Consider the following 119,063-nt stretch of genomic DNA (forward strand, 5'->3'; position numbering starts at 1 on the left):
CCTCCAGCGCTATTTGACTATGCATTCTGTATTCAGAATGCTATTATTTTCCCTTATAACCATGTTATAAGGGAAAATAATACAATCTACAGAACACCGATCCCAAGCCCGAACTTCTGTGAAGAAGTTCGGGTTTGGGTACCAAACATGCTCGATTTTTTTCACGTGAGTGCAAAACGCATTACAATTTTTTGCACTCGCGCAGAAAAATCCCGGGTGTTCCCGTAACGCACCCGCACATTTTCCCGCAACGCCCATGTGAAAGGGGCCTTAGGGTCTCATTTTTTGAAGGATGAGGTGACTGATTGGTACTATTTTGGGGGGCATATGCCTTTTTAATCGCTTGGTGTTGCGATACCTAATATGTCTACCTTTTTTTATTTATTTTCTTATGTAGGGTTTTCTTATGTAGGGTCTCATATTTTGTGAGACATATGCCATTTTGATCATTTGGAGTTGCCCTTTTTGTAATATAATGTGACAAAAATGGCTTTTTTTGACACAGTTTTATATATTTTTATGGTGTTTGAATTGAATTAGGTGGATCATGTAATATATTTATAGAGCTGGTTGTTACGGACGGGGCAATACCAAATATGTCTATTTTATAAAAAAGAAAATATAAAAAAATAATAATTTAATTACTTTATTGGGGAATTTTTTTTATTTTTTATTTTATTTATTTTACACTTTGCGTCCCCCATAAGGCCATACAAGACCTCTGGGGGACATTTAACTTCACATTTAATTTTTGTTCACTATTGATTTCTCCTGTTACTGGGGCTGACATAGTAACCCCAGTTACAGGGGAAATGCAGCCCCTAGATAAGCGATACAGCATAATACAGTGCTGTACAGCCTCAGTGCAGGGCTGATCGAGGTCTGTAGAAGACCCAACAGCTCCTGCACTCCACCGGCCCCGGCGGTCACAGGACCACCAGGCCAGGAAGCGCATAGCGCTTCCTGATCTGTATACTCGGCGCTTGTTGAGCTCTGTGTATACAGCGATACACCTGAGGACTGTCCATGCCTTCTCTCTGGATTGCCCTGCTGTCACTAACACCGGGATCCCCGCTCGGGTTAGCAAGCAACTGCCATCTCTGAATGGACGTTCCAGAATGTCCATTCAGAGATAAACATCCACCCATAGGACGTTTATATCCTGTGGGCGGAAGTGAAGTGGTTGAACTGTGTGGGAGCCATAGGGGGACATGTCACTGTAAAAATAAATTCCACAAGAGGGCCCACTAAGATTTTTTTGTCCAATAGCCCACATGAACCTGGAGCCGGCCCTGATCCTTCCTGACCATGAAATTGTCAGCTCCACGCATCCCAGGTGTTAATAAATCACAAATGAAGCGGGTGAGTGGAGCCTGACTAACATCGGTCAGGCTCCGCCCATGCACTTAATTTGTGAATAGTACTAGTAGGGCAGTGTTGGGGCCTGATAGATCCTGGACTAATCGCATGTAATGTAGCTGAGATAAGTGCTCTGACAGGGCCCAGCATAAAGTACAATGAAAGTGTCGGGCCTTGTTATATGTGCGTGAAGACTGGGGCAGTGGGAGACATTACTAGGGCAGTGGAAGGACATTACTGGGGGCAGTGGAAGGACACTACTAGGTGTACTATAGGGATATTACTGGGGGAGCTATAAGTACATTAGTAGGGGGTATTATTATTATTACCACAGACCAGGGGTGTATCGCAGACGAGAGGGTGCTACTGAGCAGGGCCGAGAGAGATGGGGCCGAGAGAGATGGGGCTCTGCCCGGATCCAAAGTTTGCCCTGGGTCCCCTAGAACTCTTATCTATACCACTGGGTAATACACATAACTATGGTAAATTGAGCAACTACTGTAATAATTACTAATGTAATTGAAATACTTTGAAAGAACTGCTAAACTGGTCATTCCTCTTGGCAATATATTAAAACTCTAGAAGGATACAATATGTCAACACAGGCTCGGACTGGCCCACAAGGGTATAGGGGAATCCCCCCGGTGGGCCCCTAGTCTCCCACCCCCTGCACAAGTGGCACATAACACACTAGATTTACTGCACTACATACATATATTCCATGTACAGGACCTCAATCAGCCGATTTTCATATACAAAACTTGTTAGATTATTATATTTAAATGTATCTGTATAGTGGCCCCCCAAAATACATTTTACTGGTGGGCCCTAGGTGCCCCAGTCCGGCACTGTGTCAACATCAGCAGAGATTGCAGAAATATATTTTCCATCATTCTGCTGGTTTTGAACACTGTCAGTGTCATTAGTAACTGCATCCCTGCAGGACATGTTGTCTGTCTTAGACAGTGGTGCAGCTATAGGAGGTGCAGAGATAGCAGTCGCTACCTGGCCCAGGAGCCTAAGGGTGCCCAAAGACCTTTGTGCCACATAAGAAGACACCGGTATTATAGAAAGTGCTTGATGGTAAAGTTACAAAACATACTTGTCTATTGGGGCATGGAGAGGCCAGAATCTTATTAATATGAGGACTTCCAGCTGTGTGCATTGCATTGAGCTGACCCCATGTTGGCTCATCCTGGAGCTGATTGTTACTGATTTTAGTTAAAGGATGGGTCAAGGAGTGCAATGACAGTACAGAGGATACATTGCAGGCTCAGTGTTTTGTTGGATGGTGTTCAGTAAAGTGCTTTCTGTTAGTGCCCTCCAATAGTGTGATATACAATGTGCAAATAACCATACCACACAGTGCCTAATTAGCAGCAACATACAGACTGATGCAGAAAATCTGAGCACTATACATTGACAAAATGACACTTAAATGTAGTTGGCTAAACAATGCTATACAGAGCCACAATCACCATACAAGGCAAATATAACATCCTTTGCAGTGCCGAAGTACCAGTGCCACAAATAGTGCCATATAGTGCCAAAATAATACAAAATACAGTGACTAAATAACAGCTCCATACAGTAATCTAATACTATCTGCTTTGCAATTATTACAAATTAAATCACTCCTCTTCAGCAGGGGAAGCCAGTGCAACTCCACAAGTTACACATTCCTAAGGCCAGTCCTGAGCACCTTTGCTAAAATTCAGTTAATAAATGATCTACATTACTATTCAGCTGTAACTCATGGCTATTCAGTATGGAAAATAATCACTTTGCAACTCTTCCTAAATTTTGTACCACAGCACTACTAATTCACTGATAAAAAGCCTTTTTGTGACACCATCTCCCTGTTTTTGGAATCCATGCTCCACAGGATAGGGGTATCTACTCAGTGGGGGTCCCAGCCCTTGACCATCTTAAGTAGCTCCATAGACAATGAATGGAGTGGCAGCAGAAATGCTTGATTTGCTACTCCATGTGGTCCAATCAGATGTCTGGTTTTGGAAAAAACTTTTTTAAATACCCTAGAGGGACATTTTGAGTTGATACAAGGAGGTTCCAAAACAGAAAACAGCTATAAAAAGTACATCTCTCACTCTCTTTCTCTCTGTAATACCCAGCAATTGTTTTCGGATGAAAGTAAACTTTGCATTTCATTTGGAAACAAGGTCCCAGAGTCTGGAGGAAGAGTGAAGAGGCACAATCCAGTGTGAAGTCTCCACAGTCAGTGATGGTTTGAGGAGCCAGTTCATCTGCTGGTGTTGGTCGACTGTGTTATATCAAGTTCAAAGTCAGTACAGCTGTCTACCAGAAAATTTTAGAGCACTTCATGCTTTGTTCTGCTGACAAGCTTTATGGAGATGCTGATTTCATTTTCCAGCAGGACTTGGCCCCTGCGCACACTGTCAAAAGTACCAATCACTGGTTTAATAACCACGGCATCTATACTGTCCTCATACACGTTAGTACGGTGTGTAATCTGACATGTAGCTAAATCCCCTGTCTTCATAAGAAAAAGGCTGTACAGCTGTAACCTCTTTTATTGCTAGTATATTGACAGGAAAGGTGAAACTACAGAATAAAAACAGTAGTATTTCAGAACATATACATCAATAGTACATTGTATAGGATACAGAATAATCTGCTATACATACAATACATGAGATAATAATGCAATGAGAAGTGAGCTATCAAATGCAACAAACATAATAAACTGCAGTATAATGACACATAGATAGTGCCCTTACCGACTATGCTTAAAACCAGGCTGAATAACAGATCATAGGGCAAAAGAACCAGTGAGAGTGTGGCTCCTGACATAAGATGGTTGCTGCTTCTAAACAAGAACAAGACCACACAGAACCAGGAACTACCCACAATGCCCTGGGACTCCCACAATGCATAGGTACACAGGCTAGATGAAATACACTAAACTCACCAGTAGATGGTGGTGTTACCATACAATATAATGCAGATGGAACACAGACCTAGGTAATAGCAATGTCTAAACTGGTAAACACACAGAAATAACTAGATTTGTATCTGAGGACAGAACACTCCCCGCTTGACGTCAGCCGACGTCACTATTGTGTTCGTTGGATGCAGACAGTGGAACAAGTTCTCTACTGACCTGAGAAACAACTTGGTCTCACCCTGTCTCCGTATTTTTAATTCTACCTTGCATATAATTCTGTCTTTACTCAGGAATGTCTTAGTAACGAGACCTAAAGGCCACTCGTTTCTTCGTGACTGGCAGTCTTTCATTAGTACTACATAGCCAGGCTGGAGGTTCGGCTTGCTGGTTTGCCACTTTCTCCCCGTTTGCAGAGTGGGAACGTATTGCTTTTTCCACTTGTCCCAGAACGAGTTTGAAAGACTCTGTACTTGTCTCCATTGACTTCTGTAAAGATCTTTGAGATTAAATTCTCCGGGTGGAGCACAAATTTCTTCAGTCTTCTATGTAAGCAGTGTGGCAGGGGTGAGAACATGAAGGTAGTCAAGCTTTGATGAGTCAGCTTTGAAGATCCTTCTTGTAAGAAGATTGAGTCGAGGATTCTCCGTGCAATGCCTATCATCCTCTCCCAAGCACTTCCCATATGTGAAGAGTGTGGTGGGTTAAAGGTCCAAGTGCATCCTCGTTCACTGAGGTATCTTTCTATATTGTTAACGTCCAAGTTGGAAGAGAGTTGAAGTTCTCTCGCTGCCCGACAAAGTTTGTGCCTCAGTCAGAACGAATGTGTTTTGACAGGTCCTCTAATAGCAATGAAATGCCAGAGAGCATTAAAGAAACAGGAAGTATCCATAGATTAAATTACTTCAATATGGACAGCTCTGATGGACAGACAAGTGAACATAAACGCCCAACGTTTCCCATACGCACGGCCTCCCCTGGTTTGCCGGACAACCACAGACCAAAGGCCGAACACGTCTAGGCCAACATTGGTGAAGGGTAGATCCATACTTAGTCGGTCATACGGGAGGTTTGCCACCTTCGGGGTCTTTGACATACCGCTAAGTTTCCGACAGATAACACATTTTAAAATGAATCTGCACGTGCATCTCTTTGGTCCAACTATCCACAGTCCAGCTGTTCTTAGAGCTCCTTCTGTGAACAGACGACCTTGGTGCTTTGTCTGTTCATGGTAATGTTCTACAAGCAAAGTAGCTATATGATGCTGTCCAGGAACTATCACAGAATGTTTCTCTGCCAGATCTACCTTGGATTCAATAAGGCATCCACCTACTCTTAAGAGCCCATCTTCATTGATCGCTGGGTCAAGTTTACTTAGAACACTATCTTTGGCACGGGTCTTTGGCTGACTACACAGTCGATTTCCTTTGCATAGGTTTATGCTGTACAGCTTGGATAATAAAAATTTTTGACCGCTCTAGATCGAGAGCTGTGTAAACACGTTTACAATGATGCCAACCTCTGCAGACACTTTTATCTGCCGATGAGGTTGCTTTGTACAACCGTGCTATGTGAATCAGGCTGTTGATGGCACGGACAAGAGATCTCCAAGTAGAGAACCTACTGAATCTATGGGATTTCAAGTGGTGGTCCAAAGTCTCTGTATGTAACACAGATACCTGAGGACATATCTCAACATCAGCATGTGGGTCTACTAGTTCGAACGTGGCAGTTTTTGCTGTGTTGGGTGTCGGCCTATACAAAAAGGTAATGCCTGTAAGCCAAATCGTGTCCTTGAGACTGTTAGCAGCGACGGATCTAGTTTCTTGGTCTGCAGGGTTGAGATGCGTAGGTACATATTTCCATTGTACAGGAGAGGTAGACCTTCTTATCCTTAGCACCCTGTTGTTGATGTAGACATAGAAGCGTCTAGCTTCATTACAGATATATCCTAGTACTATCTTGCTATCGGTATAGAACTCGGAGTCTTTAATCTCCAGGTGCATTTCTGTAGCGATGAGTTCTACTAACTCCACTGCTAACACCTCGGCACATAGTTCTAGACATGGTATTGTGTGTTCATGGAGTGGTGTTAGTTTTGCTCTGCTCATGACGAACCCTACATGGCATTGTCCATTGGTATCCAACGTCTTCAAGTAAGCTACAGCAGCAATTGCTTTGGTTGAAGCATCGCAGAAAACACAAAGTCTTTGTGTCTCAACCTTGGTAGTTGGTACAGAAACATATGGGGGAGCTATATGAAGATCAGATAAGGCTGCAAAGGAATTTTTTTTAGGCCATCCACGTGGCTCTTTTCTTCATGGGAAGGGGAGTGTCCCAGTTCGACACTTCTCTGGTGAAGTCTCTTAACATAGCTTTCCCTTCGATTATTATAGGAGCTGCAAAATCCAGTGGGTCATATAAACTGCCTATGGCCGACAGTACTCCTCTGTGAGTAAAGGGGTTTTCTTCTCTGTTAACCTGGAAGGTGAGGGTATCAGCTTTTATGTCACAGAGTAGGCCAAGGCTCCGTTGCATCGGAGGTGAGTCAAAGCCTAGATCTAAATCCTTTAAGTCATCTGAATGGTCCTGAGAAGGAAAAGTATCTCCTGGGTTATTTTAAGAAGACTGATTGCAGTCTCATCTAATGGCATGGATTTTAGACAGTTATCCACATAAAAATCCTTCTCTACAAAGAGTCTGACATACGCTCCGTACTTCTCTTTGAGTTTCTGAGCCACACGTCTCAATCCATAGATGGCAACTGCAGGAAAAGGACTATTACCGAAAATGTGTACCTTCATACAATACTCTGTAACATCTTTAGAGGGATCGTTGTCCTTGTACCATAGGAATCTCAAGAAATGTTTATGTTCCTTTTTAACAAGGAAGCAATGGAACATCTGTTAGATATCAGCTGTGAATGCAACAGAGTCTCTGTGAAAACGGAGAAGCACTCCTATGAGCTTCTAAAAGTAAAACTGGGCACTCACGGACAATGGAGAAAATATTGAGAGCAATTCATTTATTAACAAAAAAATCATAAAATAAAGATAGAAAGGGTACAATAGATAGCAGCAATCCTGTATCCCTCAGAGGAGGATCTCTAAAGTGCAAGAGTCATTAGCAGTATGCAATACTCCCATAAAACAATAAAGTTAAAAAAAAATCGATAGTGAATTAAAATCTGTGGCAATTCGAAAGTCTGTGCAAATTAAATCAACAGAAGCTCATTAGGGACCGAAGACTGATTACATCAAAAGCATGTATCTAGGTGTATACGAATACTCTGAGTGTTCAAATCCTTTCGAAAGTTCAAAAGGAAGATCTTTAAAGTTCAATACTGTTCGTGTGAATAAATAATTTCGTATGGTTAAGAAAAGTTTGCACGAGTCAGCAGCATCCCGCTACTCCTAACATACAAATGGCGTCCTGATCTTCAAATATTCTTATTTAGTAAATTCCTTTTGCTAGTTACCTTCTCATATAATATCGAAGACACTCTTAGGTAGTGTAGTATGCAATATGTACTATAAATTTTGTGAGAAATATACTAAAGTGCACTTGGTCAAACTCACGATTTAGCGTCCTCACTACTTCCCTCTCCCACGCTTGGCTAGCACCGCACTCCGACCTACCCATGATGCCTCCTTATTTATAGGGGATTCAGTGATCCTCAAAACATGGTGTGGATTTGACTTATCAACAGTAGTCCCTCAAAAATCTTATAGCAATTTCCAAATCAATCAGAAGTACATACAGTTGTACAGTACAGGATGCAATTTCCAAATCTGCAAAAAACACACCAAACCCCACATGCGGTTTTAATGCCTTTTCGAATGCGTTTCTTGCAGAAATTCATAGATTAGATTCTTTGGACCCTTTCTTTCATTAATAAGTAAGTTCTTCATAATAAACTATATATAATATAGATTCTTCATAACAAAATATATATTTAGAGAGCCTCCTCTGAGGTATACCGGATTGCTGCTATCTATTGTACCCTTTCTATCTTTTTTTAATGATATTTTTTAGTGTTAATAAATCAATTGCTCTCAATCTTTCTCCATTGTGAGTGAGTGCCCAGTTTTACTTTTAGATATTTTACTGTGTAGAAGGGGTAATTCTATTTGACTGTGAGCACAACGCCGTGATCCTTGACGCATTGGTGCAGCTTTATATTTTTTATATTTTTTATTTCACTCCTATGAGCTTGTTGTTTAGATCCGGGCCTGACAACAAAACATCGTTAAATGATATGCCTTCATACTTGGCACTTAAGTCAAACACTACTCTGAACTGACCTGGCTTATTTGGTGATACACCCCAAACATGGGCAGGTACCAGCACTCTTCTGAGTCTCGAAGTGTGGGTGCTAACTCTGCATGACCGTTCTGGAATATCTTTTCTATGAAGGCAAAGAAGTGATCTCTCATCTCAGGTTAACTTCGTAGGCTGTGCCTGAGAAAGACAAATCGTTTGAAAACTTGTTCTTTATTGTTAAGTAAGAGTTGTCTTTGAGGTTTAAAGGGTAGAGGAGCAACCCAGCTTTTAGTTTCGTCCTGCACCATTCCCTGCTCCATTATATCTAGGAACAGTCTATCTTTGAATGACATCGCCATACGATTGCCCTCTTTAGTCTTGCGGAAGACTGTGGATCCCAGGTGGTCTTGATTTCCATCCCAGATGAAGTCATCGTAGGCAAGACCTGCAAGGGTACCTGGTGATTAAGTGCTTTGAGGCAGTTCCTTAATAAAAAAGTGATTTTCGCATGGTTGGAGAAGAGATGGGCGTCCATTCTCAAGTTTACTGGTAAGCATGCTGTTGACAGTTGTAAGTTTGTGTACACCTCCCAAACAGACCTCTCCTACAATGACCCATCCTAGGTCAAGTCTCTGGGCGTGTGGAGCGTTGTGAGGTCCATTGATCTGCTGTCTAACCTTGTGGACCTGTAGGATATCCCTCCCAGGGAGTAAGACTATCTGAGATTCAGGATCAAGGTTCAGGATCAGGTGTCTTATACGCTTCAGGTGAGGCTGGTACGCTGCTACGTCTGGCGTGTGTATCTCAGACCTGTTGTCAGGAATCTGGTTACATTTCAGTATAGTTGGTAAAGGCAGACGCACTTGACCGTCGCTGGACTCAACTATGTAGCTGCTTGCCCTTCTTCCGGCTGTCTCTACAGTACCAGCACAAGTTTTTAGAGAGTAGGAGAAATCGGGTCCTCTGATATCGAAGCTATCAAAGAAGGACCCTGTGCCCTTCAGCTCCCCGCTATGCTTTTGGGTTTTGGGTGAAGTCCACGATGGTGGCCCAGGGTGTAGAGCTGTGTTATGATCTGTGCTGTCACATTCGGCACACTTCCTAGTAACCTCACAGTCCCTGGCAAAGTGCGAAGTTGAAGAGCAGCATTTAAAACATGTTGTTCTCCTTGAGGAAGGTCTTGCGGTCATCCAATGACTTTTCCCTGAAGATTCTGCACTTAAGTAGGGAATGTGGCTTCCTATGTAAGGGACACTGTCTGCTCAGGTCCTTGGGTTTGTCTCCTCCTTGATAGGAGCTGCACTCTTTATGGACTGAACCTGTGGAAGAAACGTTATTTTGTGGACCTCCACCATTTCCCTACAAGGTTTACTGACTGAGGTGGTGGCACATGACATCATAAAATCAAAGCTAGGATCGTTTCTGATTTTTGCTTGTTCAGAAATAAAATCTACACATTAAATGGAGGAAATGGTACATTGTAAGTCTGTTTATACTGAGAACCACACATAACCCACTTCTCTTGCAGGTTGTATGGGAGTTTCTGAACTATGGGATTCACACCTCTCACAATGTTGAGGAATGTCAATCCCACCAGATCTCCTTCTGCCTTTGCTACACTCAGCTCCATTAATAAGTCACTTAACTCCCTTAGCTTTTTAGGAAAGTCCTCAAGTCTCTTCAATAAGACACTTTCTATGACCTCTGCTAAGCCATAAACCTCATCAGGTCTATCCCAGACCCTTTTTAGACCAACGTCTGGATAATTTACATTGATGTCTCTGATTCTTTTAGCGTGTTCGGTGGACTCCCTTCCCAGCCATTTTACCAGGAGATCCAATTCCTCACTACATGACAGACCTATGTCTCTGGTGGCATTTTGAAAGGAAGCTCGCCAAGCTCTATAGCGCTGAACTTTACAAGTCCCTTGGTGACCAGCTCATGTCGAACAAGGAACCTGGCCATCAAGTCCATTGTAGCTTGATTGGCGCCTGAACTGGCTGGTGTAGTGTTGTCAGGATAAATGTGTGGTGCATGGCCATACCTGTTGGAAGTCTCTGGTTTAATCCGATCTGTGTAATACTGTTCTGAAGCGAAGGGCATCTCTCTGAGCAGGGGTGGATTTCTGATTCTCTGTTCTGGAGAGAAGTTGTAGTCGGTTTCACTCTGATATATATTCTCTAGTTTGCTGCAAGGAGACTGATAGTCGACTTTCTGATGATCCGAATAAGCATGTTGACTTGGCTTGTCAACAAACCGCTTTGCATTAAGCTGTGGATCTGGGTCGTCGTCTGACTTGGAATGTTGATAGACATATTGTAAGGTACGCTGTTCTGGATCTTGGTATTCAGGTTCTGGCTGGACAATGCTACGATGACTCTTGGTTTCTAGAAGTTCCGTGGCTTCTAGAAATTCTGCTTCTGCTATGGCAGCTGCTGTCTCTTTATCAGCGGCGAGTTTTACTATAGTTGCTTCAAGTTGCGCTTTCTCCAGCTTTAATCTGTATTTCTTGTTCTGTGAAGCTGGATTTTGCCTTTGCAGCTTCTCTGATCGATGTCCTGTTAGAGCCATTTATCTGAGACCTTGTCTTGACTGAAGATGCTCGACTATTAGACATGGTGTGACTGTTAGGAGACTGCTGCTATATCCGTAAGTAGGCTCTGTGTGGATAATGGTGGGCTCCGTATAGTCTTATATTCGGTGCGACTGTTAGGAGACTGCTGCGATATCCGTATGCAGGCTCTGTGTGGATAATGGCGGGCTCTGTATAGTCTGATCTTTCTGAGCTTAGTCTCAGCAGTCATTTCACTGAGCTTGTTCTCAGCCGTCGTTTCACTATACTGTCCTCATACACGTTAGCACGGTGTGTAATCTGACATTTAGCTAAATCCCCTGTCTTCATAAGAAAAAGGCTGTACAGCTGTAACCTTCTCTTTTATTGCTAGTATATTGACAGGAAAGGTGAAACTACAGAAAAAAAACTGTAGTATTTCAGAACATATACATCAATAGTACATTGTATAGGATACAGAATAATCTGCTATACATACATTACATGAGATAATAATGCAATGACAAAAGAGCTATCAAATGCAACAAACATATAATAAACTGCAGTATAATGACACATAGATAGTGCCCTTAGCGACTATGCTTAAAAACAGGCTGAATAACAGATCATGGGGCAGAAGAACCAGTGAGAGTGTGGCTCCTGACATAAGATGGTTGCTGCTTCTAAACAAGAACAAGACTACACAGAACCAGGAACTACCCACAATGCCCTGGGACTCCCACAATGCATAGGAACACAGGCTAGACGAAATACACTAAACTCATCAGTAGATGGTGTTGTTACTATACAATATAATGCAGATGGAATACAGACCACAGGTAATAGTGGGAATTTTACCTACGTAATTATACTTTCTTCGAGTCAGAAGGCAGCACAGAAGGGATAATTCCATCCCAGTACTCCATTCTAGGACCACCCACCTAGAAATAATCCAATAATAAATCAATTAGTGAATCTAAGTATATTTGCGGTTTTTTTATGCCTCCCTGAGAAGTGACCACACAAATGGTAGCTAATACAATGAAGTGCACTTTTTGAGATTGCTAGTATTATTTATGTAATTCATTGTTAACGATTGTGTGATTTTAAAGAATGTGACTATTTTAAATAATGTGATTATATAAAGTCAGCTAGTAGATGGGATGGTATATACAAGAATATAACAATGAGAATAAAGATGGACTATGTGAAGAAATCGGTGACTCCAAATCCGTACCAGGTTTTGTGGGGAAAGAAAAGATCCCACACCGGATCATGGAAACCCAATCAGTAACTGCTATATAAAGAGAGAGAGACACGGGGGACACATTACCACTGAGGAAGGGGTGATAACAAGCCCAGAAACTTTGTTTGGTGTAAGACCCCCCTGATGGACTTTGACAATACCTGCTGAAAGACCCCAAGTGCCTAACCAACCAAAGACCCGACACGCGTTTAAACAGAATCACTGCACGATTGCATGAGAACATTCCACACATGCAAACAAAGTTCAGCGTGGAAGACGGAGGTAATTCAGGTGCCGGCTCTCAGACCTTACGGAGCGACACCTAAGAGCGACTAAGGGGAACGGTAGAAGCACACACGAGGGCGCTATACAGTTATCAACTGTACTGAAACATCAGCAGAAGAAAGTGCTTATGGAAAACAGCCAGCGGAATTCAGCTGAACAGTGAGTATAGCGGGACGCCGCTAAAATAATCACTGCAACCCACTATAAGTTTGTGACGTACAATTGGAGGAGACATGAATTTTGGGGTTTGTATATCCAAATGGGATATTAATATTCACTCAATATTTAGAGTGCAGACTGGATTTACATCCAACAAAAAGACTTTAACCCAAATCATCCAGAGGGCACACATTTTAATAAGCAGTTTTAGTGTATTTTAAGTTGCTAATTGATAAGATATTCCGGATTTTATTATCATTATTTTTTATGTATTATATCTAATTGTTTGAAATATACTGCTTTTATATTGTAATAAACTATATGGTTTCAGATAAAGTGAGAGTGCCCAGTATTTCGCATTACTACCTATCACTTTATTAGAGGAAGGGTGAACACACCGTAGGCACCCCTATATGAGGAACCAGAGTACTGCAGCAATTTGTGTAATAACATAGACCAAACTCATGTAAATAAAAAATTTATTGGGAGGGTTAGTGTGCTGCCTTCGGACTCAAAGAAAGTATAATTACGTAAGTAAAATTCCCACTTTCTTCTTCGTCCTACAGAAGCACAGAAGGGATCTACATTGAAATCAAAGGAGGGGATTGCTTTCTTTTACTGCTGACAATACTGCTGTGCTGAAGGCTGAGTCCCTGGTTTGCGTGTCAAGCCTATAATGCCGAACAAACGTTGAAGATGATGTCCAAGAGGCTGCATTGCAAATGTCCAAAAGATGAACTTGTCTCGCTGCCCAAGACGTTGAAGTCTCTCTGGTAGAATGTGCTCTTAAGGGAATAGGTGTCTCTTTACCTTCTAAAGTATAGGCCTTCGAGATCGTAGTCTTTATCTATCGACCCAGAGTGTCCTTTGAAGCTTTCATACCTTTTTTTGGACCGGAGAATAAAACAAATACATTTTATTCTTTTCGAAAAAAAATTACCCTCTCAAGATAGCAAATTAATGTTCTACGAACATCCAGAGTATGGAATCTATTATTTTCTTCTTCAGACTCTGGCTCCGGGTAAAAGACTGGAAGAACTGACTCTCTATTAATGGTATTAGAGGAAGCAACTTTTGATATGAAAGATGGTACAGTTCTAATTCGGACACCATTAGGTAGAATCTTTAGATACGGTTCTCTTGAGGACAATGCTTGTAACTCCCCTAGTCTCTTAGCACATGTGATAGCAATGAGAAAAATTATCTTGTAGGACAATCAACTGAGATCTATATCAGATATAGGTTCGAAGGGAGAGATCGTAAGTCTGTTCAGAACCAATGACCAATCCCAGATGTGTACAGGTGGTCTAACGAATGGTCTCAACTTCTTTAGGGCTTTAAAGAATCTTGCTATCAATGTATCTCCTGCATATAGGCCATCTGTCATAGCATTAATTGCAGTCATGTGGACCCTCAAAATATTAGGTTTTAATCCCTTTTGGTGTCCTTCTTGCAAGAATTGCAGAATAGAATTTACAGATATTTGTAATTCTTTTTCTTGTAACCACAATGAAAATTTCTTCCATAACTTGTTGTAATTAGTCTCATATAATATAATTTTCTGAGATCCTTACTTTGGATTTTCATTAGCTATAAGCCATGATAATCAACATTAAAGAAATAAATGCTTGAAATTAATCACTCTGTGTGTAATGAATCTATACAATGTCAGTTTCACTTTTTAAGTTAAATTACTGAAATAATTAACTTTTCAATGATATTCTAATTTATTGACATGTACCAGTACAATGACACTACAGTATAGTACAGTATATCATTTAGATATAGTAAAGTTCCGTTAATTTTACCACCAGTTACTGATATTTATCACATTTCTGGCTTCACAACTTCCTCCCCCTTACTGACAAATTGTAGCACGCTATTATGCTGTTTGTTTGATGTGCTCCCTGCCAATATTTGTTTGGGATGATGATTAACTACATGATCTCTATGGACCTCAAAGTTATATCTGATATACAGACGCTACGGAGCCTACCTCAAGACTATCCATAGTATTTTCACACTCCCACCAAGGTATGTACCACCATAGAGCAAATATAAAGATACATATTATTGTCATAACCCTAGAAAGGACTACAAAAACACTAACACTTTGCTGATTGTTTAGTGACATACTGAAGGCAATGTGATCTTTATTTTGTAGGCCATTTCATTGAGCTGGGTTGAGATATATTACATTGTAATATCAGAGGCATTTCACTGGTTTCTTGAATCATTTTGGGCCCATGTAATATGTTTTATGTCAACCGAACAAAAGAGTGTCTACCTTAAAAACACTAAATGCAGAAGTGGTAAACATTTCACAATTAACTTTTTGCATTGTGTAATATAAACCATGACAACATTGCACAATAATCTCACTTAAAATGATAATTTAAGTGATTTTTAAATAAATGTATGACTGAAACAATTTAGTATTCATTTGTGTTTGTGTTATTTTTCACCTGTTTTACCTTCTTGAACTGGTCTACGAATCATCAATAGATAATGACAAGAAGAATAAATACTATCAATAAATATTACTTTAGAAAGGTTGTCCAGGATTTTACTATTGATGGCCTATCCTCAACCCCCCCACCGATCAGTTGTTTCACTTTTCTATTAAACCCCCCCACCATTCCCTGCTGTCATGTTTTAAAGATTCACTGAAATATATTGTCAGCTTAGAGTGCTGACAGCGGGGGAATGGGGGCTGTATAAAATAAAAAAGTTATAGGTTTTGAAATATGGCGATACAAAACAAGTATTTTTATTGTACAAAAGTAGTAAAAAACAAGTAGTAAAAAACAACTATATGTATTTGGTATCGTCCTGTCATCTAACTGACCAGAAAATAAAATTATTGTTATTTATGCCACAAAGAGACTGTCGCATAATTTACAACATAAAAGGCAATGGGGGTATTGCTGTTTTTTTCCATTTTCTATTCCACCACAGAAAGAGCTAATCAATGATTTTGTGTACACTAAAATTGTGCCATTAAAAAGTACTGAAAAAACCAAACCTTCCACAGCCACATCAACGGAAAATTAAAAAAAGTTATAGCTCTTGGCATGTGGCGATTTAAAAAAAAATTACATTTTAAAAAATTGCTTAATCCCTTAGGCCCAAAATGCATTCCAGGGTGAAGGGATTGATAAGCCTTTATCACTTTGTTTGTACCTATGTCACAATTCTTTCACTGCACCAGTAGTTGGTATCTGATAAGGATTGTGTGTTAGTCATATGAGTATGCAAGTTAATTATTTGGCTTTCCACTAGCAATATTGGGGTCCTAGTATGAAAAAGATGTAATATGTTATTGAGATAAAATATGACATCAGACGATTACAGTCTAATATAAAGTTAATATTAATTTCTATGAGAACCTAATCTGATTGGTTTGCATGGGGATGCTTTAGCAAATTACAGAGCACGGGTTCGTACAGTTTACGTTAGTGGTGAAAGTTTTGTCCATTTTTCTTAATCCTCAAGGTGGTCATAATTTCTGAGAATAAGTATATTATAAAAAAAGACCAAGGATAGGACTATTCTCCTGTCGCAGAATTAAGAAGGTGTGATGCAGTTTACACTGGCCACTAGACGTCCTGTTCTGTGAGAGCAGACTCTGGGTGATAGGCACAATGGACAGGAGCTGACACTGATTTCTATGACAGCGTTTTCTAGGCATGCTCTGCGACCTGTGCAGAGGTGTGGAGGGAGTACATAAGCTTTGATATTGCCTATTGTGAATGATGGATGCTGTGTTATCTATGCAGATATGATATGTCATTGTATGCCTGTGATGATGATGAGATAGCTATCTAAATGTTACCTCTGCAGAACAGGAAGTCATGACCTATTATTGGGCCTAGTGACCAGTGCAAAAATTGCATGAATATATCAATTTTTTAAATATCGATAGAGAAATCGAAAATTCACCAAAAATTCTAAAAAATATATAAAACTTAAAAACTTGATTTAAACAATAGGTCATTTTCTGATGAAACATTCCCTTTAAGAACCCAGTGGGAATTTATAACATGACTGTTGTCTTATTTCATATCCCCGATTCATCTTTAACTTCTTAAAGGGGTTGTATACCTTTGGGAGGGGAGTTGGCAAACCCTCCTCTTGGGTAGACCTGTGAAAACAAGCATACTTACCTGCTTCCAGAATCTGGCTCCCTGCTTCTTCTCTACCTGGCCTCAGCTGCTTTGCTGTATTCTGGGGATGTAAGTTTCCATTTTGACTCTAATGCAGCCAATCGCTGGCCACAGTGGTGACCTTGCATCATGTGACCATTTGGCATGAGGCAAGGGGAACAGGTTACCACTGCATCCAGCAATTGGTTGCAGATGTCAAAACTGAATTTTACTTTCTTTTTTCTTTTATAAATACAATTTTATTGATACATAATGAAACTTACAAACAATCTTACAGTCAATTGTACAGGTATACAAACAATCTTACAGTCAATTGTACAGGTATACAAACAATCTTACAGTCAATTGTTCAGGTATACAAGGTTGAAGCATATGAACTGTTTTAAGCTATAAATTCCAGGAACGAGGCTTGGGGCTAAAGTCATCTGGGAAGGTCTTCTATCCCAGAACCAATGCATTGGAATATTACAAAGTTATTTCAATTATGTAATACCTGATATCTCCTTAGAAAAGAAATAGACATAAGGAAAAAAAGTTGAACAGTGAAGTAAGATTAGGAGGGGGTAGGGAAAGACAAAGGTTGAAGGGGAGGGTAGGGGGAGGTGAGTTTGGGGTGTTTGGAGTGAGCAGATTCAAAAGCTCCAATATCGGGGAGATATGAGAAAGAGGCTACCACTGAAGTTATGACTCATTACTTCCACTAGCTAGTGTTAGTGCGCATCCCCTAAATCTTGCCCAGGGGTCCCATACATCAGTAAAATTTTGTGGGATATGGGATTTCCAATGAGCTAGTTGCTCGAATCTGTAAATCTGGTCTCCTTTTGTTTTCCAGTGGGAGATCGGAGGCGATTCCGGTTGTTTCTAATAGCTAGCTACTATGACTCTAGCTGCTGCTATTAGTGGGTGCAGTAGTTTTTTAACAGAACATGTAAAATTGCATTCCTCAAGCAGATTCAATAGGCATATCTTCAGAGATACTGGTACCTGTGTCCTAACAATTTGCGGCAGTATTGCACAGATCTCAGCCCAAAAACCATTGATTATAGAACATTCCCACCATATATGTAGATATGTTCCCCTTTCCTTCCCACATTTCCAGCAGTTGGGGTCTACTTCAGGGAAGATTTTTGTCAGCTTGACTGGCGTTTAGTGCCACCTCGTGAGGATCTTATAATAGTTTTCCTGGAGTTTAACACATCTAAATATTTTGTGGGAGGCTGACATCAAAAACTTTACTTCTGTTTCTGTGAACTACCCTTGAAGATCTATTTCTCAAAGGAGGTTAGGCGGGGTGGAATTGGAAGGTTTCCAGAGTGGGATTTGACATATGCTACAAGATGTACCTTGTGGAAAGAGGACACGTCTTTTAATTTGGGTATCTGTTTCAGGTGGTCCATTATTGGAAGTGTGTCTGTATCACAAAGATCCAGTAGGGGCATCTGGAGGGAGTTTGTCCCTTTGAGTAATGTGTCTCTGAAAGAGGGGGGTGCATCTGGTATAGTGTTTGTGATTTGTGTGAATGTTAACTTGTGACTCATTAGAGTTTGTTTAAGATCTTCTTTGTGCCAGAGTGTCAGAGTATGTTTGGTCAGCTCATGTATCAGACGGCAGTTCAGTTCAGTATGTGTAGTAGCAAGTAGGAGAACCCTCAGTGGTAGGATGCTCATTGCTTCCTCTGCCTGTACATCTAGCCTGTTTTCTGATCCACGGAGCCAGTCAAGATATCAAGTACCATGTATGCCCTTGTAATAGGCCTTAAAATCTGGTAGTCCAAAACCCCCATTTTTTGTGTGTTGTGTTAGGTGTTTATGAGCTACTGTAGTCAAGGCCTCCATTTACTCCACAAAAAGGGAGGAGTGTATAGTGCACAACTTTGTGAAAAACTGAGTGGGTAGTTTAATTGGTAGGGTCTGCAAGTAATATAATACTTTAGGCAGCACTACTGTTTTAATTAAGGCACTTCAGACAAACCATGAGACATAGGGTATATCCCAACTCTCAAGTAAGGCACTAATCTGTTTTGGTAGGTCCATGAAGTAATAATAAGTGGATATTTGGTGGGATATTAACTCCTAGATGCCCATTTAAAAGGAGTGGTGCGTTGTAAGTGCACACAAGTTTGAGCTTTGAGGGAGATGTTTAACATCTGGGATTTTGTTGGATTGATTTTGAAATGTAATAGCTGTCTAAATTGGTCAAAAATAGATATAACTGCAGGGAGGGCTTTGACTGGGTTGGATATAAACATTAATACATCATCCGCAAAGGCAGCAAGTTGGTGAGTGTATGGTCCCATTTGGACTCCTTGTATTCTAGGGTCTTGACGGAAGGCCTGCAGTACAGTTTCCAATGTCAGGATGAAAAGGAGGGGGGATATTGGGTATCCCTATACCATTTCCTATATTAAATCGTGGATTATTGACCTATATTTGTGCACTTGGGGAGCTGTACATAGACTTGATAGCTGACATGAAGTATAAGAAAATCCCACATTTTAATAATTCCAGACCTTCTGTAGAGGGAAGCTGTTTATGAGACTTTTCTAGTTCCTGAATATGATGTTGTAGGTCCAGAACCTTCTGTTATCTGATTGTTGGCGTGTGAACCTAGTGCTATAAGATGGCCTCTTAATACTGATTTATGAGCTTCCTAGAGTGTTCCCTGCGATACATCAGATGTGTCATTTAAATGAAAATAATCTTCAATATGTTTGTCTATCGGTTTCACATAGGTCATGTTACTCAGAAGGGTAGTGTTCAGAAGCCAATTTCGCATGGCTTTGGGTAGTCCCTGCAAACTATAGTGAACAAAGACTGGGGCATGGTCAGATAATAATATATTGCCCATATTAGAGGTTTTGCAGAGATGAAGTTGGTGTTGTGGGACAAAGAGTCAATGCGGTAATATGAATTGTGTAAAGTTGGAGTAAAAGGTGTAATCTCTTTCTAGCGGGTGAAAGGATCTCCAAACATCAGCCAAGGAGGTCTCTGTCAGAGCTGTCGTGATTTTATTAATAGCAGTAACTGACAGTGAGGATTTGTGTGTTGAAGTGTCTATTTGTGATTGGAGTGTAGCATCTTCCAAAACCATACATCCTTCTGCAAAATCTCTGAACAGCGTAAATGTTTCCAATGGTATAAGTTTGGGATCCAATAACACCCTTGAGAAACAGATACCTCCCATCTGGGTCAATACATTCTGAACACACCTCAAAAGGAACATTTTTATGGAGTGCTATACTAACTCCACGTGATGCTGAGCTAGGTGAGGTACTATGGTGCCATTTATCATATTGCAAGTGTGAGAGCCTCGGAATATGTTTGGCTCGGAAGTGTGTTTCTTGTAATAGAGCTATTCATACCTTATGCTTGCGAAAGTGTATACAGATCTGGCTCCTTTTTGCTGGTGCGTTCAGTCCCCTGACGTTATATGAACATATAATTGTTTCAGCCATAATCTCTGAAAAGGAAGAGCAGTGCATCAAATACCAGTTTCACCCAGATAACAGGAGTACATTTTCAGTGGGGGGCATCTTTGCCAATGAGGTGTTGAGTCCTGACTGGTGAGGTGGTATTCCTGCAGGGACAGGAGTGGGGGAGGGATGAGAAGGAAAGAGGGGGTAGAAAAAATAAATCAGAAGGTCCCTAGGTGACCTACAGAGAGCAAATTGCAAAACCATGGTTAACATATCAGAACAGCGATAACTAAATTCTGAAAAAGAACGCATCATCAGGGAGGAACAGCGTTGTGATCTCTGAGGATCACTTTAGAGGGGGAGGAACTTTTCTTCAACTCGGCCATAGGCCACAATCTAGGCCTTTTTAGATAACAGCCTTTAGAACCTAAAAATGAGTAAAATGTTACTAGTATGGTGTGCATAGAGATCCAGTCACTTCGGATTAGTCGACACCGGGCTGGTTCAATCTTCTTGGAGTCAGCTTCCTTGGAGTATTCTTCCCTCGTAGGTATCTGGATGAAGTAACTGGGGTCCAAGGGACAATCTAAGGCAAGGTTGGCAGAGGAGTGAAGTCTTGTGCCACGTTCCAATCAGGGATGTCCAGTGCCTCTATGCCTAGAAAATCATAGCTCTGTTTGTAGGTCAGCATTAGCTCTGATAACAATCTTTCTGTTGGGTGTGTTGATTAAAAACCCAAATGGATAAAGCCATCTGTAGGTGATCTTCCTGCTTCTCAATACATCTAGTAAGGGGCACAGGTGGTTTCTTTTTCGCAGGGTCATAGGAGACAAGTCCTGGTAGATGGAAATAGCTGACCCTTCAAGTTCCAGAGAGGGGGTCATTCTTGCAGACGGCTAAGATCTGCTCTTTGGCACAGTAGCTGACCATCCTGCATATGACGTCACGAGGTGCTTCATGAGGTTTAGGGCGGGGGGGTCTCAGAGCCCTGTATGCTCGGTTCATGATCAAATCTCCAGCATCTTGCCCCAAGAGAGTAGTGAAAAGGGAGATGAGGGCTGGCGCGAGTGCTTCTGGGGAGATCGACTCAGGCACACCTATAAACCTTAAGTTATTGCGGCGCCCCCAGTTGTTTTGATCCTCCATTAAAGAGAAAAGGTAATTCACATGTGCTTGGCAGCTGTCTAGGTTTCGGGTAACAGCAGTGTTAAATTCTACTCCTGCTGCCTGTGAGGTCTCAAGCTCTTCAACTCTGGCATTAATGTGGCGCAGGTCTTGTTTAATGTACTTGAGGTCGTGGAGCACAGGTTTAAGAGAGCTAGTCAGCAGGGTTTTAAGGTAGGATTTAGATATAACCTGATCCTCGCCGCTTCGTAGAGCCTCCTGCTCACTGTCAGCTTCTGCGTCGGAGCCATCGTCTGCGAGTGCAGCCGAGGCATGTTGCTTCGCCGGCGCCATCTTTTTGGTTTGGTGTGGCATAGTTGCAGGAGTCTTGCGCATAAAAATCTCTTGATTTCTCCCTGAGCCAAAGCTGCTTTACCAGGTCCCTGGGTGTCTCTGGACCGCTCTTTTGTGGTTTTGCCCATGTTTGACAGGTTCTTGTAGCTAATATTAGCCTAGATTGTTTAGGCCAGCAGCGGAGCTCAGCAGCGTGTGTGCATCCGGCTCTGCTGCGAAACCGCCGGAATTTTACTTTCTTAGAGGACAGCGAAGCAGCCAAGGCCGGGGAGAGAAGATGCAGGGAGCCAGCGCAGGGAAGCAGGTAAGATTATGCTTCCCTTCACAGGTGGCCCAATTGGGGAATTTGCCAAAAAAAAGTGCCCAATCCCTTTAAACCCTTCTTACTACTCCACTTGACCTTTATAATATGTAAATAACATTTATTAAATGCAGTATGTTTTTTTATAGACTGCAAAATTAAAAAGACATAAGATTGTTCATTGGAAAAAAAAACTGTGGGTGCAGTACTGATGTGGTGTATTGCTTTCCACAGTCTAGACACATCAACATGATGAGAAATTTGCTGTTCTTCTTGCTGCTGTCTACCTCCTCCTATCAATCAGGTACAGTACATTGAAATATTACATTAATATATGATTTTCAGTATATACATATACCTTTATAGCCTACACTACAGCTTTGTATGTTTTAAAACCTTGTTATCTGTCCACCACCTGGAACTACAGGGAGTTGTTTTTTTTACCACATGGGCCCCTTCTTTATTCCCTCTGCCTGACTAAATGCCAGCAAAAATATATATAAAAAAAGAGTTAACAGATGGTCCCTTGTGAGTGTAACAGAAAGGGGCGCCAAGAGAGTGGCACACAAGCATAGTATTTTATCATGTATATTAAGCGGAAAGATAGCAAATTCTCCTTAGTCCCATCAATCAAGGTAAATAGAAGAAGGAAGAAGAGGCAGCTGTCACCGAAGACATCACTCCCCAATAACATAGGAGTGGAACCAAAGTAAAGGGCTATAAAACAAAAACGTATGGTGTGGCGCCAGATCTACTCATATGAAGTGCATAAAACGTAAAAGTAGTATGTGATACCTGATAACAAGTACCATACACAGGTTATATAAAATATACGTGGTACTCCAGGGAGGGGGTCTGCAAGATAAGTTCAAGATACTTGCAGGTCTCCTTCTCCCCCACCAAGATCACTTGTAGATATTTAGTACAATTGATATCCCCAAGGAATGTAACAGGGCTCTCTTCTCATCCAGTACTCGTTATTAAAGGGCTTCTGTCAGCCCACTAAACCGTTTTTATTTTTTTGGGTTAATAATAATCCCTACACTGCGAGCTCCCTATACATAAGCTAAATATTAACTTTTGTTCAGTAGATTTTGTTAAAAAGCTAATTTTTATAATATGTAAATTACCTTGCTACCAGCAAGTAGGGCGGCTACTTGCTGGTAGCAGCTGCATCCTCAGAACCTAATGACGCCCCCTCCGCAGTGTGATTGACAGGGCCAGGGAACGGAATCGTTCCCTGCTGGCCCTGCCTGTTTGCATTCAAAATCCTGCGCCTGCGCCGCGGCCGTACCTATCTTCAATGTGCGCAGGCGGAATTATATACATAACAAAAAAGTGTGAAACAACTGAAAATATGTCATATTCTAGGTTCTTCAAAGTAGCCACCTTTTGCTTTGATTACTGCTTTGCACACTCTTGGCATTCTCTTGATGAGCTTCAAGAGGTAGTCACCTGAAATGGTTTTCACTTCACAGGTGTGCCCTGTCAGGTTTAATAAGTGGGATTTCTTGCCTTATAAATTGGGTTGGGACCATCAGTTGCGTTGTGGAGAAGTCAGGTGGATACACAGCTGATAGTCCTACTGAATAGAAAGTTAGAATTTGTATTATGGCAAGAAAAAAGCAGCTAAGTAAAGAAAAACTAGTGGCCATCATTACTTTAAGAAATGAAGGTCAGTCAGTTCGAAAAATTGGGAAAACTTTGAAAGTGTCCCCAAGTGCAGTCACAAAAACCATCAAGCGGTACAAAGAAACTGGCTCACATGTGGACCGCCCCAGGAAAGGAAGACCAAGAGTCACCTCTGCTGCGGAGGATAAGTTCATCCGAGTCACCAGCCTCAGAAATCGCAGGTTAACAGCAGCTCAGATTAGAGACCAGGTCAATGCCACACAGAGTTCTAGCAGCAGACACATCTCTAGAACAACTGTTAAGAGGAGACTGTGTGAATCAGGCCTTCATGGTAGAATATCTGCTAGGAAACCACTGCTAAGGACAGGCAACAAGCAGAAGAGACTTGTTTGGGCTAAAGAACACAAGGAATGGACATTAGACCAGTGGAAATCTGTGCTTTGGTCTGATGAGTCCAAATTTGAGATCTTTGGTTCCAACCACCGTGTCTTTGTGCAACGCAGAAAAGGTGAACGGATGGACTCTACATGCCTGGTTCCCACCGTGAAGCATGGAGGAGGAGGTGTGATGGTGTGGGGGTGCTTTGCTGGTGACACTGTTGGGGATTTATTCAAAATTGAAGGCATACTGAACCAGCATGGCTACCACAGCATCTTGCAGCGGCATGCTATTCCATCCGGTTTGCGTTTAGTTGGACCATCATTTATTTTTCAACAGGACAATGACCCCAAACACACCTCCAGGCTGTGTAAGGGCTATTTGACCATGAAGGAGAGTGATGGGGTGCTGCGCCAGATGACCTGGCCTCCACAGTCACCGGACCTGAACCCAATCGAGATGGTTTGGGGTGAGCTGGACCGCAGAGTGAAGGCAAAAGGGCCAACAAGTTCTAAGCATCTCTGGGAACTCCTTCAAGACTGTTGGAAGACCATTTCAGGTGACTACCTCTTGAAGCTCATCAAGAGAATGCCAAGAGTGTGCAAAGCAGTAATCAAAGCAAAAGGTGGCTCCTTTGAAGAACCTAGAATATGACATATTTTCAGTTGTTTCACACTTTTTTGTTATGTATATAATTCCACATGTGTTAATTCATAGTTTTGATGCCTTTAGTGTGAATCTACAATTTCATAGTCATGAAAATAAAGAAAACTCTTTGAATGAGAAGGTGTGTCCAAACTTTTGGTCTGTACTGTATATATACTAGCAGAAGGACCCGGCTTTGCACGGGTATATTTCATCTATTTCATTTAATGTTTGTGTGTGTCGTTAAAAGATATTCCCCAGAACAGTGACCTCTACAACACCCAGCCGCTTTAACAGTGAACTCCACAGTGCCCCACCCCTTAACACTGACGCCCTGCCACTTTAAAATAGGACCTGCACAGCAGCCCATTCCCTTAACTTTGACCTTCATAGCAGCCCGCCCCTTTTAGCAGTGAGTTTCACAGCACCCTACTCCTTTGACAGTCACCTCCTCACGGGCCCGCCCACTTAACAGTGACCTCACAGTACCCTGCTGCCGTGACTGTGACCTCCACAGCAGTTGCCCCTTTAATAGTGGTCCTTGCCCTTTAACAGTGACCTCCACAGTCTCCACCCCTTTAACTGTAACCTACACAGTGCCCTGCCCCTTTAACAGCAACATCCACAGTGCCCGCCCCTTTAACAATGACCTCCACAGTGCCCACCTCTTTAACAGTGACCTCCACAGTGCCTGTCCCTTTAACAAGGACCTCCACAGTGCCCGCCCCTTTAACAGTGACCTCCACAGCGCCCGCCTTTTTAACAGTGACCTCCACAATGCCTGCTCCTTTACCAGTGACCTCCACAGCACCCGCCTCTTTAACAGTGACCTCCACAGCTCCCTGCCCCTTTAATGCTAGGGCTACACGACAACATGTGTCGCGCAACATTTTGTCTCAATAATTTTTATAATGGTAGGCTATGGTGTCGCACTGTAACATGCGTCATGCTGCGACTGCGACACAACAGTCGCAAAAAATCCATCCAAGATGGATGCATGTAGCAGTGTAGTTGTGCTCTATGTGTCGTGTGACTTATTGTCGTTGTGTAGCCCTATCCTAAAGCTGACCTACAGCAGTGAAGAAAAATGGCTGGGTTGTTATGGAAACCTGAAGTAAAACTGTGTGTATGTGGAGCTTCTATTGGCTGATAAGGGTCATGTGACCGTGTGTATGACAGTTGGGATATGAAGAGAAAGACTTGCAGGCTTGTATTGGCTAATGCAGGTCATATTTTGGGAATATCTCAGGAACGGTATGTCCTAGGTTGCTGAGACCCGGTCTAAACCCTTCTGGAAACCTGATGTACCTATGTGCCAAATTTGGTGAAGATCACTCCAGTCGTTTGGTCACGCATAAAGAACAGACAGACAGACGTCAAGATAGACAGAAACTCATTTTTATAATATAAGATATATATACAGTATGTCCTTGTTTCAATATCCTTACTGGTCCTATCCTTAGTAGCTCGTATACTCTAAGGATTCATTCAGACCTAGCAATGTTAAAGAGTTAAATCGGATGATCCAGTACATTTGCTTTCTACAGTGGCTCTGCTAAGATTGCGGTACCCATTCTATTGGTGTTAGTCGTAGGTGGGTGGGGTCACCCTCATGGACTTAGTTTTCCATTTTATATTGGAGCGATGCTGATTCAATATTTCCCTCAACGTTTGAGTGGTTCTACCACATACATTTTATTTCATATACTCTGTGTATGGTACTTGTGGTCAGGTACAAATTTTATGTTTTATGCACATTTATATGGGGAGATCTAGTGGCTTACTAACTGACCAAAGCAGCAATGCTGAGAGTTGTAGCTAGTTGTTCATCACCTGGCACAAAGTTTAATTTGGGTGCCGCCCCTTTGGAAATTGAATTCCATTTGCAAATTTCACCCTGGCCTGATCATACACATTAGATGAATGTCATTGGAAACCACCAGTCTTATGTGTATGATGACCTCCTGACAGTCCTCCAGTGAAGGACATGATGGGTATCAAGATTACTTGTATGGCCAAGTTATGAAGTGTGAATGGGAATATTCCTTCCTAATGGATGCAGGGCCGTCTTTAATATTGATCGGACCCTGAGCAAGAATTTACTTGGGCGCCCCTGGATCCCGTCTTCCCACACCCTAGCATGCAATCACGCCCTCCACCACAACACACACACAAAAAAAAAATCCACACACCTCGTAGAGTAGCAAACTTTAATATTGATGAGTGGCCACTAGAGGTGTTCCTTAGCAGTAATGTAAATACTGCCTTTTTTTCTGAAAAGGCAGTGTTTACATTAAAAAGCTTGCAGAGACATGCTATAGACACCAGAACTACTACGTTTAGCTGTTGTGGTTCTGGTGACACAAATATATAGTATTTTGCAGATTACTTTTTACAATGTGCAGATGGTACTGTACTACTAACCCCTCCATCCACCCCTTCATACAGGGTAATACAGCGCCACATACCTCTTACATCCAATGACGTCTCTTTGATGTAGATGTAGACCACCATTTCTCGTCTCTGCAGTTTGACAAACAAAATCTTAGTTTACAACTTTTCCATCATCCTCCCATCTTCTGGACAAATCATCCTACCACCCCCAATACTGTTCCACTGTGCTCCCCAATACTATATTGCAGAAACAAATAAACCCCCTGATAATACACTGCCTGTCCAAAAAAAAAAAAAAAAGTCGCCAAATAGTTATGAGACTCCTATTGGATAATTACTGCATGGGCGATTATCTTTCAGCTGGCAATAAGTTATTTAACCCCAACTGGTGCAATGAGTTGCTTCTCATTTCTTAAACAACCCTGTCTAAAGACACATCTCGTGGTTGTGGAAAGGATGTTAGTCTGTTTGAGAAGGGTCAAATCATTGGCATGCATCAAGCAGAGAAAACATCTACTAAAATTGGGTTAAGAACTGTCCAACGCATTATTAAAAACTGGAAGGATAGTGGGGACCCATTGTATTCGAGGAAGAAATGTGGCGGGCAAAAAAATCCAGAATGATCATGATCGGCGATCACTTAAATGTTTGAAATCAAACCGAAGAAAAACAACAGTAGAACTCGGTGCTATGTTTAATAGTGAAAGTAAGAGCATTTACACACGCACAATACGAAGGGAACGCAAGGGATCAGGACTGAACAGCTGTGTAGCCGTAAGAAAACCACTAATCAGTGAGGCAAATAAGAAAAAAAGGCTTAAATTTGCTAGGGAGCATAAAGATTGGACTCTGGAGCAATGGAAGAAGGTCATGTGGTCTGAGGAGTCCAGATTGACCCTGTTCCAGAGTGATGGGCGCATCAGGGTAAGAAGAGAGGCAGATGAAGTGATGCACCCATCATGCCTAGTGCCTACTGTACAAGCCTGTGGCGCAGTGCTATGATCTGGGGTTGCTGCAGTTGGTCAGGTCTAGGTTCAGCAACAGTATCTGTGCTCCAAGAATGAGGTCAGCTGACTACCTGAACATACTGAATGACCAGGTTATTCCATCAATGTATTTTTTCTTCCCTGATGGCACGGGCATATTCCAAGATTACAATGCCAGGATTTATCGGGCTCAAATTGTGATGAAAGAGTGGTTCAGGGAGCATGAGACATCATTTTCACACATGGACTAGCCACCACAGAGTCCAGACCTTAACCCCATTGAGTATCTTTGGGGTGTGCTGGAGAAGGCTTTGCGCAGCAGTCAGACTCTACCATCATCAATGCAAGATCTTGGTGAAAAATGAATGCAACACTGGATGGAAATGAATCTTGTGACATTGCAGAAGCTTATCGAAACAATGCCACAGCGAATGCTTGCCATAATCAAAGCTAAAGGCTTTTTTTTGGAGGCAACTTTTTTTTGGACAGGCAGTGTAGTAGTACCATGCAGATAGTGCCCTTCAATAATTATTGTCAATAGTGCCCTAAAATAACTGCACCCAGCAAATAGTGCCCCTGGCACTAATAGTCTAAACATAACGTCCCCCCAAAATAATTGTGGTAAGCTGTTACTGTGCCAAGGTGCCCCCGCAGTAATAGTGCTCCCAAAAGTCCCACCAATAGGAATAATTCTCTGCTAGAGCACACATGGTAGTAATAGTGCTCCTACAGTGCCCCCATCATGTCCCTACTGTGCCCCAGAAGTAATAATGCTCCCATAGTGCCCATACTAGTAATCATGTTCCCCATAGACCACTAGTAGTAATAAAGCCCATCATAATGCCCCCAGTAGTAATAATTATCCTTATAATGTGCCAGTGCAAAAAAGACCCCCTTTTAATGCCCCTAGTTGAGCTAATGTCCCCATAGTGCCCCCATAATGTGCCAGTATAAAATACCCCTATATAGTGTCCCCAGTAGATGTCTCCATAGTGTTCCTCTCCCCCTTCTTACTAGTGCCCTCCATGATGTACCAGTAAAAATGCCCCATATATAGTATCACAGTAGATGCCCTGTGTCCCCCATAATTTGCAAGCATAAAATACCCCTTCTTAGTGTCCCCATAGATGAGCCCATAGTACTCCTCTCTCCCCTTCCCCATAGTACCCACCATAATGTGCCCCAGTATAAAATGCCCTTATACAGAGCCCCCCATATAAAATACCCCTTCTTTGTGACCTCAGTAGAAGCCCCCATAGTGTTCCTCTCGCCCCTTCCCCCATATAAAATAACCCTTATTTGTGGTCTCAGTAGATGTCCCCATAGTGCCACCCAATAATGTGCCAGTAAAAAGTGCCACCAATAATGTGCCAGTAAGTAGAGCCCCCATAGATTCCCCCACAGTGCCCCCCAATAATGTGACAGTAAGATGTGCCCCCATATATGCCCCCCATAATGTGCCAGTAACAAGTGCCCCCATAGATGCCCCCAATCATGTGCCAGTAACAAGTGCCCCATAGATGCCCCCCAATCATGTGCCAGTAAGTGCCCCCATAGATGACCCTCAATCATGTGCCAGTAACAAGTGCCCCCATATATGCCCCCCAATCATGTGCCAGTAACAAGTGCCCCCATAGATGCCCCCCAATCATGTGCCAGTAACAAGTGCCCCCATAGATGCCCCTCAATAATGTGCTAGTAACAAGTACCTCCATAGATGCCCCCCAATCATGTGCCAATAACAAGTGCCCCCATAGATGCCCTCAATCATGTGCCAGAAACAAGTGCCCCCATAGATGCCTCTCAATCATGTGCCAGTAACCGGAGCCCCCATAGATGCCTCCCAATCATGTGCCAGTAACAAGTGCCCCCATAGATGCCTCCCAATCATGTACCAGTACCAAGTGCCCCCATAGATGCCCCCCAATTATGTGCCTGTAAGTAGTACCATATAAAAAAATAAACACTTAGGCTTTCACACGGGCGAGTTTTCCGCGCGTGAGGTGAACACATTGCACCAGCACTGAATCCAGACCCATTCATTTCTATGGGGCTGTGCACATGAGCAGTGATTTTCACCCATCACTTGTGCGTTACGTGAAAATCGCAGCATGCTCAGTATTGTGCGTTTTTCACGCAACGCAGGCCCTATAAAAGTGAATGGGGCTGAGTGAAAATCGCGCGATTTTCACACATGGTTGCTAGGATGAAAGTCTATTCACCCAGACCCAAACCCGGACTTCTGTAAATTTTATTATTTTCCCTTATAACATTGTTATAAGGGAAAATAATAGCATTCTTTAATACAGAATGCTTAGTAAAAAGTCAATTGAGGGTTAAAAAATAAAAATAAAATTAACTCACCTCCTCCATTTGATTGTGTAGCTGCCGGTCTCCTGTTCTTTCTTAGGACCTGTCAAAGGACCTGAGGTGACATCACTGTGCTCATCACATGATACATCACATGATCCATCACCATGGTGATGGACCATGTGATGAGCTCAGTGATGTCACCACAGGTCCTTTGACAGGTCCTGAACAAAGAATAGGAGACCGGCAGCTACGCGATCAATTGGAGGAGGTGAGTTAATTTAATTCAATTTTGACTTCATCTCCCTGTGCCCTGCCGCCGCCCCCCACTTGTCACCAAGGCCGCGCCGCCTGGGGCCATCGCCTCACTTTGGCTAATTGGCGGTGCGGCCCTGCTAGCGCCCCCTGGAATTTTGCGCCCGGGGCAACGGCCCCCCCATGCTACACCACTGGCCAGCAGGGCTCAAGAGGCAGCTGCCTTGGGCCCCCCAGGAGCAACTGGGCCTGGGGCAGCTGCCCCTTTTGCCCCATGTTAAAGACGGACCTGTCATGGAACCATGAACCACCAGACGTACAACAAGAGATAAGTGGAAATAAGAAGGCTTTATTGAAAACCTAGCTGTAAGGCCAAAGTCCAAACGGATGGCTAAACTGAAGCAGGGTCTTGCGAAGCCAGAGGTCAGGAACCAGAAGGGTAGTCAGACGAAGCCTGGATCAGGAACCAGCAGGGTAGTCAGACGAAGCCTGGCTCAGGTACCAGCAGGGTAGTCAGACGAAGCCAGGATCAGGAACCAGAAGCAGCAGCAGTCTTAGAAGCATGTGAACACAGGAGGACCAAGCAAGGAACTGAAGCCACAGACCTCCTATATATATGAGCTAGGCATCCAGCTCCTCCCAGTGGGAAGGAGAAGCCGCAGGGTGGGAGGCTACAAGAAACCCAGAAACCAAGATGGCCGCCAGCACATGTCAAACGAAGGAGAACAGCAAGAAGGTAAGACCATGACAGGACCTGAATGGAGGGACAGAAGTCACACCTGCTGTTACCAAAAATGAAGTGTGCAAAATAATCTTTAGGGCTCATGCACATTTCTACAGTCAGGTCCATAAATATTGGGACATCGACACAATTCTAACATTTTCGAATCTATACACCACCACAATGGATTTGAAATGAAATGAACAAGATGTGCTTTAACTACAGACTGTAAGATTTAATTTGAGGGTATTTACATCCAAATCAGGTGAACGGTGTAGGAATTACAACAGTTTGCATATGTGCCTCCCACTTGTTAAGGGACCAAAAGTAATGGGACATAATAATAATAATAATAATAAAAAATCAAGCTTTCACTTTTTAATACTTGGTTGCAAATCCTTTGCAGTCAATTACAGCCTGAAGTCTGGAACGCATAGACATCACCAGATGCTGGGTTTCATCCCTGGTGATGCTCTGCCAGGCCATTACTGCAACTGTCTTCAGTTCCTGCTTGTTCTTGGGGCATTTTCCCTTCAGTTTTGTCTTCAGCAAGTGAAATGCATGCTCAATCAGATTCAGGTCAGGTGATTGACTTGGCCATTGCATAACATTCCACTTCTTTCCCTTAAAAATCTCTTTGGTTGCTTTTGCAGTATGTTTTGGATCATTGTCCATCTGCACTGTGAAGCGCCAGCCAATAAGTTCTGCAGCATTTGGCTAAATATGAGCAGGTAATATTGCCTGAAACACTACAGAATTCATCCTGCTGCTTTTGTCAGCAGTCATATCATTAATAAATACAAGAGAACCAGTTCCATTGGCAGCCATACATGCCCACGCCATGACACTACCACCACCATGCTTCACTGATGAGGTGGTATGCTTAGGATCATGAGCAGTTCCTTTCCTTCTCCATACTCTTCTCTTCCCATCACTCTGGTACAAGTTGATCTTGGTCTCATCTGTCCATAGGATGTTGTTCCAGAACTGTGAAGGCTTTTTTACATGTCGTTTGGCAAACTCTAATCTGGCCTTTCTGTTTTTGAGGCTCACTAATGGTTTACATCTTGTGGTGAACCCTCTATATTCACTCTGGTGAAGTCTTCTCTTGATTGTTGACTTTGACACACATACACCTACCTCCTGGAGAGTGTTCTTAATCTGGCCAACTGTTGTGAAGGGTGTTTTCTTCACCAGGGAAAGAATTCTTCGGTCATCCACCACAGTTGTTTTCCGTGGTCTTCCGGGTCTTTTGGTGTTGCTGAGTTCCTTCTTTTTAAGAATGTTCCCAAGATATTTTTTGCTATCTATCTGATGGGCTTGTTTTGTTTTTTTCAGCCTAATGATGGCTTGCTTCACTGATGACAGCTTTTTGGATCTCATCTTGAGAGTTGACAGCAACAGATTCCAAATGCTGATAGCACACTTGAAATGAACTCTGGACCTTTTATCTGCTCCTTGTAATTGGGATAATGAGGGAATAACACACACCTGGTGTCACGGCCAATTTATGTTTGACCGTGACGCTGTTGCGTGCAGACTGGTTGCTGGGGGCAACGTGTAGTTTTCTGTTTGCACGTACACTTTCCATTATTTGGTGCTTTCCCCGTTTTGGTTGTCACAGGGTTAATTTAGGTGTGTCTGCTAGGTATGGTGGGTGTAACCTCAGGCCTCTTTATATGATTGTGTGTTGGAGCCTGTGGTCAGTCTTATTTTGTTGTCTGCCTGTGTAGGAGCTGTGCTCCCTGGCGGTATGCCTTTGTGTCTGTGTGAGTCACCCTTATTTATTATATTGTTTCCTTGCCCTGGCTGTGTGTCCCCTCTGGTGTGTCTCTGTTTTCCTCCCCCACCTGGTGTATGTTGTATTGGTGTGGTTGGTGTATGGAGGTTTTCTGGTGTTGTCTTGGCTCCGAAAGGGGCATGCTTTCCCGGAGGGGTTTAAGCGAAGACAAGACTGTGGGTTTCCCAGCCTGGAGCCGCATTCCATCTTGGCAACGGCAGGTAAGTGTGGCTAGCATAGTTATGCTACTGTGTAACTTACCTGCCGTACTGCTTATCCCATGGTCTTGCTTCCTGTCTGCCACTGGGCCTCTGGAGACACCATTTCATCCATGGTGTAGGATGAATGGGTGGTCTCTGCCCTGTCATTAGGCCTAGGGAATTACAGGGATAGTAGGGTCCTAGGTTCATGAGCATGAGCCCCCTTACCATCTGAGGCGGCTCATGCGCTAGGAGTCCAGGGAGAGCTCAGGGTTAGTTTAGGTAGTGACCAGCTCCCTGTGCCCTGCTATCTGGCGTTGCAGCCACTGCCATTGCACGGTGGGGGGTTTTCCCCACTCCCCGCCGTGACACCTGGCTATGGAACAGCTGAGAAGCCAATTGTCCCATTACTTTTGGTTCCTTAACAAGTGGGAGGCACATATACAAACTGTTGTAATTCTTACACAGTTCACATGATTTGGATGTAAATACCCTCAAATTAAAGCTGACAGTCTGCAGTTAAAGCACATCTTGTTCGTTTAATTTTAAATCCATTGTGGTGTATAGGGTCAAAAATGTTAGAATTGTGTCGATGTCCCAATATTTATGGACCTGACTGTACATTATGTAATTGTTTTGCACATATATAGTTGTAATAGAGCTGCTATAGAGGGCCATAGGGCTTTTACTATACCACCCTATGTTTTTTTTTTTTTCAGAGTGAGGCATATGAAAGTTGTGACATAGTCCATCAACACCATATTCATGGAGCTAATCTAAGGGTCAACATATTGGATATGCAGGGGAGGATTTGTGGGGCCTCAAGCAAAGTTGTGTCTGGGAGCCCTGCTGCACTACTAAGTCCCACTCTCAGCTAAGCAGTGCAACCTGGGCACTTTTACTGCTACTCCATTCCCTCCTCAGTATGTCTGCCCATCTTGTGTTGTTTTTTTGAGCCAAACTTGTGTGGCAAATTAGGTTTGTGCACTTGTAGAAGCAAATCCAAAGTCAAACTACAGCTAAAATTTGAGTGTCAGCCTTAGCTTTCTGCTCCAGAAATACAAAGCAGCTTTTAGATGTGTGAACATACCCTTATTCCTCCCTAGAAACATTGTTTGTATGAGAGAATATCTCTTTATATATGTGACCCAAAGAAACCTATACCATTTTGTAAAAGATCTGCCTGTTTATGCACATGTTATCTAACATCACTTTAATTATAGTGTATGTTAAATTATATTCTCATTACCTCGGTAATAAGGATATCCTGGCCATGGTCACGGTTTGGGGGGAAAATCATCCTTACCAACAATAATACAATACAGCTCAGAATTCTTTGAAATATTAAATTTCATGTTCTCAAAACAGGACTGAACGTTTTTTGTTTGGGGCAAAGAAACTGTCCTCTGTGTTCATACGCCCAGTGGCTAGATTGCATTAATTCAATCACATTATTTAATACCTTTATGGTCTGGAAATCTTCAACTTTGAGTATGCCTGAGGACACAAATATCTGGTCACTTTGCTGATTTCTACATAAATTTCCAGCATCAGAAGCATGTCCAAATGAATTCTTGCATTGCTTTCTTTAGTTTTTATTGGAAGAGAGAGAGCTCATCATGTGCTACGGAAAAGAGCTAATCATTTTCTGGAAGAAATACTTCCTGGAAATCTAGAGCGAGAATGCTATGAGGAGACGTGTTCACAAGAGGAGGCAAGAGAAATCTTCAAATCTCCAGAAAAGACGGTAAGCAGTCTCAGGATCTTGAATACATTACTGTTTGGTAACCAGTAGAATTCTGAATTTGCATTTGTGTGTGAATGGGTAATTAAACATAATGTAATTAGAAATCGGTAATGAGCTATTCTTAGGCATGGGAAGAATACTGCTCAGATTTTTAGTCAGAGAACATCCTTGCATTGAGTACAGTTAAGACTGTGGTGTAACTGGTACTGCATCTGCCTCCCATATAGTAGATCCTGGGTTCAAGACCTGATAGAAACAATCTGTAAAAAATAAGAGTAATAAAACCTAAATATAAGATGTCAGGATCACTGTGGATTTTAATTGCCAGAGGCTCAATCGCTAGAGCAAATACAGCTGGTGGCAAAGGACATCTCTGGTGCGTGTCACGTTGGATGTGGATAGGTGGAAAATTGGTCAAAGGTAATGTTGGATAATATTCTAGGTTAGAGAAAAAGTGTTTGGACAGCCTGAAAGGAAGAGTCCCCTGAAACCCACTTTAGAAAGGACTTGGAATAGGTATTCCCATGACATAGTATCAAACACCTTCTGCATATCTAAGGTCACGAAGGTCAGTGGGGTGGATGATATATTTGCAATTTGAAAGACGTTCAAAATTTTACCAATGTTGCCGATGGCCTCTTCCCGGGATCCTATTTAATCTGCAAGCCAGGATGGAGGAGAAAAGGTTATTATCCAGATAAGGCTCCATTCACACATCCGCAATTCTGTTCCGCATTTTGCGCAATGAAATTGCGGACCCATTTATTTCTATGGGGCCGCACGATGTGCTGCCCAGATCCGGAAATGCAGACCCGCACTTCCGGGTTCGCATTTCCGTTCCTGAAAAAAATAGAACATGTCCTAATCTTGTCCGCAATTGCCGACAGGATTAGGCATATTCAATTATAGTGTCGGCGTTGTACGGTCCGCAAAATGCGGAAGACATATTGCCAGTGTCCGTGTTTTGCGGATCCGCGGATACATGTTGTAGTTTTACAACAGCTGGAGAGCCACAGGTTGGTGATAGTTGTGTCACGGTGTCTCCTACCTGGGTATGGCTGGACTCCTGGCTCACTTGCAATACATTTGAGTATAGTGATAGTAGGAGTAATAGAGGAACTTGGCAGAATAATTGATGTCCAGACCTTTAGATGAAGTTCAAACGTTTCTTTACTTGAGGTAACTTTCATCCAAGCAGTATACAGCTTTGGTCTCTGGTCCCAGCAGGTTTTGGCAATGATTGGCAGGAATGAATATTTCTGCTCTAAATTTGGAGCTTGCAGGATAAGTCGTCTGCTTAGTAGCTCTGTAATTGTGATAGGAATTAATCTTCTGCACTTTTCTGTAACTTCTGCTGTATGGGGACAGACTAGCTGAGGAGGAATGGCAATGGACTTAACTGACAGATGGATTCTCAGGGGATGCTTTCTTCCTGGAACTCTGGAGGTTGTCTGTAGTTTCTGCTTCTCTTCATCCAGCTGAACTGGGTATATGACCAAGTCTAAGCCGAGACTCGGTCCTTGCTGTCTTCCCTATGCAGGGGAACTCCTGACACACACCCTACCCCTAGCAAAGGGTGGGCTACACTGACTCTAACTTCCTTCTCCAACCATGCTGCAGGATGTGGGAACAGCCCACTCTCTCCACAGAGGGGGAGCTAAGCTGGAATAAACCATTCCAGCTCAGATACACTAAACTGTCACTAGTACCTTGCCAAAGAGTTGCTGCCACCTACTGGTAACCAGGAAAATTACATGAACAATTGTGTTTAACATGGTTTTAGATGCAAATTTGTGAAAGACATGAGCAAAATCAAATCAGATGACAGTATAAAGCTCTTAGAAGATAGAAGCGGGGTAGAGGCGTGTAGTAACACAACTCTGGGGTGTTACACATGTTTTGCAGATCTACAATCGTCAACAGACGTGTGCATGAGCTCTTAGAATTTTTTTCTCCTGGCCCAGTCTGTATACTGAAGATCTGATTAACCCATTGTTTAGACTTCAAGGTGGAGACATTTCTGACAGCTCCCTGTATTTGATCCCTTGCCTCAGAGTAGTGCAACCTGAGTGGAACATCCCACGAGAGATCTGAGTTTTAGTCTCACCAGCGCTCTGTGCACTCTGTCCATGCGAAACAAGACAGGATCCGCCTTGGATAGACGTGCACTAAATAAATCCTAAATTTACTGAAGATTTGGAAAAATTAGCAATTTTCTAAATTTGAATTTCTCTGCTTTTAAAGAAGATGGTGATTCCTCATGAGATAGTTATTACTTTACATTTCCCATATGTCTACTTTATGGCTGCATCATTTTGTAAATGTAATTTTCTTTTTTCAGGACGTTAGAAGGCTTAGAATTTTAGAAGCAATTTTTAAGAAAATTTTCATAGTAGAAATCTTGGGGCTTACATAGAAATCAACCAGAACCGACCCTATTTTAGCACGGGGACCCAATGGGGTGGGGAGGGTGCCCGTACCCTCCTTAAACCCTGTGCATGCCTTGGCCAGCGTTGACTGCGGCATACAGGGGATTAATACGCCGGCATCAGTGTATGCACGTATACAACAGGGGCTTAGCTGTCAGTAATAGCCAGGTGCCTGATCGAGCGGGCATAGCTCCTGCACCTGCCCGATCACAGCACGCCGTACATATATGGCACTGGTAATTAAGTAAAGGCTCACAGCGCTGTACATGTACAGCACTGGTCACGTACGGGTTAAAAAGTGACACACTGGTGTAAAAATAGTCTTTTACTAGTGGTAGCATTTGTCAAGCAGGGAGTACTGGAGATCGCAGACAATTTTACTACTCTTACCTAGGACAGGAGGGCAGTCTGGTGGCTCAAACGTTCTGTCTTTGCCCACATATAAATAATATAACAAAGACAAAGACAGGACACAAGTGCAGGATCTGCCCCCCCCCCCACCCCCCGGTATAGATGCACCACTGCATATGGGGTTGAGCACTGTGGCGAAACCAACCTCGCCACTGGGTTTTGGAGGGGGCTGTTTGAAGGCCTCTTGCCTCAGGATTATGGCCCATAGTAACTTTAAAGGAGAAAACAGACCGGCCGCACAGCTTAAATCTGTCTGTAGAATTGTATTTTATGTTATTATGCGTTCGGTTAAATTGTATGTTATGTGAGGGCACCCAGATAGCTAATATTATTGTATTCATGTATTCTGAGTGCCATTCACCTAATGATATGCACTCAGACTTGAGCTATCTGGGGATATGTTAAATGTCTGTGTTTGCTGTGGGGGTGTGCCATTGTGTGTTTGGGTGGTGATTCCTGTCCTGTTGTCTCCACATGTGTATTGGTTATCTCCCCTTTGTCCTGAGAGATAATTGGATTGCCTTCGGTCGTCTCCCAGGCAGAGAGGAGGAAACCATGATGCATTGTGGGGATATGTTGTATCTGTTCTGTGTCGCAATCTCCCTTCTGGTCCTCTAGGGGGCGGGAACGATTGGTTGCTGTATTTACATTGTGTGTGTTGTGAATTACTGATTGGTTGGATTTCAAAACCCTGTGGGCAGTACTATGTTTGTTTTTTTATCAATAAAAGAGGCTGTACTTGAAGTACAGTCAGAGCACTGCTTGACCCTCAACACGGAGCCTTGTCTCGTTATTGGGGGGATTCCCTGTATGCTGTTAGAGACTGATTGCCAGGAGTGTAAGCTGACTGAATGCTTTTCCTGTTTGCCTGCTGACAGCTGTTCGTGAGGTTCCAGTTTGGAGTGCTATTTTGTATCCAGTTCGGGAGGTTGGTGTTCTGCAGTAGCTGTGCCTGTCTCTCAGAAAGGGGCATATCGTCTAAACGGATTTTAACCCCTTGTCTGCTGAAACGGTGCCGTTACATTGGTGGCAAGCAGCGGGATCGTTCCTACAGCCAGAAGGACAGCTACAGGAGACACCATTTCTGTGGATTCTACAATTTAAGGGCAACGCATGTCCCAGTACAGCGACCCTAAAAGCACCAGGATGGAACCAGCAGTGTTATACGAGGAGGAGGACCTGGATGGCCGGGATGCATTAAGGAAAGGCATCTGGTACCAGGCCCTGGATAATGTACAATACCAGCGAGGTGAGAGTCTCCCCAGTGAAGAGCAGCGGTTGCAGAAGCAAGTGGCCCTGCGGATGTCCTTCCTGGGAGAGCAGCCCCTGGAGGAATGGGTGATAGAACTACAGCACCGGGTATGGCAGGAGCTATGGCTGGAGGATGCCTACCAGGCGCTTTGGTGGTATGTGGCACAGTTTATACCCTGGACAGCTGAGCATGACAAGCCAGAGGGAGAGGAGTTTGATGGTCCTGGCTTGTTATGGGAGTCCTTTGCAGAGCCTGACTTTGGGAGCCCTGCACAGTCCAGACTTCAGGACATTTTCTATGAGAGGGAGGCTAGGCATGAGTGGGATGACCCCCATGAAGTAGAGAAAGACCTGGCTCACCTAGCAACCCTGGAGTGGGAACTGGAGCAGGACTACCGAGATCTCTTCCACTCCATTGAGAAGGCTCAGCAGGACGGTAAGGTGACAGACCCAGATCCAGACCCATTCAGCTGGGCAGATATTGTAGAGTGTTACTGGGAAGGACCCCAGGTGGCCGGTAGAGATGGGACCGAGGTCTCTCCGCCGGTCCTGCAGGGAATTGGGAGCCCAGTCTTCATTCCCCAGCGGCAGTGTGAAGTGCAGGGAGGGGAGAGCAGCGGCCTCCCTCCCCAGCGGCAGGCTGAGTTACAGGGGGCAGAGGTAGTTGTTCCTGCCCCCCAGCAGCAGAGTGATATGCCGGGAAGGCAGTGTGAAATGCAGGGAGAGGAGAGCAACGGCCTCCCTCCCCAGCGGCAGGCTGAGTTACAGGGGGCAGAGGTAGTTGTTCCTGCCCCCCAGCAGCAGCATGATTTTTTGGGAATTGGGAGCCAAGTCTCCATTCCCCAGCGGCAGACGGAGTTACAGGGGGCAGAGACAGTCGGTCCTGTCCCCCAGCGGCCGAGTGTCCTACAGGGAATGGAGAGCCCAGTCTCCTTTCCCCAGCAGCAGGACACTGTATTGGGAGCGGAGGCGGTCGGTCGCCCTCCCCAGCGGCTGGAAGTATGTATGGGAGAGGAGCTTGTTACCCCCTCTCCCCAGCGGCAGATTAACGCACCAGGGGGAGACAGTAAGCCCCACAACTCTGCAGATGGGACCGTGGTCTCTGCACTTACAGCACAGGGGGTAGGGACAGTTGGTCCTGCCCCCCAGCAACAGGGCTGTTTAGCCAAAGGGGAGACAGTCGGTTTCCCCCTCCAACAACCAGACTCCAACCAGGCTTCTTCCGTGGTAACGCTGGCACCAGGGAAGAGTACCGCTGATCCCTGCCCACAAAGCAACCTCCACTCCAAGCCAGGGAGCAACTCAGAGACCGGGAGTACCAGCTACCAATATAACCTTGGTGGATTCACTGGACAGAGACAGCCTACTAAATTCAACAGGTCCAGTATATGGTTGTGGGTGGGCTGCCAGACTAACTCAGGTACCGACCGGCGTGAGGTCAGGTATCTGGTTAGTCTTCCCTGGGGGGGGGAGATGTGTGGCGAAACCAACCTCGCCACTGGGTTTTGGAGGGGGCTGTTTGAAGGCCTCTTGCCTCAGGATTATGGCCCATAGTAACTTTAAAGGAGAAAACAGACCGGCCGCACAGCTTAAATCTGTCTGTAGAATTGTATTTTATGTTATTATGCGTTCGGTTAAATTGTATGTTATGTGAGGGCACCCAGATAGCTAATATTATTGTATTCATGTATTCTGAGTGCCATTCACCTAATGATATGCACTCAGACTTGAGCTATCTGGGGATATGTTAAATGTCTGTGTTTGCTGTGGGGGTGTGCCATTGTGTGTTTGGGTGGTGATTCCTGTCCTGTTGTCTCCACATGTGTATTGGTTATCTCCCCTTTGTCCTGAGAGATAATTGGATTGCCTTCGGTCGTCTCCCAGGCAGAGAGGAGGAAACCATGATGCATTGTGGGGATATGTTGTATCTGTTCTGTGTCGCAATCTCCCTTCTGGTCCTCTAGGGGGCGGGAACGATTGGTTGCTGTATTTACATTGTGTGTGTTGTGAATTACTGATTGGTTGGATTTCAAAACCCTGTGGGCAGTACTATGTTTGTTTTTTTATCAATAAAAGAGGCTGTACTTGAAGTACAGTCAGAGCACTGCTTGACCCTCAACACGGAGCCTTGTCTCGTTATTGGGGGGATTCCCTGTATGCTGTTAGAGACTGATTGCCAGGAGTGTAAGCTGACTGAATGCTTTTCCTGTTTGCCTGCTGACAGCTGTTCGTGAGGTTCCAGTTTGGAGTGCTATTTTGTATCCAGTTCGGGAGGTTGGTGTTCTGCAGTAGCTGTGCCTGTCTCTCAGAAAGGGGCATATCGTCTAAACGGATTTTAACCCCTTGTCTGCTGAAACGGTGCCGTTACAAGCACTTCCTGCTTTTTAATACCACGCCAATTTGTAGTATTTAGAATTTTTTGGAGATGTAGAAACTCCTAGTCTGAATGTGCCTTTATTTCCATCCACAGGCAGCATTCTGGTGCACATGTGAGGCCCAGGCTATATCAGCCAGTCTTGGGTGGGGCTCTGCCTCCTCCCATTGTATGCATGGTCACATGCTGGAGGTTACTGGGAGATTGCTTTGAGTCGGACCTTGCGCTCCTGTAATTCGCCCACTGGCTCCTGGTATTGCACATACGGCCCAGGTAGGTTTAGCGTTAGGTCCCAAGCTACTTGAGAAACCTTGGCACGGTGCACGGGCTCAGACATGTCCTCCAAGCAGGATCTGCCCCCCGGTATAGATGCACCACTGCATATGGGGTTGCACTGCATATTGTAGTTTGTATTTCCCCACATATATCCTGAATGTATATGTGTATCCAGTTTCTAACTAGCATAAATTGTACATTTTTATGTCATGCTTGGCTCTTTTGTTGTGAAGACACTGAGAGAATTTTATCCTGCCCTTAAATTGTACTAGTGATTCGTCAATTGCAATGGGTGTAAATTTTACCAAATTGTTGCATAAAATGTATAATTTCATGAAGGTGGTCAGAATTAGCATAATTTGTGGGGTGGGTAGCACAAATTGTCGTTAAAATGTACAAATTTGATAATTTCTTCAATCTTTTCCTGGACATTGAAGTGCAGTACATAGGGATATACAGCATACATATTAGGACATCCTCAGATATCATCCACAACTCTCTCCTCCGTCAGGCAAAACTCCATCCTCGGTTAGCCCAAACTCCCTCCTACCTCAGACGTCAGCCAAAACTCCCTCCTCCCTCATCCAAAACTCCCTTCTCAGTCAGGCAAAACTCCATCAGTCCTCCTCCCTCAGACCAAACTCCCTCTTCCGTCAGGCTAAACTCCCTCCTCCGTCAGCCCAAACTCCCTCCTACCTCAGACGTCAGCCAAAACTCCCTCCTCCCTCATCCAAAATTCCCTTGTCCCTCAGACGTCAGTCAAAAAATACCTCCTCCATCAGCCCTCAGCCCAAAGTCCATCAGCCGTCAGGTGTCAGCTCTCAGCCATCAGGGGTCAGACATCAGTTGTCATCCCTCAGCCTAAACTCCAGCCGTCAGACATCAGGTGTCAGCCCTCAGCCTAAACTCCATCAGCCGTCAGGGGTCAGACATCAGGTGTCAGCCCTCAGCCTAAACTCCATCAGCCGTCAGGGGTCAGACATCAGGTGTCAGCCCTCAGCCTAAACTCCATCAGCCGTCAGGGGTCAGACATCAGGTGTCAGCCCTCAGCCTAAACTCCATCAGGTGTCAGCCCTCAGCCTAAACTCCATCAGCCGTCAGGGGTCAGACATCAGGTGTCAGCCCTCAGCTGACACCTGATGCAAATCAATGCAACTGGGGTTTCACGTACAAGCAAGCAATAGTACAAATATTAACAGACAAAAAAAAAAAGATTGGGAAGGTGCCAGCGAGATCTGAACTTGCAACCCCTGGTTTACAAGACCAGCTCCCTCACCCCTGAACTATGGAGCCATCTGCTGTTAGGAAAGGAATCTCATTCACTTGTAGGCGAACCAGTCTCTAGCAGCGGCTGATGTAACGTGTGCTGGAGAGAAGCCCGTGTATGTCAGCGGCTGAACACGGCGTGCCTCATTATACACCAAGGAAACTTGTATCCAGTACTGGTGCCTGGTATTAGTGTCCATAATATATATATATATATATATATGTATATATATATATATATATATATAATGTGTGAAGACAATGGTCTGTGGTGCCAGCGCTTGCTGTAAACATATTTTACATTCTATTACTATGGCTGATGGAGTCTAGGCTGAGGGCTGATACCTGATGTCTGACCCCTCACGGCTGATGGAGTTTGTGCTGAGGGCTGATGGAGGAGGTATTTTTTGACTGATGTCTGAGGGACGAGGGAGTTTTGAGTTAAGGAGGAGGGATTTTTGGCTGACGTCTGAAGGAGGAGGGAGTTTTGGCTGACAGAGGAGGGAGTTTTGGCTGACAGAGGAGGGAGTTTAGCCTGATGGAGGAGGCAGTTTGGTCCGAGGGAGGAGGACTGATGGAGTTTTGCCTGACGGAGGAGGGAGTTTTGGCTGACGTCTGAGGTAGGAGGGAGTTTAGTCTGACGGAGGAGGACTGATGGAGTTCGGGCTGACGGAGGAGAGAGTTTAGTCTGACGGAGGAGGGAGTTTGGTCTGAGGAAGGAGGACTGATGGAGTTTTGCCTGACGGAGGAGGGAGTTGTGGATGATGTCTGAGGATGTCCTAATATGTATGCCGTAGGGATATGCCTGTTGATCAGTATGATCTTAACCTGTGTTTTTGGTTATACCTATGTTTAGGAGCAGCCCCCAGCTACATCAATAAGATGCCACCTGTTTAGCCTGGCATAAAGTGATTGTGGATTAGCTACTATAAAGTGTTCCACAGGTACCGTAGGTTTTTTGAGCAAGCATTGAAATCAACCAACTGTTTAGTTAAAAAAAAATATGTATTCAATTTCATGTATTCATATTGTGTTAACAAGGATTCCCAAAGTAGCATTAAAGAGGTATTACCATTACAGACAATTGGGGCATATTGCTAGGATATTCCCCTATTGTCTGATAGGTGCTGGTCCCACCTCTGGGACCCGCACCTACAATGAGAACAGAGCGGGGGGAGCTGTGGCTGGAGGGCCCCGAATTTCCCAGGGTCCGTCCACCACCAAGAGCTGCTCCCCTCTGCTCCCATAGTAGTGAATGGGAGCGCACCACGCACGCGCAGCCCCTGCTCCAATTCATTTCTTTGGGGTAGACAGAAATAGCTGAGCCAGTGCTCAGCTATTTTCTGCGGCCACATAGAAATGAATTGAGGGCGGCTGCGCATGCGCAGTGAGCCCTCCATTCCTTTCCTCACTCCGTTCTCATTGTAGGTGCAGGTCTCAGAGGTGGGACCTGAACCTATCAGACAATGGGGGAATATCCTAGCAATATGCCCCCATTGTCTGTAATGGGAATACCCCTTTAAATTCTGGAACCTGGGTGGTATAGTTAACTGGGGTTACCCAGAAATTTTTGTTTATCTCAGGGATGGCTTGACCGGTGTCTATTACATGACTCTGAGGAGTATCCCTTTCATCATTTGAGGATGAGCAAAGAACAAATTCCAATCCTCTTTTTTACTTCATCTGTAACAGTGAGCTATATGATTTGTAATTAAAAGGGTTTTTTATATACTGTATGTAAAACTGTAATATAACAGTAAGCTACAGTATATATAATTATATAACATCACTAATAAAAAAAAATCCTGACACTATCCCCCTTACTATATAAAAGAAAAATTAAATGCTACTGAACACAAAAAATATAACTGGTATTACATGTGCATGTATGTGTGTAATTTTATATATATATATATATATATATATATATATTACAGTACAGACCAAAAGTTTGGACACACCTTCTCATTCAAAGAGTTTTCTTTATTTTCATGACTGTGAAAATTGTAGATTCACACTGAAGGCATCAAAACTATGAATTAACACATGTGGAATTATATACATAACAAAAAAGTGTGAAACAGAAAATATGTCATATTCTAGGTTCTTCAAAGTAGACACCTTTTGCTTTAATTACTGCTTTGCACACTCTTGGCATTCTCTTGATGAGCTTCAAGAGGTAGTCACCTCAAATGTTCTTCCAACAGTCTTGAAGGAGTTCCCAGAGATGCTTAGCACTTGTTGGCCCTTTTGCCTTCACTCTGTGGTCCAGCTCACCCCAAACCATCTTGATTGGGTTCAGGTCCGGTGACTGTGGAGGCCAGGTCATTTGGCGCAGCACCCCATCACTCTCCTTCATGGTCAAATAGCCCTTACACAGCCTGGAGGTGTGTTTGGGGTCATTGTCCTGTTGAAAAAGAAATGATGGTCCAACTAAACGCAAACCGGATGGAATAGCATGCCGCTGCAAGATGCTGTGGTAGCCATGCTGGTTCAGTATGCCTTCAATTTTGAATAAATCCCCAACAGTGTCACCAGCAAAGCACCCCCACACCATCACACCTCCTCCTCCATGCTTCACGGTGGGAACCAAGCATGTAGAGTCCATCCGTTCACCTTTTCTGCTTCGCACAAAGACACGGTGGTTGGAACCAAAGGTCTCAAATTTGGACTCATCAAACTAAAGCACGGATTTCAACTGGTCTAATGTCCATTCCTTGTGTTCTTTAGCCCAAACAAGTCTCTTCTGCTTGTTGCCTGTCCTTAGCAGTAGTTTCCTAGCAGATATTCTACCATGAAGGCCTGATTCACACAGTCTCCTCTTAACAGTTGTTCTAGAGATGCGTCTGCTGCTAGAACTCTGTGTGGCACTGACCTGGTCTCTAATCTGAGCTTCTGTTAACCTGCGATTTCTGAGGCTGGTGACTCGGATGAACTTATCCTCCGCAGCAGAGGTGACTCTTGGTCTTCCTTTCCTGGGGCGGTCCGCATGTGAGCCAATTTCTTTGTAGCACTTGATGGTTTTTGTGACTGCACTTGGGGACACTTTCAAAGTTTTCCCAATTTTTCGAACTGACTGACCTTCATTTCTTAAAGTAATGATGGCCACTCGTTTTTCTTTACTTAGCTGCTTTTTTCTTGCCATAATACAAATTCTAACAGTCTATTCAGTAGGACTATCAGCTGTGTATCCACCTGACTTCGCCACAACGCAACTGATGGTCCCAACCCCATTTATAAAGCAAGAAATCCCACTTATTAAACCTGACAGGGCACACCTGTGAAGTGAAAACCATTTCAGGTGACTACCTCTTGAAGCTCATCAAGAGAATGCCAAGAGTGTGCAAAGCAGTAATCAAAGCAAAAGGTGGCTACTTTGAAGAACCTAGAATATGACACATTTTCAGTTGTTTCACACTTTTTTGTTATGTATATAATTCCACGTGTGTTAATTCATAGTTTGATGCCTTCAGTGTGAATCTACAATTTTCATAGTCATGAAAATAAAGAAAACTCTTTGAATGAGAAGGTGTGTCCAAACTTTTGGTCTGTACTGTATATATATATATATATATATATATATATTAGCAGAAGGACCCAGCTTCGGATGGGTATATTTCATCTATTTCATTTAATGTTTGTGTGTGTCGTTAAAAGATATCAACTGTATCCCCCCATAACAGTGACCTCTACAGCACCCCACCACTTTAACAGTAAACTCCACAGTCCCCCACCCCTTAACACTGACCCCCCACCACAGTGCCCCGACACTATAAAATGGGACCTCCACAGCAGCCACCCCCTTAACTTTGACCTTCACAGCAGCCCGCACCTTTAGCAGCGAGTTTCACAGCACCCCACTCCCTTGACAGTGAGCTCCTCAGGGGCCCAACCCCTTAACAGTGACCTCACAGTACCCTGCTGCCTTAACAGTGACCTCAACAGCAGTTTCCCCTTTAATAGTGGCCTCTGCCCCCTTAACAGTGACCTCCACAGTGTCCGCCCCTTTAACAGTGACCTCCACAGCGCACTGCCCTTTTAATGCTAGGCTACATGACGACATGTGTTGCGCCATATTTTGTCTCAACAATTTTTATTATGATAGGCTATGGTGTCGCACTGCGACATGTGTGATACTGTCTGCTGAGTTGTGTATCTAATCCTATCCTGTGTGATACTGTCTTCTGAGCTGTGTATCTAATCCTATCCTGTGTGATACTTTCTGCTGAGCTGTGTATCTAATCCTATCCTGTGTCATACGGTCTGCTGAGCTGTGTATCTAATCTTATATTGTGTGATACTGTCTGCTGAGCTGTGCATCTAATATCCTATCCTGTGTGATACTGTCTGCTGAGCTGTGTATCTAATCCTGTTATGTGTGATACTGTCTGTTGTGTATCTAAGTCTATTATGTGAAACTGTCTGCTGAGCTGTGTAGCAGTCGCAGCAGGTCACATGTCGCAGTGCAACACCATAGACTATCATTATAAAAATTGTCGCGCGACACATGTCGTGTAGCCCTAGCCTGAAGCTGACCTACAGCAGTGAAGAAAAATGGCTGGGTTGTTATGGAAACCTGGAGTAAAACTGTGTGTATGTGGAGACTAAGAGCCTGCAAGCTTCTATTGGCTAATAAGGGACATGTGACCGTGTGTATGGCAGTTGGGATATGAAGAGAAAGAGTTGCAGGCTTGTATTGGCTAATGCAGGTCAGGAACGGTACGTCCTAGAGAGCTGAGACCCAGTCTAAAACCTTCCCAGACACCTGATGTACCTTTGTGCCAAATTTGGTGAAGATCGCGCTCAAGTCATTTGGTCGCACATAAAGAACAGACAGACAGACGTCGTGACAGACAGAGTCATTTTTATAATATAATTTTATATATATATATATATATATATATATATATATATACACAGTTGCAATAAAAAGTATGTGAACCCTTTGGAATTATATGGATTTCTGCACAAATTAGTCATAAATGATCAGTCACATATGATCTGATCTTCATCTAAGTCACAGCAATAGACTATCACAGTCTGCTTAAACTATTAACACACAAAGAATTAAATGTTACCATGTTTTTATCGAACACACCATGTAAACATTCACAGTGCAGGTGGAAAAAGTATGTGAACCCTTGGATTTAATAACTGGTTGAACCTCCTTTGGCAGCAATTACTTCAACCAAACGTTTCCTGTAGTTGCAGATCAGACTGTGCACAACGGTCAGGAGTAATTCTTGACCATTCCTCTTTACAAAACTGTTTCAGTTCAGCAATATTCTTGGGATGTCTGGTGTGAATCGTCTTTCTTGAGGTCATGCCACAGCATCTCAATCGGATTGAGGTCAGGACTCTGACTGGGCCACTCCAGAAGGCGTATTGTCTTCTGTTTAAGCCATTCTGTTGTTGATTTACTTCTATGCTTTGGGTTGTTGTCCTGTTGCAACACCCATCTTCTGTTGAGCTTCAGCTGGTGGACAGATGGCCTTAAGCTCTCCTGCAAAATGTCTTGATAAACTTGGGAATTCATTTTTCCTTCGATGATAGTAATCCGTCCAGGCCCTGATGCAGCAAAGCAGCCCCAAACCATGATGCCCCCACCTACCATACTTCACAGTTGGGATGAGGTTTTGATGTTGGTGTGCTGTGCCTCTTTTTCTCCACACATAGTGTTGTGTGTTTCTTCCAAACAACTCAACTTTGGTTTTTATCTGTCCACAGAATATTTTTGCCAGTACTGCTGTGGAACATCCAGGTGCTCTTGGCAAACTGTAAACATGCAGCAATGTTTTTTTTGGACAGCAGTGGCTTCCTCTGTGGTATCCTCCCATGAAATCCATTCTTGTTTAGTGTTTTACGTATCATAGATTCGCTAACAGGGATGTTAGCATATGCCAGAGAATTTTGTAAGTCTTTAGCTGACACTCTAGGATTCTTCTTCACCTCATTGAGCAGTTTGCGCTGTGCTCTTGCAGTCATCTTTACAGGACTGGCCACTCCTAGGGAGAGTAGCAGCAGTGCTGAACTTCTCATTTATAGACAATTTGTCTTACCATGGACTGATGAACAGCAAGGCTTTTGGGGATACTTTTATAACCCTTTCCAGCTTTATGCAAGTCAACAATTCTTAATCGTAGGTCTTCTGAGAGTTCTTTTGTGCGAGGCATCATTCACATCAGGCAATGCTTCTTGTGAAAAGCAAACCCAGAACTGGTGTGTGTTTTTTATAGGGCAGGGCAGCTGTAACCAACACCTCCAATCTCATCTCATTGATTGGACTCCGGTTAGCTGACACCTCACTCCAATTAGCTCTTGGAGATGTCATTAGTCTAGGAGTTCACATACTTTTTCCACCCGCACTGTGAATGTTTACACGGTGTGTTCAATAAAAACATGGTAACATTTAATTCTTTGTGTGTTATTAGTTTAAGCAGACTGTGATTGTCTATTGTTGTGACTTAGATGAAGATCAGATCACATTTTATGACCAATTTGTGCAGAAATCCATATGATTCCAAGGGGTTCACATACTTTTTCTTGCAACTGTACATATATATATATATATATATATATATATATATAAAATACAGGTAGAAAGGTGTGGGCAGCACAGCTATCTGGACGGTACGGTCGGAGTGCCAGCGGCTGAGGAGGCGATCCACCTCCAAGGATATAAAGGAGTAAAATCCACAGCACATCCAAGTTGTAAAAAGTAAAAGACGGCTTTATTCACCAGACACGTGACGTTTCGATCCGCTCAATGGGATCTTTTTCAAGCAGTCACTGCTTGAAAAAGATCCCATTGAGCGGATCGAAACGTCGCGTGTCTGGTGAATAAAGCCGTCTTTTACTTTTTACAACTTGGATGTGCTGTGGATTTTACTCCTTTATATATATATATATATATATATATATATATATATACCGTATTTTTCGCCCTATAAGACGCACCTAGGTTTTTGAGGCGGAAAATAAGAAAAAAAATATTTTCAACCAAAAGGTGTGCTTTTGGTGGGTTTGAACTAATGGCGGTCTGTGCATGACACTATTAAGGGGGATCTATGGATGGCATTATGATGGGGGGGTCTGTGGATGGCATTATGATGGTGGGGGGATCTGTGGATGGCATTATGATGGGGTGGTGGATCTGTGGATGACACTGCTATATGTGTCATCCACAGATCCCCCCATAACAGTCCCATCCACAGATCCCCCCATCATAATGCCATCCACAGAACCCCCCTCCCCCCCATCATTATCCCATTCACAGATTCCTAGGGAGGGACTGTAGTAGGCAGGGAGAGCGGCGGGGCCGTGCAGGCACTGTACTCTGGCCCCACCGCTCACTATGTACTTTATTATACGTAGTGTTAATCATCAGATCTAAACCCAATAATGATGTGCTCCCCCTGCGTACCGTACTTACCGGTACACGTCACGCTCCTGTAGTAAGCACTAGCAGCTAGCAGGCAGGCCGGGCGGCCGTAACTCACTGAGGTCACGTGCCTGCTCCGCCTACTTCATTTATAAAGTAGGCGGAGCAGGCACATGACCTCAGTGAGTTACGGCCGCCCAGCCTGCCTGCTAGCTGCTAGTGCTTACTACAGGAGCGTGACGTGTACTGGTAAGTACGGTACGCAGGGCGAGCGCATCATTATTGGGTTTAGATCTGATGATTAACACTACGTATAATACAGTACATACTGAGCTGCGGGGCTAGAGTACAGTGCCTGCACGACCCTGCCGCTCTCCCCGCCTACTACAGTCCCTCCTCACTAATACACCGCAGTCTGCGATGCTGCAGCATCGCAGACTGCGATGTAAATTGCCAGCATTCGCCCCATAAGATGCAGGGGCACTTTCCCCCCACTTTTTGGGGGGGAAAAGTGCGTCTTAAGGGGCAAAATTACGGTATATATATATATATATATATATATATATATATATACATATATATATATATGAATTAGCAGAAGGACCCAGCTTCGCTCGGGTATATTTTATCTATTTCATTTCACTTTATTTATTTCTGTGTGTCGTTAAAATATATTGACAGTATCCCCCATAACAGTGACCTCTACAATACCCCATCCCTTAACACTGACCCCCCTCACAGTGCCCCGCCACTTTAAAATGGGACCTCAACAGCAGCCCATCCCCTTAACTTTGACCTTCACAGCAGCCCGCACCTTTAACAGTAAGTTTCACAGCACCCTACTCCCTTGACAGTGACCTCCTCATGGGCCCACTCCCTTAACAGTGACCTCCACAGTACCCCGCTACCTTAACAGTGACCTCACAGCAGTTGCCCCTTTAATAGTGGCCCCTACCCCCTTAACAGTGAGCTACACAGTACCCTGCCCCTTTAACAGTTGCATCCACAGTGCCTGCCTCTTTAACAGTGACCTCCACAGCGACCGCCCCTTTAACAGTGACCTCGATAGTGCCTGCCCCTTTAGCAGTGACATCCACAGTGCCGGCCCCTTAAACAGTGACCTCCACAGTGCCCACCTCTTTAACAGTGACCTCTGCAGTGCCCGCCCCTTAAACCGTGACCTCCACAGTGCCCACCCCTTTAACAGTTACCTCCACAGTGCCCGCCCCTTTAACAGTTACCTCCACAGTGCCCACCCCTTTAACAGTGACCTCCACAGTGCCCTGCACCTTTAACAGTGACCTCTACAGCGCCCGCCTCTTTAACAGTGACCTCCACAGTGCCCGCCGCTTTAACAGTGACCTCAACAATGCTCGCCCGTTTAACAGTGACCTCCACAGCGCCCTGCCCCTTTAATGCTAGGGCTGCACGACGAAATGTTTCGCGCAACATTTTGTCTCAACAACTTTTATAATGGTAGGCTATGGTGTTGCACTGCGACATGCGACATGCTGCGACTGCAACACGACAGTTGCAAAAAATCCATCCAAGATGGATGTATGTAGCAGCGTAGTTGTGCCCTGTGTTTCATGTGACTTATTGTCGTCATGTAGCCCTAGCCTAAAGCTGACCTACAGCAGTGAAGAAAAATGGCTGGGTTGTTATGGAAACCTGGAGTAAAACTGTGTGTATGGCAGTTGGGATTTGAAGAGAAAGACTTGCAGGCTTGCATTGGCTAATGCAGGCAATTTTTTGGGAATATCTCAGGAACGGTACGTCCTAGAGAGCTGAGACTGGTCTAAAACCTTCCCAGACACCTGTGTACCTGTGTGCTAAATTTGGGGAAGATCGGTTCAGTCGTTTGGTCGCACATAAAGAACAGACAGAAACAAATTTCTATACAGTCCTGATCAAAAGTTTAAGACCACTTGAAAAATGGCAAAAAATCATATTTTATATTGTTGGATCTTAACAAGGTTCCAAGTAGAGCTTCAACATGCAACAAGAAGAAATGAGAGTGAGACAAAACATTTTTTGAGCATTCAATTTAATGAAAACAACGATTAAACTGAAACAAGCTGCTTTTCAGCTGATCCAAATTTTAGGACCACATGCCTTTAAAAGGCCAAATCTGTGCAAAGATGTGGATTCATTGTCATTTTCTGTCAGGTAGTCACCCGTTGTGATGGCAAAGGCAAAAAACTATCCCTTTTTGAACGTGGTCGGATTGTTGAACTGCATAAGCAGGGTCTCTCACAGCGCGCCATCGCTGCTGAGGTGGGACGCAGTAAGACAGTCATTTGGAATTTCTTAAATGATCCTGAGGGTTATGGAACAAAAAAGTAAAGTGGAAGATCCAAAAAAATTTCATCAGCACTGAGCCGGAGGATCCAATTGGCTGTCTGTCAAGACACTGGACGATCCTTGACCCAAATTAAGGCCCTTACTGGTGCTGACTGCAGCCCCATAACCATCAGACGGCATCTGAGACTGAAGGGGTTCAAAAACAAATGACGTCTTCAAAGACCTCGTCTCCTTGAACGCCACAGAACTGCTCGTTTGGACTTTGCAAGAGAGCACCAAACATGGGACATTCAAAGGTAGAAGAAAGTTTTATTCTCTGATGACAAAAAAATTTAAACCTTGATGGTCCTGATGGTTTCCATTACTGGCATGACAAGCAGATCCCACCTGAGATGTGTTCTACGCGCCACAGTGGAGGGGGCGCCATAATGGTCTGGGGTGCTTTTTCCTTCAGTGGAACAATGGAGCTTCAGGAAGTGCAGAGGCGTCAAACGGCCGCTGGCTATGTCCAGATGTTGTAGAGAGCATTCCTCATGACTGAGGGCCCTCTTCTGTGTGGTAACGACTGGGTTTTTCAACAGGACAACGCTACAGTACACAATGCCCGCAGGACAAGGGACTTCTTCCAGGAGAATAACATCCTGCGTGTTCCCCTGATCTAAATCCAATTGAGAACCTTTGGGGATGGAAGGCAAGGGAAGTTTACAAAAATGGACAACAGTTTCAGACAGTAGATGGCCTTCGTGCGGCTGTCTTCACCACTTGGAGAAATGTTCCCACTCACCTCATGGAAACGCTTGCATCAAGCATGCCGAAACTAATTTTTGAAGTGATAAACAATAACGGCGGAGCTACTCATTACTGAGTTCATGTTTGGAAGTTGTATTTCTGTTTTGGGGGGGTTTAGTTTTTTTTTTGGAGGTGTGGTCCTAAACATTTGATCAGCTGAAAAACAGCCTGTTTCAGTTTAATCGCTGTTTTCATTAAATTGAATGCTCAAAAAAAGTTTTGTCTCACTCCCATTTCTTCTTGTTGCATGTTGAAGCTCTACTTGGAACCTTGTTAAGATCCAGCCATGCTAAATATGATTTTTTGCCATTTTTCAAGTGGTCTTAAACTTTTGATCAGGACTGTATATAGAAGATACAGTATATATATATATACACACACATCTAATATATAAAGCTGAGTGTATGTGTGTGTGTGTGTATGTCCACTAAAGGAATCCGCACAGTCGCATTTACAATCACGAAATTTGGCACACAAGTACATCAGGTGTCCGGGAAGGTTAGACCGGGTCTCAGCTCTCTAGCATGTACAGTTCCTGAGATATTCCCAAAAAATGCAAATATGGCACATCACATGACCTACATTAGCCAATAGAAGCCTGCAGGTGTTTCTCTTCATATCCCAACTGCCATACACATGGTCACATGTCCCTTATCAGCCAATCAGGTCCTTAGTCTCCACATACACAGTTTTACACCAGGTTTCCATAACAACCCAGCCATTTTTCTTCACTGCTGTAGGTCAGCTTTAAAGGGGCAGGGTGCTGTGGATGACATTGTTAAGGGAGCGGAGTGCTGTGGAGGTCACAGTTAATGGCCATTCAGGCCACCCTCAAAAGAGGGGCTTAACAACCCCTCCCCCAGGTCCCGCTAAGCCATGTCCCCAACCCAGTTAGGCTACACCCCCTCCCACTCCACAGCTGACAGGGATTGAAAAAATGAAGGTAAAAATCAACTTCTGTCAGCTGCAGGGGTGGGAGGGAGGGTGACTTTCTCCCTGCAGCTCACGCTCAGACAGCACAGCGCTGCTGTCTGAGAGTGAGCTGTTTAAAAGGACATCCCTGTGTCCATCCAGGACCTGCGTCGGACGAAGGACAGGGAGTCTGAAAGCCGGACTATTCGGCCTAAAACCGGACCTCTGGCCACCCTAGGGGCAGGCTGCTGTGGAGGTCACAGTTAAGGGGATGGTCCGCTATGGAGGTAAGTGTTAAGGGGCAGATTGCTGTTGAGGCCACTGTTAAGGGGACGAGGTGTTGTGGAAATCACTGGTAAGAAGACTGGGTACTGTGGAGGTCACTAATAAAGGGGAGGCCGCTGTGGAGGTCACTGTTAAAGGGGAGGGTGCTGTGGAGGTCACTGTTAAAGAGGCAGTCACTGTTAAAGTAGGAGAGGATTGTGGAGGTCACTGTTAAGGGAGTGGAGTACAGTGGAGGTCACTGTTAAGGGAGCGGGGTACTGTGGCAGTAGTCACTGTTAAAGAGGCAGTCGCTGTGGAGGTCTCTGTTAAGGGAGCCGGGAATGGTAGAGGTCGGTTAAAGGGACTGTAACCTATGGTCAGTGTTAAGAAGTGGGTGCTTTAGAGGTCACTGTTAAGGCGGAGGACCCCTGTGGAGGTCACTGTCAAGGGGGTGGGCTGCTGTGGGACTCACTGTTAAAGGGGCAAGCTGCTGTGAAGGTCAAAGTTAAGGGGGTGGGCTGCTGTGGAGTTTCCATTTTATGGAAACGGGTCAGTGTCAGTGTTAAGGGGGGGCTGTGGAGGTCACTGTTAAGGGGCGGGGTGCTGTAGATGTCACTGTTATAGTGGATACTGTCGATATCTTTTAACGACACACATGAACATTAAGGTAAATAGATTAAATATACCCGTGCAAAGCTGGGTCCTTCAGCTAGTATATATATACTTTTTTGTATTTTTTTAATCTCTTACTCTTAAAGACATACTTGGAAAACATTACCTACAGCGCTACAAAACATACAGGGTAATACAGCGCCACATAATGTTTACATCCAGTGATGTGTACTCTGATTTAGGCCAGACCGCCATGATGATTTCTTTCAGTAATCTCTTGTTTCTGCAGAGTTTGTCAAACAGACATCTTAGTTTCGTACTTTTCCATCCTCCTCCCTACCTTCTCAACACCCCATCCTGCCACCTCTAATGCTGTGCCCACTGTGCTTCCCAATACTATACTACAGAAAATGCCCCTGAAAATACTATTACCACACAGATAGTTCACCTTCAATAATTATTGGCACAAAGTGCCCTAAAGAATAACTGTGCCCTGCAAATAGTGTCCCTGAAACTTATAATGTCCTCTAAAAATAATTGTGCTTAGCTGATACTGTGCCAGGGTGCCTCCCAATGTAACAGTCCTCCCAAAAGTCCCACCAATAGTGATAATTCTCTGCCAGGCGGTAACACTGCACCCACTAGTAATAATGTCCCTTATTTTATATTTATTTACAAAAAATGCCCCTTTATGTGCCAGTACAAAAAATGCTCCCTTAAAACGTGTGTCACTACAAAAAATGACCCCCTTTTAGTGCCCCCCAGTAGAACGGATGTCCCCATAGTGACCCTCTTGTAACCTGTTCCAGTACAAAAATGCTCCTCTTTAAAGCTGCAATATCTCTAAAATAATGACCCCCACCCCATTGTGGTCCAACAGCATGCTGCCAAATAAAAATAATAAACTCAAATACTTACGGTACCTCCATTCTGCTGTCAGCGATGAAGTGCAATACACAGACCTCTTTTAGTCTGTGCCCTGAGCTCTATGCAGCCCGGCTCGGGCGGAGCGATAATGATGACACCGGCCTCTGATTGGCTACAGGAACTAGGACTAAAGCCAATTAGAGGGAACAGTGTGTTGTGGAAAACAACTCAGAAAACGCAGTCTTCAGGAAGAATAAGGTTTATTGCGGCTAGCCGGGAGCATTAACAGCTTCAATCGCACAAGGGAAAATGCTCAAAGGGGGAGAGGCCCACACTCATCTTATACATAACCATCCTAAACCATACATACATGTCTTATCCTCATTGGATAGGTTAAACTCTCTCTAATACCCCATTGGATACATTCATGCATGGACAACGCATGCTTACTTCATGTTCTTCTTAGCCAACACCTGCTATCCATTACCAGTACTTTCTTCATCCTGTCTAATCTATAGCCCCTCACCCAAGTGAGTTCTACCGCCACCTTATGTACACACACATAAGATTTGGGAAAGTAGTGTTCGGCATAATACTATATATTTTTCATTTTCTCCTTCAAGTGGGCCAGGGAGACATCGCTCCTGTGGCCCATTGTGGCATTCAACTGTATTGCTGTCCTGATTACAGCGATGCAGTTGAATATGTAGAGATGAGTGTTTCTACAATGGAAACGCTCATTATCCATAGCCCTTTTGCTGCCCCCGTCTTGCCCCTACCTGGTGCTGCCTGAGGCAATTGCCTCACCTCGCCTCATTGGTGGTGCACCCCTGATTATATCTATCTCATCTTTCCATGTATCCTGTGTTGGACTACCTTGGGCCCACCAGAGGAAATTATAACCAGGACCCAACCCCCCATATTACCAATGAAGTCTAATAGATTTTCTTTCAAAGAAATAGACCAGGTACTGTGCAGCAGAGGGGTTAAACAGGGCAACAGAGGAACTGAGTAGGGCTCTTTTTTCCACATACTGGTGCTGATGATGGGCACAGTGGACAATTAGGACATCTGATCTCCGGCAACGGCTGTCATCACACTGTAATTGGACAGCAAACAAAATACGTATAGCAGCACATTGTTATACATGCAAACAAAAAAATGAGGGATTAGGGATTATTTTGGATTACAAGGGTACTATACTTACTAAACATGAAAAAAGATCAAATGTGTGTGTCGGGCCCATCTACCAACGTCAAGGTGGCTTCTGCAGATGGGTACCTAACACTAACTGAACTGCCTCTCCTGTGCCTAACCTAAGCCTACCATGTCACTGTAATTGGTCAGTCTGCAGTGAGATCTGATGAGGGACTGCCCTGTTACCAAGCTGCTCCGATATCAGAAACAGCTGAGCGTGACAGATGGCAGCCATGACATACCTGTATGTCTCAGTGCTTTAATGGGTTAAAGGGGTATTACAGTACAAAAAAACTTGTCCAGTATGTGGTGCAAGGCAAAAATCCCCTGTATATAGTAATTAAAGCGGAAAGTGTCAGCTTAAAGCGCATTTTTCTCACTCCCATCGATAGACAGTGTTATTCTAGTTCACAATACAGACAAGAATATGTATGAAATGTTCTATAATTTGAGGAATGGCCACATAGATATGCAAAAAACACAGCTGTTGGCATGGCCCGATAGAAATAAATAGGTCAGTCAGTGTGCTATGCACGGAAAATTCAGATAGCACATGGATTGATAATACTGTTGTGTGCATGGTGCCTGATATCCTGTAAATGAATGGGTCCGCAATTCCGTTCCGCAAAATGCAGAACAAAACTGCGGACGTGTGAATGGGGCCTAACTGACATTGCATATATCGCAGCCTGTCAGTTACTGTCATGGAAGGTGAATGCTGCCATTACATATAGAACAACATATTAAAGGGGTTATCCGTAATTTTGATATTGATGACATATCCTCATGATAGGCCATCAATATCAGATCTGTTAGGAGTGGAATATGAACATACATCATATAAAGGTATCGATACAAAAGTAATATAATATAAGCAAAATAGATACCATGTTGTTTTACATCTTTTGTTTGTCTATACATAAGAAAGTTGTTTTCCAAGTTGGTATGTGAATATTTGTATATATTTGTATTAGATAACATGTTAAAAGAAAATGTATAGAACTGTAAACCAAAGTAATGCTTCTACTTTAAATGATTTTCTGTAGTTTCCCACATAATCACTTTCTGGCCAAAAATGTAATGCTCTTGGCTTGCTGCCTACTGCCTAGTTCTGCATTTACTTGCAGGTCAAGCATACTGATCTCCCTTGAAGTTATAGGCGGCTGTAACTGGGAACTAATGTGAGAGGCTCAGCAATGAGGGGTCATGATAAGATGCACAAAAGCGTGAAGACATAAAGGGTGTGTGTGCTTTTTTGTGGTGTGGCTTAACCAGGGGCGTAGCTAGAAATGACTGGGCCCCATAGTAAAAAAAAATTATGGGCCCTTCTCCCGGATGTCCAACGCCCACATACCTCTCGGACCTCGCCACCACATCCGCAGCTCCTTATGCACTTGCGACAGTTACGCGTAGGACTGAGCACAGACAGTTGGTCACTGGCAATGCATTTGTGCCAGTGTAGGAAATGTATGAATCTAAATGTCTGTGTATTAAAGTAGGACTAGTCAGAACTGCCGCCCAGACTGCGGTATATGAAAGGGAGCTTGTCTGCACTGGGTTCGTGTGGCGAGCGGATGGACACAAGGCGCAATTCACAACCCAATTGTGGATACTAAGTATTTTTTATTTAGCAAAGACGACGCGTTTCGGGGTACACAGGACCCCTTTATCAAGTCTGTATCCTTGTCACCGTAGGCTTACTGAGGGGCACTCCTGTTGAAGTCCCTTTTCAAGGGAATAGCAGTCGGCACAGCTGAGGGATGCGGCCGGTGAGTGTCCTGGTGTAACAGCGCTTCTGCACGTGCTGTCATGGTAACCGATCAGAGCCCCAGCATTATACTGCTGGGACTCCGATTGGAACTGCCGCTGCCACCAATGTTGGGGGGGGGGAGGCCGCCCCTATCGTACACAGATGATTTATTTTTTATTTTTTAATCCTCAGGGCCCCCGGTGGCGTAGGGCCCTATAGCCATTGCTATGGCTGCTATAGCGATCCCTATGCCACTGGGCTTAACACATGGTGTTATTTGATACAAATGGTTTGATCATAGTTTACGTTTTGCAGCATTTTTAAACCTTTGCTGACGCAGCGATTTTCAGTTTTAAGGGCCCATTCACACATCCGTAGTGTATTGCGGGTCCGCAATACACCCGGCCGGCACCCATATAGAACTGCCTATTCTTGGCCCCATAGAGAATGAATGGATCCGCACCCGTTCCGCAATTTGCGGAACAGATGCGGACCCATTCTACGGACGTGTGACTGTACCCTTAGTGTTTTCGTTATTCGCTCCCTGCCGTCCCAGGGCCAGAATTTTTAAATTTTTCCATTCACATAGCCATATGAGGATGCACTTTCTAATGCCACCATTTAATATCGAATACAATGTAGTTGGAGGCGGAAATAACATTTCAAATGGGGTGAAATTCCCCAAAAATATCTGCCACAGTTTTACGTATTTTTTCTTTTGTTTGTTTGTTTTTTACGGCTTTCACTGTGCAATAAAACTGACTTGTGCTCTTAATTCTCCAGGTCAGTATGATTACGGCAATACCACATATGTATAGTTTTTCTTGTGTTTTAATACTGAAAAAATTTTATAAAAACTTTGGAAAACATACTTTTTTTTTCTTGTCATCTACTTATTCTGCCCCCCCATAACTTTTTAGTTATGTCCATGGAGATGTGTGAGGGCTCAGTTTTTGCAGGACGATCTGTAATTTATGCTAATACTATTTTGAGGTGTGTATGACTTTTTGATCACTTTTAATAAAAAATTTTTTAAAGCAAAGTGATGAAAAAATGGCAAGTCGGCTATTTTACATTTTTTTCCGTTACATCATTCACTGTATAAGATGTTTTTATTATTTTTAGTACTATGGACATTTTTAGACACGGCAATGCCAATGATGTTATTTTTTTAATTGTTTATTCTGGGTAAAGGGTGGTGATGAATTTTTATATTTTTAAAAACTTTTTTCCCTTTTTTTTTTTTTCCTTTTTGTTAGGCCCCCAATTAAACCCCAACTTGCAATCATTAGATTGCAATTTGTATAGAATAATGGAACTTACTCCATTATTCTATACAGAAATCACTGTATTACAGTTTAGTGCTGCCACCTGCTGGCCTGAACTGTAATATGCAAGTAATGAACCTGCAAGCCTTTTACAGGCTCAGGCTCATTACTGCATATGAACGTCTTCTCCGATCTCCACCCAGGGGAGGCATTCATTACCCGGAAGCACACACTTCTGGGTTTTAGCCCTCTCAGACACCGTGGTCACATTTGACCATGGCATCTGAGGGGGTAAATGTCCACGGTCGGCATTGCCACCGATTGCGGTCATTAGCCGTGGGTGTCTGCTGTATGAAACAGCAGGCACCTGGTGGTTATGGCACTCGCTTTTCTCCTGAGTGGGCACCATATTTAAAACCCTGACATCCACTGTACATGTATGGCGGATGTCGGGAAGGGGTTAAAAAAATAAAAAAACTTTTTCCATATTCTTCAGCAGCCAGTGGAATATAGGGGCAGGAAAACAGTCTGGAAATGCATGATTGGAACTATGGTTACCACCTTTCCCAACAGAAAATACTGGTCAAGTTTACATGGGTATAAAGGGGGGTCTTTTTGTGTCGTGGCTTTAAGGGCATCTATCAGCAGATTTGTACCTATGAAACTGGCTGACCTGTTACATGTGCTCTTGGCAGCTGAAGTCATCTGTGTTCCCATGTTCATATGTGCCCGCATTGGTGAGAAAAATAATGTTTTAATATATGCAAATGAAACTCTAGGAGCAACGGGGGCGTTGCATTTACATCTACAGGCTCTGCTCTCTCTGCAATTGCTGCACCCTCTGCACTTTGACTTTAAGAGAAGTCAGGGCCAGGTGTGAAGAAGACTTTACCCCTGCCGGGCCCTGGCAATCAAAGTACAGAAGGCGCAGCAGTTGCAGAGAGAGCAGAGCCTCTAGGAGCAATGGCATCGTCCCCAATTGCTCCTAGAGGCTTATTTGTATATATTAAAATATCATTTTTCTCAGCAATGCGGACACATATGTACATGGGACCAACACAGATGCCTTCAGCTGACAAGCGCACATGTAACAGGTCAGCCAGTGTCATAGGTACAAATCTGCTGACAGATGCCCTTTAACAAAGGGTGTAATTTGACACCAATGGTTTAGTTATATTTTGAGTTTTGCAGCTTTTTTTTTTTTAAGTAAATCTAAATTTTTCCAGTCTTTTTTTAAAATAAAATGCATCAAAAAATGATGTTGATTATAGGGGCAAGTCCTCATCTTCTCATTCCTTTTCTAGAACAAATACCCCTACGTATGACAATCAAAGAGCAAGTATGGGGGAATTGATTACATGCACAGAAGGCTGTGTTTGTCCTCTTTAAAATCCGTCTGTATTCCGGGTCCGGAATTTGCATGGATTTCGAATGATATACCATCTGTATTGTCATCAGTATCGATTCAGTAATTCATCCGGATTTACATACCTATTCCTTTCTGCCTGCATTTTTTATGCACTCCAATAGACTATAATTTGGAGGCAAATACGCACAAAACTAGGACATGTTGCCAATTTCAAATACTCATGGAAAATATACGCCCAAATAAATAGCCATATTATAAAACATTAGTAGTGGATAAAAAAGAAATATGAGATAAATATTAAATAGTGAAACGTGCTGTGATTCATCCAGTAAAATTCTGGGTTTCTATCGGAAGCCAGATGCAAATTGCGGATCCGCCAAACACGGATACCAGTCCTGTGCATTCTGCATTTTGCAGAATGTCCTGTACTCTATAGAACAGTCCTATCCTTTTCTGTAAAACTGACAAAAATAGGACATGTTCTATTTTTTTTCTGGTCCACAGAGCTAACATACGGATGCAGACAGCATCCATTAGAGTGAATGGGTCCACATCTGACCCACAAAAAATGCAAATTGCATGCGGAAACAAAATACGTTTGTGTGCATGAGCCATAAGAAATAATTTGTCTTGCTGATGATTTTGTTTATTCAGAATGTGCTACAAAGTGTAATGGTTGTTATACTGACATTTTTTCTTCCCTATTCTTTTGTAGACAGAATTTTGGTTTCACTATAAAGGTGAGTAAAATAATATCATTACTCAGCCAGTAGCTCTGCTAACTACAGGTCCCATGATGCTTTGGCCAGGAGCTGTGGCCAGATCACATTGACCGGTGAGCAGGATGCTGGAGAGCTTGTCTTTTTCTGTGCCTATCATGGAAGCCATTGCTGTGTAACTGCACCGTCACATTCGGCCTGATATTTTTATTATTCTGGATCCTACAAGAGACAGCAGTGGAATAATGCGTCATGATTATAGGTGATAATTCACATGAGACCCTATGGTTCTGATCAGAGTTTACATTTAGTTTACAGAGCCCAAATGGTCAATTTAAATTACATCTTGCTAAATTACTGTGGTTATACCCCATCTCAGCTGCCCTAATTCTGAGCAGTTTCTCTTGTGACGGTTTCTCTTTTTAATGTAATTACTGTAAAATCAAAGCTAAAGTCAAATGAACTGCATATGTCAGCTTTTTATAAAACCTTACCTTTTCTTGTGTGCTACAACTCCTGGAAAATACTGATTTTATCAAGGTGCCTCTTTAAGTGTGATGGAGTCTACATACCATAGCCCATTAATGTGAATGAGTTTGTATTAGAACCACTGCGTACTATTTACTGTTATTGACTATCTCTTTGTAGACCTCAGTCCATGTAAAGAGAATCCATGCCATAATGGGGGAATCTGCCAGCAGTATCACTATACTTACACATGCCTATGTCCACCACGCAATACTGGAAGGCACTGTGAAAATGGTGAGCAAATCAGTCACAGGTTGTGTAGCATTGATAGAAACACTACCCCTAAATAATAAAGGGTATTGCACTTAGTTGAAAGAGGAGCCTACTTGCCTTACTATTTCCCTTTTTAAAAGGGTGTGCCCCTGCACAGTCTGTCACTGCAAAGACAATGTCAGACTGTGTAGAGACACACCCCGAACTAGTAATACCCAGTTATCACTTTATCCATAAATGTCCAGTGGGAATAATAGAGGAATAGCATAACATAGAATGATAAGAAAAGGTACTCCAGAATTGTCATTTCATGTGCAATACAATTATTTACAAGAGCAAACATGTCAGGAGTGGTGACAGGTCCTTTTAAACCCGTTTGCTACCAACACCATACCTGGACAGCGCTGGAGCGATGTGCAAACATGGTGTGCAGCAGGCATCATGGCCGGTGGGTCTCCGCTGTTTCAAACCTGCAGCTAATGACCATGACCTGCAAGATCACGGTCATTAAAGCCTTTAGATGCCGTGATTAAGTGTTATCACGGCAGCTAAAGGGTGAAAACTCGGAAGCGCTTCTAACCAGAATCCCCTGTGGCCAATGATGCCGGTAACTGAATTCAATATGCTGGGTCTCTCTGAAGAGACCCAGGGTATTGAATCTGCAATTCGTATTATGGGCAGCAGGTGGCAGGCCAAAATATGAAATGAGCATTTCTGTACAAAGTATGGGTCTAAAATACCCATGATTGTTCAGAATTAAAAAAAATATGGGTTTTGCAGGCTCAAATACAAGCTTCAAAATCATTAAAAAAAAAAAAAAAAATATATATATATAAATCACTCACTTTCCATAGAATAAAAAAATAAATACATAAATAACAAAAAATATAAATATCATGAGTGTCACTGCATCCAAAAATGCCTGTACTATTAAAATATAAAAATATTTTTCTAATACGGCGAATGGCGTAACGGAAAAAGAGTCAAAATGGCCAATTTGCCACTTTTTCATCGCTTCTCTTACCCAAAAAACTTTTTATAAAATATGATCAAAAAGTCACACATACTCCAAAATGGTATCAATCAAAACTAAAGATTGTCCCTCAAAAATGAGCCCACACATAGCTCAGTAGATATAACTATAAAAAAGTTATGGGGGTCAAAATATGGTGTTGTTAGAAAAAATAAATTGTTTTCAAAGTTTCAATTTATTTTTACACTATTTAGACATAAAAAACCTATACATGTGTGGTATCATTGTAATTGGACTGACCCAGAAAATGAAGGGCACAGGTCAGTTTTGCCACAAAGGGAACACTGTGGAAACAAAACCCCCTCCCTACTAAATGGTGGTATTAAAAAGTGCAACTTGTTTCGCAAAAAATAAGCCCTTATACAGCTATGTGAATGGAAAAATAAAAATGTTATGGCTCAAGGAAGATAGGGGGAAAACAATGAAAATGCAAAAACGAAAAAGCCTCCGGCATCCTAAGAGTTAAAGGGGCTGGCCAGTAATTTAAAATAAAGTACTGTATATTCCTGCGTATAAGACTACTTTTTAACACATGAAAATCTTCTCAAAAGTTGGGGGTCGTCTTATACGCCGGGTATGGCGGGCGCTGCAGTGCCGGGACGCCCGAATTATCAACAGAGAGAGCCCGGGCTATTGCCTTGTATCCCCAGCAGCTGAGAGCTGCGATGTAACCCACGGCATATGCCCCCCCTGCGCTGTACCTTGTATACTGCCCCCTGCTCTGTACCTTGTATGCCTCCCCCCTGCTCTGTACCTTGTATGCTCCTTGTACCGCCATCCTCCCGCCGCTCGCATCTCGCTCCTACGCATGTGCGAGATTTCATGCGGCGAGCGTGGATACACGGGATCCTCACGGCCGCTCGCATCTCGCTCCTGCGCATGTGCGAGATCTCCGTGCGGCACATCTAAGTGCGGCGCAGATGTGCATATGTGAATGTGAATATGAAGAATAACATAACAAAAACATGTTCAGGGTATAGGTGGCACATGTTTAGGGTCTGGGAGGCAGGGAGGGAGGACAAGGAAGGTGGTGGGATGCAGGGATGGTGGTGATACCATGGGATGGCGGTGGTACCTTGGGATGGTGGTGGGATGCAGGGATGGCAGTGGTATCCAGGGATGGTGGTGGGATGCAGGGATGGTGGTGGGATGCAGGGATGGAAGTGGTACCCAGGGATGGTGGTGGGATTCAGGGATGGCAGAGGTACCCAGGGATGATGGTGGGATGCAGTAATGTACTGCTGTGTGTTGAAAAAGGGGTAGTCTTATACGGCGAGTATATCCCAAACTCTATATTTTCAGTGTAAAAGTTGGGGGTCGTCTTATACGCCGGCATATATGGTAATTAATGAAAAATAAAAAAAGGCTGAGAACAATTATTAAAAAAACACCCCGCTCACCTCAACATAACCATGCTGTTTCCATTCCAATACTTCCCGTGTACCCCACTAGTTTTTGTGCATGGCTATTAATTTCCATTCACTTTCTGAAAGATTGGGAAGGGGTGAGGATAAATGATACATACAGTACACACAACGTAAGGCTACTTTCACATCTGCGTTTTTGCTGGATCCGTCATGGATCAGCAAAAACGCTTCCGTTAGGACAATACACCCGGTTGCATTCGTTAGGAACAGATCCGGTTGTATTATCTCTAAAATAGCCATGATGGATCTGGTACTAAAACCATTGTAAGTCAATGACAGCCGGATCCGTTTTCTTTTGTGTCCGAGAAAACAGATCCTGCACCCTTGACTTACATTGTGTGTCATGCTGGATCCGTCTTGCTCCTCATCCGATGACGCATTCAAAAACGCCGCTTTCAGCGTTTTCCTGTCCGGCATTGGAACGCAACCAAACGGAACGGAATGCTTTCTGGAGCACTACGTTCCGTTTCGTTCCCCGTCTCATGGGGACAAAATTGAAACATTTTCCTCTGGTATTGAGATCCTATAACAGATCTTAATACCGAAAAGGAAAAGCGCAGATGTGAAAGTAGCCTAATTCAACTTGTTGCAAGCATCTCCTATATTCTCTTAAAGGGAACCTGTCACCAGGATTTGGGTATAGAGCTGAGGACATGGGTTGTTAGATGGCCGCTAGCACATCCTCAATACCCAGTCCCCATAGCTCTGTGTGCTTTATTGTGTAAAAAAAAAATAAACATTTTTTTTCATGCTCATGGTCTATCAACACCACATTTATAGGCCATGTTGGAAGATTATACTTGGTTAGAAAATAATTAATGTAGCTATTGCTTTCTATGGGCCAAACCTATTCCTAACGATGTACTTTAGACATACTGTTGGCAGCTGTATGACATACAAGTCATGTCTGACAGTATAATTTTTAGTTTCAAAAGATATTTATTGGATTTTAAAGCAATGAACGTCGGCAACATACTGCCAATACACCCCACGCAGGGGGATATACACAAAAGATAGAAACAGGATATAACAAACAATAAAGATCAGAACAGCTGATCTAATATCTAGTTAAATATACAGGCCGCGATATAGTCAGAGTCGATATATTCCTAAGTGACTTTGTATGATTTTTAACACTTATCACAGCTGAACATAATAGTGCAAATCTGGAACAGCATAGTACGATATCCAGGGAGACCATATTTTTTTAAAAATATATTACCGCATCCATACGAATAGTTGTATGACAGTATAATTTTTAATATAAGGAAGGGGGAGTTTATCTCAACTGTATGCCTAAAATATGATCTGAATACAACAAAATGTATTGATAAAATATGAATAACTGAAAAATTGCTTTCACTGTAGTGCGGTATGAGTGCTGGTATAACAATGGAGGGTGCTGGCAGTACTGCACAGACACAGCGCGGGCACTTAGTGTAACCTGCTCCTGTGCACAAGGGTATACCCTAGAGGAAGATGGGAAGAAATGTGCCAAATTTGGTAAGCTGCATCTTTTCTTTTACTTGGGTACAAGAATGACTACCGCTTAATCCACCATCAACTTTCTTTTTCTTTTTTCAAGCGCACTAAACATACATGACTAAATTGTGACTGCACATTGTCATTTTAACATAGTACTTCTACTGCATGACCTACTGACAGAAACAGTCAACTCAAAGTTAGGGCCCTTGCACATGACCGTATGTCCACCGAGACCGTATGCCCACGATGTGCTGCCCGGACACAGGAATTGCGGACCCGCACTTCCGGGTCCGCAATTCCGTTCCTGAAAAAAATAGAACATGTCCTATTCTTGTCCGCAATTGCAGACAAGAATAGGCATATTCTATTAGTGCCGGCAATGTGCGGTCCGCAAAATGCGGAACGCACATTGCTGCTGTCCGTGTTTTGCGGATCCGCGGACGTGTGAATGGATCCTTAGGTTGTAATATGATGCTCATTGGCTAATTGACTGAAAGGGATCATGTGGCTTCAAAGCACCTTACCAAGAATGACCAGTTTGTGAATCTGTTCAGTGAGTGCACTAGAACAGCTAGGGGGTCATTTATTATATTGAAATACGCCTATATTAGGCATATTTCAGGTGCAATTGGCGGCGCCAGGTCTTAAAAAAAGTGGGTGTGTATTAGGCTTAAAAAATAGTCTAAATGTAAGCCAGCTAGGAAGTTGTCTTACATTTAGACTGGCGCAGGATGCGCCAAATTAATAGAGACCTGCGCCTCTTCAGAACTTTGCCACCGCCACATATAGGGGTTATTAGGACCGGCCTCTAAAATGCCAGTCTTAATAAATGACCCCCCAAGTATATGTCATGACAGTCGGACTTTGAACAGCCAGATGCGTTCATTGCGCTTATTTTCAATGTAATCCCCATATTATAGATCCAGTGATGTTTTTGAGAAATCTGTGGCCACTTTAAGTAAACATAGATTTCATCTGCAAATGGTTAGGCCCCATTCACACTTACATTTGAATTCTGGTAGCCTGATTCTGCTGAGGATCAGGCTACCGGAGCTCACCATATCCGGCATTGCCAGTTACAACCATGTACTGCTGGATCCTCATTGACTATAAGGGGATGCAATGGTGATCCAGTCGCCTTTCCGGTAATAAAGGGGTTCTCCAGGAATTAAAAACAATGAAAATACTTAAATATTACTTTATTATAAATATATTCCCAAATACCCTTCATTAATTTTAATGGCTCATTTTATCTAGGGAGCAATCATTAGGAGAAATAAAATGGCAATCGTCCTATTAGTGCACACAAAGCCTGTCCTAAATCACACAGCAGGACAAGTTACTTCAGAACACTTAGGTAATGAGCTGCCTCATCCGCCTCTCCTACTTGTCAGGGATTATGATCCTGCATACAGTTTAATATGATCTTCAGCTGAATCTCTGTGGGAATAGAGTTCATGAAGAGACATTAAGCACAGAGAGGACAGCCTGTGGTAATGGAGACTGCATACAAGAGCTGCTGATCATTAGCCTCATCCTCAGCTCCTCTCTGTATTTCATGTCCTCCTCCATGAACTCCATTCCTACAGAGATTCATTGTATCATCTGTATTCAGGATCATAATCCCTGTCAAGTAGAGCAGAGAGGAGGATAATGCAGCTCTTTACCTCAGTGTTGTGAAGTAATTTGTCCTCCTGTGTGATTAGGACAGGTTTTGTGTGAACTAATAGGCGGCCATTTTATTTCCCCTGATGACTACTCCCTAGACAAAACGAGCCATTATAACTAATGAAAGATATTTGGGAATATATTTATAATCAAGTAATATTTAAGTATTTTCATTTTCTCAATTCCCGGAGAACCCCTTTAATGCTGGGTTTTGAACGGACAAATACCACTGCATGCGGTGGATTTTGTCCAACTGGCATTTATGCCGGAACAGCCCGTTGGATCAGACTACCGGATTTACAGTGCTACTGTGAACATAGTTTAAGGTTACAACCACAAGGTTAGCTTTCATTATGAAGTTTTGGAAGACAAAATCAGGAGTGAATTTCCAAAAAGAGGAAAAGTTGTATCTGTTCTGTATACTTTCTTTCCTTTTATGATCTATTTCTAATTTTGTCTTCCAAAACTGCTTGCAGAAACCTGACTGTGTGGCCATACCCTTAAAGGGAACAAAAACACCTGGAGAATCACGCTCACACATGTGGTTTCCACACTGCACACGCTCATGTGAAACAGTCCTTAAGGTGCCTTGTAATTCAGTTAGTAATACCACAAATCTATTAGCAATAATCCATGTTTCCTTTTCACCTCCAGCTCGTTTCCCGTGTGGACTCACAACCAGTTCACCACGTTCAATGCTAGGTCAGCAGGAAGTCATTGGTCGTTCCAATTTGGATTTTCATGAAAATGAGAATTCCTTTTCCAATTCTACAGCTGCCATAACCCCTACAAGCAGTCTAAATTACAATATAGAGATGCAACAGAAAGGGGTGTCGGAGTGGTTGCAAACATCTGACAGATATGTACAGAATGACACTTCTCATAATGTTACTGGAATAGACAGTAAGAACATTACTACAGGAGGTGAGGATGGGAATGGAACGACTTGGTATGATGACTTCATTGGGAGAATTCTGTACGGTAAAGGCCAGTCAGAAAATAATCGGATTGTTGGCGGGATGCGCTGTGAGCAAGGACAATGCCCCTGGCAGGTATGTGGACATAGTGATTCTTTTATTAACAATATTTTATAAAACACTGAAACATTGCTTATGGTTTGGTAAGAAACACACAAATATAATATAGGCTGAAAATAACAAAACATTTAGGGGGACATTTATCAAGAAAGATCGCCATTTACTTTTCCAGTCTTGATTCCTGCTGTGCTGGCCTGGGCCTGGGCCTGCTATGCCATACCCTCCCTGCTCTCATCACCTTCTAAAAAGTTGCATGAAGGGGGAAAACATTCACAGTACCGACTATAACCCGTCGGAGGGTAGTATATCTTGTGATGGTCTTCAAGTGAAATATATTCACAGAAAGCCTTTATTCATGTTAATCAAATAAAATTGCCCCAAATAGACCATAAGTTAGCAAAAATAAACAAATATCACACACAAAAGGAGAAAGAAAAAATGTAATGCAAAATCAATGCTCCTAGTGGACAATGTAGTTGTGTAGTGGACAATGTAGTTGACAGGATCTCATAGGGTAGCTAGTACTTGAATAGTCTTTCCCTATCAATGACCCTATTCTTCTATATGCCCTGCCTACAACAGAAGGGGCGCCCTGATAGGGGCGATCCCGTATCAGGAACCTCCTGGGGACCCTAGGAAAGCCCTGACCGGGGAGTGTAGAACAAATTACTGATGGCTAGCCTAAACTTTACCATTCAACAGAAACGTACTAAAAAAAATTAACAATAACACACATAGTGAGTTAAGATTATGTATCAACTCCCATATGACTAAGATGCAATCCACAATAATGAATATAGTACCACAATACTAATGATATTCAAATAATGCGATGTGTGGAATCACCACTTCCCTGACCCAACGCGTTTCACCTGATTCTTTGTGGGGCTCTTCAGGGGACACTAAACAAAGATTGTGGAAAATATTCCCAATCGCTACAAATGCTAAATCAGCACATGAGCATATTATAAGCCTAGAGTTGAAAAAAGACCCCTCCTATATACATATGTGATCTCTACTTGCGTGTCCAGGGGCGGTAATCATACATACGATGCCCCGCCAGCTGGGTGTCACATATTGGCATAGCCCTATATGAGAGGCACCTGCTACAATGAAAAATACAAACTAAACCTCCAAGAATGAAAATACATTAATTAAACATCAGTATAGATACAATATTAATCTCCCAATTTAAACGCTACCCACCTATATAGAATTTCCTAGGAGGGCAAGGGAGCGGATGACCCTAATGAGAGGCAGCAGCAGCGCCCCAACGATGTTGCTATGATGGCGCTGGTGTCCTGGCGTCATCTGATGCCACTTAGTGCCGCGTATATTTAAAGATCTGGGATGTGACGTATGTGGTCACGTAGTCGGAGCTGCGACCTATCGGAGCCGCCATTCCGTTGTAGGCAGGGCATATAGAAGAATAGGGTCATTGATAGGGAAAGACTATTCAAGTACTACTTACCCTATGAGATCCTGTTACTACATTGTCCACTAGGAGCATTGATTTTGCATTACATTTTTCTTTCTCCTTTTGTGTGTGATATTTGTTTATTTTTGCAAACTTATGGTCTAGATGGGGCAATATTTTTTTATTAACATAAATAAAGATGAAGGGGAAAAAGTCATAAATTTTGCTGCGAAAAACAACATGCAACAAATTTTGTGACTTTATTTTACACCCCAAAAGTGAAGTACGGTATATAGCATAGTAAATCTCCCCCTTACTGCATCTAAATCACATTATCACATTCAAAACCATCCTAAAAAATAAGAAAAAACAAATCCATGTGCTGTTTTAAAAAATTTAGAATGTTTTTTGGGGACAACTCCTTCAGTGAGTTGTGAATACATACAAGTTCTCTCCCTTCAGCACCTCAAAATGTGCAGGTCCCTCCCTACAGGGCTTTGTGTTATTCTTGAAATGCAATAAATGGAAACAAAATAATGCAGACATTTTTATCAGACCTTTATATAAAAATCTTTTTGTCCAGTATTTATGAACTGGGTGGGAGGGGGTAACATCCATTTCCACACCCTTACATAGTTAGTGGTTTTACTCTGGTGTTAGAGCATCAGGGGGAAAATACTGCATATAATAGGTGAGTTGTGAAGTGTTTCTAGATTGCGGACTTGTATTATATCTGTCTACCTTCATGTTGCCCCTTTAAGGTTATGATTCGCACTGCTCGAGGGACAGACTTCTGCAGCGGGAGCCTGATTAGCCAACGTTGGGTACTGTCTGCTGCCCACTGCTTTGAAGGCATTGACCCACATCATGTCACTATTGGTAAGTTGTCCTCATGATATACTGTGTAGCATATCTGAAGAAACTGCCAGTCAGGTAGTTCTTAAAAACAGCTACATATCATTATAGTGAGTCCTCTCAATAACTATGTTGTGTGCTCTTAAAGGGAACCTGTCACGTTGAACATGGTGCCTGAGCTGAAGGCAGCAGGTTATAGAGCAGGAGGAGCTGAGCAGATTGATATATAGTTTTATGGGAAAAGATTCAGTATAAATTAGATTTCATTCATTTAACTTTCAGCTCAGTCTAAGCTTTGATGTCAAGGAGGTGGTCCTGTCAGTTATTGACAGCCTTCTCGCAATGACTGTGTATACAGAGATAGCTGTCAATCACTGATAGGACCTCCTCCTTGTCCAGAATGAGCAGGGATTTAAATGAATAAAGTACATGTTTTACTGAATCTTTTCCCATAAAACTATATATTAATTTACTCAGCTCCTCCTGCTCTATAACATGCTTGGGCAGACTAGATGGGCCAAATGGTTCTTATCTGCCGACACATTCTTTGTTTCTATGTTTCTATGCTGCCTGCAGACTGCACTGCGTTTTTAAAGTGACATGTTCCCTTTAGGTGTAGGCTTACACTTAGAAATATTTGAGAATTATATACCTATTATCAGACTTGCTCGTAGGGCAGGCATCCTCAAACTGCAGCCCTCCAGCTGTTGCAAAACTACAACTCCCAGCATGCTCGAACAGCCTACGGGTATTAGCCTACAGCAGGGCATTGTGGGAGTTGTAGTTTTACAACAGCTGGAGAGCCGCAGTTTGAGGATGCCTGATGTAGGAGGTTGTCATAAGAGCAGAATGGGCACAGGAATATACCATTCACCACAGGAGAGTGTGGAAAAATAGTCCAAAGGTAACAGAAAGTTGCCCACGATAGCTTAACTGTAGTAGTCATTTTGTTATACACCATTGTAAGGTGGAAGCAGTGATCTATGTATAACCACATATATCGGATTTCTGAGACACATTAAAGGGACAAGTATCTTTCAGAAGTGACAGTGAGAAGAGAGGCAGACAAGCTACAAAAGTAGCAATGTTACATACTATAGATGTGATATGTATTGTCCTTAAAAGGAACCTGTCACCATAAAAACAGCTATTGTCACAGAAGGTGTACAGAAAACTAGAAGACACAAAAATGAAGATCCGACTGACTGGATTCAAAACTAAGGAACAAAAGGGAGAGCCCTGCATCAGACCTGGCTCTCTCCCTAACTGCTCAGCCTATGCAAAAATCCCAATGGTATAACACCTGAACACCATATAATAGTGAGGGGACACGACCACCGGCTCCCTACACTAGATACGGAGGGAGTCAGGGTCACCTGGGATCCAGCAAACAGGAAAACACAAATGAACGAACAAAACGTATCTGTAGAAGACTCAGTAGTAGGATCAGCATGCACACACTCCAGGAAGTAATATAAACCACAAAGTGATGCAGTATGGGGAGGGATTTAAAGGCATGCAATCAGTGCAACTACATGACAGCTGAGAGAGGATAACGAGATGAGAAAATGAAAGCAAAACAAAAAGGAACCTCAAGGAGGAGGTTCTGAAGGACGTCTGTCAGAGCTTCTCAGATGTCTGGTGGTGACAGCTATCTCCATATACACAGCCATGGAGGGAAGGCTTTCAATTACTAATAGGTGACATTTTCCCACTAAACTATATATCAATCTGCTCTATAACATGCTGCCTGCAGCTCAGGCGCCATGTTTAACGTGACAGGTTCCCTTTGAAGCGATTTTCTGGGACTCAAAATCTATTTATCTAGGATATATCATCAATATCAGATTGGAGGGATGGACTGGGAACTTAAAGTGGAATTGGAAAAAACTAAAATTGGCCCCATGTTGTAGGGGTGTACATGTTTACAGAAGACTGGGCAACACAACTAGGCAGGGCCAACTCACATAGATAGACAGGGACAAAAGAATTAGGTGGGGCCTGCAATACCAGAGTGCAGCACCAAATACTGCCCCAGCAGAACCAAATACCACAGTGTAGCACAAAATACTGCCGTCCTCGCCACAATATTCAACTGTATAACCATCCTGAGAACGTGACACATTTGAGTTCAGGAGGGCACCTACTATCATTGGTCAGGTGCATAAGTACCTGATGCATTAATGCTGAGAGCCTCAGATGATAATATCCCTGGCTGATGGCGGACGGCAGAAATTTCCCTGTATGGTCTATGGCTAGTCCGCCCCTCCATGGCATCCCCACAGTCAACAGTTTCAGACAGCCACCAGAAATTATACAGTGGACCGAAGCATCCATCTACTGTATAGTTTCCAGCCCCAGGTTACTGCAGAGAAGCTCAGCTCCAGCTTACTGCCTAAAACAGCTCATCATAGGGGTGACAGACCCCCACCGATCTGATATTGTGGAGATAGGTCATCAATAGCTAAGTCCCACAATACCCCTTTAAAGGGGTTCTCTGGGACTTAAGAAAATTAAAATACAAAAATATTATTTTATTATAAATATATCCCCAAATACATTTCATTAGCTATAATGGCTCATTTTGTCTAGGGAGAAATCATTAGGAGAAATGTAATGGCTGCCGTCCTATTAGTCCACACAAAACCTGTCCTAATCACACAGAACTGAGCTAAAGAGCTGCCTTATCCTCCTCTCTGCTGGCCAGGAATTCTGAATACAGTTTAATATGAGCTTCAGATGAATCTCTGTAGAAATAGAATTCATGAGGAGACATGAAGTACAGAGAGGAGTTTGTGATGTGGCTGATGAGCAGCAGCACTTGTATGCTGTCTCCATTACCACAGTCCCACATTACCACAGTCTGTCCTGTCCGTCCTCCTCATGCTCTCTATTCCTACAGAGATCCAGCTGAAGATCTTATCATCTGTATTCAGGATCATAATCCCTGACAAGAAGAGCAGATAGGAGGATGAGGCATCGCTTTACCTCAGTGATGTGAAGTAACTTGTCCTGCTGTGTGATTAGGACAGGTTTTGTGTGTACTAATAGGACGGTGGCCATTTTATTTCTCCTGATGATTGCTCCCTAGACATAATGAGCCATTATAACAAATGAAACGTATTTGGTAATATATTTAAAATAAAGTAATATTTAAGTTTTTTTAAGGCTTCATTCACACGTCCGCAAAATGGGTACGCATCCGTTACGCAATTTTGCTGAACGGGTGTAGACCCATCCATTTTCAATAGGGCCGCAAAAGATGCGGACAGCACACCATGTGCTGTCCGCATCTGCACTTCCGTTCAGTGGCCCCACAAAAAAATAGAACATGTCCTACTCTTCTCCGCAGCCACGACAAGAAAAGGCATTTCTATCAAAGTGCCAGCCACATGGTATGGAACGCACATGGCCGGTGTCCGTGTTTTGCAGATCCGCAATTTGTGGACCGCAAAACAGTTGCGGACATGTGAATGGACCCTAATTCCCAGAGTACACCTTTAAAGAAAACTTTGTCTTGCTGGAAGATTTTTATTTGAAATCAAAGTCCAATTGCTTTCATGGAAAATATTTTCAGTGAAAGTGATTCTGGTTCCTATATTTTGATATCGGAGTTCTTCAGTGATCCAAAGTCCAATTGCTTATTATAGTGCTGGCTCCTTCAAGCAGGCCATATATATGAGATAATTGTAGACAGATCCAACTTCAGCTGTTTTATGTAAGCAGCCTGGCATTAGGGCCAACCAGAATCTGGAATGTTTGATTTTAAAATGCCAGATCCTTTGTTCTCAGAAAGTAAGCACTGTCCATTAGCTTCATAAGGCAATAAAGAGGTGACAGACTTTGCAACAAGTCTATACTGAGGTTTAGACCTAGAATGGAGGGAGATGGAGTCATGGAAAGTAAATCACATGAACATTACATTCACCTCCAGAAAAGTGAGACAAGCTGCTGCAATGAAATAGGATGTGGTCATCTTCTTTTAATGCAGTATGGCATGAAGCTGCTCGACCGATTTGAAGATAAACATATTTAAAAAGAAAATCCCTCTATTGCTTAAACAGCCTGATGGCAGGGTTAGATAGATTAGACAGCATTGGACATGTTCTGTGGATGTACTTACCCATGGGTGTTTAGCACCCACCGCTGTAGTGATCTTTCAGCGGTGGGAGTCATAAACCATGTAAAGTGATGCTTTTAATCTGGACTCTAAAATACAGATATGTGATGCTTTTTTATGTACCCATTTATTTTCTAGGGGATTATGACAAATACCTGCGGGATCAGGATGAGCAGAAGATTGCTGTATTTAAAGTTTTCTCCTATCCCTACTATTTGGGGGAATATTATGACCATGACATTGCTCTTTTGTATTTGCGTAGCCCAGCTATCTTCAGTGAATACATACGACCAATTTGCTTGCCTAGCCCTGGGCTTGGACGACTACTAACTCAAGAGGGTGAAATAGGGCAAGTTAGTGGTTGGGGAGCAACGCGATTTAAAGGGCGTGCCAGTCGCTTTCTACTAAAGGTTCGATTACCTATTGTCAGCCAAGACACCTGCATGGCTTCTACCGATATGGTGCTAACAGGGAACATGTTCTGCGCTGGATACGATATTGAGACAAAGGACTCTTGTAAAGGTGACAGCGGAGGTCCATTTGCTGTGCTATACCGCAATACCTGGTACCTGATAGGTGTGGTGAGCTGGGGAGAAGGATGTGCCCAAGAGGGAAAATATGGTGTGTACACAAGAGTATATAATTATATCTCATGGATAAAGGACACCATTATAGAAACAGAAGGAATGGACGAGCCAGTTGTTAAAACATTATAAGATTGACTGATACTTTTGTTTTTTACAACATCAATCCAGAGTAAAAGGTTGGATCTGACAGAGACTGCATCTGACGGAATGTCAAGGAAGACTTGTCAGTGCCACAATCATGGTGGTAACGGCCTATATTTTGGATATCTACAACCCCAATGTATGACATTCACGGCAGCATGTGTGAAAGGCTTGCATAATTTTGAGTATAGACTAAAGAATCAGCTACCACAGTGATGAGCCATAATTCATAGCCCAGTGGGCGTGGAGAGAAATATATATGTAGATAAATTTGAAAGGCTGGATTTACACATGTCATGGTAGAATTTTTGGATGATCCCTAAACATGGGATCTAACCATGTTGTATGCAATGCTGCAAATCTTAAAATTTAGTCTAGGGGTAAAAGAATGAAGAGACATGATTCATGGTGGTATTTGGGGCTTACTCTACCTCTCTGCCCACTCCAAACGGCGGAAGACTATTAGTAAAAACCCTGGATGTAACCAATACAACCTAAAAATACAAATAAGCCAATAGGAATGTGGCATGTGGTTTAGCAAAGTGTGATGTATATATCCTCATAGTATACATCTGGACACAATTGGGATACTCCAGTGCAGGAAAATCTAAACAGATAAATTCCTTTGTCCAGATACATTTAGCTTTAATACCAACCATTGCATCCTAGGTATATCCTAGATTTAATTATGTTAAAAATAATCCTAATATATAATTTTTATAAACTTTAACATAATTCCAAATCTTGGATCTCAAGGTTCACCTCTTCCAGCTACATTTGCCCTTCTGAAGGGCATGGCAGAACCATTCACTAGGAAAAGCACCCCCTGGATCCGAGTCATAATGACTTCCCGATATTACCTATATGAAGAGGTTCCCATCTATAAAACATCACATCACTGCGCGAGATTTCCCGCAGTGTCTTCAATTAAGATGGCTGCCACTGCCTCTCCCTGATCAAATGGATAAAGTATTTTTTTTAACTGGATTAGCCCCTGAAAGGCTGTCATTTTAATCTCAGATGCCATGGTCAGTGATGAGCGTGGCATCTGAGGGGTTCAATGATGGGGGACAGCGCAATCACTGATCCCCGTCATTGTGCCCGCTACATACAAAGGAATGCACTTTGTGACTAAGTAATTAGACAGGAATCAAATTTCTTTGTGAAATTCGGTGAAGCAGCCAAATCAAATTTTTCATAGCTTCGCTTAACTCTGTTTTTTTTTTATCAAAATAGTTTTTTTTATTGATTTTCAATACAGGTATTACCAAAATAAATTTTTTGGAAACATCAACAAATATCTTGTCAGTCCATACATTATGGTCTTTCCAGCATAATAAGGCTGTCACCATAATAACATGAAAGCATCATAGTACAGAATAGAAAGACAGATACATGTTATTATAGGATAAAGGACATTGCAGAATTAATGTTAGATTATTGTAAAACTTTTAACATTTAACCAACCCCCCCCCCCCACCTTTTTACTTGATCCAACAGAGAGACAGTTGTAGTACTTTTATTTCTCTATTAATTACATCTCAGGAAGACCATTTTAATGAGAGCAGAGATTAGAGTGATCTAGCGACGTTCCCCATTCATCAACATGTGCTAAGATAATTGACCCAATAGGGAAAACTGCCCTCGTATGCAGTCTCTTGATAGAGCCGCAGAAACCAAACTCCCATTCTCCACCCAGCCCCTCCATATCGACAGGAATTTGTTGGGACATTTTCTCTTGATATAGACTCCCCTTTCAAGGCGTAAAACTGTATTCAGCCTATTGATATACTCCTGTTTGTTTGGCAGATTACTTCTTATCCAGCATTTAGCAAGTAAAACCCTCGCCTGGAACAGCATTCTATGAATGCACAATAACAGTTTATCGTCTATTCCTGAAGATTCTAGAATACCCAATACACAGACCCTTGGATCATTAGGCAATCGTATCTGGGTCGTAACGGTTATGATTTCACGTATATCTTCCCAAAATCTCTTCAATTTTTGGCAGTTCCAAACCACATTAAGCAATGTTGCTTCTGTTTCTCCACAGCGAAGGCACGTGGAGTCCGGTCGTGCGCCTATTTTGAATATAAATTTTGGGGTTCTATACACCCTGTGTATTAGATATAGCTGAGACAACCTCTGGGATTCATTCAATGTAAGACTAGTTGTTAAAGCCAGAACGTCAGTCCATTGTTCTTGAGATATTGTCCCTACATCCTCTTCCCATTTTCCTTTTACCACCAAGGTAGTTGAGGAGGCATTGGCATCAAGTATAAATTGATATAGTTGTGATATCAGACCTTTTGTGGACCTGCCCTCCAGTAGCTGTTTCACCACAGGAGGGAGGGGGGCAACCACCATCCCCTTTGGAAATTGTGTATGACAAGCATGCCTCAATTGGAGAAATTGAAAAAATGCCGTGTTGGGTAGGCCAAAGTCTTCCTGAAGCTGAGTAAGGCCTCTTTCACACGAACGATACGGATTAGGTCCGGATGCGTTCAGGGTGCGTTCAGTGAAACTCACACTATTTTGCAAGCAAGTTCAGTCAGTTTTGTCTGCGATTGCGTTCAGTTGTTTCCGCGCGGCTGCAATGCGTTTTGATGCATTTTTCACGCGCGTGATAAAAAACCTGAAGGTTTACAAACATCATCTCTTAGCAACCATCAGTGAAAAACGCATCGCACCCGCACTTGCTTGCAGATGCAATGCGTTTTTCACGCAGCCCCATTCACTTCTATGGGGTCAGGGCTGCGTGAAAAACGCAGAATATAGAACATGCTGCGATTTTCACGCAACGCAGAACTAATGCGTGAAAAACAACGCTCATGTACACAGACCCATTGAAATGAATGGGTCAGGATTCAGTGCGGATGCTATGCGTTCACGTCACGCATTGCACCCGCGCGGAAAACTCGCTCGTGTGAAAGGGGCCTAAAAGATTTGAACAGTCCTTGAGATTGAATTTGGCCCAGAAATAATATGCCCCTCTCCTCCCATGGGGAAAAGCCTTCTAGTCTGAATAACTCTGGTAATTGGGGTTTGCTCAACTCTACTGTTAACTCCAAAGATGATCAGGAGGTTATCTATTCCAAGTCATGTTTTAATTGCATCAGGTCAGATGACTCTATGTAATGACAGCAACAGCAGACAGCAGAACTTGGCACACATATCCCTGATCAGGTACAAATACACTAATCATCAATTTCCCATGTGCCTATGATACCACTATAACAGTTCACATCTTCTCCGGGGTCTGAGATTCCTCCACACATATTTGAATTCATTACCCAGGTCTCATCTCTATAATCTGCCATCATAAGATTCACCTTCTTCAGATGTCTACCACTTACCAGAAAAGCCTTAACCCACCTACTATTACTATTGGCACAGAAACTGGTATTTACCCACTTATTCACATTGTACAGTATCAAATGCCAGCAATATAGTGTCATTAGCTCCTCCTCAGTAATATAAAACATAACATTGGAAACATTTGAAGAAAGTTGTACATATCAAACAATCAAATTCATCATGTATACAGTCGTTATCAGGCCCGGCGCTATAATAAGGCAGACCAATCGGCTACCTTAGGACGCAGAGACGCCGAGCCAAATATGAAACTTTTATTTTTTTATAAATCACTTGCGCGCCGCCAGCCCGCGGCTGTTCTCCTCTGTGTGGTCCTGGTATCTTATCTCTGGGCTCCCGACAAGTTTGAGGACCTTTTCCACTCAGCCAATCAGTGGCGCAGCTGTGTCACGTGTTAGGCCAGTGATTTCCCGCTGAACTAATCACTGGCCTAACACGTGACACAGCTGCGGCCACTGATTGACTGAGTGGAAAAGGTCCTCAAACTTGTCGGGAGCCCAGAGATAAGATACCAGGACCACACAGAGGAGAAGGGGAGCTGCTGCAGACGGGACCAGGGCCAGGTGACCATAATGTTTTTTATATTTATAGAGGGGGGTGACACGGGAGGGGGGAAATGTGCCATGGAGGGAGAGAAATGTGACATTAAGGGGGAGAAATGTGACCTTGAGAGGGTGAAATGTGACCATGAGGGGGAGAAATGTGACCATGAGGGGGAGAAATGTGACATTGAAGGGGTGAAATGTGACATGGAGGGGGAGAAATGTGACATTTCTCCCTTCATATCACTATTCTCCCCCTCCCATGTCACATTTCCCCCCCTCCATGTCACATTTCACCCCCTCATGCTCACATTTCTCCCCCTCATGCTCACATTTCTCCCCATCATGGTCACATTTCTCCCCATCATGGTCACATTTCTCCCCATCATGGTCACATTTCTCCCCATCATGGTCACATTTCTCCCCATCATGGTCACATTTCACCCCCTCATGCTCACATTTCACCCCCTCATGCTCACATTTCACCCCCTCATGGTCACATTTCTCCCCCTCATGGTCACATTTCTCCCCCTCATGGTCACATTTCTCCCCATCATGGTCACATTTCTCCCCATCATGGTCACATTTCACCCTCTCAAGGGCACATTTCTCCCCCTCCATGTTACATCACCCCCACCAAGTTCTGGTGGGGGCGCCAAAATGTAGCTTAGCTTGTGTTGGCAAAAAATCATTGCACCGGTCCTGGTCGTTATGATAAATGTATTGTCCCAATTGTCCTTTAAACCTTATAAGTCCAATAAGCAGCACAATGCAGAAACTGAAGACTCTCATGGTGTTTTCCTTTAGTTACAGATGTATTCGTAATAGTATGTCTCCAGGTGAGTTCTCCTTCAAAAGCTTCACTAATTTTGAAGTGGTTAGCTGCACTTGGAAGTCACCGTCAAATCTGGGATCCAGACATTTCCTTAGGCCCCGTTCACATGAGCGAGTTTTCCGCGCCGGTGCAATGCGCGATGTGAACACATAGCACCCGCACTGAATCCCGACCTATTCATTTCAATGGGTCTATGTACATGAGCGTTTTTTTTTATGCATCAGTTCTGCTTTGCGTGAAAAACGCAGCCTGTTCTATATTCAGCGTTTTTCACGCAGCGTTGGCTTAATAGAAGTGAATGGGGCTTCAGTGAAAAACACATTGCATCCGCAAGCAAGTGTGGATGCAATGCGTTTTTTACTGATGGTTGCTAGGAGATGTTGTTTGTAAACCTTCAGTTTTCTATCACGCGCGTGAAAAAACGCATCAAAGCACATTGCACCTGCGCAGAAAAAAAATGAATAACTGAACGCAATCGCAGACAAAACTGACTGAACTTGCTTGCAAAATGGTGCGAGTGTCACTGAACGCACCCTGAACGCATCCGGAGCCAATCCGTCACGCTCGTGTGAAAGAGGCCGTAGGTGTCCCGCTACCATATTGCGGACCGCATTTGTGGATCCGCAATACACGGGAACCGTTCCGTGTGCATTCCGCATCACAGATGTGGACCCATTCACTTTAATGGGTCTGCAAATCCGGAGATGCGGAACTGAAGCACGGAACGGAAACCTACGGAAGCACTACGGAGTGCTTCCGTGGGGTTTCGTCCCGTACTTCAGTTCCTTAAAAAGATAGAACATGTCCTATCTTTTTGCGGAATGGCCAGACTGTGGACCCATTAAAGTGAATGGGTCCGCGATCCGCTGCGGCTGCCCCGCAGTCGGTGTTCGTGCATTGCAGCCCGCATTTTGCGGGCCGCAGCCTGGCCACGGGGCGCACACGTTCGTGTGCAGGAAGCCTAAGTCTGACATGCTCAATCACCAGGTTTATTAGAATCGTAAAGCCACTGAATCCAGATCTGGAAAATAATCATACACTTAGCAATTAGTTGTTTTTTGTAGAACTCCCGTACAGATGTCACACTGCTCCTCTCTAAAAGAACTATAATTCAGTTTCCCTGCCTTATACCAACTTTTAGATGTATTACATCCACTGTATCTCCACAAACTCTGTCCTCTGAGTATAGCCTGCTTCCTTGTACCTCACTTTGGTGTCTCTGATCCTTATGGGTCAGAAGCCACAGACCATAACATGTGTTAAGATCCAAATGAAGTATCTGGGCCTGTTTGAGATAATCTAGCCCTGTCCTAGAAGCTTATCCGAAAAATCACTTATAGGTTGACAGGGAGATGTTCTTCTAGATGTGGTCCATAATGAATACAAAACTATTAGGAAACATTCTGTTCAAGGCCCTTCTCCCTCTTTACCTTGATCTTTTGATATCTCTCCACTATAAATCACTTTCCTTATTATCCTCCACCATCTTTGGAACCCCATATTTATACAACACCTCAGCCAATATCGTCTTAGGCTACTTTCACACTGGCGTTTTGGTTTCCGTTTCTGAGATCCGTTCAGGGCTCGCACAAGCGGTCCAAAACAGATCAGTTTTGCCCTAATGCATTCTGAATGGATAAGGATCCGCTCAGAATGCATTAGTTTGCCTCAGGTCCGTCTCCATTCCGCTCTGGAGGCGGACACCAAAACGCTGCCTGCAGCGTTTTGCTGTCCACTTGACAAAACTGAGCCAAACTGATCCGTTCTGACACACAATGTAAGTCAATGGGGACGGATCCGTTTTCTCTGACACAATAGAAAACGGATCCGTCTCCCATTGACTTTCAATTTTTTAGGATATCCGATTACAATGTATAGTTATTAGAAGAGTACTGTTTAAATTCTCAACTACACAAAGGAACCATACACCACACCCTTCATTCCATACATTCTTCATTCACAGTGCACAGTAAAGCAATGGTAAATCTTATAGCATCTCCATCTCCTAGGAAAGAGAATAAACATCTTAATTAGTATTATTAAATCCAAACCATAAATGTCACATTATACTGGGTTAAAGGGGTTGTCTGGGCTTTTACTATTGATGACCTATCCTCAGGATAGGTCATCAATATCAGATTGGCGGGGGTCCTACAACTGGCACCCCAAACCGATCAGCTATATGAGCAAAGATGTATGGCAAAGACCATAGACCGCAGCAGCGGACAGGAATAAAGAAAGGAGACCGCATATGCACATTGAACACGCCGTCTCCTCATACAGCTGATCGGCAGGAGTTCTGGGTGTCAGACCCAGCCGATCTGATATTAGTGACCTATCCTGAGAATAGGTTATTACTAGTAAAAGCCCGGACAACCCCTTAACCCACTCCTTGTTATCACATACCTTGAGCCATATCACTTACTTTCATCCATCTAATTTGTATACCCTGCTAGAGAACAAAGCCCTGAAGATTTGCTCTCTTCCCTCTTTTCACTTTCCAATTTCCATCTGTTAACAATAAAAAACCATCAGCGCGACATATCCCTCAGCCTTCCTATGGCACTTTTCCTTCCTTGTCAATTTCTATAGACCCTCTACAGCCCATTACCTAGCATCCCTTTGTCACTATCTCTGCAGCGGTCATACCCCATCATAATCGGAGTTGATCAGACTCCCAATGTAGTCTCAGACTACAGAAGCCGCTCTGGTTTCCATTACCATGCCCACCTACACTTAAGAGCTCCTACCTCCTTCTTCTGACCTCACAGACATTCTCCCTCACCATCAATCTGGGGATCCTGTAGCCAGGTCTTATACCATTAGGCCAATCAACATACTTTTAATCCATTCAAGAGTGATAACATGCTGTTTATGGATTAGTTTCACCTACATCTGCATCCATTCTACATCCCTAGCATAGCATATGCTGACCTTAATTTAACTTCACAAACATCCTAATCCACATACAAAGTTCCTTTTCACAGACACTGCACTGCTGTGGTCTCATATTCCATACTACACACCTGAACTGACATAGATTTTTCCTGGAATACATGGTCACTTGCAGTCCCACCAGCTAGGAATGTCCTTGTTTAAACTCCTCTCCCAATTACTTATCCGACAGAAGATCCTTAGGAGGATCGCATTACACATATCAATGTAACTCTATGAAGAGGTTATAAAATGCCCAGAAAGTTATTCCTATTATTTATCAATGCAGAAGTCACCAAAAGGCCAGTTACACCATAAAGATTGCACAGTAATCCTGTTACTTCAAATAAAACTATGCAATCAGTTAGTACAATTACTTATTTCATATGTGACCAAATTCCTGGATCTCCTCATCACAGGAAGATTTCTCAGCATACATTACCAAACTATACAGGGGCCACTAAGTTATTACCTAACTATGGATTGAATCACACAGAGGACAGATATTCTACCTGAGACCGTCACAGCATGTAATCGCATCTAACCATTACACATATAGGCATAGACACACATATACAGTATCACAGCATGTAACCATTACACATACAGCCACTGACACACAGGTACACAGCATCACAGACAAGGGTATAATTTGGTTCCAAAGAGTAACAGAAATACAGTACCTGGGAAAATAATATTAAGCAAGTAGAAAGGCATAGTAAGAATAAATATCTCATTTACTATGGGTTTTATCCATTCCAAGTTGCTCAATATCATCATTCCTCTGAGATCGTCCCTCTAGATATCTATTGGAATCCCGGACGAGCCCCCAAAAACTATCATGGCAGAATTTTTGTATGATCCCTAAACAATGGATCCGACCATGTTATCTGCAATGTTACATATCTTAAAATTTAGTCTAGGGGTAAAAGAATGAGGAAACATGATTCATGGTAGTATTTGTGTCCTCATCTACCTCTCTGCCCACTCAAAATGGCAGAAGACTCTCGTTATTAGTGAAAAACCTGGATTTCACAGGTACAACCTAAAAATATAAATAAGCCAATAGGAATGTGACATGTGGTTTAGCTAAGTGTGATGTATATACCCTCATAGGATACATCTGGACACAATTAGAATACTCCAGCGTGGGAAAATTCAAACAGAAAAATTCCTTTATCCAGATACATGACGTCCTGTAACAGTCGCTTACACAGACCGACAGGGGGAGGGAAGTGACCACTACGCTCCACCCTCACCCCTGGCCCTGCCTACTTGCCTACAAGTCCTAATGATAGGGGACAACTGGACGGCAATCCCTAACTTGGAGTAAGTGCAGGGAGGACAGACCAGACAAACAACAGAACGTGAACGGACCGAGTCAAAACCAGGAGAGCAACGAAGTACAAATGGTGTAAGCAGAGAATAGTCAGGAGAAGCTGGGGTCATAAACACCTGCAGAGTCGTAAAGTACCACAGGAGTCTACAGAGAATCGTCAGGTGGAAGCCGGGGTCGGAATACCAGGAGAGCAGCGCAGTACACAAGGAGCAGACAGACGATCATCAGGGAAAACAGCAGCAGATACGTATGCCAGGTAATTAGAATCACCAAAGAACCTAAATAACAGGCAATCTGTGGCCAGCAGGCTGCCTGTTAAATACTGATTATCAGGGGTCATGTGACATGGCCAGCGTCACATGACCCGCCTATCACAACCGGCGTGCCGATCACATACGTGATGCAAAGGGAGGGAAAAGGAAGGCCCTGTCAAAGGGAGAGGGAAAGATGGTGACCCCTAACTCACCTTGAGGCTGGCACCTGACTGCCCTGACGTCCCTAGACGGGTTTCTCTGCACAGTCTGAAAATGGCAGCACTGATTGGATAGAGTAAGACTGTGCAGTGCAGGTACCAACTTGTTACCTCCCCTCTGTCCCCCTACTCAATGCTAATAGCAATTCATTCATAACTTACAGTGCAAATAATAAAGGAATGGCACACACAACATAGAGCCGTACGAATAGATGTTCCAGAATAGTTATTATATGGCAAATGCATGGTGCTATTAAAACAGAAATGTCAGGAGTGGTGAAAGCTCCTCTTTAATTGTGTTAAAAATAATCCTACTATATCACATATAAGGGGATCAGATCTTTTCAAAATATAAATGAATAATAATCTTATAATTATAATCTTTATTTATATAGCGCCAACATATTCTGCAGCACTTTACAATTCAGGGGTTCATGTACAAACAGCCATAAATAGCATAGCAATAGACAAGTCAATAATTAGAACTAGAGGAATGAGTGTACAATCTATGAGGAGATAGGGATAACAGGAATTAGATCAGGGGATGTGATAGGACACCTTAAAAAGATGTGTTTTAGAGAGAATTTCTTGGGGTAGGGCATTCCAGAGAATTGGTGCAGCTCGGGAAAAGTCTTGAAGCCCGGAGTAAGATGTTCAATTAGGGTAGATGTCAGTCGCAAGTTGTTTTCAGAGCGTAGATCACGGGCAGGGTGGTAGACAGAGATGAGGGAAGAGATGTAGGGGGATGCAGCACCGTAGAGAGCTTTGTGGGTGAGATTGAGCAGTTTAAATTGTATTCTATACTGTATGGGCAACCAGTGCAATGATTAGCAATGAGTGGAGTTATCAGAGTAGTGGTTAGATAGATGACCCTGGCTACTGCATTAAGGATAGATTGGAGAGGGTAAAGTCTGGCGAGGGGGAGGGCAATTAATAGTAAGTTACAGTAATTAAGGCAGGAATGGGAAAGGGGCAGGTTCTATAGATGTTTTTGAGGTGTGGGAGACATAAGTAGGCGAGAGATTGAATATAGGGGGTGTGCTGCCTAGGCATTATGGTAGTACCACACACTGAGAGGGAGGTATCAGGTTTAGGTAGGTTAGTAGATGAAAAGAACACAAGGAGTTCAGTTTTTAAAAGATTTAGTTTCAGATAGAGAGAGGACATGATGTCAGAGACAGCGGACAGACAGTCACTGGTGTTCTGTAATACAGCAGGGGTGATGTCAGGGGATGAAGTGTATAGTTGTGTATCATCAGCATAGAGATGGTACTGGAAAGTCTGTTTAGAGAAAGAAGAGAAGAGGACCAAGGACTGAACCCCTGAGGAACCCCAACAGCAAGAGAGAGGAGAAGTGGAGCCAGCGAATGATACTCTGAAAGAACAGTTAGAGACATATGAAGAACACCAGGATAGGGCAGTGTCCTTTGGGCCTATAGATTGGAGTAGGAGATGGTGGTTTACAGTGTCAAAAGCTGCAAAGAGGTCAAGGGGAATGAGCAGAGAGTAGTCACCGTTACCTTTTGCTGTCAGAAGGTCATTTGTCACTTTGGTGGGGGCAGTTTCTGTAGAATGTAGGGTCCGGAAACCAGATTGTAATGGATCAAGGAGAGAGACAGAAGAGCAATGGTTGCTCTTGGCAATTTCTCCATGTTTCACTTACAATATATACCCCTCATAGTATCTGTCATACTTAACCCCTTCCTTCTGCCAAGCTACAGCTACATCTTAACTGATGGGCATAAATCTAGTCCTTTCTTTACTGATAGATTGCTCTGCACAACAATTAAAGAGATCAGGTGAACATAGTTTCAGCCTAACTCCCCTAAAAGGGCAGGGAGCTGAAGGGAGCAGCTCCATATCAGAAAAAAAGCTAAACACGCACCTCAAAGTGAACACTGTATTTAGTACTTCGACCTGAATGCAGGAAGCTTCCTTTGTGTGTACACTGGGCAAAGTACATATATTTTGCATCACTACACAAATGGCTCGAAGCATACACTTTGCTATAAAATGGTGTGGTAAATTTTAAAAGTGGAAAAAAAGGACATTTGCATTTTTTTTATGTTTTTGATATGTTTCCTCTAGATAAAACAAAAAAAAATGGAATACAGGTTTACTTTTGGTACCAGTTTGAAGGATTTTTCAAACAGTTTTTATTACTGATGACCTATCCTCTGGATAGCTAATCAGTATCTGATTGGTGGGGTCTGACACCTGGGACCCCCGCTGATTAGTTATTTGAGAAGGCAGCAGCTTTCGCTCCAGCTTTGCCTAGGCCACAAGGCGACGTCCTGGGTGTTGAACCCCCACTGATCAAATACTGCTGACCTACAGGTCATCGGTAAAAAAATGTCAGAAAACTTCCTTAACCCCTTTTCGATTGCCATACGGCTATATACGTCCTATCTGCACATGCCCCATGCAGATAGCATGTATATAAACGTTATGGCAGCTCTTTAATCCAAGCACTGCAAAGCGCTTGGATTAAAGCTTCTGCCCCTGCACTGCCGCTGTCAGGGACAGTGTATAGTCCGGTAATGCCGGCAAGAGACCAATTGGAGTGGTCCCTTGCCGGCAATCGATCCGATTGGTTAGTCTGTGCAGACTAACCAATTGGATTGCGGAAGTGTAAAAGTGCTGGTTTCAGGCTCTGACCTGCACCCTGCAGATGAGCGCCTGAAATCAGGAAGTATGTGCTCCATGCCCCCGATCTGTGGGCCCCATCTGTGCCTGAAAGCCCCCCCCCCCCATGTGCCCTGCCTTTAACCGTTAACTTTGCAGGTCATGCACTCTCCCTGTCGGCATCTGTGCCCGCCTGCCCCCATCCATGTAGTCTGCCCCCATGATTGCCCCTGCCCCCATCGGTGTCCCCATCTCTCACCTGTGCCCCCTCTCTTAACCATCGGGCTGCTGCGCTCCAATAGCCTTGCAAAGGCGTCCAGTGTTGCCATCTATCAGTGTAAAACTGATAGTCCTATACTTTGCAATGCAAGAGCATTGCAAAGTATATTACAAGCATCCACCCCACTGGATCTTCAATATCTAAGTGGGACTTGATTACAAAAAAAAAAAAAAAAGAGTGCAAAAATAAAAAAATAAAAGTAAAAAATCAATGTAAAAAAATAAATAAATAGAAAATGTTAATTAAAGATAAATACCATATCCGCCCTTTTATGAGAGATAAAAAAATAAAATAAACTACACATAAATGGTATTGCCGTGTCCGTAAGACCTGATCTATAAAATGATCATGGTACTAATCCCACGTGGTGAACGCTGTACAAAAATAAAATAAAAAACAATGGCGGAATTGCAGTTTTTTTTGCCTAATCTAACAAAACAAAATTGAAGAAAAGCGATCATATGCATCCCAAAAATGATACCAATAAAAACTACAGCCCATCCAGCAAAAAATAAGCCCTAATACAACTTTTTTGACAGAAAAATCTAAATGTTATGGGTCTTAGATTTTGGTGATGCAAAAAAAATAATAATAAAAGTTTAACAAAAATGTATTTTCTAAAATAAAACAATACAAATTTGGTGTCCCCATAACCGTATAAACCCACAGAATAACATCATCATATCAAATATACCACATGGAGAACCGCATAAAAATAAAAAAGACACAAATGCAATTTTTGCCAACTTCACCTCCCAAAAAATGGAATAAAAAGCGCTCAAAAAGTCATATAGACCCCAAAATTATACCAGTAAAAAATACAGCCGGTCCTGCAAAATACAAACTCTCACACAACTACATTGACGGAAAAATCCAAAAGTTATGGGTCTTCAATTTGGTGATGCAATAAAAAAAAAAGGTTTAAATAAAAGTAATTTTATGATATAAAAGTGGTAGAACATAAATAAAACAATATAAATTTGGTATCACCATAAACCCACAGAATAAAATTATCTTATCAAATATACTATATTAGGAACCCCATAAAAAAAAAAAAAAAAAAAAACACTGGCAGAATTGCAATATTAGCCCATTTCACCTCATAAATTATTTTTATAAAAAGCGATCAAAAAGTTATACCGTATGTACCCAAAAATTGTACCATTTAAAATTACAGCTCATCCCACAAAAATTTAGCCCCCACACAGCTCAGTCAACAATAAAATAAAAATGTTATGGCCCTTAAAATCTATTTCAGCAAATTCCATGTTAGAAAATGCAGATGCAGCTCCTGCATCTGCTCATACAGCAGTTTACGACCACATATGGGGTGTTGCCGTATTCAGGAGAAACTGGGTAACACATTATGAGGTGCATTTTCTCCTGTTATCCCTTGTTAAAGTGAAAAATGTGGGCTTAAGCAGCCAAGTGTTTCTAAATATTATGAAACGCTTCTGAGCTAAAAGTGGTCAATACACACCTCACTAAATTCTCTGAGGGGTGTAGTTTCCAAAATGGAGTCACTTTTGGGGGTTTTTACTGTAGAGGTGCCTTAGGGCTCTTTCACACTTGCGTTCTTTTCTTCCGGCATAGAGTTCCGTCGTCGGGGCTCTATGCCGGAAGAATCCTGATCAGTTTTATCCTAATGCATTCTGAATGGAGAGAAATCCGTTCAGGATGCATCAGGATGTCTTTAGTTCTGGACCGGAACGTTTTTTGGCCGGAGAAAATACTGCAGCATGCTGCGCTTTTTGCTCCGGCCAAAAATCCTGAAGACGTGCCGCAAGGCCAGATCCGGAATTAATGCCCATTGAAAGGCATTGATCCGGATCCGGCCTTAAGCTAAACGTCGTTTCGGCATTGCCGGATCCGACGTTTAGCTTTTTCTGAATGGTTACCATGGCTGCCGGGATGCTAAAGTCCTGGCAGCCATGGTAAAGTGTAGTGAGGAGCGGGGGAGCAGCATACTTACTGTCCGTGCGGCTCCCGGGGCGCTCCAGAGTGACGTCAGGGCGCCCCAAGCGCATGGATCACGTGATCGCATGGCACGTCATCCATGCACATAGGGCGCTCTGACGTCATTCTGGAGCGCCCTGGGAGCCGCACGGACTGTAAGTATACTGCTCCCCCGCTCCCCACTACTACTATGGCAACCAGGACTTTAATAGCGTCCTGGCTGCCATAGTAACACTGAAAGCATTTTGAAGACGGATCCGTCTTCAAATGCTTTCAGTTCACTTGCGTTTTTCCGGATCCGGCGTGTAATTCCGGCAAGTGGAGTACACGCCGGATCCGGACAACGCAAGTGTGAAAGAGGCCTTAGTGTGCCTTTAAATATGACATGACACCCAAAAGCCATTCCAGCAAAATCTGCTCTCCAAAAACCATATGTTGCTCCTTTCCTTCTGAGAACAGCCGTGTGCCCTTACAGCTGTTTACGAACATAAATGGAGTGTTTCTGTAAACTGCAGAATCAGGGTAATAAATATTAAGGTTAGTTTTGCTGCTGACCTTTGCTATCTGTACAAAAACTGAAAATGGTAAATTTCACCTCCATTTTTTAGGCTACTTTCACACTAGAGTTTTGGCTTTCCGTTTGTGAGATCCGTTCAGGGCTCTCAGTAGCGGATCAGTTTTGCACAAATGCATTCTGAATGGAAAAGGATCCGCTCAGAATGCATCAGTTTGCCTTCGTTCAGTCACCATTCTGCTCTGGAGGCGGACACCAAAACGCTGCCTGCAGCATTTTTCTGTCCGCCATGTGGTCCGGGACAAGACTGATCTATCCTGGCACGCTATGCAAGTCAATGGGGACAGATCCGTTTTCTCGGACACAATAGAAAACTGATCCGTCCGCTGTTGACTTTCAATGGTGTTCATGACAGATCCGTCATGGCTATAGAAGACATAATACAACCGGATCCGTTCATGATGGATGCATTGTTGTATTATGGTAACGGAAGCGTTTTTGCAGATCCATGACGGATCCGCAAAAAACGCTAATGTGAAAGTAGCCTGATTCTTGTGGAACACCTAAAGGGTTAACAGTTTGTATAACCAGTTTTGAGTAATTTAAGGGGTGTAGTTTCTAAAATTGGGTAATTTATGGGTGGTTTCTACTATGTAAGGCTAGTTTTACACTAGCGGCAGGGGACTCCGGGCCACAGCACGGCCACAGGGCGCATACGTTCGTGTGTAGGAGGCCTAATAAAAATAAACTGTGGCCAAGACTAAGTTTGTCTCATATTTCATTAAGAAATTCTACTTGTCAGTCTCTTACCTGTTCTTTTTATTGTTGCATCTATCACCAAATATCACACTAGAGTCCTTGCATGCCAACATTTTTATTGTGCCTTGAGACTATAGGGGACCTAGATGTCAGTCATGCAGGCATCAATACTTCCTATATATGATGAAAATGAATGGACTTTCTACATAAATTCTCTATGGGGCATACAGAAACGTCAATCACTGCTACCAATAGCAATTAGGCTACTGTCAACACAGGCCTCTTTCACATGTCCATGTTGACACCCATATTCCACAGACACGGCAAGGCTGAAAATTAATATCCAGGGCATCCCCTACTAATGGTCCATTAAAAAACACCAAACACGAATCAGTGGCGGATCCAGAGCATGGTCTCGGGAGGGGCACTTCCAGTCTGTGCTGCTGCAGAACATTTTGCCTGGTTGAGGTTCTGCAGCAGCTGAAGACTTGGAGTGCACTGATAATGCTGCTGAAGAACATCTTGTCAGGCTGAGCTGTCCATCACACTGGCAGATGTTATTTGCAAGTTTAATGCAAACAACCAGTCTGCACAGGGAGCTGCTGCAGAACATCTTGTCCTGGCTGAAGTTCTGCAGCAGCACACTCAGTGAGCGGCTGCCGCAGAACCTCTTCTGCCCATGCAGCACCCTCAGCTCTGCTACATGCGGCAGGGGACGTGAGCAGCTGCTTGGAGCACACATGTAGCGGGTGTTTATTTTCCGCCTGCGCCTGGTGGGCGTGTGAGTCCGGCTGAGCGCGGCCGCCAACGGCAGGGAGAGGGCCGAGCATGTGGCAAGCTTGTTTACAACTAACCCGGCCAGCAGCAGGAGGAGGAGGAAGGGGTGGGGGCAGTAGGAGGAGGCCCGCCAGTGGGAGGAGGGGCGCGCGCTGAGAGCCAGAAAACCTGGCGCTGCCGCAGCACAGGAGAAGCAAAGCCGGCCAACCAGGCACACACATCCCGCACCGCAAGCCCTCTCTCTCACTATATTCTCGGGGGTGCATTAAGGTTCCATAATCACAGACAAAAATAGGGCATGTTTCTGTGGTGAATAATATCTGGAAAAATAGTGTAAAAGGCAGCTCTCCTATTAATCGTAAGGGATAGGGTGCACTGAACAAATAGACCCACCCTGTCCGAAAAAGAGAATATGTAATACATTTTGACAGGCACTCCCTGACTTGGACTCATGTTGATAAAAAATTATTTTATTAAAGCATATACATATAATATCAAAAAATAAAAATAATAAATTAGGAATAAAAGAAAAAGTGATTCTATACGATGACAAAAAGAGTTATTTCCCTGTATATATAGCTATGTATCCTAGCATATCAATGAATAGGGGAATGTTCAGATGGATGTGCGTTTTATATTGGAAACCACAGTCAGCCAATAGAATGTGCAAAAAAGATATATAATATAATATACGCTCCACCTAAAACCGGACCATAATTGCAATCATATATACAGTTGCAAGAAAAAGTATGTGAACCCTTTGGAATGATATGGATTTCTGCACAAATTGGTCATAAAATGTGATCTGATCTTCATCTAAGTCACAACAATAGAAAATCACAGTCTGGTTAAACTAATAACACACAAAGAATTAAATGTTACCATGTTTTTACTGAACACACCATTCACAGTGCAGGTGGAAAAAGTATGTGAACCCCTGGATTTAATAACTGGTTGAACCTCCTTTGGCAGCAATAACTTCAACCAAACGTTTCCTGTAGTTGCAGATCAGACGTGCACAACGGTCAGGAGTAATTCTGGACCATTCCTCTTTACAGAACTGTTTCAGTTCAGCAATATTCTTGGGATGTCTGGTGTGAATCGCTTTTTTGAGGTTATGCCACAACATCTCAATCGGGTTGAGGTCAGGACTCTGACTGGGCCACTCCAGAAGGCGTATTTTCCTCTGTTTAAGCCATTCTGTTGTTGATTTACTTCTATGGTTTGGGTCGTTGTCCTGTTGCAACACCCATCTTCTGTTGAGCTTCAGCTGGTGGACAGATGGCCTTAAGTTCTCCTGCAAAATGTCTTGATAAACTTGGGCACAGTTGGGATGAGGCTTTTATGTTGGTGTGCTGTGCCTCTTTTTCTCTACACATAGTGTTGTCTGTGTTATAGAAATATTAATAGTTGTAATCCGCTTGCATCAAAGTTTGTGCAAGGAAAAATGTAAATCCCTATTCCCTCAACCGCAGTCAGAGTCAGACACAGGTGTTACCATCTTGAATTCTGAGCAACTCCTCTTCCCTCTGCCCAGTCTGTTTCTTTTATTTACTCACAAAAGGTGCAAAAGGGGCTGGCCCATAACAAGGATGCAGGAAGTGATGACATACAGGAAGTGAGACTTGTCAAAGGACAGTGCAATGCACACACCCCATATCCCTGTATAAGGAAGGATGAGTCATGTCCATTGTCTGATCAGCCAGGTGGCCGCCCATCCCCCACCACTGTCAGCATGGATCCCATTCAATACTGCTCAAAGCGACCAGTATCTAGTGAAGATCATTCTACTGGTTCTTATAGGTTTGAAATTATCTGCGAGACATTGCTACGGCTATTGTCAGTATACGGTACGAGTATACCGAAAAGGCAGATATGCATGTCTTAAAAGCAGATATGTATCCAGAAAGGGATAGCGAAGCCGCAGCAGAGGTATAATATGTATCTCTCGTTATGCAGACTTCACCTCTCTAATGTGTATAGACATTTGAAGGGAAGAAGCCCAGTGCATTGCACTTCGTGCTCACAAATACGCAAACAACCCCTTACACACTGAGAACACGTCTCCAAGCCCATGAGAAGGTTTTCATACTGATGGTTTTAGCACTGGTCCCAATTCAACCCAGGTACCCTCTGCTAGAGCGTTCCTCAGTTAAATCCGACACAGGGAGACAGATGACAATCTATAAAAACACACACATCCTAAGATAAAATGTCCGCATAATAAAATTTCCACAACATCTGTTTCTTCCAAACAACTCAACTTTGGTTTCATCTGTCCACAGAATATTTTGCCAGTACTGCTGTGGAACATCCAGGTGCTCTTGTGCAAACTGTAAACGTGCAGCAATGTTTTTTTTGGACAGCAGTGGCTTCCTCCCGTGAAATCTATTCTTGTTGAGTGTTTTACGTATCGTAGATTCTCTAACAGGGATGTTAGCATATGCCAGAGACTTTTGTCAGTCTTTAGCTGACACTTTAGAATTCTTCTTCACCTCATTGAGCAGTCTGCGCTGTGCTCTTGCAGTCATCTTTACAGGATAGCCACTCCTAGGGAGTGTAGCAGCAGTGCTGAACTTTCTTCATTTATAGGCAATTTGTCTTACCGTGGACTGATGAACAGCAAGACTTTTGGAGATACTTTTATAACCCTTTCCAGCTTTATGCAAGTCAACAATTCTTAATTGTAGGTCTTCTGAGAGCTCTTTTGTGCGAGGCATCATTCACATCAGGCAATGCTTCTTGTGAAAAGCAAACCCAGAACTGGTGTGTGTGTTTTTTTTTATAGGGCAGGGCAGGGCAGCTGTAACCAACACCTCCAATCTCATTTCATTGATTGGACTCCAGTTGGCTGACACCTCACTCCAATTAGCTCTTGGGGATGTCATTAATCTAGGGGTTCACATACTTTTTCCACCTGCACTGTGAATGTTTACATGGTGTGTTCAATAAAAACATGGTAACCTTTAATTCTTTGTGTGTTATTAGTTTAACCAGACTGTGATTGTCTATTGTTGTGACTTAGATGAAGCTCAGATCACATTTTATGACCAATTTGTGCAGAAATCCATATAATTCCAAAGGGTTCACATACTTTTTCTTGCAACTGTATAAAGAATATCACTTCCTCATATATTGGAGATCTCTCTATTTGTGTAATCGCTGTAGCTTGATGGTAAAATCCAAATAGAGATCTCTCAACATAGGTGAAGTGTATAAATTAAATGTTCACAATTGCTCCAAACTCATATGACCTATTTCAAGACTCCACAGTACGTAGGTAAGTATTCCCTTTAAAATTGGAATGATATTTATGTTAAAAATGCGAATAAAAGCACGCATGCACAGTCCACCTGGATATTTACCTGGGTTTTGACGTCATATATAGAAAAAAAAAAGGCCTCCACCCATAAAATATATAAATATAAATAAAGGGAACACAAAAATAACATCCTAGATCTGAATTAATAAAATATACTTCTGAAATACTTTGTTCTTTACATAGTTGAATGTGCTGACAACAAAATCACACAAATTAAAAAATGGAAATTAAGTTTTTCAACCCATGGAGGTCTGGTTTTGGAGTCACACTCAAAATTAAAGTGGAAAAACACACTACAGGCTGATCCAACTTTAATGTAATGTCCTTAAAACAAGTCAAAATGAGGCTCAGTAGTGTGTGTGGCCTCCACGTGCCTGTATGACCTCCCTACAACGCCTGTGCATGCTGAGGGATCTCCTCCCAGACCTGGACTTAAGCATCTGCCAACTCCTGGACAGTCTGTGGTGCAACGTGACGTTGGTGGATAGAGCGAGACATGATGTCCCAGATGTGCTCAATTGGATTCAGGTCTGGGGAACGGGCAGGCCAGTCCATAGCATCAATGCCTTCGTCTTGCAGGAACTGCTGACACACTCCAGCCACATGAGGTCTAGCATTGTCTTGCATTAGGAGGAAACGAGGGCCAACCGCACCAGCATATGGTCTCACAAGGGGTCTGAGGATCTCATCTCGGTACCCAATGGCAGTCAGGCTACCTCTGGCGAGCACATGAAGGGCTGTGCGGCCCTCCAAAGAAATGCCACCCCACACCATTACTGACCCAATGCCAAACCGGTCATGCTGGAGGATGTTGCAGGCAGCAGAACGTTCGCCACGGCGTCTCCAGACTCTGTCACGTCTGTCATGTGCTCAGTGTGAACCTGCTTTCATCTGTGAAGAGAACAGGGCACCAGTGGCAAATTTGCCAATCTTGGTGTTCTCTGGCAAATGCCAAACGACCTGCACCACGGTGTTGGGCTCTAAGCCCAACCCCCCACCTGTGGACGTCGGGCCCTCATAGAGTCTGTTTTTGACAGTTTAAGCAGACACATGCACATTTGTGGCCTGCTGGAGGTCATTTTGCAGGGCTCTGGCAGTGCTCCTCCTGTTCCTCCTTGCACAAAGGCGGAGGTAGCGGTCCTGATGCTGGGTTGTTGGCCTCCTCCACGTCTCCTGATGTACTGGCCTGTCTCCTGGTAGCGCCTCCATTCTCTGGACACTACGCTGACAGACACAGCAAACCTTCTTGCCACAGCTCGCATTGATGTGCCATCCTGGATAAGCTGCACTACCTGGGCCACTTGTGTGGGTTCTAGACTCCATCTCATGCTACCACTAAAGTGAAAGCACTGCCAGCATTCAAAAGTGACCAAAACATCAGCCAGGAAGCATAGGAACTGAGAAGTGGTCTGTGGTCACCACCTGTAGAACCACACTTTTATTGGGGGTGTCTTGCTGATTGCCTATCATTTCCACCTGTTGTCTATCCCATTCGCACAACAGCATGTGAAATTGATTGTCACTCAGTGTTGCTTCCTAAGTGGACAGTTTGATTTCACAGAAGTGTGATTGACTTGAAGTTACATTGTGTTGTTTAAGTGTTCCTTTTTTTTTTGAGCCGTGTATAAAAAAGCGAGACTGGAATTTACCAAAATGTCTATTGACAAACCACAAAGTTTCTGGGAGAATATCTTTTGTACAGATGAGACAAAACAGGAGCTTTTTGGCAAGTCACATCAGCTTTATGTTCACAGATGCAAAAATGAAGCATACAAAGAAAAGAACATTGTACCTATTTGTGAAAGGGCTTGTTCACACGAACGTGCCATATTTTGCGGTCCGCAAATTGCGGATCCGCAAAACACGGATGCCGCCCGCCTTCCTTCCACAATTTGCGGAACAGAACTGACGGCCCTTTATAGATGCCTATTCTTGTCCGCAAAGACAAGAATAGGACCAAACTCATAATTTTTGCGAGGCCACGGATGCGGACAGCACATGGAGTGCTGTCTGCATCTTTTGCGGCCCCATTGAAGTGGATGGGTCCGCATCCGAGCCGCAAAAAATGCGGCTTGGATGCAGAACCAAACCACAGTCATGTGATGATCCCAAACATGCAGGAGGCTCGGTTCTGTTTTGAAGTCATTTTCCTGCTTCTGACACAGGGCGTCTTGAATCTGTGCAGGGTACAATGAATTCTGAAGACAAACGTGCTGCCCCCTGTCAGAAAGCTTGGCCTCAGTCACAGGTCCTCCAACAGGATAACAACCCAAAACACACAGTTAAAAACATCCAAGAATGGCTAAGAGCAAAGCATTGGACTATTGTGAAGTGGCCTTCGATGAACCCTGATCTAAATCCTATTGAACATCTGTGGAAGGAACTGAAACATGCAGGCTAGAGAAGGCACCCTTCAATCCTGAGACAGCTGGAGAAGTTTGCCCATGAGTGGGCCAAAATACCTGTGGGCTGGTGCAGAAGTCTCATTGAGAGTTAGGCCTCTTGCACACAAACGTTTTTTTTTTTTTGTTGTTAATGTTCAGTTTTTTCCGTTCCATTTACGGAACCATTCATTTCAATGGGTCCGCAAAAAATGGAAGGTACTCCGTATGCCTTCCGTTTCAAGATAGGACATGTCCTATTATTGTCCGCATAACGGACAAGTATAGTACTGTTCTATCAGGGGGCAGCTGTTCGGTTCCACAAAAAACGGAATGCACGCAGACGTCATCCGTATATTTTGCGGATCCGTTTTTTGCGGACCGCAAAATACTAAAAGAGGCCTTAGGGAGAGTTCACATGACAGTTATTTTTCCGTTCTTCTGATCCATCAGAAAAAAGGAAAAATAAACTGATCCTGTCCATCAGTTATGCACATTAGGCTTTTTTTTTTTTAGACAGAAAAAAGTACGCCATGCAGGACTTTTTTCCCACCTAAAAAAACTGATCTGAGAAAAATGGTTAAATGGATGCCAAATGTGCATAATTGATGCATAGGATCTGTTTTTTACAGAATTGGATCAGACGAATGAGAACAAAAAAATAACGCTCATGTGAACTCCTCCTTACAGAAATCACTTGACTGCCTTAAATGGTTGTGCAACAAAATATTAAGTCACGGCTACATGCACACATTTAGGATTCATGTGCTGAGTATCCGCACTGAAATCCGCGGGTGTTCACAGGCAAATCTGTGCGGTCAATCCGCATCAATTGGTGCAGATTTGCATGCGGATTTGGGTGCGGTTTCGGTGCGGATTTTACTAAGTGAATGAAGAAAATCCGGTCAGGAAAAAATCTGCATCGTGCGCACCCAGAATTTCAAATTCTCATAGAATAAAATGTACATGAGCTACAGTGCGGATTTTCCGTACGCAAATCCGCACGCAATCCTGATCGTGTGCATTTAGCCCAAGGGTACCATCATTTTTGTCCAGGCAGATTTCATTAGTTTGTTTTATAAATTATTCTGTTGAACCACAATTCAAAAGCAATGTCTGATTTTCATTAGTTGATTTTCAGTAAATTTTTATTATTTTGTTAGTTTCGAGTTATTTCAGTGACCATTGTTTTGTTAAAACTATGAATTAACACATGTGGAATTATATACATAACAAAAAAGTGTGAAACAACTGAAAATATGTCATATTCTAGGTTCTTCAAAGTAGCCACCTTTTGCTTTGATTACTTCTTTGCACACTCTTGGCATTCTCTTGATGAGCTTCAAGAGGTAGTCACCTGAAATGGTCTTCCAACAGTCTTGAAGGAGTTCCCAGAGATGCTTAGCACTTGTTGGCCCTTTTGTCTTCACTCTGCGGTCCAGCTCACCCCAAACCATCTCGATTGGGTTCAGGTCCGGTGACTGTGGAGGCCATCTGGCGCAGCACCCCATCACTCTCCTTCATGGTCAAATAGCCCTTACACAGCCTGGAGGTGTGTTTGGGGTCATTGTCCTGTTGTAAAATAAATGATGGTCCAACTAAAAGCAAACCGGATGGAATAGTATGCCGCTGCAAGATGCTGTGGTAGCCATGCTGGTTCAGTATGCCTTCAATTTTGAATAAATCCCCAACAGTGTCACCAGCAAAGCACCCCCAAACCATCACACCTCCTCCTCCATACTTCACGGTGGGAACCAGGCATGTAGAGTCCATCCGTTCACCTTTTCTGTGTCGCACAAAGACACGGTGGTTGGAACCAAAGATCTCAAATTTGGACTCATCAGACCAAAGCACAGATTTCCGCTGGTCTAATGTCCATTCCTTGTGTTCTTTAGCCCAAACAAGTCTCTTCTGCTTGTTGCCTGTCCTTAGCAGTGGTTTCCTAGCAGATATTCTACCATAAAGGCCTGATTCACACAGTCTCCTCATAACAGTTGTTCTAGAGATGTGTCTGCTGCTAGAACTCTGTGTGGCATTGACCTGGTCTCTAATCTGAGCTGCTGTTAACCTGCGATTTCTGAGGCTGGTGACTCGGATGAACTTCTCCTCCGCAGCAGAGGTGACTCTTGGTCTTCCTTTCCTGGGGCGGTCTGCATGTGAGCCAGTTTCTTTGTAGCGCTTGATGGTTTTTGTGACTGCACTTGGGGACACTTTCAAAGTTTTCCCAATTTTTCGGACTGACTGACCTTCATTTCTTAAAGTAATGATGGCCACTCGTTTTTCTTTACTTAGAATTTGTATTATGCCAAGAAAAAAGCAGCTAACAGTCTATTCAGTAGGACTATCAGCTGTGTATCCACCTGACTTCTCCACAACGCAACTGATGGTCCCAAACCCATTTATAAAGGCAAGAAATCCCACTTATTAAACCTGACAGGGCACACCTGTGAAGTGAAAACCATTTCAGGGGACTACCTCTTGAAGCTCATCAAGAGAATGCCAAGAGTGTGCAAAGCAGTAATCAAAGCAAAAGGTGGCTACTTTGAAGAACCTAGAATATGACATATTTTCAGTTGTTTCACACTTTTTTTGTTATGTATACAATTCCACATGTGTTAATTCATAGTTTTGATGCCTTCAGTGTGAATCTACAATTTTCATAGTCATGAAAATAAAGAAAACTCTTGAATGAGAAGGTGTGTCCAAACTTTTGGTCTGTACTGTATGTGTGCTTTCCATAATTCACTGACATGTGCAAGAGGCTTTATAATGAAGATGACAGTTCAGCCTGCCTGTACATCAGATGTCAGGGGCTATAATGAAAAGTTGTGCTTCTGTTGTAGATTAGTGATGAGCAAAGTGAGCTTCGAATCATAGATCCGAAGTTGATTCATTCAAAACTTCGGATAAATGCTGTATGGAGATCTGACGGGGTCAAGGGATTGGGCCACGAAGCGTGGCAACTTGTTGTTCAGCCTGGAGGCCATCAGGTCGATGTCCGGTATCCCCCATCTGGTGCAGAGTTTGTCAAAGACATCTGGATGGAGGGACCATTCTCTGGGGTCCATGCATTCCCTGCTCAGGAAGTCTGCTATCCAGTTGCCCACTCCTGAAATGCGGACTGCTGAAAGAGCTGGAACTGTCTTCTCCGCCCACTTAAAAATCATTGAAGATCACCTAAGCCTGGCTGCGAGTTCCTACTTGGTGATTTAGGTAGGCCACTGTTGCATTGTCAGATTGAAACCTGACTGGGAGGCCTATCAACAGCCAAGTTCAATGTCTGAGAGCTAACAAGTCTGCTGCTTAGACTTATGTCTGTAAGACTGACCATTTGAGAGGAAGGACCTGCCATTGGATAGGTTAGAGCCACCAGTAAAGTGAATAGCAAGGCACCGCTGAGAGAAGCATGGGACAGGTCAGGGAGGTCACAGTTTTGTCCGAAGAACAGAGGTTCACCTTCTGTAGAGGACAAGTGTGGAACTGTGCAAAACACACAGCCATCATGAGACCTAGAGTTCGCGTACACTTGCTAATTGGGATTGGGCGAGGTGGCAGAAGTGCCTCGACCTCTTTCCTGAGAGATAACTTTCTCCAGGGGAAGAAGAATCTTTGCTGTCTGTGTGTCCAAAGTCATCCCCAGGAAAGTGATGGAGGTGGATGGACGGAGAGACGATTTCTTCTGGTTGACAATCCAATCAAAGAAAGCCAGGGTGTCCAACACAATGTGGGTGCTTTTCGAGTTAGTCTTAAGGATGGGCGCCTTGATTAAGATGTCATCCAGGTAAGGGATAATTTTTATCCCCCTGACATGGAGAATGTCTATGACATGTGCCAAAATCTTTGTGAAGACCCTGGGAGCCGTCGCCAGGCCGAAGGGCAGGGACACAAACTGGTAGTGATCTTTCATTATAGCAAAGCGCAGAAATCTTTGGTGATTGGGGCACGTAGAGATAAGCATCTTTGATGTCTGCTGAGGACAGAAAATGATGATTACACTTACCAGTAATCGGATTTTCCTGACCCCATGACAGCACCACTGAGAGATGGCTCCGCCTCCACGGACAGGAAACCTGTAGCGTAAAAAAGGTGGAGCCACTCTCCCACCTCAGTGGGTTTACAGAGTATGAGAGGGACTCCCCTTTTGGTTAACACAATATATATATCCTTTTTTTTTTCTTTTTTGCATCACACCACGTAAAATTTAACACCAACCACCACCTTAGGGAGGGATTTAGACGGGTGCTGTCGTGGGGTCAGGAAAATCTGATTACCGGTAAGTGTAATCATCATTTTTCCCTGCCCCAACGACAGCACCACTGAGAGAGATTACGTAGAATAACACCTTAGTACCAAAAAGGAGGTCAGAGATGGAGTCAAGCTGAAGTCTATAGTGCCTATAGAAAGTAGAGGGAGAAGCCCACATAGCAGCCTTGCAGATTTGGTCAATTGAAACGCTAGACCTTTCTGCCCAGGAGGTAGACACTGTCCTAGTAGAGTGAGCCTTCAAGGATAGTAGAGGAGAAAAACCAGAACAAGAGTAGGCTAAAGAAATTAGCTCTCGAATCCACCTAGCGATGGTACTTTTAGAGGCAGCATTACCTTTTCTAGCCCCAGCGTACAAGACCAATAAAGACGAGGATTTTCTCCAGTCTTTGGATCTCCATAAGTACTGGATCAGGCACCTTCTTACATCTAATAAATGCCATCTTTCTTCATCCTCAGATTTTGGGTCTGGAAAAAAAACTGGGAGAACTATCTCCTGCAACCTGTTAGTTTTAGAAGGGACTTTAGGAATGAATTTTGGATCTGGTCTTAGTATCAACCTATCCTCGCGCATGGTCATAAACGGGGAATTAATAGATAGGGCCTGAAGCTCGCTAACTCTACGTGCTGAAGTAAGAGCTATCAACATAACTAACTTTAACGTGAGATTTTTCATAGAGCAATCCTCGATGGGCTCGAATGGAGGACTAGTCAAGGCTTTTAAAACTAGGTTCAAGTCCCAGGGGGGAAATCTGGGTCCCTTGACTGGAGCAACCCTATCCACTGCCCTGAAGAACCCGACTATCCAGGGATCCATGGCCAGACTCCTACCGCTTAAACCTGAGAGGGCCGAAACCTGAACCTTCAGGGTTTTATTTTGCTAAACCTAAAGATAACCCTCTTTGTAAAAATTCCAAGACCTGTCTGGTGGAAATTTTCTCTGGCCAAATATTGGTGTCAAGACCTGCAAAGGATAGGAATCTCTTCCATATTCTAGCGTAAAACGAGATTTTTGTATTACTTACCAGTAAAATCTCTTTCTCGCTCTTTCCTTGGGGGACACAGAAGACCTTGGGTATAGCTCATCTCCATAGGAGGCGTGACACTAAGTGAAGACTGTTAAGCCCCTCCTCCACAGCTATACCCTCAGCCTGGAGAGAGAGACTGCCAGTTGCGTGTCCAAGCAGTGAGAAAAGGCAAAGTCCAACAAGGAACCAACAAGCCAACAACCCGACGGGTAACAAAAAACTCGGAAACCGTACAGAGAAAAAACAATGAATGGGTGGGTGCTGTGTCCCCCAAGGAAAGAGCGAGAAAGAGATTTTACTGGTAAGTAATACAAAAATCTCGTTTTCTCGCCCAGTTTCCTTGGGGGACACAGAAGACCTTGGGACGTTCAAAAGCAGTCCAAAAGGGGGAGGGACCACAGCCCAAGGTGAAGCACCCGAAAGGCATCAATGAACCGCCGCCCGCAACCCCAGGCGGGGCAAGGCAGCATCTGCCAAAGTCAGAGTATGCACCCTGTAGAACACGGCAAGGCGCAAGGTAGACCCGTGGCCGCCTTGCCCAAATGCATGGCCGAAGCCCAATGCCTCCGGCCCAGGAGGCACCAACCGCTCTGGCGAAATGAACGGTAACACCAAAGACAGAATCCTGCCCTCGGTGCGGTAACCTCAGCAATAGCCAAACTGATCAAGCGGAGGAAAACCACCCTGGAGTCAGTCAACCCCATGCACAGACCTCCTGGAAACCCAAGAGGCCGAACGGCTACAAGAGTCGGAGATCCCCCAAATAAAAGCGGCAAGGCCCAAACAGGTGAGGTGTTGAAGCGAAAGGCAAACACCACCTTCAGAAGGAAGGAAGGAAGGAAGAAACTGAACGTAGAACAGCCCTGTCCTGGAAAAGACAGAAGGCTTGGAACAAAAAAAGGACCATTCCGGCACCCGTCAGAGACACGACTGATACGGAACACAACCGTACAAGACAGAAGGGGTAGAGAGAACTTCTGTAACGGCTCCAAGGACAAGATTGGAGCACCGAGAGCTCAGTATAAAGTCCCCAGGGCGATACCGAAGGACAGCACAGAGGAACCAAAGAGCCACTCCGAGGAAGAAGGTCTTGGCAGGCCCAGGGGGCCGAGAACGCTGGAAGAGGAAGAACAGCGCCGACACTTGACACCTCAAGCAAAAGACCGAACCATGGGGAGAGAAATTCAGAGTGGGGAATGCACAGCTTCCCACAGAACCCCAGACAAAAAAAAAACCTAAGCCCTACGACAGATCCTGGACGAAACACTGCCAGGAGTGGACAGTAGCGAACCCGCTAGAGTCGCCTGGCAAGCGGGCGAAAACCCAATGTGATCAGGCGCAGACCAGCAGCACAGGCAGAAGGGTTGACAAAAATAGCCCCATCGGCCCTCGAACAACGTTATCCCGTATCCACCCGAATGGGGAAGCAGAAGGACAGATGGAAAGAACCCAAACAATCCGCCAGATGCCAGGAGAAGACAGGCTAAAATCCATGCTGACGTAACCACGTCGTACCGTCCCGGTGTGGGAGATCAGGAGAATCTGGAATGAAAAGGTAGTCCCCCCAAGTTATCGAGAAGGTAAGTCTACAGCAGGACCATCGTCTTAGAATGGGCCACGCAATCTGCACTCAGCGAGAGAACAGAACGCGGTAGACTCGGTAAATAGGCACACAGCTAATACAGCCAGTGTGAACAAGGGAGACAGTACGAGGCCAAAAGGAACACCGGAACCACCCACATGAACAACCATGCTCTCCCCAGAAGGGAGGACAACGAAGAACAGCCTCTGAAGACAGGCGGGAAGCCACATTGGAGCGATCTGTACCGAGCGGGAGCCAAACAAGGCCGGCGAGATAAGGCAGTCGAGACAGAGGCCGGCATAACACCCTCCCACCGAAAGGAGGAGGAGTGGGCAACAGGGAAGCCATAGGACAGCTCAAAGCAGAACCCACTATACTGTGAGACGCCCGGTCCACCGCCTCGCAGAAGGCGAATACCGTGAAGAACCCAAGGCGGAGGTCCTCCGGACCCGGGTAATCGAGCACCCAAGAGAAGTCGGGTGACCTTCCCGAGAAGAGCAGCCCGAACCTGGTAGCAGATCAGACAGAAGCGTAGAGGCGCCAAGAGGAAGGACTCATACCACACTGCATCCGAAGAGGAGGAAATTGCAGCAGGCAAGGGAACCGCAGTCCTGCCAGAGCCAACGAAGAATTCGAGAGGCGCTGCAGACAACAGCACTCTCGACCATGTGACCACCAGCGCAGGGAAGCAATGCCGCAGAAGGACGAATGGGCATGCATCTAGGACCCACGAACACTCCCTGGCAGAATGAACTCCTTAGGGACGAGTGCAAGGCTTGCGGCAAGCATCGCATCCCAAGAAATAAAGGTATGCCGCAGGAAGCAGGTGAGGCATACGTACGAGCAGCCCCGTAAGCAGCGGGAAGGCCCGCCCCAGAGTGCCACAGCATGTACGGAATTGCAAGTGCAACCTGAAAGGGAGTTATGCACAAACCTAGCATAGCATGCGATGGAACGCAACCAGTCCACCCCGAAAGGGGGAAATGTACCAGGTCAACAGCAGTCGGTAAGAGTGCAAAGGCCCGTCCCAAAAGGAAGTGATGCCTAAGGCCGTACCTACTTCAGAGAAGCAGGACATACCCTATAAACCAGCAGGAACGCAGGAGGTCCACCTAGCGAAAGGGGAACATGCACAGGGTATCCCAGCATTAAGTGAGTGTGCCACAATGCACCAACACTGAACTCAGCGAGAGTGCAACTACTCTGCCAACGAAGGGGGACATGTACAAGTCCAGCACAGCCATATAAGGACAGCCGTGAATCTCATGAGCGTGCCAAATTCTGCCCTTGAAATGAGAGGTGGTCACGCACAAGGCCAGCACCGTATCCAATGGAAGTGCAAGCGTTCCACCCCTGTTAGAGGGCCATTCACATGGCCAGCAATGTATCCGGTGAGAGTGTAGCATGCCGCCCAGAAAAAAAGGGGGGTAAAGCACATGGCCAGCATCTCATCCAGGGAGAGTGCGAGCACACCGCCATGCATGGGAGTCATACACATGGCCAGCAACGTACTGGCGAGATACAAACACAGTCACTAAGAATGTGGGCATGTCGCCTGAGGAAGGAAGGCAAGCCCCTGGCTGGCAGCAAATCCAGCAAGAGTGCGTACACCGCCACGGAAGAGGGGTCATGCATATGGCCGACAGCGGATCCAGCGAGAGTGCAAGCACCCTGCCATGTATTGGGTACACGCACATGGTCAGTGACGTACCTGCGAGGAAACAACCACAGACAGAGGGATGTATGTAAGCTGCCTGAGGGAAGGAGGCATATGAGAGTGCAGCATACCGCCTAAGAAATGGCCGGCAGCGAAACCAGTGAGAGTGCAGCATAATAACATAGTACCTAAGTACAACATAGCACATCAGTGAGAGTGCAGCCTTCCGCCTATAGAAGGGGGTCGTGCACATAGCCAGTACCGTATCCGGTGAGAGTGCAGTATTCCGCCTAAAAAAGGGGGTCATGCACATGATCGGCAACAGATCCAGTGAGAGTGCTGCGTTCCGCCCAGGAAGGGGGGTCACGCACATGGCCGGCTCACGCACACGGCCGGCAGCGAATCCAGTGAGTGCTGCGTTCCGCCCACGGAAGGGGGTCACGCACATGGCCGGCAGCAAAACCAGAGAGTGCAGCGTTCCGCTTATGGAAGGGGGTCGTGCACATGGCCAGCACCGTATCCGGTGAAGATGCAGTATTCCGCCTAAGAAGGGGGTCATGCACATGGCCAGTCAGGGAGAGTGCAGTAGCCCGCCTAGGAGGGGGGGGAATGCACATGGCAGGCACCATAACTGGAGAGACAATGAATGCTGCCTACAGAAGGGCCGAACGCACTTGGCCAGCGCCGTACCTGGAAGAGGCAAGAAAACCGCCTAAAAGGGGAAAATGCCCTAGCAGCGACGCAGGCTGGGAGCGCAACACCATGCCGCCCGTGGAAAGAGGTCATGCCGACATGCAGCATTACTGATGAGGCTGCAGCGTCCTGCGCAGTCTAATAGAAATCATGATCTATTATTATTTAATTCATATATATATATACAGACGTGGACAAAATTGTTGGTACCCTTTGGTCAATGAAAGAAAAAGTCACAATGGTCACAGAAATAACTTTAATCTGACAAAAGTAATAATAAATTAAAATTCTATAAATGTTAACCAATGAAAGTCAGACATTGTTTTTCAACCATGCTTCAACAGAATTATGTAAAAAAATAAACTCATGAAACAGGCATGGACAAAAATGATGGTACCCCTAGAAAACACAGAACATAATGTGACCAAAGGGACATGTTAATTCAAGGTGTGTCCACTAATTAGCATCACAGGTGTCTACAACCTTGTAATCAGCCATTGGGCCTATATATATGGCTCCAGGTAATCACTGTGTTGTTTGGTGATATGGTGTGTACCACACTCGACATGGACCAGAGGAAGCAAAGGAAAGAGCTGTCTCAAGAGATCAGAAAGAAAATTATAGACAAGCATGTTAAAGGTAAAGGCTATAAGACATCTCCAAGCAACTAGATGTTCCTGTGAGTACAGTTGCACATATTATTCATAAGTTTAAGATCCATGGGACTGTAGCCAACCTCCCTGGACGTGGCCGCAGGAGGAAAATTGATGACAAATCTAAGAGACGGATAATCCGAATGGTAACAAAAGAGCCTAGAAAGACTTCTAAAGAGATTCAAGGTGAACTTCATGCTCAAGGAACATCAGTGTCAGATCGCACCATCCGTCGTTGTTTGAGCCAAAGTGGACTACATGGGAGACGACCAAGGAGGACACCATTGTTGAAAACGAATCATAAAAAAGCAAGACTGGAATATGCCAAACTACATGTTGACAAGCCACAAAGCTTCTGGGAGAATGTCCTGTGGACAGATGAGACAAAAATCGAAGTTTTTGCCAAGGCACATCAGCTGTATGTTCACAGACGAAAAAATGAAGCATATCAAGAAAAGAACACTGTCCCTACTGTGAAACATGGAGGAGGCTCTGTTATGTTCTGGGGCTGCTTTGCTGCGTCTGGCACAGGGTGTCTTGAATCTGTGCAGGGTACAATGAAATCTCAAGACTATCAAGGAATTCTAGAGAGAAATGTACTAGCCAGTGTCAGAAAGCTTGGTCTCAGTCGCAGGTCATGGGTCTTGCAACAGGACAATGACCCAAAACACACCGCTAAAAACACCCAAGAATGGCTAAGAGGAAAAAATTGGACTATTCTAAAGTGGCCTTCTATGAGCCCTGACCTCAATCCTATTGAGCATCTTTGGAAGGAGCTGAAACATGCAGTCTGGAAAAGGCACCCTTCAAACCGGACACAACTGGAGCAGTTTGCTCATGAGGAGTGGGCCAAAATACCTGCTGAGAGGTGCAGATGTCTCATTGACAGTTACAGGAAGCGTTTGATTGCAGTGATTGCCTCAAAAGGTTGCGCAACAAAATATTAAGTTAGGGGTACCATCATTTTTGTCCATGCCTGTTTCATGAGTTTATTTTTTTACATAATTCTGTTGAAGCATGGTTGAAAAACAATGTCTGACTTTCATTGGTTAACATTTATAGAATTTTAATTTATTATTACTTTTGTCAGATTAAAGTTATTTCTGTGACCATTGTGACTTTTTCTTTCATTGACCAAAGGGTACCAACAATTTTGTCCACGTCTGTATATATTTTTATTTTATTTATTTATTTATTGAAACACAGCCTCTGAGGCTAAAGGGGAGCCACCAAATAGGGGCACCTGAGAGGCAGGAGAAAAAAGGGGGCCAACTAAACAGACCCATTTTTTGGGGACCGGCCTGTACCCAAAGGGTTAACAGGAATCCGGCCTGGAGGGCGGCGTGCGATCCCCTGGGGGCGGAGGAACCTCCAGGCGGGAAAAATTCGCGCCCGGAGAAGTTCCCGCCCCCTCCACCAGAGACCGGAATATTGCGGCCTAGTAGGCCGCGAAGCCGGGGGCTAAATTGCGGCGCCCGGCCCGTTATACCGCCGGGACCTGAGGCGGAATGCTGCAGCGACCTGCCGCTTTAAACTGGCCGCGGGAGCCCACCCCGCGGGCCGGTCGGAAATGCGGCCCAGCAGGCCGCGAAGCATGGGACCAAATTTGCGGAGCCCCGCCGACCGGCACCCGCTGGGGCATAGTCAAGCCCAATGCCGGCCGCAGGAGCCCACGCCGGCCGGAAGAGACAGGGACCTGGAATGGCGTTTTCCGGCCGTGGGAGCCCACCCCGCCGCCGGACAAGACAGGGACCTGGAAAGGCGTTTTCCGGCCGCGGGAGCCCACCCCGCCGCCGGACGAGACCGGGACCCGGAATGGCGTTTTCCGGCCGCGGGAGCCCACCCCGCCGCCGGACGAGACAGGGGCCGGAATGACGTTTTGCCGGCCGCGGGAGCCCACCCCGCCGCCGGACGAGACAGGGGCCGGAATGGCGGCTTGCTGGCCGCGGAGCCTAATTTTCGCGGCGCCCGGCCGCACCGGAATATTAGTGCTGGCCGGAGGGGAGGCCTTACTCCACTGCAGCGTCCTGCACACTCCGGTAAGGCCCAATGTGATCAGGCGAGATGGGGACGTGACCCAGAGACGGGATGCCCGTGAGGAGAAGGCAGGCGACGGCCGACAGCCACTAGCTGCATCGCCGTATCCTGGTCCTATGAAGGCCAGGAAAAAAAGGCAGGGAGCAGATTGCCGCACTGCGGCACCCCAGGGGCCAGCTTAGGTCCAGCAGGGGAAGGGTCCAGAGGCCCAGTATGGGGGGGTCAGGCACGCAGGAGACCATTGGGTGGGGGGTGGGGGACGTAGGGCTGGAGAAGCCACTCTCTTACCACAGCCGTCTTCACCCTCGGTCCACTCCAGCAGGGTCGCCCCTTCAGCTACTGGCACCGTAGTGGCAGGACGCTGGAAGAGGGACTTGGTGTGCGGGCGACCCTTGCGCTGGCGGGATGCAGGGGAGCTGGGCTGCCCTGGTCCACCTTGCCTTCTGTGGGGGAGGCAGCAGTGCGGATGACCGGCACTGGCGCAGCTCAACCCCGGGAGAAACAGAGAGGTCTAGTGCGACTCTGTTGTCCCTGATGTTCTGGAACAAAAAGAAAAGAAAAAAGTAAAAATCAAAAATTTAAACAAGGAGAAAAGAGCCCTGCAGAGCAGGGAGTGTCTTGCCTCCTTGGACACTAAGCAAAAACTGGCAGTCTCTCTCTCCAGGCTGAGGGTATAGCTGTGGAGGAGGGGCTTAACAGTCTTCACTTAGTGTCACGCCTCCTATGGAGATGAGCTATACCCAAGGTCTTCTGTGTCCCCCAAGGAAACTGGGCGAGAAATAGTGTTAGTCGCGTTTTTCCTGCTTTTGAGAATTGTAGAAATTAGTGCTTCAGAGAATCCCTCCTTAATTAAGTGTGCCCTTTCAATCTCCATGCCGTAAGATGCAAGGATTCTACCTCTGGGTGCATTACTGGGCCCTGTCTCAGGAGATTCGGAATCTCGGGAAGAACCCACGGTTCTTTTACCGACATGGACCTGAGAAGAGAGAACCATGCCCTCCTTGGCCAAAAGGGGGCGATTACTATCATGTCCGATTTCTCCTCCCTTATTTTCTTGAGAACTCTGGGAAGGAGCTGAAGAGGGGGAAAGGCATATCCCAGATGAAATTTCCATTCTAGGAGGAAGGCATCCACCCCAAATGGGGATTCGTAAGGACAGAGAAGAACCTTCCCACCTGCCTGTTCTCCCTGGTGGCAAAAAGATCTATTTCCGGTACACCCCATAATTCCACTATCTTCGCAAATATTGATGGGTCTAGGGACCACTCTCCCGGTCTCAAACGATGACTGCTTAAAAAGTCGGCCTGGACATTCTCCTCCCCCTTTATATGCAGAGCGGATATGCGAGTTTAACGAACTTCTATCTCTGAGAATATCATCTCTGTTTCCCTCATTAAAGATCGGGATTTGGTACCTCCCTGACGGTTTAGGTATGACACCACCGTTCTGTTGTCTGACATGATCCTGACATGCTGGTGCTGTAGCTCTGGAAGGGCTGTCCTTAAGGCTAGTAATACTGCTCTCAATTCCTTTCTGTTGGAAGAGAATTGTCTCTGTAACGGGGACCAGTTTCCCTGCCTCAACTGACCCCGAAAATGTGCGCCCCACCCCCATGGGCTGGCATCTGTCGTAATCACTACTGGATCGGGGCAATTCCACGGGATACCCTGGTCTAAATTTTTTACCTCCAACCACCAGTTGAGGTAGATAAGAGTTTTCCGGCTGAGATTCATCTGGGAGTCCAAGGTGATTTCCCTTCGTCTTGTTGTGTCCAATATCTCCCCCTGCAACTGTCTTGAATGAAACTGTGCCCATCGTACCGCTGGAATACAGGCAGTCATTAATCCTAGTAGGGACATCGCTTTTCGGACTGACATACTCAGATTTTCCTGAGCTCTCCGGGCTTCGTTCTGGATTCTGTCTATCTTTTCTGATGGAAGAAAGGTCCTTTGTTGCACGGAGTCCAGCTGTAACCCTAAGAATGTCTGGCTTGTGCTGGGTTCTAACCTGGATTTCTTTATATCGATTATCCAGCCCAGATGCTCCAGGATGTGAATTACTGTTTGGACGGAATTCCGACATCTCTCCCGTGACTTTGCTATAATCAGGAAGTCGTCTAGATAGGGTAGAAACAGAATATCTTCCTTCCGAATAAAAGGCACTACCTCTGCCATCACCTTGGTAAAGGTTCTTGGAGCAGTCGACAGGCCAAAGGGCATGGCCTGAAACTGTAGGTGTCTGGTTCCCCTGTTCTCTGAAACCGCCACCCTCAGAAATTTTTGGAAGAGGGGATGCATCGGGATATGTAGGGAGCGCAGGTACAGCATGCACGCCAAACACACTCTGCATAATAGGTAGTCTTTCAAATCTAACACCGCCATGAAACATCCCTGAAAAACGAAATGAATTGCAGACTTTATGGTTTCCATCTTGAATTTCTTTATAACCAGAGATTTGTTTAATTGTTTTAAAATGTATAATTGTCCGGTAGGAGCAGTCCGGTTTTTTGACCAAGAACAGAGTTGAGTAGAAGCCCTTCCCCCGCTCTGCCCTTGGTACAGGTACTAACAACTTTTTCTCCATCAGCTGATCCGCCTCCCTTGACAAATTTTTCTTTGTAACCACAAATCTTTGTGGACAATGTCCTCTGAACTGCAGTTTTAAGCCCTCTGTTACGATATCGGTCACCCATTTTCCTGCAATTTCTCTCCAGGCAGAGGGAAAGAATTTTAGTCTCCCTCCTACCTGTAGTCTGGCGTCATTTTTTTGACAACTTGTCCTTCTGGGAGGAGGAGGAGGAGGAGGAACTTCCGAATATGAAGCCCCTACCGCCTGACCCCCTGGGTCTGGGAAATTGATCTCTGTTCCCCGACTGTCTCTTTCCCTGAAACCTGGAAACGTTCTGAAAGGGACGTCTGAAAGGTCTAAATTGTGAGAAGGAGGATTCCTGAGGCACTCTTTTTTCTATCTGCTGCTTTTTCTAGGAGGGAATCCAGCTCTGGGCCAAACAAAAACTGTCCCTGACAGGGAATACTACACAAGCGTTGTTTAGAGGCCATGTCTCCTCCCCTCCAGTTCTTTAGCCAAAGGGCTCTACGGGCAGAGTTTGAAGTGGAAGCAGATCTGGCTGACAATCGAACCGCCTCAACCGAAGCATCGGATAAGAAATCCGCCGCCTTCTGCAAGGTTGGCAATGAATTTAAAATCTGATCCCTAGGACACTTGTCCCTTAACTGTCCCTCTAGTCTCAAGCCACAAGGCTAAGGACCTGTCCGTAACTGTCGCTGCTATGTTTGGTCTGAAGGAAGCTGTAGATGCTTCCCAAATATTTTTGAGACAAGAGTCTATTTTTTTTATCTAGTGGGTCCTTTAAAAATCCCATATCTTCAAATGGTAAAGAAGATCTCCTGGAAACTTTAGAAATAGCCACGTCCAATTTAGGTGCTTTATCCCATGATGTAGTAGCCTCCTCCTCAAAGGGGTACTTCCTCTTAAAATTTTTGCTAACAAAGGCTTTTTTGTCTGGCTTCTTCCATTCCTTTTCTATTAAGGCTGATATACTCTTATGTAAAGGAAAAGCCGGAATTAGACTTACCGGTAATTCAATTTCCACGAGATCACCACGACGGCTACAAGGAGATTGACCCCTGACCTCTGTAGGGGCAGGAACAGAGAGAGGGTTTAAATCCCCCCCTCCCACCACCAGCACCAGTGTGTCCAAAATTACAGAGACAGAAAAAGTGGTGAGAACAAACATAATAAACCAAGAGGGTATTCCTTCATAACCTCCCAGGTAACGCAAAAGAAGGGTAGGGAATATATGTGCCGTCGTGGTGATCTCGTGGAAATTGAATTACCGGTAAGTCTAATTCCGGCTTTCCACTTCATCACCACGACGGCTACAAGGAGATATAAAAAATTATAGCTTAGGGGGGGACGACCGCCTGAAGGACTTTCCGTCCAAAAGACAAGTCTGAGCTAGATAGGTCTAACCTATAGTGTTTTGTAAAGGTGTGGATGTTAGACCACGTAGCGGCTTTACAAATGTCTTCAAGGGAAGCTCCGGCCCGTTCTGCCTGGGAGGAGGACATGGCCCGGGTAGAGTGAGCTCTTAAATTTGAGGGGCAAGACAGGTCTTGGGACTCGTAAGAAATGGAAATGGAGTCTTTTATCCACCGTGCTAGAGAGGATCTGGAGGCTTTTAGACCCTTATTCTTCCCCGAGAAGAGGACAAACAGGTTATTTGATCTACGGAAACCTTTTGACACTTCAAGATACCGTAAGACAGAGCGTCTTACGTCTAGAGAGTGGAAGTTAGATTCCCTATCGTTAGAGGGATTATTGCAAAAGGAGGGTAAGACTATCTCCTGGTTACGGTGGAAATCCGATACTACCTTAGGCAAGAAACCCGGATCCAATTTAAGAATAATCCTATCATCGGTGATACGGAGATAGGGTTCCTGTATCGATAATGCTTGGATCTCGCCTATCCTTCTTGCGGACGTGATGGCCACCAAGAAAGCAGTTTTAAACGACAGATGTTTGATGGAACAATCAAATAGGGGTTCAAATGGAGCGAGAGTTAAGCCAGTGAGTACCACGTTAAGGTCCCAGCTGGGGATCCTAGATTTTAGAGAGGGGCGTAGACGGGAGGCAGCTTTCATGAATCTCCTGATCCAGTGATGACTGGCTATATCTCGATCAAAGAAGCAGGCTAGTGCCGAGACCTGTACCTTTAGGGTAGAGGGTCTGAGACCTAGTTCAAGTCCCTGCTGGAGGAAGTCCAAGATTTTCAAGAAATTGGGCGGCTCTAAGTTTGGGGCCGGGTTCCCCATCCATGTACAGAATCTCTTCCAAATTTTTAGATAAATTGAGAAGGTAACTTTCTTCCTACTCGCTTTAAGGGTAGTTATCACTTGGTCCGAAAGCCCCTGTGACCTCAACTTCTGGACCTCAGGATCCAAGCTGACAACTTGAGGAAGCTTGGGTTTGGGTGTAGTATTGGGCCTTGGTGAAGCAGGTCCCTCCTGGCAGGAAGAGGCCATGGGTCCTCTACTGATAGATTCCTTAGAGCAGGGAACCAGCTCCTTTTGGCCAATAGGGAGCTATCAGGATTAGTGTCGTATCTTCTAGGTAGAGTTTCTGGATTATCCTGGGAAGTAGAGGCAATGGTGGGAACGCATAACTGAGATCCCAGTCCCAACGAATTGTGAGCGCATCCAACGCCCAGGGATAGTCCCGTGGGTTTTAACGAACAGAACGTCGGTACCTTTGCGTTTCTTTTGGATGCGAACAGATCCACCTGTGGAGTGCCCCATCTTTCTGCCAGTAGCTGGAACACTTCTGGATTCAAGGACCATTCTGTCTGGTCTATCGACTGGCGACTGAGATAGTCCGCTTCCACGTTCAGTATCCCTTTTAAGTGGATTGCGGAGATGGAATTCACGTGGGATTCTGCCCAGTTGAAAATCTTCTTTGTGATAGACATCAGTTTCTCCGATCTCGTGCCTCCCTGGTGAGATAGGTACGCCACCGTCGTCGTGTTGTCTGAAAGAATCTTTACGTGTTGACCCCTCAGAAGTATCTCTGCGGTTTTCAGGGCTTTCCAGACTGCTTCTATTTCCCTGAAATTGGAGGACTGAGAGCGGATAGTTGGGGTCCAGGAACCTTGACACCAACGGTCTCCCACTTTCGCTCCCCATCCTTTCTCGCTTGCGTCTGTAAGCACCTGAATGTAGGGGATTTTCTCCCAAACGACCCCCAAGGACAGATTGCTTGTGTTTTTCCACCAATCTAGGGAGGTTTTTACTGCCAGAGGGATCAGGACCTTCTGATCCAAGGAGGCCTGCTGTCTGTTCCAAGCTCTGAGGATCCACGACTGGAGGGATCTGAAGTGGGACTGGCTCCATGGGACGGACGTGATGCAGGACGAGAGAAGACCTAGGAGGCTCATAGCTTCTCTTATAGGACAGGACCTCCTGTGCTGGAATCGTCGGACCTTTAATTGAAGGTTTCTGACCTTGTCTGGCGGAAGGAAGGTATGTTGTGTTCGGGAATCCAGGATAACACCCAGGAACTGGATAGTGCTGGAGGGCACCAGGTTTGATTTCTTCAAGTTCACCAACCAACCCAGATCCTGAACGAGAGACAGAAAGGTTTGTAGGTCTGTTCTGAGTTCTTTCTCTGAATTGCCAATTAGGAGGAAATCGTCCAGGTACGGTATGATCACCAGTCCTTTGTGTCTCAAGAAGGCCATCATCTCGACTACCAGCTTTGTAAACACTCTGGGTGCAGATGATATCCCAAAGGGAAGGGCCGTAAACTGGTAGTGACGGGTTACCCTCTTGTGGTCCTGGATGGCGAACCTCAAGAACCTTTGTGACTCTGGATGAATTGGGACGTGATAGTATGCGTCCTGAAGGTCTACTGAGCACATCAGGGCATTCCTCTTTATCAACGGAATCAGGGATTTCAGGGATTCCATCCTGAACTTTCGATAGATGACAAATTTGTTCAGGGCTTTCAGATTTATGATTGTACGGAAAGAGCCTTCTTTTTTCTCTACCAAAAACAGGTTTGAATAGAAACCTTGTTTTTGCTGTGTTGGCGGGACTTGTACTATTACGTCCGTTGCCAGAAGGCTTTGAATTCCTTCCAGAATCTTTCCGCGTACTTTGGGGGAATGTGGGTTGGTAACAATGAAGCGGTTTGGGGGAGATGAAGAGAGTTCGATCCGGTACCCGGATCTTATGATGTCCCGGACCCAAGGGTTCGGGGTAATGGACTCCCAAGGAGTCAGAAAATTCTTCAATCTCCCCCCCACTCTGACGTCATTGTTTATCCGAGGGTTTACTCTGGGAGGAGGAGGGGTTATTCCTACCCCTGCCCCCTTTGGGGTAACTCCAGCGTCCTGACTTCCCTTTACCCTTAAAGGGATTGTTCTGGCTAGTGGGGGCCCGAAAGGGATATTTCCTTTTGTAGGGTCTCTCTTCTGGGAATCCCTTTTTCTTGTCAGCCGCTTTCTCCAGGATACGGTCTAGGACAGGGCCAAAGACGTATTCCCCTGAGAACGGGATGGAGCAAAGCTTCATCTTTGATGTGTTGTCGCCCGACCAGCTTTTCATCCATAGGGCGCGACGGGCCGCATTGGAGAGTCCCGCGTCCTTTGCAGCGAATCTGACCGATTCCGCTGAGGCGTCAGCCATAAATGCTGTGGCGGATTTTAACAGGGGGAGGGATCTCAAGATCTCATCCCTAGGAGTATTATCTCTGATACGAGATTCCAGTTCCTCTAGCCACAGTTTCATGGATCTTGCAACTGAGGTAGCTGCGATGTTTGTTTTTAAGATAAGCATCGCTGCTTCCCATGATTTTTTTAAGAGGCTATCTGCCTTCCTGTCCATGGGATCACGCAGTTGAGAGGTGTCTTCAAAGGGCAAGGCAGTCTTTTTATTGACCTTTGCGACCTGAATATCGATTTTCGGTGTTTCACTGAAGATTTTAACTTCGTCCGTGTCAAACAACAGCCGGTTTTTAAAGGACCTGGACACCCCCAACCTCTTTTCTGGGTTGGACCACTCGTCCAGCACCATATCCCGTATGTTCTCATTGATTGGGAACACCCGGGTTTTTTTAACCCTGAGTCTCCCAAACATCTCATCCTGGACTGAGTGTGCTTTAGGGGTTTCTTCGACCCCCATAGTGGCCCGGACTGCCCTTAGCAGGTCTGGCATCTCGTCCAAGGAGAAGCAGAATCTTTGATCTGATTCTGAAGTCTCAAGATCAGAGGAGACCGCCTCGTCCTCCCGTGTTCTGGAGGACGAGGCCTCCTCCTCTATAATCTCTGGATCAGATAGGGAAGGGGAAGGGCCCCTATGTCTTTTTGAAGGGGGTGCATCCCTAGATAGAGGCATCT

General features: G+C 44.2%; 1 protein-coding gene across 1 annotated transcript; it reads left to right on the plus strand.

Annotated features, from left to right (window-relative positions):
* The first annotated feature begins 14,731 nt into the window (after positions 1 to 14,731).
* On the plus strand, positions 14,732 to 78,458 carry LOC122935003 (coagulation factor VII-like). Its single transcript, XM_044290714.1, has 9 exons — positions 14,732 to 14,820; positions 22,361 to 22,430; positions 35,020 to 35,174; positions 62,610 to 62,634; positions 63,262 to 63,375; positions 67,183 to 67,317; positions 69,622 to 70,019; positions 72,183 to 72,300; positions 76,535 to 78,458. Exons 2-9 carry the CDS (start codon positions 22,376 to 22,378, stop codon positions 77,110 to 77,112), a joined length of 1,578 nt encoding a protein of 525 aa, XP_044146649.1. The 5' UTR covers positions 14,732 to 14,820; positions 22,361 to 22,375; the 3' UTR covers positions 77,113 to 78,458.
* Positions 78,459 to 119,063: the final 40,605 nt, after the last annotated feature.

Source organism: Bufo gargarizans, chromosome 4 (genome assembly GCF_014858855.1).
Source record: "Bufo gargarizans isolate SCDJY-AF-19 chromosome 4, ASM1485885v1, whole genome shotgun sequence".
NCBI classification, from domain to species: domain Eukaryota; kingdom Metazoa; phylum Chordata; class Amphibia; order Anura; family Bufonidae; genus Bufo; species Bufo gargarizans.

Excerpts from the sequence above, each read along its gene's own strand:
- LOC122935003 (XM_044290714.1), top strand. The coding sequence starts at position 22,376 with ATGATGAGAAATTTGCTGTTCTTCTTGCTGCTGTCTACCTCCTCCTAT. Across the intron at positions 35,175-62,609 it reads TCAAATCTCCAGAAAAGACG|ACAGAATTTTGGTTTCACTA; the intron begins GTAAGCAGTCTC and ends ATTCTTTTGTAG. Across the intron at positions 70,020-72,182 it reads AAGGACAATGCCCCTGGCAG|GTTATGATTCGCACTGCTCG; the intron begins GTATGTGGACAT and ends TGCCCCTTTAAG.